Genomic DNA, 144,179 nt, shown 5'->3' with positions numbered 1-144,179 from the left:
CTGAAAAGCTAAAACTAAATGATTGTTCATACATCAAAACCACATCGTTGGCTTTTTACAGATAAGCAGCTATATGAACAGGGTTAAAAGCAGAAGTATATATATTAATTGAAATGTTTCTCAAAACACTTAATATTGCTTACCACCACAGCAGGAGGCACAGGGGGTTGAAACTTCTTACAAAAGTCTCGAAGAAGAAACTCATACGATTCACAAAGTGTCCTCTCCTCTCCTTCACTCAAGAAGAAAGTGGTTGGATCTTTACCCTGCAAAGAGTGTGTAAAGGTAATTAAAACTGCTTATTTCTCCATCCATTTTTCAGGCACAGAATGGTCTGAAAATGTATAAATCTATATCATTGTTTCTTGAGTTTGTTTGTTAGCATCCAAAGGACCTGTTGATTAAGAAATATATTAAAATTTACAGAGGGAACTACACATTCTCAAATGTTAAATTCCAATTTTCACAAAGAAACATCCAATGGATAAAAATAATAATCGCTGCAGTTTTCTTAGATTAGAATGTTATATGATACAATTCGCAATATTCCCCAAAGGTTTACCCGAGCTTTGATGCAGTAAAAGAAAAAAACATCAAGGATTGTCATAAGGGGCAGATCCAGGATTTTCCAAAGGGGGGGGGCACATTTTTCCTTGGAAAATGTGACAAGCAGGCAAAATAAATGCCAGGCTTTCACAAAAATATAAAATCACTTTTCCCTCATAAAATTTGACACCCCCCCAAAAAAAAAGGTCCTCACTTTTGAATGAATGACATACATATTCCCATTAAAATATTTGCTGTGCCTCTTAAGGGGGGCACACTTGTGTATGAACATATTAAATAAAAAATATTGGCTATGACTCTCAAAAGGAGTCAAGGGCCGGATGTGCCCCCCCCCCCACCTGGATCCGCCGACTGTCATTAACGCCCAAGAAAACAATATTAAATAATGAACTACAGTCTGACCTCTCTTATCCAGCCTCCCCTTATCCGAATCTCAATATTATTCGGATGCACACTTGCTGAGATTTTTTTTTTTTTTTTCAATCTCGTACGAGGGGGAATGAGCTTTCAATCTAAACTCAAAATTCCTACGCAAACTCACTTTGATTACATACATTTTCCAATATAGTCTACCTACAACCACATTATTTTTTAATGAAAATATCTTACCCAAATCACCGAAAGAACTTAAACAGGATAAATTTCCAGTAAAACAGGGCACAGCGCAACCATTTTATCACATTCTCTTTTTTTCAGAAAAAACAACACTTCTCACTAGCTAGCGCTATAGGCCTCGATACAGACAGTGCCATCTATCATGTTTGAGCCTACAGTCATAACAATGGCTGGCTTTGCAAAGCTGTGATGCTCGCCACGATGATCCAGTTTTAAAACTTAGTTTCATCGAGTCATTCTCTTTCTTTCAAGGTATGCTCGATGTATACCTCAATAATTTCAGCAGGTAAATCATCCATGAGTTTTGGTGACCAATGAGTTTCATTTCCGTAAAAAACACCTATAATTTGCAATGACACTGCAGGGAATACTTGCCTGTGTACGCCCACTACAATAGATTATGTGTAGCTACCATAAGGAAGGCAGTTCAGTGTATTTAATATTAAGATTCCCAGATCCGGATAAATCCCTTATCTGGATTGGTGCTGGTCCCAAGTCCCAACGTGTCCGGATAAGAGAGGTTGGTCTGTACTATGTAATTCACCCCAACTCCATGTATGTTAAATTCATTTCACCTTGTGATGTATTTGTGACAAGTCTCACCTGAGATTTGGATTGATGTTCCTCCCTGTACCTTTGGTTGGAAGCCGACCGTTTCTCGTTCAGTTCTTCCTGGGATGAGAATGTCCATGCTCTCAGTTGAGTGCTGTTATGATACATCTTCTCCCTAACTTCAAATAAATCCTGATAAAAAAGACGACTTGCCTGGATAAGACTGATAGAGCGCAAAACATAAAGAAAGAGAGAGAGGGATGAAGAAAGAACTAGATAGCAACCAATGAAATTATTTTCCCCTCCCATTTCAATCGCACTCAGTGAGTGGAAAAACCAATTACCAAAATGATAAAATGATTTTCATTTGTGTCAAACTAGATTCAGCTAGACATTATGTACATGTATATAAATCCACAATTTAGGAGGGGAAAGTCTGGTGCAACAAGCTAATCCTACTTCCAACTTCAATAATTGTGTGATTTAGAATTCAATGTTTTTTTCATTTCTTGTGATACTTGTAGACATTTACCATACAGGTAAAAGAAAATAGTTGCAGGAAAAAATATTTCATGAAAATGTATTTAAAATCAAGTTTAATTGTCACCATATTATCATTTATCTACAGTAGATCTTGTACAATAAAGTAAACTTATCTTTATGATATCATGAAATCTTAGCTCAAAACCGACAATTCTGATGATCACTAACACAGACTAGAAATTTGACGTGTCCCAAGGACACAGATGCCCCCACTTAACGCGATCAGAAATTCATTCAATATGATTGAACTTAATATCGTGCAGAAACCAATATGCATATGAACAAATTTAGACCTTTGAAACCATCTCGCATATATAATGAGCTGTGACCTTTGACCTGCGGACTCCGAATTTGAACTTAGCCTGTATTTTGGTGTCATCTACCTACACACCAAAAATGTTTAAAATCCATCAAATATTTTTTCGAGTTTGTGCGCAGAAACCAATTTGCATATTTTATGAGCTGTGACCTTTGACCTGCAGACTCCAATTCAAACTTAGCCTGTATTTTGATGTCATCTACCTACACACCAAAATTTTTTTAAATCCATTTAATATTTTTAGAGTTATAGCGCGGAAACCAATTCCATATTTAATAAGCTGTGACCTTTGACCTGCGGACTCCAATTTCGAACTTAGCCTGTATTTTGGTGTCATCTACCTACACAACAAAAATTGTTAAATTCATTTGAATATTTTTTGAGTTATTGCACAGGAAAAATATTTTTCGATTTATTGCGTGGAAACCAAGTGGGGGGACGGACGGACGGACAGGGGCAACGCTTAATGCCCCCTCCAGACTTCGTCTGCGGGGGCATAAAAAGCATATTGGGACAGTGTAATATTGCTTGGAAAAATACTCACATTTGATCGAATTTTGTGCTTATTTTACCCATTTCTCATCAATTAGACATTTTTATCCAGAGCCATTTGCCACATGTTTTAGTTATACATACAAACACTTGGGTGGTAATACTTGATAAAGTTTGAGCTCATTTTTAGATCGTTACAACAACTGGTATATAAAGAGTTTAGTTCAATGATTTGTGTGGTTTATTCAAATTCCCAAAAGCTTTTGTTCCTTTTTTGTCATTGATGAATTCTTGAGAGACAATGCTTTGAAAATACCACATGTGGGAGATAAACTAGTAGTTCAGTTAGACATGATAATTCAATCTCATAAGAAATTGAAGGTTTAAATTTGCGACATAGATAGCAGAATTAACCGTATTTTGTCATTTAAGTGCTGCACATAAGAATTAAAAATATATTGAAGTGAATTTACATACATGAAATATAATGGTAGTGATAATTCTTTGACTTTAGTTAGGGAAGGAGAAGCAGATGAAACTGAAATTGGTGAGCTCAGAGTCAGGCTCCTCACGCACTTGATTACTATTATGTCCAAGTTTTATGAATCAGGGGCGGTATTCTGAAAACGTTCTTATCTTAATTTTGTTCTTATCTACGTCACGTTCTCAAATTGGTATTCTGAAAACGTTCTTATCTTTTGTTCTTATCTTTTTCTTATCTTGCTTTCCATCCTATGCTGAGCGCGTAAATTTGTTACACGCGCATAATACAAAAGCGCACTAAAAAGATAAGAACAAAATAAAGATAAGTGGTATTCTGAAAACGTTCTTATCTTTTACGATATTTATGATAATATTTAAGATAGCTAGAGGGTTATCACATCTCACGATGTTCGCGTTCTTTCTTGCTAAAAAAAGATGGCCACTGGTAATAACATGTATTCTTTCCATCCTTTCTTTTATCCACCCTTTATTTTGTTTTTCACCTTTTTTTTCTATCCTTTTGTCTTTCTTTATCTATTTTCACTTTTTCTTCCTTTCTATCTGTCTATCTTCCTTTCTTTTATTCTTCATTTATATCTTTTGCTTTATTCTTTTGAATTTTTTAATCTCTTCCTTATTCTTATGTTACTTTGTTTCATGTATTCTTCATCTTTCTTCCTTTTTTATTTTCCCTTTTCGTTCTTTTTCTTTCTTTCTTTGAATTAACCTTTCTTTCGATTTCTTTCTTTAGTCTTTATTTTTGCTTTAATTTCTCTTTCATTGTTTCATTTTCCTTTTTTCTCTCTTCCTTCACCTTTTACATGTTTTTATTCCTTCTTTTTCTCTTTCTTTTTTTTCTTTCACTCGTTTTTCCTGTTTTTTCAGTTCTTTATTCCTTCATTTTATCCTTTTAATCTTTTTTTGGTCCTTTTTCGTTTTTTCCTTTAAGTTTCTTTCTTTCCTTTTCTTCATTTAAGTTCTTTTTGCTTGCTTTCTTTCGTTTGTACTCTTTCATTATTTTCTGCTTTGTTCCTTTCATTTTTTTTATTTCTGCTTCATTCTGACCCTTTTCTGTCTCCTTTCTTACCTACTTACTTTCTTTCTTCCTGTTTTATTCTTTATTCGTACCTGCTTTATTTACTTTTTTTCTTTACTTACTTTCTTTCTTCCTTCCTTCCTTCCTTCCTTCCTTCCTTCCTTCCTTCCTTCCTTCCTTCCTTCCTTCCTTCCTTCCTTCCTTCCTTCCTTCCTTCCTTCCTCCCTCCCTCCCTCCCTCCCTCCCTCCCTTCCTTTCTTTCTTTCTTTCTTTCTTTCTTTCTTTCTTTCCTTATTGTGCACATGTCTCAAAATAATAATCAGTCATTGCGTATAAAATGCCTATTTCACGCAATGCGCCAGAAACAGTGTTCGCGCAGTGCCCATGATATTCTCTTGACATAAGGAACGCTTCTATTGGTTAAACTGACAATATAAAGCGCATTTTGATTGGTAATATCCTAAAAAATGGGCGTGTTGAAGATAAGAAGGAGGCAGTCCTTACAGAGATAAGAACGCGTTAAGAAGATTTTCAGAATACCGATTTGCAATGATTTTAGCGTCTTCTTATCTCAGATTTCAGATTCAGATTCATTTATTTCACACCTCTTTAAAATACAAAAATACATACATCTCAATGAGATAAGATAAAAGATAAGAACAAAGATAAGAACATTTTCAGAATACCACCCCAGATCCATAAACTTTCGAAGTTATGATGGTAATTCAATAAATACCCCAACTTGGTCCAAGTTCATTGACCCTAAATGACCTTTGACCTTGGTCATGTGACCTTAAACTCAGGCAGGATATTCAGTAATACTTGAATAACCTTATGTCCAAGTTTCATGAACTAGGTCCATAAACTTTTTAAGTTATGACATTTCAAAAACTTAACCTTGGTTAAGATTTCAATGTTGACGACACCGCCGCCGTCGGAAAAGCGGCGCCTATAGTCTTGCTCTGTTATGCAGGCGAGACAAAAATGAAAAATGGTGTAATGCAAAGTGTTATTTTTTTCATGTTGAATTGAAAATCTTCATTTTGTACATAATGCTCCATCATGTTACTGGATACATATACACGTACTATGTATTTATGTACAGTTTGATGAATATTCTATACCCTAGGCAATTTATAGAATGAAGAATAGTTTAAATACAAATGAAAAGTATAGTATTTGAGGATATCTATTTATAATTTTGTATTTAAATAAAAACAGAATTTATCACTTTTTGTGAAAAAATTAAAATTCCTGAAATTCCCGGCAGCTGAAAATTCCTGAAACTTTCCATGGAAATGTTCCAAATTTCCGGAAAGTTTCCATCCCTTTGCAACCCTATTCTAACCATTTCGAAAATATATTTTCAGAATATTTAATGGAGAACAAATATCAGTAGAATTTTAGACGATTGATTTTTGGGGGTCCCGGTGTTTGTTTCAAGTTTGAGCTTCCTCTCTTTCTTTTTTTTCCTTCTTTCTTCATCCTTTCTTCTATATTACTTCATGCCTTTTTTGTTCCATCTATCTTTTTTTCCATATATCCTAACTTTTTTTCCTTCCTTTCTCCCTCTGTTTCCATTTATTTTCTTTATTTCTATATGTCCTTTTTTCCCCATCTTTTTCTTGCTTTTCTTTTTTTCTATGCTTGCATTCAAGTTCATTCTCTCTTTCTCTCCTTTTGTTCTTTCTTTCATTCCTTTCTTCTTTCCTTCCTTCCTACATTTATTCTTGCCTCCTCTATTCTTTCCTTCCTTTATTTCCTTCTTTTCTTTCACTATTTCTGTCATCCTGCCTTCCTTTTTTTCATTCCTCTTTCTTTCCCTTCTTTTTTCTTTCATTCTTTCTTTCCCTTATTTTCTCTGCCTTTCCTTTGTTTTTATTGCATTCCTTTTTTTTTCCTTCCATCTTTCTTTTTCATTACTTTCATCCTTTCCTGACTTCTTTAATTTTCTTTCCTTCAAATAATGAAGGAAACATTTTTTCCTTCCTTCATCCCCCTTCCTATCCTTTTATTTTTTTTATTTACTTTATTTTTGTTTCTTTCCTTCTGTCTCCCTTTGTTTTTCTTTTTTTCCTTCATTCTTTCCTTCCTTTCTTTTATTCCTTCTTCCCTTCCTTCCTTCCTTCTTTCTTTCTTTCTTTCTTATCCATTACTCTCATCCCTTTCTGTCTTTTATTATTTATTTTCTTTCATTCCTTTTTCCCCCTTCATTCTTTCTTTCATTCCCTTTTTATTCTTTCTTTCATCCTCCCTTTCTTTTTCTAGTCTATCAAGTCTGGAGCCTATGGCAGTTCTGCATTCATCAAGAAATCCCAATTGCATGTTATAAGCAATGGTGCAAATAGCAATGATACACTATTAACAAAGTAAAACTGACATTAATGAATATCAGTATCAAACAAAATCAAACTAGATGTATCCCCCGAACCCGTCGCGTCATTTGTCACTGCGATATATAGAGCCCACACAGAAATTTGACAAATGCAATTGTCATGGCGACAATGACCCTGCCCACATTTTTTATGACAATAATATTTGACGTAGCAGCGTGACTTTGCAGAACCTAAAGTACTGTCCAGTATCACCTGTTGGGGAATACAATTATAGAGTAATCTCGATATATTTTGTCAACCTAACCCTAAGACCCCCCACCAAAAATGATAGGCATCTTCGCCTCACCTTCTAATATTGCTTCTGTGTGCCAACTGTTATGACAAACTGGAAAAAAAGCAGAAGTTACAGGTTTCACCAAATTTTCCACAAAAATATGGTTACCATGGCAACCATGTCTCCATCCACTCCAAAATCATTAGGCGGCTTTGCTTTACCATAATGGACCTTCATGCCACAATTGAAGATGATCGGAGAAGAAATGCAGCTGGTAGAACGCTCACAAAGACATCTCTGCCATTTCCAAAAAAAACTTGTTACCATGGCAACAATGTCTCCGCCCACACTAAAATCAATAGGTGGCTTAGCTTTACTATAATGGACCTTCATGCCACATTTGAAGATGATTGGAGAAGAAATGCAGCTGGTAGGGCGCTCTCACGGACATCTCTGCTATTTCCACAAAAACTCTTGTTACCATGGCAACGATGTCTCCACCCACTACAAAATCAATAGGTGGCTTTACTTAAAGGACAAGTCCACTCCAACAAAAAGTTGATTTGAATAAAAAGAGAAAAAAACTTACAAACATAACACTGAAAATTTCATCAAAATCGGGTGTAAAATATGAAAGTTATGACATTTTAAAGTTTCGCTTAATTTCACAAAACAGTTATATGCACATCCTGGTCTGTATGCAAATGAGGAGACTGATGACGTCATCCACTCACTATTTCTTTTGTATTTTATTATATGAAATATGAAATATTCTAATTTTCTCCTCATTGCCAAGTGAAACAACGATTAATTCCTCCCTGAACATGTGGAATTAGCATTGTTTAATACTATATGGTTCAGTCCTTATTGTAAAATTTGTAAAAAATGAAATATTGTATAATTCAAACAATAAAAAACAAAAGAAATAGTGAGTGAGGGACATCATCGACTATCTCATTTGCATGTCACTCAGTTGTGTATATCACTGTTTTGTGAAAAATAATCGGAACTCTAAAATGTCATAACTTTCTTATTTTACATCAAATTTTGATGAAATTTTCAATGTGCTAGTTTGATTTTTCTCTATTTGTTCAAATCAACATTTTTCTGGGGTGGACTTGACCTTTAACCATAATGGACCTTCATGCCACATTTGAAGATGATCGGAGAAGAAATGCAGCTAGTAGAGCGCTCAAAAGGACATCTCTGCTATTCCACAAAAACTCTTGTTACCATGGCAACGATGTCTGGGCCCACACCAAAATCAATAGGCAGCTTCGCTTTACCATATGGACCTTCATGCCACATTGAAGATGATCGGAGAAAAAATGCAGCTGGTAGAGCGCTCACAAGGACATCTCTGCTATTTTCACAAAAACTCATTACCATGGCAACGATGTCTCCGCCCACACCAAAATCGATAGGCGGCTTCGATTTACCATACTCAACCTTCATGCCAAATTTGAAGATGATCGGAGAAGAAATGCAGCTGATAGAGCGCTCACAAGGAAATCTCTGCTGCAGCGGCAGCAGACGCGGCGGCGCGATGAGGCCAAATCCATAGTATCCTCCAAACTCCGTTTCGGGGGATAGGGAAGACACTCATGAGAATTTGTATTTTTACCTCACACAAAGTGGGGGGGGGGGGTGACAAGCCAGGATTTAACAAAGAGACAGAAATATTAAGGTAAAAATCTACTGCCCCTTTGACATGTCCTTTACAAATGACAATTTGGAATTTGGACATCCATTTCTAAAATCCTGGCTCAGATCAGCCTCAGTCTCAGAGAACAAAAAACAGGAGGCTTATTCTGAAAATTGTCTTAAAAGAAATATTCTTGTATCTTTAGAGTTACAATAAAATCCGTATTCTGAAAATTCTTGTATCTTTTCTTGTAGATTTCGCTGAGCGCGTATGTCAGAGCTAGAATTATGCGTAAGTTAAAAACGGCGCATAAATATCTATGTGCGCAAGATAACATGTCGAGATAAAAGGTATTCTGAAAATTCTCTTATCTTTCTGTAAACTTCCTTGCAAATTACAAGAAAATTTACAAGTAGGGGGCTATTGTAACTTATTGTTGCATGCGATATTTGTCCGTCTGCAATAATTATTTCTTGCTGCATTCCGCAAGAACATCATGTTTTACAAAAGCAGACATTCCAAAGACATTATAACGACGGATTGGTAGACTTTTCAGCAATTAAAAATTGGTGTTCGAGACGATGACTCTTTTCAGAGAAAATATGTCTTTGAGAATAGCCATGTGTGTTTTTAGCACAGAAGCGCACAAGCATAAACGTCGGGGGCGCAAGGAAATTACGCCTCATATCAACAATGCGCTTCATTATTTTTCAGAAGAGACGCTTCTATTGGTTGACCTAAGCATATAACAAGCTTAATGATTGGTTGATGATGAAATATTGGGCGTGTCAGAGATAAAATAGGGGACTCCTTACAGAGATAAGACAATTTTCAGAATACCAATAATAATAATAATATAGCGCAAAAACTATTTCTATATATTCTATTGCGCTGGAAATTTGGAATAGATAGGTTTTTAATTTTAACTTGAAATTATGTAAATTTGTTGAATTCCTAATGTTGAGGGGAAGTTTATTCCATAGTCGTGGGGCTGACATCAGAAATGACCTATGTCCTAGTGTTGCTTTAGTCTCGTGTGGGGGTACTTGCAGTATGAGTGTATCTTGTGAGCTACGTAGGTGATGGTCATGAGATCGGGATTTCAATTTCAAGAGATCTGAGATATAACTTGGGGCCTGATCATTAAGACCTTTAAAGACTATCATTAGGATCTTAAATGAGATTCTTTGCCGGACAGGTAACCAGTGTAATTCTCTCAATAACGGGGTGACTGGAGAGAATTTGGGGAGACGACATATTAAACGTGCACATGTGTTTTGCACTCTCTGCAGTTTGCTTATTTGAGACTCGGGTAATCCATAGAGAACACTATTACAATAATCCAATTTACTTGTGATACAAGCATGAACAATAGTTTTCATGCTGTCTTGATCAAGAAATTTACGGATACGTCTCAAGTTATAGATCATAAAATAAGCGGATTTACAAACATTGTTGATTTGTGATTCCATGCTTAAGTGGGTATCAAAGACTACACCAAGGTTTCTGGCTTTATCTGATGGAGTTATAACCGAATCGCCAACAGTTAAGCTATAGCCCCCAAATTTTGAAACCTGACGTGGGGTACCAATGTCCAACAATTCAGTTTTTCTATCATTCAACATTAACTTATTTTGAAGCATCCAGGTTCTAATGTATGCCACACAATCTTCTAATGATTTATCATCTCGGGATGCATTTGGGGAGAAAGATAAGTATAGTTGTGTGTCGTCTGCATAGCAGTGGGAAGTGATACTGGGAAACTCTCTTTTTATACCGTAAAGAAGTCTACTTGTGTATAATCTTGTGTACATAGTAAACAATAAGGGACCGAGACGTGACCCCTGCGGTACACCGAAAGACACCTTGAATACATCTGACATAGTATTATCCATTTCGATTGACGGCCTTCTCTCTGAAAGATAGGATTTAATCCATTCGAGTGCATTGCAGTTGATTGCAAAATGATTTTGAAGTGTTTCAACTAAGCATGAGTGGTCTATCGTGTCAAAGGCACTGCTCATGTCAAGTAGAAGCAGCAATGAGATCTTTTGATTGTCCATGGACATTAAGAGATCATTTTCAATTCTAAGGAGGAATGTTTCAGTTCTATGGAATTTTCGATATGCAGACTGATTAACAGGCAGAAGTGACTGAGATTCAAGGTGCCCTAGAATTTGTTGGGTAGCAGCGCCTTCAGCTAGTTTAGAGATGTACTGAAGATTACTAACAGGTCTCAAATTAATAAATTCTGTTTCAAGACCAGGCTTCTTTAGCAGTGGTTTAACTAAGGCAAGCTTCCACTGAGCAGGAAACTGTCCTGTTGACAGAGACAGGTTAACCATAGATGTAATAACAGGTGTCAATACATCAAGACATTACAAACAACTTTGTAGGCAGTGGGTCAATTGGACAAGACTTCTTACTAAGCTTCAAAATCAGTTTTTCAATATCATGTTCTGTCAATGATTTGAAAGATAAACTTTCAATCTGTGATTCACTTGAAATTACATCAAGAACAAGCTTGTCATCATCTATTTCATTAAGTTTCAACTCTATATCAGCATGAATTTTCCTAACTTTGTCTACAAAGAATTCGCCTAATTGGTTGACAAATAATTTTCTATCAATATTACTTGGTATTGTCGGTTGTTTGACATATTCAACAAGCCCTTTACAATATCGATTAGCGTTTTAGTGGTCTTCGTGCTCAGCTGTCAAATCTTTCAGGTAAGCCTTCCGTGCTTCACTCAATAAAAATGAATAGGATTTACGGATTGACTTGAAATTTGTCCAATCTTGATCTGTTTTAGATTTAAGCCACAATTTCTCTGCTTTCCTTTTCTTTCTTTAAATATCGATTAGTGCATTTGTCAACCATGGTGCGTTAGGTCGCAAGACAACATTTTTTCGTCACAACAGGTGCATGCTTGTCTAATATTTTACTGAGAGTTGTATTGTACAATGCTTTCAGCTATATCCCTTTTCAATAACTCATTATCAATTGCAGACAATCTAAGAAACGACACCTTTCGAACAAAGAGTTGAGGTTTACTAACCTTGAGGTAACACATGACAGGAATGTGATTTGAGATTACAGAAGAATATGCCCAAGGTTCACAGATGATAATATCATCGTCAGATTGTCTTCTAATCAACAGATCAAGAGTATGGCCATGCACATATGCGTACAGAAATCAACTAACTGTGCACAGCACAGAGACTCAAGCAGGTTTATGAAGGATTGAGAGTCTCTATTATTGGTATCAACATGTATATTGAAATCTCTAACTATCATTACAGGAACATTGGAAAGTGACTCTGAATATAGTCACTGAATTCTGATAAAAAGCATGATACAGACACAGGGTGCAATTCTGATTATGGAGGCCTATATATTTATTAAAGGTCAAGTCCACCCCAGAAAATTGTTGATTTGAATCGATAGAGAAAAATCAAACAAACATAACGCTGCAAATTTCATCGAAATCGGATGTAAAATAAGAAAGTTATGACATTTCAAAGTTTTCGCTTATTTTTCACAAAACATTTAAATGCACAACTCAGCGATATGCAAATGAGAGAGTCGATGATGTCCATCACTCACTATTTCTTTCGTTTTTTATTGTTTGAATAACACAATATTTCAATTTTTACAGATTTGACAATAAGGACTTACTCAACTTAAGCATAAACTGTTATAATAATGGAAATTCCACATGTTCAGGGAGAAATAAAACTTTGTTTCACTTGACAAGGAGGAGAAAATTAGAATATTTCATATTTCATTTAATAAAATACAAAAGAAACAGTGAGTGGGTGACGTCATCAGTCTGCCAATTTGCAGACCGACCAGGATGTGCATATAACTGTTTTGTGAAATTAAGCGAAACTTTAAAATGTCGTAACTTTCTTATTTCACATCCGATTTTGATGAAATTTTCAATGTTTTGCTTGTTGGATTTTTCTCCTTTTTTTCAAATCAACTTTTTGTTGGGCTGGACTTGTCCTTTAAGTATAACTGATATGATTTGCATGAGATCTGGTACTCGGCAAATTCGAACGATGTTTTCTCACAAGCAGATGCTTGAAAGGCATTGATGGTTTCTCTAAAAACTAGTCCAGTTCCCCCACCACGGCAGTTGCATCGAGGGTGAAGAATGAACTTATATCCGGGAGGAACAAATTCACGCAGAATTGTAGAGTCACTGTCCGTTAGCCAGGTTTCTGTCATAGGGAGGTCTGCGTTGCTGTCACAGATCGCGATCGGTTTGACCTTACGACCGATCGCGATCGCATACTATGTTGTGAAATCAGCCGTGAATAATACGTGTGAGGAAAAAGATACTGGCCCAAAATCACAAATTTTGAGGATAACCGGAGGATGGACACGGATAGACAGGAATAACCGTCGTTTCTGGGGATTTATTCAACAATTTCTGACATTTTACTGTAATCCCCATTAGTGAGCCAACGCAGTTCAGCGGAACAACCAAAATACAGAGACTGAAGCTTTTGGTCTAGGACACGGAGTGAAATACGGGTGTAGAGTAAGATATTTATAAGTTATTCATCTTTCTCGTTATATTTTTTTTCTTTAATTTTTACGATAAACATGATTTCCATCCCACCTTTGTGACTCGGTATATCCGAACTGGTTCACCGTCTCGATGTTCGGGTAGGTTGAGCGTAGTGTATCGGTAGTGAAGTGGAGCCTGCATGAACATCGCTCGAGGTACTCCCAGTGTAGACCAATAACTTCGGTCTCTGTTTTGTTGGTTGTTCTGCTGAACTCTGTTGGCTCCACTCACCAAAATACAGAGACCGAAGTTCTTCTACTAGCTCGATCTGTACTTACACTTTTTACAGGGGACTCAATGGACATATGTTTATGTATTAAGTTCGGATAAAACAGGGAAGTGAAGTTGCGCGACAGCCGAAGTAAGTCACTGTTTTTTCCCCTTTTAAGTTTATTTTTTCCCCGTTTTGGTGCATTTCAGGCCAAAACGGAATAATAATCCTTATTTTGCCTTTTGGTACAGTTCTTTTTATATATTTTTATGAAATAAAGTCAACAAAAATCGATATGAGCCCCGTCGGGGGGATTTTGCATTGTTAATCCCCTAATGGTGGCTGCACGATAGCGAGCCGACTGTGTACGAGGAGAAATTTAAAAAAAATTAAAAACTCGAAACAGACGGCTGCAAGCTGTCTACTCCCAGTGTTGCTGCAACGCCAACGAGCGGTTGAAGCTTCGCTGCTTCAACCATATGACGGGGGAGCTTCCTGGGCCGGTCGGTCTTCAGGCTCGAACTCAGCTAACCCAGGGAGCTACAATTCATAACAAAAATGGCCGATCGATCATCGAGACGGGGGTAGAACTAAGTAAGGAGAGAACTTTTCGTTTTTTTGAAGTTCCAGTCTGTGCCTTGATGTCAGGAAACTGCCACTCGTTAGACCTTCATCCATATAATCGTGGTAAGTGCATAATTTCTGTTTTCACAATTCATTTGGAGAAATATTTAGACCATAAATCACGCTAGTCCCGTGAGTATGGTCAAATACACGGTAAGCCCCTGGGCTCCGGCCCGCGCAGCGCAGCGGGCGCGGGCCGGAGCTCCCTGGGTTAGAACTCAGCCTGACTCTGCTACGCCTACAGCCTACACGGTACCAAGTCAACGACCACTTAGCCTGACTCAGCCCCGACTCAGCGTCCTCTCTTTTCTAATTCTCGACGTAAGGGTATGTTGATATATCATATTGATGGACACATTTATTTCAGTGCTTTAAAAAGCTATTCCAAATATGAAAATTATGAATATGGCAAAATTCTTTGATATTTACCAGCCGATGACTTCGTATCGCCCTTGCCGCATTAGCCCCTAAATCATCATGATGCGCGCGCCCTCTATGGGATGCAACAATATATCAAACATGCTGACGAGATCGAGACGCGTCGGGTGCACTGAACAAGAAATTTCTAGTTCAGTGGTCGGGTGACGATCGGGTGACGATATTCTTATTAATAATAATTCAAAGGTCAAGTCCACCTCAGAAAAAATGTTGACTTGAATCAATATAGAAAAATAAGACGAGCATAATTCTCAAAATTTCATCAAAATCAGATGTATAATAAAAAAAGTTATGACATTTTAAAGTTTCGGTTATTTTTCACAAAATAGTTATATGCACAATGAGAGAATCGATAATGTCCCTCACTAACTATTTCTTTTGTTTTTATTGTTTCAATATTTCAATTTTTACAAATTTGACAAGAAAGACCATCTTGACTGAACCATAAAATGTTAAACAATGGTAATTCTACATGTTCAGGGCGAAATAAAACTCTGTTTCACAGGACAATGAGGAGAAAATTAGAATATTTCACATTTCATGTAATAAAATACAAAAGAAGTTAGTGAGTGATGTTATCAGTCCCTCATTTATTTTGTATACCGACCGGGATGTGCATAACTAGTTTGTGAAATTAAGCGAAACTTAAAAATGTCATAACTTTTTTATTATTTTACATCCGATTTTGATGAAAATTTCAGTGTTACATGTGCTTAATTTTTTTTTTTATTATTCAAATCCACTTTTTGTTGGAGTGGACTTGTCCTTTAACAAACTAATATTTCATGGGAAACACGCAGAATCTGCTATATTATACAACTTTTGTTTATTAAAAGAGCAGTCCAACCTAACGAAAAATGATTTGGGTGAGAGGAATAAAAATCTAACGAGCTGAAATTTCCTCAAAATCGGATGTAAAATATGAAAATTATCCAAACTTCAAAGTTTCGCGTAATTAAAAAAAAAATATGTATATTACTTTTTGTGTTCAAAATCTAATGCGTGGGTGCGCACGTTAATATGAAAAATAAGCCATTTTTTGTCTAGCAGAGCGAGACTATATGCGCCGCTTTTCCGACGGCGGCGGCGTCGTCAACATTGAAATCTTAACCAAGGTTAAGTTTGTAAAATGTCATCATAACTTAGAAAGTATATGGACCTAGTTCATGAAACTTGGACATAAGGGTAATCAAGTATTACTAAACATCCTGCCCGAGTTTCAGGTCACATGACTAAGGTCAAAGGTCATTTAGGGTCAATGAACTTAATTAGACCATGTTGGGGGAATCAATATCGAAATCTTAACCAAAGTTAAGTTTTTGAAATGTTGTCATAACATCGAAAGTATATGGACCTATATAGTTCATGAAGCGTAGACATAAGGGTAATAGTGTATCACTGAAGATCCTGCCTGAGTTTCAGGTCACATGATTAAAGTCGAAGGTCACTTACGGTCAACGAACTTTGGCCATGTTAGGGTTATTTGAGGAATTGTCATCATAGTTTATGGATCTAGTTCATGAAACCTGGACATAAGAGCAACCATGTATCCCTGAATATCACGTGCGAGTTTCAGGTCACATTACCAAGGTCAAAGGTCATTTAGGGTCAACAAACTTTGGTAATGTTGGGGGTATTTGTGAAATTGTCATCATAACTTTAAAAGTCTATGGATCTAGTTCATGAAACTTGGACATAAGAGCAGCAATATATCTCTGAATACCATGTGTGCATTTCAGGAACATGGCCAAGATCAACGGTCATCTAAAGGTCAATGAACTCTGGTCGTGTTGGGAGTATGTGTTGAATTGACATCATAACTAAGGAAGTTTATGGATCTAGCTCATGAAACATCGACATAAGGCATGTAAGGATAATCAAGTATGAATGATTGTTTTGCACATGTCTTAGGTCACATGATCATGGTCAAAGGTCATTTTGGGTCAATGGACATAATATTTTATTATCATATTAGTGTTTTCTTCTGTGAATAATATTCATTAGCTACATGTATTTTCAAAGGAAGCATTGCTGCTACATCGCATTGCGTAATGCAGGGGCGACTGCCGGAGGCGTTCCACTTGTTATTGTACTTTGCACCATTGTCTTTTTTCCCACCGTATCTTTATTGAATAAATTAGGTCTTAAGTGGATGCCATGGTAATGACCTAAGATGGAAATTATAGGCCTAGTATATACAATTAGCAACAAGCACCCCGAAATAAGGGGAAATGAAAGAAAATAAACGGGGGAAACATTGGCAACATTGATATTTATCACTATACATTCAAGCCATTACCAAGGCCACATCAACTTTTATCATTCTAATGAACTCATGCGAAACACTTACTGTAATTTTTGTTCAAAAGTAAATGAGTGGATCGACCTTATGTATATTAAAGGAGAATGAAACCCTTGAAACCAGCTGAATCCATATCGAAGAGAAAAATCAAAGAAACATATTGTTAAAAGTTTGAGGAAGATTGAATGAATAATAAGAAAGTTATGAGCATTTGAATGTCGAGATCACTAATGCCATGTAGATCCTCCCATTGGCAATGCGACCAAGATCTGTGATGTCACACACGTACAACTCCCTCATTACTTTAGTACTTATTTCACTTATATTCTCACTTTTATAGAGTCTATCACAAGGTGAGGTGTTCTCTTTATGAGAGGACAAGTACAGAGGTTTCACAACATTATATCATTGATGAATCATTTATCACATGATAAGAATGAGCAAAAAGAGATGTTTTGGGGTATATTTTCAGTGTCCAAAAGGGGAGAGTTGTTCATCTGTGACATCATAGATCTTGGTCGCATTGCCAATATGAGGATCTCCATAGCATTAGTGATCTCGACATTCAAATGCTCATAACTCTTCTATTGCTAGTCCTATTTTACTCAAACTTTTGTTGATCTTATTCTTTGATTTTTCTGCTTTCACAAAAGCTAACTTGCTCCAAGAGTTTCATTCTCCTTTAAGTTAAATGTTATTTCATTTTCCACCTGTCCATTTACTCTTGTCAACCATGCTACTTTTTTATAATTAGATGGTATTTTTGGTTACCAGGGCAATGGCTTAAGATGTTATAATGAGCCGTTGCTATGGCAACGGACCATTTGGAACATTGATTTTTATCATTAAATTCAAGCGTTACCAAGGCAACATTAATTTTTATCATCCAAAGGAACTCATGCAGAACAAGTAGTGGGCAGGTGGGTCAAAGATAGAATACGTGAATTTTTATTGTATTTTCCACCATTATTATGTCATCCATGGCGTGGTTTTTTTTTGTCAAGTTAGTTGTCATTTGGTTGCCATGGCAATGGCTTAAGATGTTATGTAGCACCGTAAAATTAGGGGAAATGAAATGTTGATCATATTACATTTTTATCAATATTTTTTACCTTTCTGGAGGGAAATAAGCAGTTGCCATGGCAACAGGCAATTTACAACATTGATGTTTTTCAAGGCAACATAAATTGTTATCTCTCTGAAGAACTCATGGAGAACACTTAATGTAATTTTTGTTCAAAAATTGAATTAGTGGGTCAAAATTTAAAGGGATGCTTCGGGCTGAAAGTATTATGATAATACAGATAAATAAAAATCAGAAAAACAAAACACTGAAAATTGATCAAAATCGGACAAGGAATGGCAAAGTTATATGGCATTTTAAAGATTTGCATTATTCCGGTGAAACAGTTCTAGGCATGTCTTAATATTCAATGAGGAAATTGATGATGTCATATCCTTACTTGTTCTTTTGTATTTTATTACATGAAATTAGGTTCATTCAAATTTCAAAACTGAAAAATTTGGACTGACAACTGATTAAGTGCATTAGATATTCATTTATGCAACTTATTTTATTATAAGGGAGACACAATTCATATTTGTATGAAAAAATGAAACAAACATGATTTCATATAATAACATAAGAAAAAGAAAAGTGGGGATGTGATGTCACCAGAACACTTAATGAATATTCATGATGACGTGCATATAAATATTTTCTCAAAATATTGCTAAACTCTAAAATTCAATAACTTTGTTAGTTATTATCCAATTATGGGATTTTAAGCATTTTGCTATGTGAATTTTACTCTTTTTATTTAGATATAAATATTTTCAGACCGTAATACGCCTTTAAGCATATAGATTGAATCATTTCTTATTGTATTTGCAACGTGTCCATTATCCTGTCAACCATGTCATTTTCGTATTAAATTAGATGTCACTTGGTTGCCATGGCAATGGCTTAAGATGTTATATAGCAAACATATCTATGCTTAGCACCCTTCAATCAGGGGAAATAAAAGAAAAATCAGATTCTACAATGTTTTTTTTTATCAAAGCTGGTACTTTTCCGGGGGAAATGAGCTGTTGCCATGACAACGGACCAATTAGAACTATCTTGGTGATCTTTAATATTTCTAAATTTCATATGTATTCAGTTGGATGCTTGAATCTTTTTGGTCATGTAAACCATGTTTATACCATAACACTGAGGGGAATGTGTTATTTTTCAGAAATTAATCCGTTAATTGTCATGGCCGAAAATGGGCTTTATAAATTTACCTCCCATCTTTAAAATAAGTCATATGGCACATATACTTTAGTCATATGCTAATATGCAGTATTTTGCACAGTTGTGATTTTTAGAGCTTATCCGCTGTACTATTGGTATTGGTATATCGCATGCATATATCGATCGCACAATAAAAAATTATTAAAGGGGGCTTTCACAATCATTGCTCGCGTGCAACCGTTTAATTGCGACCACTTGGTCACAATTGCAGTTGTAAGCAGTCGCACGCACCACCAGTTGTGAAAGGGGCTAAAAATGCACAGCTATACTAGCCCATGGACCTACACTGGTATAGGTCCATGCAAGGGTCCATGGCTAGCCGCCAAAGCGCGTGCTGTCCATGCACTACTGTAACAGTAAATGAGTACGTGAGACCCGGGAGAAAGATCTCGAAACTAAAAAATGTCTTTACTTTTCAAGTCGCTTTTATGAATGAACATCATGTGCGACATATTTATGATGTGATCAGTGGCGTAACTACGGGGGGCATGGGGGGCACGTGCCCCCCCCCCCCCCATCGGCTGACAAAAAACAAAAAAAACGGGGAAAAGGAGAAAAAGAGGGAGAAAGTAAGAGAAACGTAGCAAGAAAGAAGAAATCATTGTTCATTATAATTATAATAATAATTATGTTATATTGCATAAAACATTTTTCATATCTTTATGAAACATAATTTGCTCAGGGCCTATATGTCTTCATTGTAATTCCTGGTGCTAGCATTGTCTGTTTAACGAGATACATAATCCTGTTGTACTAAAACCTCCCGTTTTCATACACCAAATATAATTCCTCGCACTTCGAGTTATTATTGTTCTATGTAGTGACTATATGCTGATCTTTTTCATGACTTTAAACCCCATTTTAAGGTCTTAATATAAAACATTGTCCGTGCTTACGTTCGCATTAGTGGATTAGTGATATATGCCTGCTCTTCATGAATTCCTAAAATCAGTCCTTAAAATGTCCCTTTTTCTAAGTTAAATCTGAATATTAAAAAAAATTTAGCTCGCGCTTCGCGCTCGCAATATTTGATTAGTGAGATGCGTATGATAATCATGATTACGACTACAAAAGTGCTTCGTGTGTTTAGATGTATAATTTCAACAAAATCAGCAGGCGCTTGACACTCGCATTAGATGACTATGGTGAGATATGTATACTCTTAATGGATTCCTTTAAAAAAATAGTCTTTAAAATATTATCCCTGGTTGGGGTCAATATATACAAAAATTCCAGCTCGCGCTTCGCGCTAGCATTGTTTGTTTAGCGAGACAGGTACGTATCATGATCACAAAATATAATATTTGCTTATAATGTTCCTTTTTGGGTCTGAATATCACAAATGTTCAGCTCGCACTTCGCGCTCGCATTATTTGATCAGTGACATACATATCCGTTTAATGCACTGTACTTATTAGGTCAGTATACCTAGCAAGTGACTCAAAATTTTTGCTGGTGCCCCCCAATGCCGTGACCCACGGTACGTCACTGGATGTGATATTTAAATCTCAAACATGTAGATTTATCTTTAATCTCTTTTAGGGCCTTTCAGGACCCGGCCCGGTCAGGGCCCCTGCATGTTAGTCGAAAGGATTTATTTTGTGTGTTTTTTTTGTAGATTTTTTATTTCTAAGAGGATAACATGACCCGTATATTGCTTTGATACGTATTGTCTATAGGTAGAAATTAGTAACAGCCAATAAAAAGAGTATTGTATATGGGAACTAGCCGACACGTCGAGTACGGATTCCTGCATATACTTTGGGGTGTATTTGTTCTCCCCACCGGAAATAAACTTCATTTCCGTGATTCTCCCCCATCCCACACACTGCCATCAACAAAAACACAACAAAGAAACACACACACACAAATGCAAAGTGGGGAAGTATACATGTTACATTATTTTTTTTTAAGGAAAACAAAATTATTGCAGTTATTACAAGAAAACAACATGTTTTAAAGATGTTAATAATGATAAGAACAGAAAACATAATTGACAAAATAAAACTTACAATAGTGCGTGAAACGAGCGAAGTCAATAAGAAAAATGGAAAGTTGAAATCGGGGCAGGTTATAAAACGGTTCAGTGTAAAAATGGCAGAGGAAAAATCTCTTATTTTTAAGTTCTTTCTGCATAACATATTACAAGATACTGCAAATAGCAGGCTGTAAATAAATGTGTGTGTATGTATATATATATATATATATATATATATAAAGCAAAATACAAGGTGAATAAAACAACCGTAGATAGAAAAGTTGATCAGATTTTCGCCCATAGGGCTTCATCAGGAAATCATCAGGAAATTATATATATATAAATGTATATATATATATATATATATATGTGTGTATATATATATATATGTATATATATATATATATATATATATATATATATATATGAAGAGCTCACTTGCAAAAGGGGTTAGGTCCATTTTTCATCAAATTTCATTTGTGCATATAATTGTTTTGTGAAAAATAAGCGAAGCTTTAAAATGTCATAACTTTTTTATTTTACATCCGATTTTGATGAAATTTTCAGCGTTATCCTTGCTCTGTTGATTCAAATCAACATTTTTATAGGGTGGGTACGGATTTTTATGTTTCAATGTATAGATTTCTAGTAGCTCTATAAGATGATACCAAAGAAAAGTTGAAATTCCCATTTAAAAGTGAACTAAAATAGCAAAGAAAAATTTTTTTTTTTCAAAAGGGGTTAGGTCCATTTCAGTTTAGTTGCAAAAGGGATTAGGTCCACACAGATTTTTTTCGGAAAAGAATATCTTCAAAAATACGAAGACAGGTAGATTTCTTTTATACCCAATTTTATGTTCTCGTGGTAGGTATCATGAAAATTTAGTTTCGCATAAGAATATTGCAATATGGGAGAATTAAAAAAAGGATTTTCTTGGAGTGGTCCTAACCCCTTTTGCAACCAAACTCTTCTGAAGAACTCATTTGTCAAAAGGGGTTAAGTCAATTTTTCATAAATTTTATTGTTTTCTGTCTCTAAACCTCTAAATTTTTAGTCGCTCTGATGATACCAAGGAAAATTTGAAATTCAAATGAAAACATGAATGAAAAAGTATTATTATATATAATCTAAAGATAAGCCTCATTGGAAAACAAAGCTATTAATTTAAGGCATTTCAGAAAGGTAGAAATGCTATTTCCCCTTGAGATTGATACTCCCATTGTTGCTGCCTATTATATTATATATATATATTATTTTTGTTAATTTGTTTAGTTTTCCTCTCTCTAAATTTACTTGTATTTTGGCTACTGCATTTTGAAGTTCACCTTATTCTATGTACACAGGGGTCACCCATGTATGCCTCGATAGAATATTCCAGATAACCATAATATGTAAAACATAACATTGAATGATAAAATATGATATTAATTGCACCGTGCACAAGCCCAGAATGTCTGCATTTACTTTTTTTCTTTTATTTTGGTTATGGTCTATCATACAGTAACACGTATTTTATATTACACATTAATTATTTTCTTTTCAAAAATTTTTAACCACAAAATAAGACAAATTAATAATAGCGTAAATATTCATATCTGAATTAAATGGTACGTGCCACTGAGACACCATTGGGTATATGATATACCATCCCTGAAAGGACTGAGGGCATGATGGCCCCCTCCCTCGACGCTTCGCGCAATCAGTTTCCGAAACGCAAAAAGTTAGCGCCGCAAAATTCTCGCGCAACTTTTGATACCAAATTCGCGACATAAGAAAAAGCATCGCGACGTCACGTGACTTTTTACGAGACAATGTTGTGTACTAGTCTATAGGAGATTAAATTCATAAAAGAGTGATTATTTTTCAATCTAATCGGTCTGCTATTAATTTAGGGTTTTATTTTGTTGTTAAATGGTCTGTAATAATTTCTATCGAAAAAAAAAGAAAAACAAAAGATGAAAAAACAAGAAAATACAAGAAATTCTAAAAACAAAGAAATACACAAGGAAAAAAATTGGCTTTTGCAATTTTTCTTAGTGGAAACCTATAAATCAGATTAAAAAGATGAGATCTGCAAAAAAGAATAAAATTTGAAATGAAATTGCATGGGTGTTGATTATGCAAATAACGTTTTTTCATGAATAAATTTGCACATTTATTCATAATGAATAAAGAATGAATGTGAAGGAATGTGCGTGCCAAATTTCGGCGCGATCGCGCGAACGGCGGCGGCCGGTGTACCGGCGGATCCTGCGCCTGGCAGATACTGTTCTAGGCACCAAATCCGCCGGCGGATATGGTTCTCCTCCGGCGGATTCAGTACCAAAAAAGGCCACTCCCTTCGGAAGATTCGGAAGATATCGTTCTTGCGCTATCGCGATATCCTTCATTCATCACGTTCACACGTCATGCATGCACGCGCACCGCGCGTGAATAACGTTGCGAAATGAAGTTCGAAGAAGAGGTGGGTTAGCCTTAGTCTAATTGAGAGCCAGCTACCTTTCGGATTCTAGTTACATTAGGCCTTGAAGAGGAAAGCCTCAACATTTTGCCTTTATTCTGATGATTAGGGACAGAGTCAGACTCAGACTGACGTTAATCAGATATTAAGTTTGCACAAAGAAGAATCTAACTTTGAGCTATTTTTTGGCATTATATTCAGTAAATAAAATCATATTCTACACTTTTCCTTTGCTTTTCTTTCCTCCTTTCTTTTTGTTCTTGTTTGTAGAACTTTTTGGGACCATAGCCCAACCCTTCCATACGCAGTGCTGTGCGGTTGGGGTCCGGAATTTCTTGATATCAAAGCCATTTAAACCTCGCAGATTGCCGCTATTTTAATCAAATCGCGGGCATGTACAGGATATAGCTTTTACACAACACATTTATTCAACCCAGTTGCGTAATGAACCAAATATTTTGAGGGGCAAAACATAGTAATGTGGGAAAAATCTGTAAAAAGTCGCAAAGCGATCGAGCTGGAAAAAATGCCTTTTGAAATTAAATTCTAATTATGTAATTGATTTTTCCATTAGATTCAGCAACTAACAAATTTCATTGTTTCCATTCATTTCATTATACCTTGTCTCCTTTAATTTATTTTATTTCTCTTGGGTGTGGAACCAAGACCCCCCCCCCCCCCCCCCGGCGCATGTGCAGTAATTGAACGTGATTGTGAACGGAAAGCGTTATAGAGCAATTTGAGGTTCAGTATAAATGAAGAGCCCCTACTGTGTGGGGTCTGGGGCAAAGCCCCGGTAGCTTATTTACATAAAATTTGGCTAGCTTATAGCACAATGTTGTATGCAGTCCATCTTTCTTCCCGCTCTTTAATTTCAATCATCGGAAGCCCGGTCGTGTTATTTTTTTTTTCTTGTCCCTTTTCTTTGTTTTCCAAAAATTAGCTTTTGACTAATTGCATTTTACCTTCGTTTCGCGCTATTGTTTGCCATTTTGTCATCTTTTAATTTATTTCCCACCGTGCTATTGCATTACATATGCCTGTTTTGGAATGATTTGTTCTTTCTCAAATGTTCATTTTCCCGATTTCCCGTCCTTTTCCATTAAAAAGGGTTTTGTTCTTCGTTTTCTTTTCACTTTTTCCTTTCCTTTTCCCCTCATTCCCCTTTCCCTTTCTTTCTCCCTCCTTTTTTTTCCTTTCCCGTTTTTCTTTTATTCCTGGTTAAATCCGACAGGGGGCAACTCCCCCCCCCCCCCCCGCCTGTTACGTCATGAATATCCATTAGGTGGACTGATGATGTCACATCTCCACTTGTTCTTTTGTAATTTATTATATGAAATTAGGTTTATTCAAATTTTTTCCTCCAAGAACTAGAAAATTTGGATTGACAACTGATTTAGTGCATTAGATATTTATTGCTGCAACTTATTTCATTATAAGGGAGACATATTATTCACACAAGTATGAAATAAATGAAAAAAATATGGTTTTGTGTGATAACATAAGAAAACGGAAAATGGGGATGTGACATCATCAGCCCAACTAATGAATATTCATGATGACTGTTTTCACAAAATATTGCTTAACTTTAAACTTCAATAACTTTATTATTTGTTATCCGATTTTGATGAAATTTTCTGCATTTTGCTCAGTGAATTCTACTCTATGTATTTAGATATAAATATTTTCAGCCCGGACCATCCCTTTAATTCAGATTCCTTAACAAAAATATTGAAAAAAAAAGGAATAAAAAAAAAACAAATTAAAAATAGGCCTACAATAAACTACATAAGATATTAATCATGTTTTGAAATTCTTTTTTTAAATGTTTTCACAAAAAATTAGCACTCTACAAGCAATAATATGAGTTAACAGCAATATATATTCATAAACTAATTTGCCTCATTTATTTTGAAATTATGAAGTTTTAACTCGTTGAAAATCTGTAGTTTTATAAAAACTATAGGCCTATATGGGGGTACAAATTTTCGCCAGTCTGGCAAACTTACACTAATCATGGTGTGAAAAAGCACAGTTAAAGATTTCGATGCATACTGCGGACTTAAAGTAGTATAAATTTTCACGCGTAGGGCCTACAAAACAAAATGATGAAAATTTCATCAAAATCTGATAATAATAAATAGCAAAGTTTTGCATGGCGCATGTGCCAGGTCTATGTATACATGATATATCGAGTCATTGTTTCTCCTATTCCCTCACCCCCATCGAGCCCTTCGTCAAAAGCGGTATGGATCCGCCCCTGAATAAAAATTCACTAAAAGTCTAAAGGCGGACGAAAATCCCCTCCCCCCATTGGTAACGACATTGCCAGAGCCGCGCATGCGCGCGCTGCCGAGGTTGGACGTCTGTCCAAATAAATATTACACGTATCGTCAATAGAACCAAATCCGCCGAGGAACCAAATCTGCAAACATCAAGCCGCGTCAAACCCGGCGGATATGGTTCCGATTAAAAACGATATCGGCCATTCAGAACGATATCTGCCGGCGGATACGGTAGTATCCGCCGGTGGAACCGAATCCGCCGCTACACCGGCGTATTTTTTATTTACACCACTGCTCCGCCAAAATATTGAAAAACGCCATAGAAACGGCTCGCGCCAGAGTCTAACACGTTGGCCACACGTTCGTATCTCCTTGATTTAACCGTAGTCGGTCCATGATTTAACTTACTTATTCAAAACAAACCTTATTTCAATATATGAATAAGATATGCAGCTTTTAAAAAGCGTTGAGTTTGTTGGGACCTAATCCGCTTGCATTACATATTAATTCCTACATGTGTAGGAATCGTATGATCATTTTGTTCGCAGTTATGGCACCTCCAGATATTCATGCAGATGCATTGAACAATGAACTAGGGTTCTTATAGCTGCAGACTCGACTATCTATTCTCTTCGTTTAAAATTTTCCCCTCATCTCTTCAGCACTCATCCTCTCTCTCTCGCTCTCTCCAGCATTCTCCTTTACTTTATTTGGGCGACGAACTTGATTAGAGTTCTGAAAAAAAAATCATGTGATTGGTAAAATAAAGAATTTTGCAGTATAAATACATTTGTAAACAAAACAAATGGTTAGTGGTGCATCCATGACTTCATAAAATTGGCAATTTGTCTTGTGCAGGTTTTCATGATTAAAATTTCATAACTTTCTTTTAGTTGTCCAATTTTCCTCAAACGTTTTTATCATTCCTTCTCACTCCCAACCCCTTTCCCCTCTTTTTTCATCTTTCTCAGTCATTTATCACAGCTACTACTGAACTTTGTCCAACAAGTGCACTATACCAAGCTTAGTTGTGCATAACAAGGACCCTCACACATTCTTTCAGCACTTAATTGGCTCAACATCACTAGACAATATCTTGTACATATTCATTTTCAATACAAAATCACATATCAGCTCTGTTACAAACTCAAATGGTTTTTGGAACCCTTTTTCGTAATATCAACAATAACCTTTAGAAAATAATGTGGTAACAGGGTGATTGGTTTTGGATATAAATTCAACTTGCAAAGGAGAATTTAACCCAAATCTAACGCGAGAACGATCCGAGAGCTTTGCTTGAGCGCACAGATTAGACTTGCCCGCGAGCAGTTTCTTTCGAATTTCTAGGAATTTTGGCGGAGCAGTGGTGTAAATACAAATTACGCCGGCGGCCGAGATCAGAAGGGCTCCATTATGCCCCCCCCCCCCCCCAGTCCTCAATAGATAGGGCATCATAGCCTAGCCATAGGGCCGGTTATCCAAACAACGATTGGTAATTTACCGCGTGCGGCACCTTCCTTAGTCACGTGCTATGGTCACGTGATGGTCTCGGATCTTACATAATGGTCTTTCTAGATCTTTCTAAACTACCGGTACAATATGCCACGTCCGTAGACAGATTACAGTGCAGTGCAGCGAGCTAGGCGAGGTGACGTTGGTGACCGGTACGTGAGTGATACACGTGTGAATTCGCATTTTAAGCAAGCAACGGGAAGAAAAGAGCACGCGGGACCAACTGGGAGCAGAGAAGTCTTGAGTTTTTGTTTTTACAAGTCATTGAAGCGAAGGCAAGTGGAGTTTTAACTTTTATTATTAAATCTGTTGTAAGACGGAGAAACTTAACTAACTAAGTAACTTAGTTACAGTTATTTGAGTTAACTAAGTATTAATTTAAAGTAAGTCGAGTAAGTAATAGTCGATAGTATGGTAGTGGATCGTATTACCAAACACTTTTCATGAATTCAATGATCAATCTAGACAGGAATAACCGTCGTTTCTGGGGATTTATTCAACAATTTCTGACATTTTACTGTAATCCCCATTTACCGACGGTAGGGTGTAAGTGTGGGCTCGCATGTGTTCTCATTCCCTCCCTTTTTTTGTCAATTCACAGTCCAAAGTTTGATGTAATTTTACACATCGAATTTACAATCTAAGGATGTATAAACAACAAACTTTTAAAACTTTATATTTCACTGTTTAAATACTTTAAACGATATAGATGAAAAAGGCATGAAAAATATACTTTACCGATGTTTAATTGGGTTGAACACGATAAAAATGGTCAAAATGGCAGCCAAACTATAAAATATTTACAAACGAACGTCAACAATCACGAATGTGATATCGATATTGCTTTCGATATTATACGATCTGCTCCATATGCGAACGAAACCGAAGATAAACGATACTAGTTATACTAGTACTAGTACTAGTTATAATCGCGATATATCGATTCGAGACATTAAGTTAATAACGATAATGACGTCATTCAAGATGGCAACTTGCAAGAAAAACCGTCAGGTCAGGTGAAAATGTCTTAGATGACAGATTTCTCAATCATCCAGAGGATTTTTTTCAATAACTCCGGCCCAAGGTATGCAATTACTTAATTTATTTATATTTCCCTGATAATGGAAACCATGAAACTTTCAATTTTGCTTAAAAAACAGTTTTAAATCGCGATCTATAAAACGCTAGTTCACTATACGTTGGCTGTAGGTACGGGGCCCCATCCCCTTCAGTCTATGTATGGTGAGTGGAGCCAACGTAGTTCAGCGGAACAACCAAAATACAGAGACTGAAGCTTTTGGTCTATGATCAATCATATCAAGCACATTATTCTCATAGTCATAAGTCACCAAACTTTCACCATAAATACACAATTACGTACAAAATATAAATACCCGGTATGTAAAATTTTTGCCGAAATCGTTTTTCCTTTTTACGATTTTTGCTTCCAATCGGACCCCTCTTCCCGGCATGTGAAATATTTTGGTCACTTGAAAAAGGTATCGTATTACCGAACGTGTGTTTTCTATGGGAAAAGTTGAGAAAACAACAAAATCACTGATGAGCTATTTTGACCATATTTTATTGTTTTTAGAATATTAAGACTTTGAAAATGTGTTTTTGACCATTTTCATCACTTTTCTATTCAAGATCTCTTTGGAAGGATGTTGCGAAATTTTGAATGTATGAATTTTTTTCTGATGCGTATGATGCGCGCGTTCGGTAATACAAGGCCGGTCGGTAATACAATCACTCACTATACTCATTAATAGTACTGTAAGTAGTAACGTTAAGTTAACTGTAGACAAGTGTAGTGTAACTAAGTGTAAGTTTTAATTTATTTTCTTTATGACATGAGGACTCCGACTGTCTGTCACGAAAAAGAGAAGGAATTCGGAACTGAATACAGAACAGAGTCATGACATGACTTCGTTCAGTAGGACTAGTAGGAGTACTACCGTACCGAGTAGGATGGGGGGTCGGGTGTCCGGACACTCTATATTTTTTAAGCCTTCTTTTTTGTCTTTGACTTTGGATTAGGCTACACTAAAAATATGAATTCAATAGTTGTAATCATCTTTCTATTTTGTTCTCTATAATAATTCCTAACATTTTGTACTAAAATTGATGAAACTTCGCTTCCAAATTTTTCCAAATTGGGGCTCTGTTGGCGGAGCACAAAAAAAAAGGGGGAAAGGAAAAGAGAGGAGAAAAAAAGAAAGGTAGGCCTAGACTAAACATAAAACATGTAAAAGGAGAAAAATGAGTGAATAAAATAAGATGAGGGGAAGACCGTGGGGGGGGGGGGACTTGAATTAACATGATTGTAACGTTAGATCTAGCCAACTCGAAAATAGGGGGCTCTGGAACTTAATCTTGGCCTTAAAATGAGGGTTTTCGGAGTGGCTCTTGGATCAACGATTAAAAGTGCAATGCTCTGGAATGGACCACAACAGAAACAGGGGTCTCCTGAACTCATTAGATCGTAGGGGTAATCGGTAGCGGCATTGTAAAAAACATGCGCGACTTGCTAGATTCATATTGGGCCAGCGCAAGCTAGCTGCGGGTGTGGGGAGCTTCAGCGGGCCGACATTAGGGCTCCTCGCTGATCGAGCTCGCTGCTCTGACCGGTTGAGTAGATCATGATGGGCGCTCTCTGGAGCGAGAAATTACGCCCCGCGGGGGGGGGTAATAAAAAAAATTTGATGTCACTAACGTTAGACAGACCCTAAATGTAATTTTTTTTAATTTGCTCGTGCTCGCATTGCCTTTTAAGGTGATTTAAATATCCTGCCCAATATAGAGCTTGAATTATTGAAAATAAAAAAATATGATAAATATCAAATTTTGAAGTCAATATACAAAATATTTCAGCTTGGAAATCGAACTTTCATTATGTTTGATTTACAAATTGATTTTTAAAAAGTGCTCTAAAAATTTATGTTTTATGGTCTGAATATTAAAATTTTCTGCTTGCGCTGCACTCTCGCAAAATTTGATTTGTCAGGTATATTTCCATGTATTCCATAAAGTTCTCAAAATATCCCTAATCAGGTCAGTTTGTGATGGATCTAGTCCATGAACCTTAGACATAAGAGAAATCAAGTATCTCTGAACATCTTATGTGAGCTTCAGGTCACATGACCAAGGTCAAAGGTCATTTAGGGTCAACAAACTTTGGCCATGTAGGGGGTAGGGGTATTTGTTGAATTGCCATCATAACTAAAGTTTATGGATCTTGTTCATGAAACATAGACATGAAGAGTAATCAAATATCACCGATTGTTTTGCACAAGTCTGAGATCACATGATCAAGGTCAAAGGTCATTTTGGGTCAATGAACATATTTCATTATATAAATGTTTTCTTTGTGAATAATATTCTGATAGTTATCAAAGTGAGCACCTTTGCTATATTGAATCACATAATTCAGTCAAGACTGCCGAGGCAATCCACTGTTTCTCAGTTTAATTATCATTTATACCTATATGTTAATTGTTTGTGTCATTACAGATAACTAAAACCAAACATGTCTAAGGGACCAGCAGTTGGTATTGATCTTGGAACAACATACTCATGTGTTGGAGTATTCCAGCATGGGAAAGTTGAAATCATTGCCAATGACCAAGGAAACAGAACAACTCCAAGCTATGTAGCCTTCACAGATACTGAGCGTCTGATTGGAGATGCAGCAAAGAACCAGACAGCCATGAATCCAACCAACACAATCTTTGGTATGTACATTCATATTGAAAATAGCATTAAAATAGCATTTCGGGAGAGTGTGTGTATGAGGCTGCGGACGGGGCTGGTGTGTGCGAGTCTGGACTGCAAATGCTAGTTGACCGAAAATCATTCGGATCGACTCTGCGTGATTCATGCCTTTAACATTGTTTCATTTTAAACTTATATGTTATCATCTGCAAATATCATTGTTGAAAATATTTTAGGAAGAATTCTGCATTGGTCCCCGGCCTTTTTTGTGTTTTTGTGATCATGGAAAATACAAACGAACTTTGCTCTGTCATCTGCTTGTGCAACGCTCACCCGGCCAGCGCATACCGTCAGTGCATGCATGCAGTGCGTGCATAGCGCATCGGACTCGACGGCCGGAGAAAAAAAATTGACTCAATTTTTCCCGCCTTCAAAATTCGATGCATCGATGTTCGATCGAATTAAAGCTGTCGAACACCGGTTTTCAAAATAATCGATATGATTCAGGCTTATTTATAATGTGACAAAATTAAAATGACAAATCATATCTTTGCTAAAATAGATTTTTCATCATACCTTCATTCAATTTTGAATTCACAAGACATGTTCGAATAACATGAATTGAAAATGAATTTTCTTAAGACTCGGTGTAAAATTGTAATGTCCAAATTGACTTCTGGGCACCATTGCATAAAAGTTACTATTATGATAACTACGATTGGTAATGCTGATCAACAGCCTATCAAAATCAAGGATTACATGCAACCATTGCATGGCAAAGTAACCATAATATTCAACAGGGCCCTAATCATGAAAACTGTTGGAGGGTCTGATAGAAAACACATAAGTCTAAATGTTGGTGTACATGTAAATGAATGATTTTTTTTCCCTGCATACCTCAACAGATGCAAAGCGTCTCATTGGTCGGGACTTCACAGATACCAACGTCCAACTAGATATGCAACATTGGCCTTTCACAGTTGTTAAGGATGGCAAAAGACCGAAGATTCAAGTGGAGTTTAAAGCAGAGACCAAGACCTTCAATGCTGAGGAGATCAGTTCCATGGTCCTCGTAAAGATGAAAGAGACTGCAGAAGCATACCTAGGAAAGGTATACATGGTCAATATTAGAGCATTCAAAAGAAAGAATCAAAACCTGAGCAATGCTTGATCTGTAGATCGTTTTCTTGAAAATTAGCGATTGAAAAATTATAATTCCTTGAAACTACCACATTGATTTAAGTTACTTCTCCATGCATTTGTTAAGTTCTTGAAAAACGGAATAATTTTGCCCACCAAATTTAAAAGATTTTTGGTCATAAGAGAAAAGCTCTCAAGTATTAAAGTTCTGTACGGTCCTATGTAAATATCTGTTTGTGTAACAGTCTTCAAAAAGTGGAGCAAATTGCAGGAAAATAACTCCCTGATTTGCATGCTTCATAATTTATTTTCATTATTGTAAATCTGATCAAATTCCAAAATATTTTTTCTTTTTTCTCTATAGAAAGTAACAGATGCTGTTGTCACAGTACCAGCGTACTTCAATGATTCTCAGAGACACGCAACCAAGGATGCTGGTGTCATTGCTGGCCTGAACGTCTTACGTATCATCAATGAACCTACTGCAGCTGCTATCGCTTATGGACTGGACAAGAAGGTAATCACCAGACTTGGATTAACCTATTTTTGTGTCTTCTGCATGGCAAAATCTAATCCTTTTCTGATTGCAGTAACATCAAAATACCAAATTGTAACCTTTTTTTGGGGGGGGGGGATTAGAGACCCATTTTCTATGAAGGGGGGGGGGGTTGATGCAACCCCCCCCCCCACACATTTTCCACTACCACCTTTGAAAGTGTGTGTATAAATTCATAAAGATATTGTTATATTCATACTTATGCTTTAACCCTAAATAGACTGGGCTATTTCAACGCCTAAGAAGACTGGGGGGGACTGATTCAGCCCCCCCTTATGATCTCAGCCGTCTATCGCGATGAAAATTGGCATGCGCGTTACCCATGGCATTACCTACAAAACTATAATGTCATATTCTGCGAAAAATCTTAAGTTTGCTCTTATTAATAAAATGCTAATTTTTGTTTCACATACTCTAGATAGGCATCTGATCAAATTTATTTTTCAAAAATTTCAAAAAAAACATTTATTGTCTTATGTATTCTATTGTTTTCTAAATTTCTTATGTATTTTTTTGTTTTTCGACTTTTTGTTTTTATTGTTTTTTCAATGGAAATTGTCGGGGACTTTATTTTGACCATAAACAAGATAAAATTGATTGATTTTAACCCTAAACTGACCGGGGGGGGGGGGTTGAATCGACCCCCCCCCCCTCAACATTTTATGCGATCATTTCGCCGAGCGAAATTTTTTTACCGCGCCACTCTCAGAGTTTGTACTTTCAAGTCTCGTGCATCTTTTGAGACCAAATTTGCGACACCCGGGTACGCGGTTCCGAAATTACGCAACACTTCGTAAGTGCATGTCAGACCAAAAGTTGTTCCAAAACGTGTTTTTGTGTACAAAGTCAATGCAAATTGAGTTTTCTCATCTTCTTCATAAAGATATGATTATTTTTGCTTTAAACAGCTGAAATCAATTGATTTTAGCATAATTATGCTTCAAAAAGGTTGTGCAATAAATCTGGTGAAAAAAACAAAGAAAAACAAAAGGTTGAAAAACAAAGAAATACATAAGAAATTCATAAAACAATAAAAATACATAAGAAATTGATTTCCAAACCGAAGTTTTTTTCAATTGTGATTGTTAAGAATGCTACAAAGAATATTTTTATCAAAAATTAGCATTCTAGGAGCTTTATTTAGTGAATTAGAGCAAAAAGTATGATTTATGCATAAATTAGCATAATTAAGTCATATGAAATAAAATCTCATTATTTTGGAAAATTTTACCATACAGCCTTGTAGATTACATCGCACACTACCAGCGTGCAAATTTTTGCGGCGCTCGCGCGATTGGCGGCCGAGATCTCGGGGGGGGGGGGGGGTTGAATCAAACCCCCCCCCCCCCCCCCCCCCCCCGGCCACAGAACAGCCAAAAAAGCCCAGCCTAGTTACGGTTAAGCAGTAAAAGGAAAAATAATGATACATTTATGAATTTTGGCTAAAAATACTATTTGCATTGGATTTGTTCACAAATTCACGTTTATGAGTAATTTTGGGTCTGCATGCACTTACGAAATGTTGCGTAATTTTGGAAATGCGTACCCGGGCGTTGCAAATTTGGTCTCGAAAGATGCGCAAGACTTGAAAGTAAAAAGTCAGTGAGCGGCGCAGTCAAAAAAATTTGTGCGATGGCGTAGTGACAAAATTTGTTGAGGGGGGGTCAAATTGACCCCCCCCCCCCCCAGTTTAATAAGGGTTAAAGAGACTGTAATTACTGGATAAAACTAAGGAAAACAAATGTTTTTTGTTTTTGCATTTAACTCTATATAGCTAGTAGAGTGCTAAATTTTGAAAATATAGATTTTACATTTCCAACAAAAATCTACAATACCATTGTGCAAATTTATGCGATGCCCGGTTACCACACGAAAAAAAACGTATCATTAAAAAAAAGGCTGTCCTGGTTAGGGTTTAGGACAAGCGGGTAGCAACTTTAAACGTGATGTTTCCAGATCTTCTTGTGGTAACTTGAATATTAAAATTCATACAATGCATTCTCATGTTTGTGGATGTTATAGCTATATCCAGTTAGAATAAGTACCGTTAACATCTGAAGCAGGTCATTTCATGTCCATTTGTTTTGTTTTATTTCTAGAGAGCTGAAGAGCCGGAGCGTAATGTCTTGATTTTTGACCTGGGAGGTGGCACCTTTGACGTCTCCGTGCTGTCGATAGATGAGGGCATCTTCGAAGTCAAGTCAACATCTGGAGACACTCACTTAGGAGGAGAGGACTTTGATAACCGCATGGTCAAGTTTTTCATTGATGAGTTCAAGAGGAAGCAGAAGAAGGATATCAGTTCAAACAAGAGGGCTGTTAGGAGACTGAGAACGGCTTGTGAAAGGGCCAAAAGGACACTCTCATCTACTACACAGGCTAAGTAGGTGCTTCGTCCTATAAATAATGATTACTTGAACCCATCTCATGTCACATGATGATGATAATGATGCTTTCTCATATGTCTTTTCTCACGATTTCCATTTTTCCCAGAAAATTGTACATTACTTTCACCTGTGCCTAAATGTGTAAAATGTATCAAAACATAAAATCTATTAAAATGCCAGCAACCATTTGAACAATGGTAATTTATGGATTTATTTTTCAATTGAATGTGGGAGAGCAACTTGCATTTTACATCACATAAGTGTCTGCATACATAATCTTGATGGATTTTCAATCATCATCATAGTGTTGCGGTTAATTTCCAATTGATAAATGGAGTTGGGGCATCACCTTTGCTACTGTTACTATGAGATTGCTGATAGTAATTTAATGGTATGTTTGTTTCCTTTTCCCTGAAGCATCGAGATCGACTCGCTTTTTGAAGGCATAGACTACTATACCTCCATCACACGTGCAAGATTTGAGGAGATGAATGGTGACCTCTTCCGCGGAACACTCGAACCTGTCGAGAAAGCTCTCCGTGACTCAAAATTTGACAAAACTCAAATCCATGATATTGTTCTTGTTGGTGGCTCAACCAGGATCCCCAAAATCCAGAAGCTCTTACAAGATTTCTTCAAGGGAAAGGAACTCAACAAGAGCATCAACCCAGACGAGGCTGTAGCCTATGGTGCAGGTGTGTTTCTGTACATAGTGATGTAGCAAATACCGTCTTCATGCTGGCCTCGAACACCGCTACAGTCTAGGGACTGTCCCAAGACAGTAGCAGTGTTGGCATCATGTGAATTTCTGAACCTTTGATAAACCATCCCGGTATAACCTTGTAACAAACTTTCCTCTCAAACCATAGTAAGAGCAACGGGGCAATCCTGGAACTATCGTGGTGTACCTTTAGTGTGAGCGCACACCACTACAACACCGGGATAAACCACTTCTGATTTCTTTACCTACCAGTTTTCTCTCCAAAGGAGTATATGAACTGAAAAAATAAATAAAGCTACCAATGAATTTAAATCAATTGAATTATTATCAGAATATTAGCCTAAATTTCATTGAAATAAAATATTTTGCACTTCATATAATAATGTGATTCTGACTAGAAACAAAAAATAATGAGGAGTTTTGATCAAGGATCTAGCAAGCAGACATCAGGCACTGATCTGTATATCAAGATCAGTCCATGGTTTCCAGTTATATCGGGGTCACTCGTGGGGCCACGTGCCTGCATGTGTTACAGAGGTCATAAAAATCACCTACTGTAATATGAATGAGTACGTGAAATATATCCCGAGACTGTGTCGGATAACTGTTCTAATGTGAAGGAATTATAGCGGTGTTGCCATCCCGCGACAGCACTGGGATAAAATTGAAAACCACTGTGAAGACTGTCTAAGTGGGCTTGTTCATATACACGACATGAAATTCCTGCCACACGTCCGCTTTGGTTTCTTTTTGTGTACTCATGTGGATTAACGGGCACTAATTCATCAAGTTGCAAACAAATTCAAAACGTTTAAACCCTAATAGTCCTTGGGTATTTTTAAGCATATTCTATGCCATGGCATAGTCAAATTGCACCAAATTTGATATGGATTAATTGTGCTAATTTATTCATGAAATAATACTTATTGCTCTAATTCCCTAACGAACCTAGAATGCTCTTTGGGGGTTTAAAAATTCTTTATGTTAAATATAGAATTCCTCAATTGTAAATGGAAAAAAAATCCAGAATCAGTTTCTTATGTATATTTGAAGTTCTTTGTTCTTATTAACTTTTTAATTGTTTTTTCAACAAAACTCATTGGCGATATTATTTCAGCAACGAATAGCAATTACTTAGATGACTTTTGTCAGTAGTTGTAAAAATGATCGCTCATTTATAAATTTTAGCTGAAAATAGTTTTTTATTGACTCTGTATAAGAAGTCGCATTTTTTAGCAATTTTTTATCTGACATGCATTTTCATAATGCATTTCTTTGTAACTGCATACTCTAGTGTCACAAATTTAGTCTAAAAAATTGAGCTAGACTTGAAACTAAAAAGTTGGCTATGTTCGGTCCTAAATCTCCATTGTGAAACGTTCAAGAGAATTAACGGTTACTTAAAGCAAATTGTTTTTTTTTTATGTATAAATTTGAATAATTCATTTAATGAAATCTTATTTCTGAAAAAAAATTAACCATACACCCTTGAAGGCAGGAATTTTGATTGTGAATAGTGATAATTCATCTAGTTTCATTATTCAAATCTTATTTCACATTGATCACAGCTGTCCAAGCTGCTATCCTCTCTGGCGACAAGTCTGAAGAAGTTTCAGGTCTTCTACTACTCGATGTTGCCCCACTATCCATGGGTATTGAGACAGCTGGTGGGGTCATGACCTCTCTGATCAAGAGGAATTCAACCATCCCAACAAAGCAGACACAAACATTCACAACCTATTCTGACAACCAGCCAGGTGTGCTCATCCAAGTCTTTGAAGGCGAGCGTGTAATGACCAAAGACAATGTAAGTTTATCCTACTTGAATTAAAATTTTTATACACTTGCAAATTGAGTACATTTAATGGCTTGGCCAACCAAACAAAGATTCTTGTTGCACTTGTCTGGTCATTTCTCTGTCCTCTAAGCCTCTTGATTTCCAGTATGTCTGTGCCAAGGTTTCCTTGCTAATTTTGGGGTTGGCACCAGTGTTTCAGAAGTTATCAAAGTAACAAATTTTGCATTGGTCCAGTGAGACTCGCCACAAGCGAGAATAAGTCAGAAGTATGGCAATCAACTTCTGGTGATATCAGTTATCGGGCTGTTGACTGGAACATGATTGGGTACAAGGCTCTTTTGAGACCTCAATGTTATTATGGGGGCCAGAGGTCTCCCATGATTACACAAGAATTAATGCATTATGCCTTGACTTTTTCTCCTGTCAGAATATACTTGGGAAGTTTGAGCTGGCTGGAATCCCACCAGCACCTAGGGGAGTCCCCCAGATCGATGTATCCTTTGACATTGACGCCAACGGTATCCTGAATGTATCTGCAGTGGATAAGAGTACTGGCAAAGAGAACAAAATCACCATCACCAATGATAGAGGTAAGTACATTATTACGATTTTCTGACATGCCATCACAAGGATTAAGAAGCTCACAGAAGTTGTCATTTGAAAATACTGAGAAAAATCCTTTGTCATATTGTGATACTGGTTGTCTGTTAGGCAATTACATTCAGAGAAAGGGTTGAATTACCCCCCCCCCCCCCTCTTGAGTTGGTATTGGGTCAATCTAACAACACTTTTGTTTGCCCTCAATAAAGAATGTCACATGTTTGGATGAAAAGAGAGTGCCCCCTGATAAACCCCCCTGGAGATGAATACCTGTAATTTTGATAATGACACTTTCATCCAAAATCTTTCTATTCTAATGCATTAATTTTATGAAAGAAAAAAAATGAATATATTTTCATGTCAATCCCTGTGATTAAAACCAGTAAAAAATAAATTATACTGTATTTGTCTATTTGACGCTTTGCGAATTCATATTGAGTAATTGGACTAAGAGACCCAAATGTGCAGATGGTATTTCAACCCTTTTCCCTTTCACCACATAAAAAGGATTGAATGTAATAGTATGTTTTGGTTCTGTTTCATACAAGTCTAAGCAATTGTTGTACTTTTCATGTCATTACAAAGTGGTTGTTATGCTAATATTTGGGGGGGGGGGGTTGGATTGAAATCAAATTGTCTCCGTTGATTGACATTTCAAGCTTTTTGGAATGTTTTTAAGAATTAAGTTAAGCAGCAATCTTTTTATGAGTTTTATTTACAGCCAATCCCAGAGGCTTAAATATATAAATATTCTAAGTGAATCGGCTTCATGTTGGCAGAGATGCAGACCATAATCTGTTTCTGAGAAATTGGGCATGCAGATGTGACAGGTGTGAACAGACACCACGTATTATTAAATATACAATTAAAACTTTTGAATGTCATGCAGAAGGATTTTTAAGTATAATCTGATTTTTTAAAAGTCTTGATTTCTTTCCACTGCCCATGATCTAAGAATTACTATGTTCGTTTGGTCAATATCTAGATTAGTTAAGGTATGGCAAAGATGAGAATAAAGGCATGTTGCCAGGTTGACATCAGTTCTAATTTTGAACCATCTTGCACTATTGTGCTCGACACTTTTGAGTTGGACTCTTGTTATACTATGGGAGGTAGACCCTGCAAGGGTCTGTTATGTGCATACCAAAACATTTCATCTGGTTACTCCTGATAGTGCAGCGGACCAAAACCTGAAAAGAAAAAAAAAGTGCCTAACCTTGAAATGGCCCCAAAAAGCAATTCTGTCACGTCTCAGGTATCTTATTATACATCTCTTCCTACTCATTCTTTAGATCGTCTTTCTAAAGAAGAGGTTGAGAGGATGGTTGCAGAGGCTGAAAAGTACAAGGAAGATGACGAGAAGGTGAAAGAAAAGATTGCAGCAAAGAATGCCCTTGAGAGCTATGCTTACAACATGAAGAGCACCATGGAAGATGATAAGATCAAGGACAAGGTTCCAGAAGAAGACAAGACTAAGATCGTTGACAAGTGCAAGGAAGTATTGGATTGGCTGGACTCCAACCAGGTCAGTGTCTTATTGTATTCCTACACCCTTTATGTATTTGGGTAATCCATTTGTTTTTGTTTTCACAATATTCCAAGAGAATCGACTTCATACTTGGCTCATTTATGCAAGTGGGAGGAATGATGATCTGAGTATTTTTAAGGGTATCCAGAACAAAGATGAAAGAAGTTCTCGTAATAATTCAAAGACTGTTTGAGGGATCAACTTCACATTTGGTCCATGTATGCATAGGGAAGCAATGATGAGCTGAGTAGATGCATGCGTGACAAGGTCATGTAAGAACTCTTAGTGACAGATCAACCTGAAATATGGTTCATACATGCGTAGATCGAGATCAAGTAGATTTGGGGAGGTATAGAAGTTATATACAAATACATGAAATGACTCTTTCGTGTGTCAAAAAAAAAATTGACGGATCAACTTCAAACTTGGTTCTTGTATACTTAGTGACCGTTCTCATTACGCTTTCTAAAACTAGTTAACTGGAAACCGGTTCAGGAAACCAGTTTGGAAGATTGCTTTGCTAGAGTTCCCACTTGATCACACGAAAGTGGTTTTCGAAATCACTTCATGTAAAGCGATCTTGTTGCTATGGGAATGCTCTCAGCGGGGTGACATGTTTCGCATGAAATTTGAAACCGCAGCGGAGGCATTCTACACAGTGTGTAGGATAGCGTGCTCAAAATATGCGAAGATCGCTTTCCAAAGAACAGTTGTGTCCTCACGCTAAAACCAGTTTAATGAGGCAAAGCGATCTTGAAAACTACATCGCAAGGTGGATCGCTTTGACAGTTCTCATTACACTTTAAATTAGTTTCCAGTAAACTAGTTTTAGGAAGGTATTGAGAACGGTTTTTAACCCTTATTAAACTGGGGGGGGGGGGTCAATTTGACCCCCCCCCCCCTCGACAAATTTCATCACTACGCCGTCTTTTGATCGCGCTGCTCACTGACTTTTTACTTTCAAGTCTTGCGCATCTTTTGAGACCAAAATTGCGGCGCCCGGGGACGCGGTTCTGAAATTACGCAACATTTGTAAGTGCATGTCAGACCAGAAATTGCTCAAAAACGTGATTCCGTGTACAAAGTCGATGCAAATTGTGTTTTTCAACCATAACTCATAGATGTATGATTATTTTTACTTTTGTTGGTTTAAATGGATTTATTTATGCTATTTATGATCGCAGAAGGGACCCGACAAAGTGCATTGAAAAAAAAAAAATACATAAGAAATTAATTATATTTTTGTAATTTTTTTGTAGATATTTGTTAGAAATGTAATAATTGATACTCCAACCAAAAATGAGCATTCTACTAGCTATATAAATTGAGTTAAAGGCAAAAACATACACAAAAAACAAAATTATTTGCATAATTAATTAAAAATATAAAGAATTAATTTTTTGAAAATATTACCATACAGTCTTGTAGTTTACATCCGGCTCTACGCGCATGTGCAAATTTTCGCGGCGATCGCGCGATCAGCGGCCGAGATGAAAAGCCCAGTTAAGATAGGGTTAAGTTGTGGAAGTCATTCTAGAAGTAGTGGTCCTAGAATAACAAAAGTTATGCAGTCATCCTAGAAAAAATGGTCTTAAAATAAAAAAGCAGTGCACCAACCATCCCTTTTTATTTTACTTTATAATCACAGACTGCCGAGAAGGATGAGTTTGAGTACCAACAAAAGGAACTAGAAGGTATCTGTACACCAATCATCACCAAGATGTACCAAGCTGCTGGCGGTGCTCCTGGTGGTATGCCAGGTGGCATGCCTGGTGGTATGCCTGGTGGTATGCCTGGCGGTATGCCCGGCGGTATGCCCGGTGGAGACAGTGGAACCGGTGGTGGCCCCACCATCGAGGAAGTTGATTAAATACATGGCCAGAAAAACAGAACAGGCATGCGACTTTGCCATCATAAAATGGCAAAATATATTCACATATGTATTGTGCTTAATGTTCGTCCGTTCAATGAGTATATCTAATCACCTGATAGACACTAGTTCAATTACTAATATATGAAATCAAAGACAAATTATTTTAAGGCTTTTGGTATTAGTGAACAGTGGAAGCACTATCCAGATTTCATTCCCTAGTTCTATCACCTTGTGAGTTTTCAAAAATGATCCAAATCCATCAAAGTTAGCTCAACAATCAAACAGTGGGATTCATTACAGGAGAAGTTTCATTGTGTGTACTGTCTTTCATTGCTTTTATCAATTGATTATCAATATCAAAATACTCCAAGTTCTTTACATTAAAATAAAATTGGGGGGTGAAAGATTTTAAGAATCACACAAAATCTTTCCTATTTCGAAGCAGCACCATGATCCATTAAAACTTCTCAGATATTGTATTGTATGACAGCTGAATACCTCATGTTTATACGTGACTCTTTCATTTAAAAAAAAGTATTGGAGATGGTTGTGCTTTTTTTCTCAGGGTATGTTTATTTCCTTTTGTCTACCGTGATTATTAACAGGAGCAAAAAGTGAGGTCAAATGTTTGTATGCATTAAGATATTCATGCAAATGACTGCCTGTGCATGTATGTTCAAAAGATTTTGGAGAAATGCCCCTAATGGAAGTCTTTAGATTCGCCTCATTCCAATATTAGAATGTGTGATTTATTTTTGTGTACATTGATATACAATATGACTTTCTATCTAGGAAACATTGAATGGTATTACTGCTTATTTATGAGGGTTTTTTGCCCATTCCTATCAAAGTGTGTGATGTAATATGGTTCTTTGGCATACAATACCTTGTCTACACAAATCATGTTGCCTATTTCAAAAGCTGTAAGTTACATGTATGTATCAATTTCCTGTCGGTATTTATTTTGTTTTAAATATATGTATCAAGTAGGCGTATCAAGTATGTTCTACTAGACAATCATCAATGTAAGAGAATTTTGACTTCATTATTTTTCCTTGTTTCAAGGCATTACCTGCCCTTTTCTGAATATTTATGTCGTACTAATTCTGTCATTCCTTACTGTTTCTCGTGAATAAATAAAGTTATCAAAATGGAATACATCCATGTATCTGTTTCAAAAATAAGATCTACATAAATATGTACCTATGTTACCGAAATACCAGCAGAATCTACACTTGATATCATACTTAGCTGAATTAAATGTCTGTTATGATCCATGTCTGTAACCAAACAGGACTTCATTTTATTTTGTTTGAATCATATGTGTATACAGGCCCCCCCCCCCCCCCCACCAAAAAAAATGAGAATCCTTTTCAAGTTTAGTCCAATTCATTTGATAAACTTGTATGACAAGCTCAAGCGAGTGAAACTGAAAAAAAAAACAGGATACCTAAAAGTTACTTGGCAGTCAATATCTTAATTTCAAAAAGGAAATTGTCTCGAAAAAAATTCCATATTAGATAAATGCTTGAAATTTCTTTGCACAAATGGCATCCTTCGAACTTTTACCCATTCGTGCATGAAGTAGTATTGAAATTTTTATAGCAGAATAAAGGAACTTTATTCTAAGCTCCCTTTTCTATCATATTTGTGATGATATGACAGAGCATCAGAAATTTTCATTTTTTTCCAGAGATGCTCTTTGTATACATATATTTTGTGACATCACTGCTCAGTATTTCAGTATTTTCATATACCCCTTTTGAAAGTAACCTGCAACCATATGCTTTCTTCCAAAAGCGAACCATTGGCAATATTAGAAAAAAGAATGACTAAGCTACTGAAGATGGTGTTGATGGTGGTGTTGATGAAGAGGTTGACTTTGGCAACGAATACGATTATAAAGACGATAAATGAAGGGGATTAAAGGAAATGATTGAGAGATAAAGCTGATGAAGAAGACGATGATGAAGGAGAAAGCGAAGGAACAGAATGATGAAAGAATAGTCCGGGTATAGTATTGAGTCCAGGGGTGAGCAAAGGGGAAAGAAATCCCAATTGTAAAATAGTGTTGGGGGCAATTACATAATACAAGGGGTATTTCCAGAGGTGGAAGCCTTGCTTTCTATCCATTTATCTGTCATCTTGTTGCTTCTTTAAAGGGAAATCCAGCCTTGGTCATAAAATGTTGTTTGAAAGGAGAAAAATAAGTAAAACAATTGTAAAAGTTTGAAACAATCGGACAAGCAATAAGAAAGTTATGGCCGTTTTAAAATTGAGATCCCTAAGACTATGTAGATTTCAAATTGGCAACTGGGTAAGTAAATTACCGGTATGACAAGGGGCAAGGACAACTTTCCCATAGGCCATGTACTTTATTATCGGTGATCTGTTGTTTTCTTCTAAGTACACATTCCCCTGGGGCAGTAATCTAAATATATCACAGGTAGTATTATTTATGTCCTCATGAAAGAAAAATATAATTTGAAGTACAACTTTCGAAAAAAATGTCATTTTAGCCATTTTATGTATTGGAGTACATGGAAGAGTAGTCCTTGCCTTGCATCACTATGACATCACATATGCGGCCAATTTGAAGTCTCCATGGTTATTAGTGATTAACAATAGTCACCGCTTATGAAAATTCATAACTTTCTTATGGTTTGTTTGGTGAAGTTCAAACTTTCACCAATCAACTTGTCTGATTTTCCTTTTCCTCTAAAAACAAGTTTGTTTGGGTTTGATTCCCCTTTAAAGGGAGAGTTCACCAGAAAAAAAAATAGTGAAGATTTGATAAAAATCCAAATAAAATGTGATGTAATTTGCAAGCAGTGCCCATTATGCTATGAAGTATATTCCATTATTCCCAGTTTGTAATGGTTCATAACTGAAAAAAAACCAACTTTCTTACCAAAGTGGGTATAATATATAATGAATATAATATGAATTAGTTTTGATTTTTCGAGAAAATTTTCATATTAGGAAATCTTTATCACAGGACCGATGGGGTAGCTGTTAGCATGTGACAATTCAAACTGTTAATCTTCACAAACATGTTTCTGTTTTTATTAAAACCAAACTTCAAGCTAGGGTGAACTTTCCCTTTCATCCATACTGCAACCATATAATAATAGAATATCGAGAAAATTTTGAAATACTGTCAGCACCAGAATCAACATAACTGGCACTTTCATCAACAACCTGTCTACCTTAAGTTTAGACAGAAGAGTCTTAGAGACATTAGAATGTACAACAAAGGGATATATTCTAAACAGCCATATAATTTTCTGTAAAATAGAGAAATCAGACAAAGAAAAGATATTCAAATAGCAAAACCTTTGTTTTAATAATTTTAATTTACATACACACTTGTTTACAAAATTCACTGTAATTCAATAGAAAATTATGATATTACAGGTATAAACATGACTGTTTGTTACAATTTTCAGCAGGTTTCTAGGGTGAAAAAACAAAAATAAAATTTCTACTATGAACATATTCTATTGAAAGTATTCTCTTATATGCAGGAATGAATAAAATAGTACAATTAATACATATACATATTTCTCCAGCATAAGGAAATTAGAATTACGTGAGTGGAACAAAATTGGCAAATAAAAATACCAGGTTGTGTATGATTCTATTCATAATTATGAGGAAAAAATTTCAAAACATGATACAGTGTAAATCAAATAAGCACTGAATGGATACAGCAGCTTCATTTGCACATCAAGATTTGATTGCTTAGCGAAAGACTCAATTAATGCACTTGATGCTAAGGCTAAATCTTCTATAAATTGGATGGATTAACCATGATCTCAGTATACAAAAACAATTCCTTTTTAATAAAATTCAATCTGAAAATCAAACCATGATTGTACTGATTTAAGGTATTTACATTTTCTTATGCACTTTGTCAATCCATAGGGGTTTGCTTCTGAAAGACTTTCCATAAAGGAATTGATAATACCACACACTAAAAAAAAACTAATGTTTACTAATATCTCTATAACATTGATAAGTATAAATTGTACATGTACAATATATATTAAAAAAATACCTTATCTCATCTTTACTAATTTCTATTATTAATTGCTTACAATATAAAAATGTATAATGTCTCTTTTTGTCTATAACAAGAAACAAATATTCTACATCATTTCCCTTCACTTGTAGGTCCATTGAGTACTGTAAATATAGGATACTCTTGTAATATCTGTATCTGCATGGTTTTCTACTGAGGAAGAATAAATTAAACCCTAAATCGGATGCTATTTCACAGGAGCAGATATCGGTTAAACATGGAAAGTTAGAAATACATGGACAAGAAATTATCTTTTAAAAATGTCACGATGTCAAAAACAAAAATCATGTCTGTAAAATATTTTTCTTTGGGAAAATATAACACATGGACACATTTGATTTTCACACATCTTGGAAGATCCCCATCCTGCTTGTAATATAATATGTGTAATAAATTCAGCAAAATTAGTTGACTTGCAATACAGATGTCATATTTTCCCAAGAGACATAAAGACGCTCAACATCAGGCAACGACTGCATTATAGCATCTTGATCATAGCAAGATTCTTGAGAATATCGCATTTTCATAAATGATTCATATCAATTTGGAGGTTTGAATTTCTATTTTTTTTCAATTCACTGACATATTTTTGTTTTCTGCTTTTGTTAACAACACACTGTTTTTCAAAAGGGATTATTTTCATTCAAATTCTATTTCAATCTTACACGCTATTCTTCTATGATAATATCATGATTCTAATTGGTAAAACTTCATCACACAACAAATTTCTTTTCAGAATAATCATGATTACAAAGATACTGTAATATTCTTTTGATGCATCATTGGTAATCAGAAAAGAAAAATATCTAATTTTCTCTCATTTCCCTGTATGACCAACAACATGGTCATCAAAGTAACTTCACATTATCAACTGATTAACAGTAGTATCAATCATAGCAGGTAAAAATGTGTACCAGCCTTATGATGACATAAACACAAATATTTTTTGATATTCATAATAGTTCAACTAATCTTCTGTTTTATAAATTCTTCTTTAAATGAAACATATTTTATTTAAACTTGCATGATTAATGATAGTCACACATTAGTAGTAAAATACAGAATCTACATTTATCAGTCTCGTAAGTTATAAAGATTCATATTCATCAGATTTGTCATTGTAAGAAATAAGAGGGATCATAAACTCATAACTCTTTCTGAAATCTTTGAAAAATTACTGAGTAGCACTATCATCAGTTTTTCAATATCTCTTGCAGTATTCTTTCATACAGTATATTGACATGAACATTTAAATTCTACTATTTCTTATATGAAATCCAAAAAAACACGACCAAACAAACTTACACCATATTTGTATTTACATAAACCTGTGTTAAAATAAATATAATATGATATCTGCAAGTTATATCACATATTTCAGAACAATAGACAAAAAAAAGAATCAATCTGGTAAAACATTAATATTTGCATAAAATTAAATTGGAGTTGAAGAATCTCATCTAATAAATGATTTTAAGGGAAATGTTTAAAGCTACTTAATAAAATTGCAGGGTTGATCTGAGGAAATGATGCCATAGCTAAGGCAGACCGTGATCTATACAGTCATTTTACTATCCAAACATAGTAATGCATAGACGTACAATAAAGATAAATATTAACATACATGTACATCTATAAAGCACACTATAGCTAACATAACTTTATTTTATAACTAATGATAGTGAAAAGGCAAAGATATTGATGTAGAATAAAATCTGCTTAAAGGCTAATTTTCACAATTCAAGCATATATGATATCACTTGTATAGTACAAGATAGACCTGGGCCCGTTTCATAAAAAAATTTACAACTGTTGTAACTTTGCCATTATGGCAACTACCACGGTATCCTTGATTCTGATTGGCTGCTGAGCCCTGTTACCCTGGTAGTTGCATTTATGGCAAAGTTACAACAGTTGCAAGTCCTTTATGAAACAGGCTCCTGGAAACTTGACTGCAGAAACAACTCAGTGTATTTTCCAGTATATGCGGTACAAAGGTACCACTTAAATTCAAAGCCACAATTGGTCCATTCTATCCTTTAAAAGAAATGCTAATTTATGCAAAAATTCATCAAGCAAATCCTCAGAAACTTCATTTATTGTGTATATATTCTGTTCCAGATTCTCATATACATTCAAAATTAGTATAAATGTGTTTCTTTAGGTGTCAATTTAATCTCAAACAATAGGTGTGAACACAATAATAATATGTATTTCAGCCTCTACATACAGTCAATGGAAGATATCTACATGATCGATATTTAATGACATAATAATTCATGATAAATTTGAAGAAAAAAATATTATGCAGCTCACCACCTGTTGGCTCTATATACATATTACAATTACAATTTTGTATAAATATTTTATTGTAAAGCTCACTGAGATCGATGTGATGAACATGTTTGTGATTGATTTTGATATGTCTTGTCAAATAGTAATGTGTCACATTTACCCACTGAGTGCATCCATTAAACTAGTGCATTATTACTGAATGGAGAGAAAACATAAAAATACAGGTAAATTTTCTTACAAAAGAAAGGAGTATATTGGCAATATATACATGTAAAAACAAATTTAAGATGAGGTATGTGAGGATTAAGTAAAATGTAACACAAATTGCATATCTTTTGTTATATATGTCAATTTTGATTGTGAATATATCTAAAGAATGAATAAATAGTATCTCCCTGTCTGGTCTGGTTGAATCTTCATTAATCCTGTCTTACTAGTGATTTTGTCTGTCTAATTAATGAAATAAATACTAGTGTTTATAATCAAATAATGTGCTGTTAATCTGCACCTTCATACTGTGCAAAACAAATGTGAACATATCATTTTTACTTTCCCCATTTGTAAAATATTTGTGTGAAGTATTTTTGTTGTTCAGTGTTGAGGATGGGGGATAATAGATACATCCCTAGGTGACAAGTACAATGGTACCAGGAAAAACTGACTGCACTGATCAGGTATCAGCTACCCATACAATACTCATTATTGGCTGTTCCTGTTTCCTGCCTAGGACAATACAATCAAAGCAATAATCTATGAGTCATAATCCTCTTAAAAAGTCTGCAAAAAAAAACACACAAAATAAATGCTTATTATAAGCATGCAGTGTATGGCACACTTGGGCACTGCTGTGATATTTCAAAGGCCCTAAAAGGTATTTAAAAATAAATCTACATGTTAGATTTAAATATTATTATTCAAATCAACATATAGTATAATGAATATCAATATAGTATAATGAACATCACACCATATTCACACAGATATTAATTTATTTAAAAAATAAAACACAAAAAGTGAATATTCTTCTATATGTCAAAGCATTAGTGTATGATAAATATCCAGTCATATAATTTTGTTTAAAGAATAAGTCCACCCTTAAATTGGTTCGATAAAATCAGAAAAATTACAAAAAGATATTAATGATTTAGCGAATATCTATCAAAGAACCTGAACATTTTGGTTATCTATTGTGAACTGATGAAGAGTCCATTTATTGTCAAACTTGCAAACACTGAAATATTGTATAATTCATATAATAAAAATACAAAAGATATAGTGAGTGCCTCATTTGAATATCTCTGTAATGTACTAATAACTGTTTTATGAAAAATAAGCAAAAATTTGAATTTTCCTTTAATACTTTCTCATTTTAAATCAAATTTGAAAGAAATTTTCAGCAATATGCTTGTTTATCATTATTATTTTTTTATTCATTGAAAACAACTTTGAGTTAGGATGGATTTGCCCTTTAATATATTTCTCTCATTTTTCCTGCTTAAAAAAGCCAACATGGTGACACATGCACTTTCTCTTTTAAATAACATTTGATTATCAAAGCAAATCAGTTTAAAACACATTATAGATCTATACACAACATCAAACAATCTTGATTTGGTACTAGCTAAGGCAAGTACTATGATTTAGTCAGTCTATGAAAGAAATTGCACATCTCTCCCAACTTATTATTTCTACTTAGAATATACTGAGCAATCATGTCCTACAAAAATATATTTAAGTATTTCTACAATTGGTATTTCATATTCTACACTTCATAACCTGTAACATGTTGAAAAGTCATTCAAACCAGACTGTACCAATGGGCATCAGGAGCTGGCAAGGTCTTAATAGACCACTTATCTACGTAGATCACCCATCTATAAATGTCACATATCATTTCCCTTGAATGTTTTCTCATTATGTAAATCATTTGATGTTTTTCCATCAACTTTTTCATTCAAATTGGCTACGTAATCAATTTGATTCACTGCTGCATTTTGTACTTTGTATTTGTATTATGTCTTTATTGTCTCTATGTCACGGTGCACTAATCACAAGCTCTGCTTACCGAGTTGCAACCTCCATTTTATTGTAACTTTTAGAAATGTATTAATGTGTTTACCTTGGAAGTTAATGTTAAATTGAAAGTTAGGTATCAGGAACATAAGGAGGTCAATGAAAATGTGTCTAGAAATAAGAAATTTGCCAATTGGTATGAAAAACACCCTGGTGATTTTGAACTGATTGTGAGATCAATAGGAAGTGTAAAAAAAAGACCGCTTGCCTATGAAGTCATATAATTCTCCCTCAAGTAGTCATAATTCATAGGTTTCATTCTAAAATCCAGTCGATCAAAATTCAAAGTTTATTCAGACAAAAAGATTGGATCAGGAACAAACTTAAAGGCACCTTGCTGAAAGATATTACCCGATATTATCGTTTAGAATGCAGCATTATGTAATTCCGCGACCTTCCTTAACATGGCTGTGTGACTGGCGAAGAGAGGGATCTTAGAGCTAACTCGTTGCCACCTTACACTCTGAGCATCATCACTGGCCTGTCAATCAAAACAAGTCAACAAATTAGACATTACTTAAAGGAGGGACCTCTGGGAGAAGTATCAGAGAAGAAACTTTCCTTACTTTAAATCTTATGGCAATCCAATAAAATAAACATATATTTTTAAAGCCTGATCATTTATTTTATCAAATTTTACTTCACATGATGAACTTCTAGAGCCATAACATGAGAGCATTCTCACTATTCATAAGAATTAACAAAAACAAAAACAAACCAAAAAGAAAATGAATGAATTGTTTTAGGAAGGTCCCATATATAGGGGTCATACTACATGGAATTGCTATATAATCTTGTTTGGTTAAAAAGAAATTAGTGACAACTGCTCTCATTAAATATCTACACACTTAACGTGACTGCCTAATAAACCAGGAGCATTGATACAGAACACGTTGGGTCATCCTTGATGAGTGCCATTGATGACAGCCAAAAACTCATGGATTTGCCAAATATTGGAAACCAGTGTAATAAGAAGTATTGGTGAATCATTAAATTGAACCATAAGATTATAATCTCTGTCAGTACAATGAAATGATTTTGTTGCGCAAGTCTGCAGCTTCCTAAAACCATCCAAATTATGAACAGATTCCGCTTAGTTTAAATTGGCACCTAACAGCATCAAACAATAACTACTGCATGATATAGTACTCTGTATAAAGACATCTTTGATTTTATACATAATGGTATCTCACCTCAAGATTGAAAGACCCGAAGGCAGAGCCGTCTTCATCATGGAAGTTCATAGCAACCGTTTCCATCCAAGCATTATCTGTGTTCCTTGGATCATCCACATAACCCTTGTATACCTATATAATAAACAAATAAATTTTTTTAAATAGTGAAATTAGAGTTTCGAATCTTAATATTCACCTTTGAAGGAGAATTAAGTATGCAATATGGGAAATCTTTCTTAATTACACATATTCCAATCAAGATTGACGTACATGTAGGGTTTGCTGAAGACCAGTATTTTTTCATGTTGATATATAACTCCCTTTTCAGGAAGTCCCCTTGATAATTAGAGACAACAGATTGGCAGAATATATATATATTTTTGGTTGCTTTCTTTATTTCGCTTGATAAGTAACTAAATACAATCTGAATGTAAATCAGTCACTTCTACTGGAAGGTTTGTCTTGTAATTTCTTACCTCAACCCCGTTTGAGAAGAGTTTCTCAACATGTTCTCTGATGACAGCAGCCTCTTCTTCTGTCTTGTTGAGAGCACCTAAAGCCTCTTCTCCAAATTCTCTCTTCAGCGTCTCACTGACCAGATGACCAGGCTCTACCATACCCTGCATTATTATAAAGTGGGCAAATCCACATAGGCAATTACATTTAAAGACTTTTGCTCGCTTTACAACTTACCTTCATTTGTATCATTCAGTGCTAACAGAAATATGTGCATTTTGTAAACCAAAACTTGTTTGAGCCCTCAAAATCCTTCATACATAAATGTTATATCACTATCTGACATGCTCAATAAAATTACCAGAAAACTGAAACCATTTTCAGGAAATAAAATTAGATCAAACATGCTTACACCCATAATATCAACCATGGCACAATTCCTGTTTGTATGAAAGCAATGTGCAATCAACAAAATTGAGTGTTCAGGACAACAAATTAGATTATTTTGGCTGAAAATATGAAGAGAATCAATTTTGTTTAGTAACTATATAAATGACTTGTGGCCTACGGCCCATTATTGTTGAAATGAGGCAGAGAATTCATACACAATACACAAGGCTAATATAAGATTTGTAGATTTCAGAGATTAATTTTTCATAGAGGCATAGATAGCTATGCACATGATTTCACAAATGCCTGATGAACTTACAAATGCATAAAATATTCCCAACCACATGTGCATTGTTTCTCTCATTTGTATATCCCATATACATAAGATTAACTGTATGCATAAGATTCTCCATATACATATTATTTCCCACTTGAATATCATTTCTTATACACAAATGCAATTAACTATGCTCACATGATTTCCTATGAGCAAATTGTTTTCCCTATTTCTAATATGAACATATCTGCACATCTTTTTCAGTCTCCTCATACCAAATTATATACTAACATTTTTTTTCACTGTTTTTTTTTAAATGAAAGAACACAGTAAAGAGGGATTTTGAATATTTTTGAAGGTAACTCCAAGATCAAATCAGGTTATTTTTCAATTTGTTTTCCTGTATTTGTATTTCTGACTGTTAATCACTAGCGAGCATTGAATTTCTACTTATTGGACAGTAAATCTGGGGGTGTTTCTCAAAGACTTAAGTATGACATATTGTCGCACTTAAATGCCGACGCGTACATGATATGCAACGCGAAATATTATCAATGATAATAATAACAATAATACATAACATTTATAAGGTGCTTACTACGGGTGTTTCTAAGCGCACTGTGTTCTGTTTATGGTTTATACTTGGGATTAAAAGAAGAAAAAAAAGGGGAAAAAATGTGGAAGGTGAAATGACACAGCTAATGCAACTAATACTAATAATCAAAACTGGTGTGAACCTCCAACTGACCGACCCACAACTGTCAATCATCTATTAAACAAGTAGGTTTTGAACTGATTCACAGACTCGGCATTATGAATGTAAGATGGTAGCCTGATCAAAATGCAGTAGTGCGCGTCCACTTGGCATGATCTGACCAATGCAGTCATGCCTTTTATACGGCACGCAACTAGACATTTAAGTACAACTTTAAGTAATACTACTGAAACACCCCCCAGATATTGATGAAATATTTGTGAATCAATAAATATGTCTCCTTACCCCTGGTATAGCCCACTGCTGGTTATCTACTCTCTGTATTGCAATAAATTCTAAGACTGGTTTCTCTTCATCCATCAAGATGGTTCCATCTGGCTTCCTCTTCCATCTACAAACAAAGATAAATAGATGATATTCATCTCAATCAGTAAAGATTGCAATATCATATCATTCTATGATATCAAAGTGAAAAAAAATCCCTCATTCTTGAACATATGAATATACACAAGTATGGATCACTTTGTTTACATTTACATGAAACAAATGGATTCATTTAAAAGACCAAGACGAATATGTTGACATAGGTAAAGATGGGAAATAATTAAACAGTGGTGATTCTCAAAGGTCACTGTCATACATGTCCAAAATAGGAGAACCTACCATTAAAGCGATATTTACAAGAATGATTTCACTCAAAAGTGTTAACAAGACATAAAACTGAGATATTAGGAGCCTTTCAAACATAATAGAAATGAGCAAGTACAAATTATGATATTGGAACTTAGATTTGAAAAGAAATATCTGGAAGGTTGTTTAATAAAACCTTAACAATAGTCCAATCAATTGAGGGTAATTCGTACAGGTATACATTCCTAATTTTAGCAGGGGGAAACCCTGCAATGTCTGAAAAAAAATCTGTTCATAAGTTGTACATGACTTTGCAAATGATTAGAACATGTCATTCGGTGCTAAATTATTATTATTATTTGTTTGGCGTCACCTGTGCCTGGGAGGTGAAAAGCGAACTGAATCACTATGACCCGCAGGTCTCTCCTCCCGATATAACCGATTGGGGGGAGTGCTGGTGGACCACTACACCGGGGTTTCCCCCTACTCTTATTCGAATAGTGCAGTGGGTTCTTAACGTGCAAAGGTGGTGACTCTCCTCTACACGGGGCCTCCATTTAACGTCCTATTCGAGGGATGGAGTGTTTTCCATTGTAACATAGCCTGCATCTATGAAACATGGGAGAGACGTTTACACACAACGCACTGGCTTCAGTCATCCGCCCGGGGTGGACTCGAACCCACAATCTTTGTTCGACGGGCAGACGCGTTACCGACTGAGCCAACAACGCTCTCTTAAAATCAGGCAAAGTTGTAATGTTGATAGAAATTCTTCTTGTTACCAAGCTTTTCAATAGAAAGTTCATTATTTGTAATTTGTTAATATATCTATTTATTTACCTTGTTGCTATTGGGTCAGCTGCATGGTTAGGACCCCATCTTCCCAGGAGACCCCTACCAGAGAGTCCTGTACGTCCTTTGGGATTTCTGCATCATGAAAATAATCAATACAACATAATTCAGCAATATATTGGATTAAATGATACAAAATGTTTGTTTGTTCTTTTTTTCAAAGAATGATGAATCAGACAGGTGACTATTCATGGTAATATCCTACAAGCCAATCAGTACTTGACACTTTTTCCCCACCCAATGTACTTCCCATTTGTTACATTGTTCATATATACATCATACTCCATCAAATGAACATCAAAAGCATAAGTTTGCACTGTTTTCAATGACAGATTACTCCAGCTTTATTCAAAAGACATCCAACTTACAGTGGAAGCCCATCTTTGATTTGGTAAGCTTTCATGTGACTCCTTCGGTTGTATTTACATTTCTCATCCATCTGATTGTATAGAAGTGGTGGACGTGCATTCTTGACCATACTCATCAGGTCAATGTCTGCCCAATGTGGTCCTTCCTTCACACTCTTATGAGTGTATATTACAGGTGTGTAGAGTGGAAAATCCGTCTGGTGTGTGGAGGAAAACAAAGTAGAAGCATCTTATTTAAATTATGAACATGGATGTCAACCATTTTCACAATTCTTGGGGGCTTTGATCATTTGACTGACCAAGATATTGCTGACATTGATTGGATATTGATTTTGAGTTTCTTGTAACACTGTTGTTAATCAATGTAATCAATCGCAATGTAAACAGCAAATTAGCAATTAATAAACTATAACAACAGCAAATTAACTAAGACTTTCTGATGCAAGAAACACACCAGTGACCAATTTCAAATTTGTAATTGATTGCAAGGATTTCGGTGACCTAAGTTTACATGCAAATTGATACCACTAAAAGACTTACTTCCCAAGGTACTTTGTTATCTGGGACAGGAAATCTTCTAAGAGCGGTCCCAGGGTATGGACTGGCTCGAGACTTTTTATGGATCATGATTCCTAGAGCTTCGATGGAGACGGGCACTTCAAATCTACGTTCTTCCTCAGCAATGTCTAGGGATTCTGCAAACAAGAAAAGAGAGGATGAACTAAGCGGCTGGAGTGGAATGGATTTGAACACTCGGGTGAATTTCACCTAGAAAAGTCCTATTAGGATTTTTTTTTTTAAAGAGTCAATATTACAAAAATATCTCAACATGAAGTGCTCTCACAAAAGCAATGTCCTTAGAACGTGACAAATTGTTCAGGACTTCCTTTGATATGCATGCCTTAGATAAGGATATGTCTTTAATATCTTTGTGTTTACCTTCTCTGCTTTTAATCTCTTTGAGTTTTGGTGGTGCCAATTTGCCCTCCACGTTACCACCACGTGAAAGGGCACCGATGATCCAATCAAGGGCATCATTGGTACGTTCCATCTAAAATGGAAGAAAAGGAAAGAACAGTAGTAGTTACTGGGAAAACCACAAAAATAAACACATAGCTGATGATGCAGAAATACTTCTATGAAACCTGCTTCAATGACCACATTTAGATGACAACATGTAGACAACATGGTCATAAAGACCACTTGTCACACTGAGTGGTTTTTATATAAAAGGTTACAGTGTTAATGTAAATGATCCTATGCCACAAGGCATCATTCTTGAAAGAGAATTAGAAAAAAAAAGTTTATTATTTCAGTAGCTTTTAACAGCTGACGTAAAAATCATTGGACTACAGAGCTCGGCACGGTATTGTTCATTTCAGGTTTTTTTTTAATCATTAGCTGTAATATGACATGGCAATCGATAGTAACTCAAATGTTTTGTTGGAATGTCATGATGTTCGGTATTTCATCTGAAGCTAAGGCTAACATACAAGACAGGCATAATTTTTATGACATTTTCCACATGAGCCTGGAATATTGGATTTATAAGTAATGGGGAAAATATCTGGGTTTTTATTTATATGACCCGACCTGAAAGATTCATTGAATTTCAAGACAGAATTTTCCCCAAAACATTAACCATCATATTTTTTTTCAATTATCCTGTGAATTGATTATCTAATGACACCAATATCATGTCGTCGGAGATATTTCAATGTCAGAATACTTTGACAATAATCTTGTATCATGCAGCCCTGCATTGGATAACTGGCGAATCATTTCAGGAAATTCTCCAATGGGTGGACTGAATATCCTTTTTCAAAGGGGAATCCAACCCAAATAAAAACTTGTTTTTAGAGGAAAAAGAAAAATCAGACAAGTTAATAGGTGAAAGTTTGAACAATATCTGACAAACAATATTTAATTCTTAAAAGTTGTAAATATTGTTTATCAGTATACCCATGGAGACTCCAAATAGGTTTCATATGTAATGTCATAGTGATATAAGGCAAGGACTTCTGTTCCACATACTCCAATACATGAAATGGCTAAAATTTCATTTTTTCAAAACTTATACTTCAAATTTTATTTTTTGTTCATGAAAACATAAAAAAAACATACTACCAGGGTTATATTTAGTTTACTGCCCAAGGGGAATGGGAGAAAACCACAAATCCCAGATAATTAAGTACATGGCCTCTGGGAAAGTTGTCCTTGCCCTTTATCATAATTTACTTACCGAGTTGCCAATTTTAAATCTACATAGTCTTCGGGATCTCAATTTTAAAGCAGCTATAACTTTCTTATTGCTTGTCCAATTTCTTTCAAACTTTCACCATTCTATTTCATTTATTTTTCTCCTTTCCAACACAACATTTTATGACAAAGGCTGGATTTCCCTTTAATAAATGACAAAACTTTTAAAATAAAGGTATATGAATTATTTACTCTGTCTTCAAGTCTGGTTAGTCTATCTTCAAAGGCTTTTCCTCCAAGATGTCCTGATTTACCCTTTTGAGTCTCAGCATCAAAGACCTGGTCTAGTTTCATTGTCATGTCTTCAACTCTGTGAAAAACAAAAACATCTAAAACTTGACACCAGAAAAATTAGAAACAGAACACACTGCAAATATCCAACACTGAACAGAAATGCCATTGCATTATTATAAATATATTCATCAAAAGCTCATAATTGCTATTTCATGTCTCTTTAGGACAGATAGAGACTATATCATTATTGCTATAGCCCAACAATTTTTAATCCAGAGATTTAGCAATCCTACCACATGCAGGTATGTAAGCATTATAGCAGAAATAGCATAAAACTCCTACATATATTTGTCTCATTTTAATCGCATCATTATCCTTTGTTTGAAGATGTGGCCTTTTTTTCATGGAAATTATCACTAAATTCCTCAAATTGCCAATGCAATGGACAGTTTAAAATATCTTGTTTTTCAGTCATATTGGCAAATTTTATCTTCTAAACAATTTAATAGCCCTTTTTCATATTTCCTTCACATACATCTCCTTTAATATGATGTACCACTGTAAAGCCCCAAAAAAAGTATGTAAAAAGGGCGAGGGAAAACAGAGACAGTGTATATAGTTGGGACTAACAAAATGATAAATGCGGTAATGACATAATAACGAGGCTGATCTAAAAAGCTATATATAATTCGTTGTCATAAAAGGGCATGTATAAGGTAGTGTATAACTAACCTATCACCAGCTACTTTGACCCTTTCATTGAGATCCTGTTGAACCAATACTCTTTGCTTAGCTGTGTAGTTATCTGAATTGATGCCTTCCCACAGAACAAGAGTCTTCTTTTCTTGATCCGTCAATGATTGCTCTACAAAGAGAGGATAATAAGGGAAAATTAAATGTGAAACGAGGTATATTGATGGTCTCACTCTATTACTTGTGAAAAGATCCAGTAAAACAATTATTTGTTGTAAGAATTAGTGATGATGATGGTGATGACTATGATGGAAATGATGATGACGATGATGATGATGGAGATGATACTGATGGCAGGGAAGCAATTCTTTTGAAAAATTGCTATATTTTGAGGGGTAAAAATCCACTTTGGTGAAAATGCAAATTTCAAACATTTATGCAATACCATGTGTATTACATTTTTTTTTTTGAAAAAAGTTTTGTCATCAACTCTTAGTATTTCCATAATAAAACAGAATAAAATACTGCAAAAATGAATAGTGGACATCTCAGTGATGATGACAAAGATGTTATGTTGATACTTATTTTGTTGATTATAATCATTACAAACTCAAAAGCTTAAAATTCAACAGATAAGTGATTTCTAATTCATTTTCTTACTGAAAATAGTCTCCTTTAATTCCAATAATTCCTAATTTTATTAGATTCAGTGATAGATTGTTTGTAGTACCTTTAAAACGGCAAAGATTGTCTTACCCTTTACTACGCTTCTTAGCAATTTGTTCAGTTATTTGGGTAAAGAACCACATTCCTTTCCATATTTGTACAGGCATTTTGTAAGAATATAGATGAAAGGTGCATTTTCTCATGGGTGCCGCCAAAACTGCAAAGTACATTTTGTTCAAAGAAAGCTCCAACCTTAAATGACAGTCCAATATCAATAACTCAATTCTCATAAAAATTTGGAGGTATTGCAACTGAACTTTTCATATGACTATACTACAATCAATCTCAAGTAAAGTTCAATAAACTTGCTTACTGAGCTCGGGTATCTGCCAACTGGTGCATGTATGGCAGCAGCATCGAAGGATAAAGCGTATCGTATAGAATAAATGAGAGATGATGATGAAGGGCGGTATGAGAGGGGGACGGTTGAAGTATTCCTTGATTAGGTCGTAGCGCTGAAACTTCCAGAAGGTGTCGGTGTTGTCTTGGATGGCCGAGAAAGTATAACTGCACAAGAAAAGGAGAGAATAATGATTTTGTTGATATTAGAAATGGTGAAAATAAAATGGAAAAGAGATGAAGGTAACATGCATATTGAAGAGGTGTGTAATTGCCAGAATGGTCAAGTCACACATATTAAGTGTGAGACTCCCACGGTAGGGTATCGTGCTCATCCACACAAAAGCTCTTTCTCATCCTTACATCACAACCTCATCACGTATCATTGCTGAGCTGTCAAAATCTTGTATCTCAAAATAAATAAAAAACTGTTTACTTTCTAGACGATACTGACCTGAACATGGCAATGAGTAGATTAAGGAGTAGGACATTACTGATCATCATATAACCAGCTAACAGAATGATACCAATCCAAGAATGTTGAGGACATGGATTGAAGTCCACACCATCAACCAAGGTTGCATTGTCTGTGCAGTCAGATCCTATAGAGAGAAACAGAGCAACAACAGGTCATTATACATTTATTCTACCGGACTGAAATGTCGAAATGACAGTGTAATTCAAATGCTTTATTTTTCATCATTAACTCGGTGCCTTCTTACTAGGCGAAATTATATTTCTTAGGAAACAATCAATAATAAAAATACCTGTATAAAACAAAATAATCTAGAGTTCCACTGTATTCATTAACTGAGTTCAGTTCCTTTCTAAAGACACTAAACTTTTAACAGATAATCAGTCTTTATACTCCACCCCTTCCTTCTTTTCACTGCATTAAGAAAGCAAATAATCACATCAAAACAACTGTAAGAAAAGAGAGCAGTATAATAATTCACTGAAAATTCAAGAGAACACAATATATCAGCATATCAAAGTTATCAAACCTCAAAAAGATAACAAATGTGATTTGTCAAAAATTATCTATTTTCAATTGTATACTATTCCCAACGTAGATGTGCAATATGTATCTTCATACATACATTTGACCAAAACCTATTTGAATTGAATTGAATATTGGTATGATCTTACCTTCAATGACCTCCAGGAAGAGTTCTCCAAAGATCTGAAAGTATGACCTCATGAGTATTCCTCTCATGATAACACTGACATTGGTCTCATCAGGGAAGAGAATAGCCTGGGATGCGATCCCGTAACCGATGAGAAACACAGCTAAGATGGCGATGAAGAACATCAAATCAACCATCTAACAGGGCGAGTAAAATCAGATATAGATATTAGAGCGGGAGACTATAAAAACGAAATACAACTGTCATCAAATAGTACTGAAACGCTAAATAATTTATGTAAGCCACTCTAAGAAATTTGTATAAGGCAACGGATTCAGCGAGTTTAATTGAAGATTCCCCTGATGTTTTCATAACTGTAGGTATACAAACAAAAACTTTTTATTTGCTGTATCTTGTTTCTCTATTACATTGAGAGAACAGACCTTGACAAGCCAATGGCCTCCTGTGTATCCCACACATCAACCACAAGACAGCCACTAGCTATATTTTTCATATTGGTTTTATTTACATTTCTAAAGAGATGTGGAATGAAATAAACTGAATGAAAATGACATGAATTTTAGCAATGACTCCATTCTCAATTCAGAAAAAATTGAATTATGAAACAACAATCCCTGTAGTAACATGTTTCCTAAAAGTCTTTGACTAATAAATTCTCTAATTTTTACAAGGTTTTAAAACACACAGATCAAAACATTCCTGTATTCAATAAATGAGTGTGGTACAACCTTGTTCAAACTTGATGTGACAAAGTTGAGCAACATTTACATTGTTAATCGAAAAGCTCTGCATTGCATAGTAAACACAGCATGTCAAAAGTTTTACAAACTCATGACATCATAATTGAATTGAGGTTCTAACAAGATGGCAATTCACAGCCAAATGAAATAAGGATGATGCCATATTTTTTTCATATGATGTTCTGACTTTTTCTACACAGTTTGGGGTGTGTGTTATACTGAAATATAATCACTTTAAACATATTTGACTTCATTGGAAAAACAGCTATTTGTAGCCAGGCTACATAGCATATTTCTTGCGTCTCTTACAACATATTTTTTCAAACCCCATATCCCATTATCTTTGTCCACAAAATGTCGCCACAAATGTCGCCACGCTTTGTTGTTAGATTTGTTGCAAAGTTTTGTTGGCGGGCTTTGTCACAGCATGTCTGAAGAGCGCCCTCAATGTTTGACTAACCATCCTTTGGATCATGATAAGTTTTGGTCCCAGTTGCTTGCTGATGGAAAAGATATGAAGCAGTCGAATACAGAAGAGGATGAGGTTCAACGAAAGAACAACATGACCTGCTTCAGAGAAGCCACTAAACCGTAAAATCTCCCCAACTGCAAAGGATGTCAAGGTCGCAAGGTCAAGTAAGTTCCAGTAGTCAGTGATCCATGCAATGAGACGGCTCTTCCAAGTGCTGCTTTCACCTTGAGCAATCTGTGTGAAAGAAAAAAAGCATTTGCTGTCAGATGAATGTCACCATTGCTACTTTGACCTGCAGTCAAGTGTACCAATAGCAAAATAAAATAGAAACATTAAATATTCTTTTTGAAGTTCATTTTCTTTCCTGTTAGTTTTTCTGTTTTTTCTTTGATGGAATGATGAAAACCTTTAGAAATCTGTCAGATCTTAATGATTTGATAATGCATCTCATTTATTATATCCACTTAAATATGATATCAGTATGATGTCATTAATACCAAAGGAACAATTTGTATTCACAAAATAAGACAAAGGCATGTTATTAATCAAAAGAGCAAGAAGCTACAAGCAAACAGATTAAGACATTGCGAATAAGAAATGTTGGCAGACTTAAATGCATCAGAATTACAGATATATAGTTCAATTTATTTCTTTTTTGATACTTTCAAGTTGCCATTACCTGTCTAAACTCCTCAGTGAATAAAGAAATAACCCAGACGATGAGGACATACTCAAAGACTTCCTTCTCAAATTTGCCAAGGATGACATAGCTGTACAGCACCAAGAAGACAATGTAGGACAACTGTAATGGCAAAATTATTGGAGGAAGATTTGAGTTGAAAGAGAGGGAGAAATGAGTCATAAAGAAAGGGGAAAGAGAAAATAAATTACATTTTAAGTTAGTCACCTTAACTTACAAGAGACTTTTGCAATGAATACTTTCATTAGAATACACATTTAAACACTGGAAAACCAGAAATAGAATACTGAGAAATAAAGAGTAACATTTATCTTTTCTATAATAGATATCAGTCAGATTTTGCAGTTGTTTCATATTGGGTACACAAAAAATGACCTCCCACATACTTGCTATGTCACAGATTACAGTACAACCAATGCCTGGATACATACTACATTATGTCTGAAAGTGATCATGGGTGCATCGTAGAAGAACTTGAATCTTTGCCACCATGATAGTTCTTTGCCACTGTCTCTGATGTCAAGACGAGCATTCATAAGGCTGAATGTATCTTCATCTTTTTCCTCCTCTGATTTAGGCTTGGCAGCATGGCCGTTCTTGTTCTCAAGTAACCTGAAATAAAAAGAGATTATTAAAGATTTACAATCACAACGATGACAATGGTAACGAAAATGATAATAATGAATGTGATGGTGAATATGAATATGATGATAATGATGGTAATAGTGCAGGGGGATAATGAAGACGATGATGAGTTTAATGATGATAATGACGACGACAACGACGATGACTATGATGATGAGGGCGATGATGATGATGATGATGGAGAGGAGGAGTTTGATGATGGTATTGGATTAGGCAATGATGATGAGGAGGAGGAGGAGGAAGACAAGTTTGATGCTGCTGTTGGCCATGGTAATAGTAATAATGAAGTGTTTATTCATGATTGACATAAAGATGCTGTTATAATGACGATGGTGATAGTGACTTTTTTTTTTACAAACATTACAAAAATACAATTAGGGAGCAGAAGAAAGGAAATTTACTTTGACAAAATCAGATACACTTTGAATCAGTTTCCAAAATATTCCACCACTGATCTAGTAATATGTTGTAATACTGACCTGGTCTGGCTTGCCATTCCACTGTCACCGCTCTCAGAAGGAGGTTGGACAACAACTCCCATCTCCATACTCTTATTCCTTGGATCACCTTCAGGTACAAATACATCATCCTGAACAAGGCAAACAAATTAATGAGAAGAGCGAACTGACATAGACATAACCCTCAGAAAATGAAATGTCGGGTTATCTGATTGGATGTTGATGGCTTTGTAAACAAATATGATGTCTTTGTAAAAATATATCCATGGGTTATACTTAAAGGGGAATTATTTTTGTATTTGGTTGTAAGGTATGGTGTGTGTTTACAACAAGACAGTACTATGTAACATCTCACAACTAAAAAAAAGAAAAATATCTCTTAGTGTTAAAGTATCAACATTTTCTCTTTTGCAAAACAATTAATTTTGTCTTAGGCCCTCAAAACAGTTCTCCCTAAATTGTAAAACATGCATGATATTTCAACCAAACACTTCTTTGGCAAAAAATGGAAATGCAGCTCTCTATATTAACACTAACTTTTATACACAAACATTAACAATGCAATAAATGTGGAGCTAAAAACTTTTACAATATAAAAAAAAATAAATCCACAATTTAGCTTTTGAAGTAAATATTAATCTAGAAATAAAAAATGATTAACAAAAATGATAATCAAAATATGTGCTACATAGTGAATTGAAGCAATTACTCTAAGAATAGTACAAGAGGTTTATACATCTGTAAAGTAAACAGAGAAATAGGGCTTATTCTAGTAAAAACACAAAGAGCTTCATATATCTATATATTACACAACAGGACAGATCTTATTCTAATGAATTTTGAAAAAAGGACAATGCTTAGTCTACTTACAACTGATTTAACAGCCAGCTTCTCCTTCTTCTTGCTTAGTATCTTCTCAAGCTCTGCTTGTTCTTCATCACCCTCATCTTCACGGAACTTCACCAAAAAATATATCAATGGCGGGAACAAGGTACACATCCATAGCTACACCAAAGAAATAGAAACAAATCAGTTGAGTGCATATAAATATGATTCTCTAAAACAGTGAAAACACTGAGTGTATTACCAAAGCTCAACCAACAATATTTATCATACATTTTGACAAAATAGCTCAAATAAGAGTCCAACAATTTGACACCATAACTAAAATGAGAAACATGATTATATAGTAAATTCAGCTGATTTTCTGCAAAATATATATCAGCGGTTCATTTGTACAAGTCAACCTTCCATATTAAAGTTGGGTATTAACTTAAGTCAAAGCACTTTGATAGACCAGATTATGCAAAACAAATGTGTTATATACTATAGATACACTGTATAAAATGTTAAATTTGTCTTCAGTCAAACAGATTTATGTGGTCTAAATAGTTTTGACATTTGTAAAACAAAATTCAATCTCAAATCTGAGACACGAATGTGCGACTGAATCTGCATCAGTCAAATCTGTTATACAAGACCACAAATCTATTTGTTTTAGGTGAAAATTTTACTTAGATATATGATACATATTTTATGTGCTCCGGTTTGCACAAAGTTGCTCAAATCTGATTAAACTGCATATATTCAATTATGGGATAACAAATCATATAAATTACCTGAAATGGACGTGTTTCATCTGAGATTTTACCCATCCAGATTTGAGTGAGAAGATTCTGTACTCCCGAGTGTGCAATGAAGTTCTTGTCCAATGCCTCCACAGCCAAATTAAGGCAGGTAGAATTACCCCAGAATGGAAGCTCACAGACGAGAAGCAAGGCTGAACGTTCTTCATCCTCCACATAGCACTCATTCAGAACACCTATGGCTAACTCTTCATAGGTTCTAAGAGGAATACAAGATGAATACACGTTGATATCAGAATGGCAACGAAGAATTTTTAGACTTACTATATAAAATTCAAATAACAGTGAATATTTTTTTTCATAAGATTCATCAGCAGCAAATCTGTTTAATTCAGCATAACAGCAATTTTTCATTGCTTCGTATCACTTTTAATATGATATTGTTACTCACCTCCATACTGCTCCTTGAGCATTTGTATTCAAATGGATCTACTTGAATTTATTCCTATAATCTTAAGGATTATCATTATCATTCTTTACATTTTTCATCACTATCATGCATAAACATCATCAAACCACCACCATCACAACCACTACCATCACCATCACAACCACAACCACCACCATACCACCACAACCATCATCATTATTATCATCATCATCATCACCAACATTATCATCATCATCATTACTATCACTAAATTACAAGTCACTGCAACTCCACTTACTCTGCGTGTGCTACCATGTTATCAATCTGGTCCGAGTCGTCTTCCTTGTCGGCCATTCCCTTCAGCATCTTGCTTGCTGCTAGTGCGGAAGCTATGGATTCCCTGCCTTCCTCCCAGAACAGCTTGGCCATATCATGCCAATTCTGCAGGATGGCATAGATGAAAAGTTCGCGGAGAGGATACTCAAACTGGTTGGTTTGCATATTCTTATTCATGTCTGAAAGCAAAACGGATATAGCTTAGATTAATATAGTGATTGATGACATTAATCCCATTACAAATGATTATTATAACACACTGAATCCTATGCACATGGTTTGCATTCTTTGTTTCCTTGATTATAAAGCAGTTATTCTATTTCATTTTATTTCCATACAAATAGAATAAGAAACAGCTCAAAGCAGATAATATAAATGAAGAAAAAAATAATTTGGAGTAGCATGTCTTTATACTGCTTGAGATTTTCATAATATAAGAAAAATAAAATATTTTGTATCTTTACATATTGGTAAATATTTGTAAATTCAAAAGCATAAAGAAACACTTATTCTGATATACATCTAGAATGAGAAAACAAAGACAGAAAGTTGCTACGATCGAAGTGCTAATAAAAAAAAATGTTTCAAAATATAATTCATATATATTGTATACAAATTTGTATTCAATTGCTTATCATCACATTAACTATTGTTGTTGGTTTCAATGTGAACATAAAAGTCATAATGAATCTGGTACAGACTATTAAATATGTTGGAAAACAATGAAAATGGCATACAGTACATGCAGTGTGGAAATATTCATAATGATGATGCAACAAGTTTAATGTAATTGAATTATGTTTCTATGGTCCTAACAATATAGACAATGTCTGTGTAGGTGCACCTGATTCAAGTATTTTTCCCTATTAATAATCATGACTTACTTCTTTTCAATGTTTCTAAACTACAGCTAAACTTCATTGAAACAAATTATCTAAATATTAAAAATGCATTTTTTGGACCATCAAAAAATGATATATCTGACTGGATTTGAATGTATATATTACTCTCAAAGAAAATTAAAGCATGCAGGATAACTAATATGTAACACAATCAAATTTTGATGACTTCACGTGTAAAAGTATTAGTGATCGTAGCATGCAAATATGAACAAATTCATCCAATGTGACAAAAGTGCTTTTACGATTATCAATTAGCAATATAAATTTGTTAGTACATATAAACAATAATGATGACAACAGAAAAAAAAAATAAAGCATATTCTTATATCAATTTTCTTTTCCTCAAAGGTGGCATCTATTTACAAATGCTTTTATTACAATGCATAAAATAAAAGCTCGTTGTAAACTAAAATAAGAGAAAAGAATAAGTTTTTCGAATGAAAACAATAAAATCATAATTGGTACTGTCCTGAGCATGTGATATTTTTTGCAGTTCAAGTTTATATAACATGAGAAAAGCCAACATTAGAATTATAATGATGTGTTATTAAGATTTCAAAATGTAAACTAAAACAAAAGATGCTTAAAAACATGATGCAGTTGCAGTAGCATTCCTTTCATTGATACTGAAAAAAAAATACTCATGCCAATCATTCCACCTTTTAAAGGGTTTGTCACATTTCCAACACGCGCAAGGACTGAGCGTCGACACCCGGCTAAACCTTGAGAAAATATGACACAAGTAATAATTTCTAATGAAAATATTTGATTATGTCTTAAGAAATAAGCCAATGTTTCATCTAAAAGACACAAGCTATTGAGGAAAAAAAAAGGAAAGTGAACTTTTGGATAACCAAACATAAATTATACTCTCATCAGATCTGGCATTCAGCTCTAACAGGCTGGGAATCATGAATAAGGCCTTTACAAAGACAATTAAACATCAGAAAAATATCAGCAAAATAAAGTTTTAGCACATTAGGCTACCCACACTTAACCACCAGATTTAAAGGTAAACCATGGCTTATAAAGTGAAACCTACAGTGTAAGTTCAGAAATGGGACTAATGTCATAAACTGTTATTCTGGACTTTTCACATTTCCTAGGAGGAAACTCTACAACACACCAGTTCCTTTGATAATGCAAGTCAAATCACAATGGAGAGCCGAGAGGCTTTTGTCAAAAGTTGATGGACTGGGCAGCATCAGAATCTCTCGACTCTGGACAACGACATATTTGCAATTGTTCTTCCGTGGGAAATCTTCAGATGATCTGCTGTCCCAGTCAACCAACTTCTGACAAAAGCCTCTCAGCTCTCCATCTTGATTTTAGTTGCATTTTCAAAGGAATCAATGCGTTGTAGAGAGTTTCCCCGTAGTAAAAGCGAAAACTCCCTATTGGTGAAAACCAGACTTGTTTTATCCTGTTAGAGAAATAATTTATCCTTGCTTTGTGGCCTGCTAATCATCCCAACTAAGTGTATGCAGTATTACATTTTCGAAAATTCAAGTGCATTATGAACATGTATACCCCATTACTATTTTATGCAAAGATATAAACAAACTTATCAATATTTCATAGTCACCACTTTTGAGCCTGTGAACTATTATGCTTTAGCCAAATTTACATTTCGTAAATGTGTTTTGATGGATTACATACACCCCTGATGAACTAACTATACATGTGAGTTATATTAATTATGGATGACAACATTACCTCTGGATTTACCTCTAATAATACATGGTACTGAAAAAATATATATATATTCCAGGAACTTGGTGGTCATCATGAGCAAATTTCAATATACATTTATAACCATGAATCTCAAGTAAAAACAATTCATGGTCCCTGCCTCCCAATTTATACATAGTACATGCATGTCCCACACAAAAATAGTACTTTGGGCTTAAGTCAACCCCCAAATTCAGAAATGTAGCTTATAAGCTGTAGAGTTAAACATATACAAGATTCAAGATTTTATTTCTGGACTGCTGGAAACGTCTCCAACCTTGTACAGTTTGGTACATGTCATGCTTGAGTGAACCTAACATTTCACCTACATGTAGCTCTCCCTTAGATTCTTCATTGAATCAAGCATTGTTCCTTATTATGACATCACCTTAAAGCTGATCTGCTTTTTCAAAGTTAATACAAAATCCTAAAATTCATTTTGGATGACTTATTGTGGGTTGTGAGGTGGATGGTCACTTATGCACCAAACCATGAAATGGCCAAACATAATGTACACAACAGGAATGTAAATCCACATACTAAAAACAAGATCAACCATGATCTTTTTTTTTCTTTTAACATCCCAAAATAGTTATTTTATAACCAAAAGATAAACCTAAATATAAAATTATGTATCAATATCATATCCAGACTTGTAACTTGGGGTGCTTTTATTTGCTCCTTTTTCAAAAACAAATTGCAACCTTGGCCACTAAAACAGTAGGGGAAGGCGGGTTAAGTAGTGACACTTTTTGCATTTTGCATGTTAGAATTGATGTGATTAATAATATTGTAGAAATAAGTACCTTGCCTTTTAATTAGATTCTTGGGAAATATTTTTCACCTATATATAACTTTTTATCCCCACACTGAAAGTCACTGTGACCTTTGAAAAAAACAATGTCAAATGGCTCAACTTGCCCCATCTGTGGGGTAAGTTGTGCCACATTCTGGGGTAAGTTGAGCCACAAAAACTATGTACAAAATGTATGCGGGAAGAACCCGCATGTTAAATTTTCATTTAAAGTCTTTTCACTTGCTAATTCTCTGTAAATAATAACATCCTCTATAAAAAGTAAAAGAACTGTCATATGAATTTGCTCCTTTCTGGCTGCATATCAATGGCTTTTAAAGTTTTTTTTAAATATTATACATTACCATAAGGATTACCATGGCTCAACTTGCCCCATGTTGGCTGGCTCAAAACACCCCAGTCAGAACTTAATGCGATATTTTCACATCCACACATTTCTTATGCATCCATCATGTAAAAGACTATGACAAGAATGAGAATCCATACCTGGACTAACAATAATGTTCTTATTTCTTTATTATATTTATAGACGTGTGTGTGTGTAAAGAGCACTGATCTATTTCACACCCTTTTTTGCTTTTTTGGCTGAAATTTGTATTTTTCCCTCTAAAAAAGTACTTTTTGTTTCGAAGTTGAAAACAATATGGTGGGGTTAAGGGTTATGTAATGGGTTATCAATACATGACACCACCACAATGTCTGACTCATTCATTATTGGCCTGGGGGTGGTGGCTCAACTTGCCCCTATGCTCAACTTACCCCGCCTTCCCCTACCCAGTATCATCTCTGCTGTAGATAACACTGCCTTTGATACAAACCAAATAAACCAATATCCAAACAATAAAAAAAACTGTATCATCCACCCGAATGAATGACTCAAACCTTGATAACCACAGGGAAGCTAGAATGAGTGTATGAACCCCAAGATATCAGTGATATATTACCATCTACACGGAAACCTGTATCAATATCTATAGGTTCATCTTCGGGAAGGAATTTCATCTCTATGTGTTCTTGGATTGTGGCCAAAGGCACTTGCGGGTAGAATGAAGCAGGATCAAGAACAGCGAACACGTAAAAACAGTTTTAGACACAAATGGTTTCACACTTCATGCACAAAAGAATCTCTATAAAACTGCCATCTAAATACAAACAAGCATAAAGGTGTCATAAAAAGAATACTGATTTGTTTAAGATTACGAACCACATAGGCATACCATCCCTGGGGTACCAGACCTTGCATTTCCAATCAGAGGCAAATAGATGTATTTTTCTCTTTTAATGACTATATATATAGTATATGAACTCGGTCAAATGATGTCCTATCTGTACACCTTCTTTTCATTTAAACGATGAAGCCATTAGATGCTACAGAAATCCCATTGGATACAGTGTTATGGAACAATGTTTTCTTTCCCCCTTCCAATCATTCAACTCTTTTGTGCTACAAGGTCTGTCACCCCAGAAGCGATACATTGGGGATTTTCACCAAATACTAACAACAAAAGCTGGATTAAAAAGGATACATTGATATAGATGTAAAAAGACTTAATAACATGTAATTGACACAAAAGGTACTATCTATTTACAATTTCATTCACTGCAATGGTGCTGTTAGCATGATAAGGAGTATCAAACAGAATAGGAACTGAACTCACTTGCTGGCATCATGGCATTTCCAAAACTGGCTAGCCCTTCTTCCACAGAGAATGGATCGACCCTGGGAGTGGCACCGGTGTCGTTCTCGTCATCTTCTTCATCGGTTGACGAACCGTCATCACTGGTGTCTTCAAATGCTTCATTTCGTTTGGACTTGTCCTGCCTGATGTCATCTTCCGATAGGACGTATACCCCTGGATCTCGCAGGTAGAGCGGCTGGTAAGTGTCGAACATCAGATCTCTGATAACCTTGCCAACGTGCTCAAGATTAAACTTGATATTGGAGTACTAAATGTAAAAAGACAGGTACCAAAGAGAATAAACTTTTGAATACATGGATTCTCGCCTAAATGCAATTGACAGTCATACCTCCACCATTACTAGATTATTATACACCTAACTTCTTCAATTTTCACATAATGACCCATGTGACATTTGAAATTTGACTTTGTGTCCCCCAAATCAAATTATAATCGTCACTACAACATGCAATAGGAATACTGTACTTCATGAAAACAGTGATGATATATATACATGTATGTCATATATAAGTCTGTTCAATATTTACAAGCTCAAAAATATATGAGCATGAATGGGTTTTATAAAAGATGTTTTTTATGAAATATGAATTTTCATCACTTTATTGACCTTGACCCAGTGACCTAAAATACTACCCACGATTAATGATACTTATAAATTGGGTCAATACACTTTCAAACCTATTTTAAAATCTGTTTTTTTATTCAAGATGAAAATTTTAAAATGTCACATTAAGAAAAGTACATATATGTACAGTATGTCTCGGTTATGCTTTCAAGGCAAGACAAAATTGAGATCATGCATGACCTAGTCAATTTGCTAAACTTGTTATCTGATATTATATTGCTGCATATAAGCAATAACGAGATACCAGGAAAATATAATTATTACTTTGAGAAGCTACCTTTTCAACCTCATAACCCAATTTGCTACAAACATATGTACTTCACAGGACACTATCATCACAATAACATATGCTTCTGTTTTCATTTGTAGGGTCCGTTGAGCCTTTTAGATGGCAGAAGGAAATTGCACTATATCCGTTTTTCAAGGTAAAAACCCATGTCAATACCAATTATTACCATTTGTCAGATGTGTAAAAACCTAAATTGAGAAATCTAAAACCAAGTGGTGAGATTTTAAACAAAGAGAAAAGCAATAACTCCATACCTTTCCTCTGTATTTCTCCAACTGTTCGTAAAGAAGTGAATTTGACCGAATCTGTAAAACACAAGATAGAGAATTAAATGAATTGATGTATACTTCAGATTCAGCTTCAGTATTCCTCATATAGAAACATCATTAAAAATTGATTATCAAATCCAAATTCTTAGGCTATTAATGTATCAAATTTGCAAGAAAACTAACATACAAATTCTTCTAGATATTTCATATACCATTCAAGTGCACAGTATGTTTTTAGTTTTCACATGATTCATAACTGTGATCATTTTGTTAGGCCTTTCTTTCTTGAAGCTTCCAACACTTAATCAATTTCAAGTGAAAAATTGTCAAAACCACTAAGCTGTTTCATTTCATTATTTGAACCAGGATTGCATTGTCTAATTCTTAATCTATAATAAACAAAGAACTCTTAATTTTTTCAATAGCTTAAAAAAAGATAGATCAAATACAACTGTTGCAAAAAGTAGAACAGATCATTTGCAAAATTTAAATGAAAAGGATTGATTTAAAGATCTAAAATTGACGTGCAAATTGATCCTATGTTTCATCCAAATGCCCACTTTACACAAGTCAACTGCAACAAAGGTACTTTACACACAAATTTTACAATATCTTATCATAGAAAATAATTATTATCTACAGAATACTTATATTTATAATTAGAATATGTATATTTTTGTTTATATATCTTATGAATAGTATATTTTAGAAAATTGAACCTGATTTCTTTTGTTAATTTCATGATCCAATATAATTATTTAGACCTAGGATTACAATTTAAAGTTTCATAGCCAGACTACAAACTATGGAAGAAATCATACTGTACAAATTCAAATTCATCAGTGATTTGAGTTACCTCATTGTAAAGAATGGTCATTTCCTTGATGGTCAAGTATTCCTTCAGATTGACCCCTTGCTCTAAGAAGAGTTCAATGAAATTAACCTGATTATTCACCAAGGCATAGTGCAAGGATTCATTCAGTTGTCCTTTCTGTAGGCAAAATAAAAGATAGCAAGTGATACCAGTGCCATTCCATAAAATAACTGAGAGAACCTTTCTGTATGTCTGTCTCTCATTCCATCCTTTCTCATTTCCCTTTGTAGAACTGCTAAAGCAATGATAATTTCTAAACATTGCAAATTTTCATATGAAGAAGAAAACACAAACAAATAATTTCATGAAGTTTTGTATACTGTGGTTGGACTTCGTATTTCGTGGAATTGTCCACAAGTTCTATAAAATGGAATTACCAATAAAATCAGTAAGAATAAAGTCTGTCTTGCAATACTTGTCAAATCAAAATCAGACTATGAGAAGTGTATTTTTCCACTAAGCATTAGATTATTATATGGTATGCAAGATTCAATGAGATTTCTCTAAATAATGAAATCTCAATATTCATGACTGAGAAAATGCAGATTGTCTGTCATGAATTTCAGGGCACTATTTTATTAATTTTTGTAAATGGCAAATTTCATGTTGACTGGTTTTTTGTTGTTGACAAGAGCATTTGTTTCTGATGAAAAGTCTGGCTAAAAAGGACCAAGACCAGTACATAGATCCAGGAATTGGTCTTACCCCCCACTCCCTATCATCAGTGAAGATCTCTCGTTTGGCAACGTCCACACGGTTCCAGATCAGAGCTAGCCTCAGCTGGTCTTGGATCCTTCCCTTGTTAGCTGTGAAAAATAAGGTCAAAAGATATTTAACAAAATATCCTGCACCATTAAATGATTAGACGTCAATCACAATAATCTTATGGTCTATATTTTAATGACATTGTACCTCTACACAGAGCTGGCCGGATAAGGGCCGATGACAACGATCGCATGTGTGACATAAACAACTCTGCCCGACAGAGGGCAGCAATCCACAATGGCGTGACCACTTTTTCTTTCCCTCTACTAACTTCTTTAACTCTCCCTTCTATTAACTTTCTAAATTACTGCAATTACTCATCTGACATCCGAATAGCTTGTTAACTATAAAATCACGTTTAAACCATATGATCACTTTTAAGCCATGAAAACACAACTCAGCTATTGAAATATAAAGTTTAATGCTCAACAGTAAAATGTTTAACTCTGCTAATAATCATTCTCATCTATCATTCAAAAAGCCTGTATCGCTATTACCAACTATAGTGTAGGCCTACATACCAGTTCACTTAATACGTAAATAATGATTGTCTTATTAATAATTCAAAGTATCAATATCACTTTGAATAATCATTGTCTTCTCACTAATTCAAATTACCTGTATCACTATGAGTAATTATTGTCTTATCACTAATTCAAATTACCTGTATCAATATCATCAACTACAGTGTACCTACCATGCAGTTCACCAACATAAAATACATACAACTCAATTGGAATAATACCACAATAACTTTCTCCACCTATTATCCCATCAAAATACACAACATGTTATAAACAAATAACAGCTTACCATGGCAACCTTTTTTCTTCCTTTTTTGCATAATAGGGAACTGAATAAAAGCCAACTTTTTTAACAATGAATCAGCTATGTAAATACAGCAACTATAAAAAATCAATTTCCACCTATGCAAAACATGAACCATATAAATCAGCCTAAGTTGTTTGTAAGAAGCGAAAGATAAAATATAAGTGTCTTAATCACCATAAACTAAAATGAAATGAATAACCCTTTCCTTCATACAAATCCTTGGAATAAAAACTGTGCAAGGGGCATGTAAACTGATACCCCTCAATCTCCAAATATGATTACAGTAATGAGTCCAAGACTCACCAAATGCTATAACATATATACAAGGAAAATAAAATCATCCATAAATCATACATAAACTGCCACTTTTGACATATAAAAATGATGAACGAGTACAAATCACCAAAACATACACATATTTGTACATAACTCCCTATCTGTAACATGAAAGAAAATACACATAAATAATAAAACAACTGTCCACCCAAACTTGTACAGCCGATAAATGACAAAGATAAAGGTATTAACTGATAAAGTAATATACAAAATGACCACTCTCAATAAAACCATCAGTCGAAAGGGAGATATGCAAGCAATTCACAATAAACAATACTGAAATAGCTAGCTTCATATAGCTGTGAAAGATAGCAATCCTGACCATACCAAAAATAGTCACAAACAATTAAGGGCAATAAACTGGGGGGGGGGGGTACACCAATCAAAGCTTATCAATGCAAAATACATGTATCATACAACAATGCCATTGTCATGATATATAAAGTTCAAATGAATGAAACAATTTCACACACCCAAAATAATTTCAGCAAAAACAAAGGAAAAACAGGCATGCATTGAAACAAACTCATACCCATGCATGGTAAGCATCTGTTAAAAATCTCACTACATTAATACAACAAATTAAAACGAGATCATACACATGTCACATAATTACAAGCAGCCATCAAATCAGTTTCTGTAATAAATCACACCACTAAATACTAAATATATATGCATATGAAAACCATATTCATATAGCGACTTTTAATTACCAGGGTTATTCTAAACCCAAAACGAAAAGTCCATACAAACATAAAAAATACATAAGGCCATCAATTATACACTAATATCAATAAAATCAAATTACAACCAAGAACAAAAATATCCATAATGACATCAAAATTAATGGAAACCAATTAAGCAGTCCATTAGTTGGAAAAACAAAAGCAACCAAATCCTGGGTAAAGGCTAAGGGTCCATAGTTCATCCATTATGGTACATGGGAATAGCATGGTCCAAATGTCCAGAGAATCAATCATGGGTAGCGATTATAGATGTAGTCCGGGGGGCGTCCATGGGGGGGTCCCAATCTCAAGCTGAAAGGTAGACCTGGCCGATTACGAGCGATCAATGGAAGGGGCAGGGCAAACCTTCTTACGTCAGACATCATGGGCGTAATAGAGACCATCCTGGAGTGCACATGGGCAGGGATTGAGGCCAACAGTCCAAGGGTAGTAGTAGGAGTCCTATCAGGGGGGCGTCCTGGAGGGTACTCAACCTTCAAGGCACAGCGAAGGTTTGGTTCGCCATTGAAGTTGGTGACTAAGGAGCAATCCCCGGGCTTGTGAGTAGGGGACGCATCTGCCAGAGAATCACCAAGGCGGCACTGGTCAGTATCTGATGGTACTTGGGAGGACAGACCACCGGATTGAGGTTCCGGTTGGACTTTGGTGATTTCGCTATCAGGATGGACTTCAAGAGCAGTGGAGGTACCACCAAGGTTGTACGATCGGGGTATCTTAGGACAAACTGCATCCTGACGGGCATCCACAGCGACTTGGTTTCTGGTAATTATTGGCTTGACGTGAACGTGAGCCTCTTCATTGACGTTGCAGCTGGAGGAATTTGTCTCCACATTGGCCAGAAGATCAGTGTGAGGTACCTGAGATGTAATGCTATGTTCGCCAATGGGAGGAACGACTGACGAGACGACAACCGAATGCGCTCTATCGAGACGCGCAGGGGCCGGCGCTGGGCCATAGGTGTAAGAGGACCCATTAGCAATCGTGACCGAACGCCGAGAAGGACGGACAGAGACATCATTCACTTCTAAGAAAGGGATACCAGCTCGGGCTAACTCAGTATCAGTCTCGACGACTAGGCCTTCAAAGACGAATTTATTATCATCCCTTGTAAGTACGAGCTGCGTCTCTCCAACAATTACATAAGGCAGGCTTGAACTATCGACATAACACGTACCTGAGGACGTGTCAAAGATATCAGCACCAAGACTCAAAGCAGTTGAGTAACCTATGAAATTCTGTGATGACCCACTGACTAAGGTGACCCGGACACACTGCTGACCATGATACAGGTCAATAAATGGAAGTATCTTGACCTGCCTAGGCACCACAGATGAGTCAGCCACTGGACAATGTGGCAGAGAATGGTATCCTTGATGTAATCTATCGAACTTCGATGAATCGTCATTGTCATTAGTGCTGCTGAGAGCAACTTCAAGAACTAGAGGCGACTCGTCTGACTTCGACGAGTCAACAAGGCAACCAAGAGGACTGTCCCAACGAACATGTGACTGACGACTGATTCCAGAAATATCTGGATCTGCGGTTAGAGCACTACCAGGAACTTTGTCACAATTAGGGACAGTGATTTTCCGCGATCGCGGAAAACGGACGGAATTCACGGAAAGGGCCTTTTGAAACGGAAAGTGGCATTTCAAACGGAAAATCACGGAAAACGTATTTTCCCTCAAAATACACAGAATAGCAACAGAAATTACTCCAAAATCACAACAAAATGAGAATATTAAATGGCCACAAAACCCCATAAAACACGATCTCACTTCGCTACTATCATGACAATTCACACATCGTGACTGCACTCGACATCACCTCACTCGATTGTACCCCGCACCCGTCCCGTACCCGGCGCGGCCGGCCGGGTTGGGCTTCACATGCACACATATCGTTCAACTACACGGTCGTGTGTTGCTGCCCTCTACGTTTGAAGATGTAACAGCACGATATCGTGGTCTTAAAATCCAAGATGGCGGATTGGCAAAAGCCGTTGACTGATGATAACGATGTCCAAAAAACCCCAAAATTATCGATGAAATATCATTTCACCGTGAAATAATGCTAATAATGTGAAAGGTGAGGATGTATGCATGCTAAATGGGTTTGTAAAAATATTTTATGCACCCGCATAGATCCGATTAGGACGGATTCTCTTGTGTTGCTGGTACAGTAGCAGATACAAATTTTGACCAGTGCGATTCAATGTGTAAACGGAATTGTCACTTTTCCGTGTGTACAAAGTCTATGGGGAAACGGAATTTCCGTTTTCTGACATGCTGAAACGGAAAAGGCAATTTTTTGAAACGGAAAATCACTGTCCCTACACAATCAATACTTGACAAATTGTCAAAATCACTATCATAATCTAAATCACTGTCACAATCTGACAAATTCTTGTCAGACTCACGATTATACTTTTCGTAACAATCATTCACTGTGAGTTTTCTAGTGTATCCTAGTGTACTTGCTGCTTGGCGAGCTTGCGCAATATTATTCTCATGTTGAGGGAGGTATTCACAGTCACTGATGTGGTGGTGACTTGGGCGCTTAGCTGCTAAACATAAAGGGCAACTATCTAGATCAATAGGACCTAGACTAACATTTGGCCTACTGTAATTGATACTAGTATGTAAAACCTTAACTGAGGGAGGATGATTGTTAGGAATAGGATTGTCCCATATGGGCTCATCATCAAACTCAGACTCATTGTGATTGTAATCAAACTCACACTCATTGTGATTGTCAAACTCAACTAACTCAAACTCTGACTCTGAGATCTTTTCTCTACAATCACCATCATTTAACTTCTCAGCATAATCATCAAAATCATCATAATCATAATCAAGACTGTTACATTCATTCGCATTCTCAGTCACTCTTTCATTCTTTTGATTTGTATTAATGTGTAAGTTATAGTGATTAAAGAAATCTACGTGAGGGCGGCCGCGGGTTGGGGCCTGGCACTGGGGGCGAGGTTGAGGGTGCGACCTCTGTGGGGGTAAAGCCATAGCTTAGGCTATACATGGGACTACAGCTACTGCGAGAGGTACGAGCCAAGACCGACAAATTAGGAAAGATTACCGATCACGACTAGTTTTGGCCGACCGACTGACTGCTAGTTTGAGCAAATGCCATCATAAACAGGCAATGACAGGGTAGATCCCAGCTGTCACCACACCATTAAATGATTAGACGTCAATCACAATAATCTTATGGTCTATATTTTAATGACATTGTACCTCTACACAGAGCTGGCCGGATAAGGGCCGATGACAACGATCGCATGTGTGACATAAACAACTCTGCCCGACAGAGGGCAGCAATCCACAATGGCGCTGTATACAATATGCCAGTTCAAATTGATAAATTTCAAAGTCTAATTCTGACAATGAATTTTGGTGTATGGTTAAGTCCAAGGTCAGTAGGATGTTAAGCAAACATTTAGAAAATATTAGCGAAAGACTAATTTATGTACCAAGCCTTATGAGCATTTGGCAGAAAGTGAAGGAATAGTTTGATGTGCAAGGTTTGTAACGGACCGATCAAATGCCCAACTGTACATTAAATCCTATAAAACTACTGCAAACTTGTTTGGCGGGGATTGGTAGCAGAAGCAGCATCAAGTTAATAATACTTTTTATGATAACAAATTGGCAACTGAGGGAAAACTTTCAAACATAAAGAATAAACATACCTTTAAGAAGAGCATGAAGAATAGCACCGTCAATATCCATGGTGGCACTAGCCCCTAGCTCATAGACAGTGATCAGATGCTTATGCTGGATGCAGGCCTCAATACGAGTGAGGTGAAGGTCCAATTGCTTCTCACCAAACTCTTTCTGGATCATATTGGCAACTTCAACTTTGACTGTCTCTGACATTACATTCCTCACTCTGAAGATAAAAAAAAACAGTGTTAATGTAACTTCACTTCTAGATATCAAATTAAATCAATTATTCCTTTTCTTTAAAAAAAAATAATAACAAGGTCTATGGAGGGTAGACAAATTTCAAACATCTTGGAAAGCTCATTGATTGGTATAAGAATCAATAATTCCTGAAGAAAACCAACTTGTTAAATGCACCATTGCAAATCAGAATAAACATCCTCTAAACTTTGGGGAGGGGGTATCCTCCTTCATAAGGAAAAACATTAATGTACATAAGAACAGAAGGTAGTTCAGATAAAGCTTGGGTTTCTTTTCCTTTTTTCTATTCAATCACAAGATATTTTTTAGTTAAAACACAATGAAAAGCATTAAATACTTTAAATATATTTTCCCCTACTGTAATTTTTTTTCTCCTATTCTACCCCCTCATATCCGGTTCGTTTTTCTCTATTGACATTTTTTAAATTCTCATTTACAATCTTTCATCTCCCTCTCTGGCCGTCTCCTCATCATGCATATCTCTGTCTCACATTCCTTCTCCATTTAACGATAAACAAACAGATCCCGGATTTATATGGCTTCCTAAGCGAGGAAAAAACATTGATATAAAGTAATTTCACATGATATGCAGCAGGAAATACTATATATAAAATTTTTGTTTGAAGCCTCAGCATATTATTTACGGTTTAAGAAAAGAAAAAGAAATGAACTTAATATTGAATTATGCATTATATTCTATTTTCAAATGTCACAAGATAACATTATTTACAATGAAAAAAGATGAAGTTTTATGATTTAAAAATTATGTTCATATATGTTCTGGAAAATAGATATGATGAGAGAGGTAAACGAAAGCAAAATGTGTATATGAATATTAGCAAATGGAATTTAATACTGAATAACTTGTAAAACTTTTGTTTGTGTACATATATATGTGTGTATATTTTTATTTAAATAAAGAAGACCTGTACTTGTTTAAAAGAAGAACAAGTGGAATGCCTCTGGCCGTCTCACCTGCATCACGCGATTCAATATAGCAGCAGTGCTGATTTTGAAAACTTGGTTACTCTTATTTCCACGTTTTATGAACTAGACCAATACACTTATAGAGATATGATGGCAATTCAACAAATACCCCCAACGTGGCCAAAGTTCTTTGACCTTACATGACCTTTGACCTTGATCATGTGACCTGAAACTCGCACAGGATGTTCAGTGATACTTGATTACTATTATGTCCAAGTTTTATGAACTAGACCAACACACTTTCAAATTTATGGCTGTAATTCAACAAATACCCCAATTTGGCCAAAGTTCATTGACCCTAAATGACCTTTGACCTTGATCATGTGACCTGAAACTTGCACAGGATGTTCAGTAATACTTGATTACTATTATGTCCAAGTTTCATGAATCAGATCCATAAACTTTCAAAGTTATGATGGTAATTCAACAGATACCCCCAATTCGGCCAAAGTTCATTGACCCTAAATGACCTTTGACCTTGGTCATGTGACGTGAAACTCATGCAGGATGTTCAGTGATACTTGATTAACCTTATGTATAAGTTTCATGAACTAGGTCCATATATTTTCTAAGTTATGATGACATTTCAAAAACTTAACCTTAGGTTAAGATTTTGATGTTGATTCCCCCAACATGGTCTAAGTTCATTGACCCTAAATGACCTTTGACCTTGGTCATGTGACATGAAACTCAGGCAGGATGTTCAGTAATACTTGATTAACCTTATGGCCAAGTTTCATGAACTAGGTCCATATACTTTCTAAGTTATGCTGTCATTTCAAAAACTTAACCTCAGGTTAAGATTTGGTGTTGACGCCGCCGCCGCCGCCGCCGCCGCCGCCGCCGCCGCCGCTGCCGCCGTCAGAAAAGCGGCGCCTATAGTCTCACTCTGCTATGCAGGTGAGACAAAAACTATATATAAAAGAAACTAAAAAATATTAACCAAGAGAAAATTAATGGAATAGATATAACTGATTTTCAGTCAAGTTCATGGAACTTCATGGCCACTAGCTGTTACCCCCCTCTCTTTCTCCCAGTCCTTCTCCATATCCTTGTACTTTCTCTTCCTCTCTCTCTCCCCTTTTTGCTCTCTATATGCACTGTACAAATCTTTCTTCTTCCAGCTCCTCTCAATCTCATCCACCAAGCCCCATCCCCCCCCCCCCCATTCTTTCTCTGTCACTCTCTATCCCATCTTCCTGTCTTTGCTTCAATCATAGCATTGCTACCAAATCACTTGATCTACCTCTCTATCTACATTACTCTTTCAACCGGAATTATCCATGACAAATTGGACTCCAAACAGGATATCCTTTTGCTTTACCAACGAGCTACCAACAAACAGTAAGGTGCGGTATATGGCCCTGATGATAAAGCATACATACATATTCAGTGGCAAAGTCTGAACTTAATGGGGAAACCCGATACTGGAAAAACTTTCCTTCACTTCACTTATAGTGACTGTTAATTACATTAATGATTTTAAGTACCTAAAATAAATTATTTTCCAGGACTTATCTGGAATTTTCCAGATTACCCTGACCCGTATAAATAATCAGTAATACCCATTTGTCATTAAAAAAAAAAAATACTTCAGTTGGAAATGCAGAAACAAACATGAGTTGATGTGAAAAGTGGGTGTACATCAGCAATATCTGATCTGGAAGTGACTAATGATGGAAATGCCATGTCATGTTGAAGGCAGAGCCAAAAAAATCAAAGTAACACATCACCACATGCACAAATGTAACACATTAGCACATGCACAAATGTACAAGCAAAACATTGTAAAGACATAGTGTATTAAATGTATTTCCATGTAAATAAATATCAAATAAATTACCCCCCCCCCCACCCCTCCAATAACTTACATTTCTTTCTTTCCTTCTGTAGTTTTGTATTCTTTGGTATGTTGGAATGCATAGGACATGATATCTGCAGCCCTCCCTGATCCTGCAACGATGACAACAGGAGTTCCATTCCTGATGGCTTCATAAGCTGTCTGGATTGTGTTAGGTCCGCCTTGCACGACCACACATACGATCGGGATAGACACGGCTGAAAATAACAAAGTTGGCGAAACTTTCATGTAATAGCCAGGGATTCTTCTTTGCATTCTGTAATTTTTTCTCTTTCCACAATTTGCTCCCATTCTTTTTTATCTTTACATGTTTATAATACAGGTATTGAAAACAAATTATTAAAACACTGAAATATATTTTGATACTCATGACTGAAGCCCTGTATAATGTATATGTAGTTTCCATTAAACCCCCAATGGAGGATAAACACTTCCTGGGAGTGGAACTGAACCAAGATCAAAGAAATTGTATATTAACAGTTCTTTAAAGTACATTATTTTGTATCATTCTCCTTACATTCTTTACATTCTAGCATTCGAATGAATCCAATAATATGGAAGTGTCATGGAGTGGTGGTTCTGACTTTTTCATTTTAATATGATGGTCACACGTTTGAATCATACTCCAAGCATTTATTTCATTCAACAAGGAATGTATCTACATTGTGCTGCACTTGACCCAGGTGAGGTGAATGGGTATCTACTACCTAGCAGAATTTATTACTTGAAGTCTAGTAGGACCCAATACAGCACAGATACAGCCCTGGTAATATCACCATACCAAGTATTATGTGCCGTAGAATAATACGCATACTGTAACAGTAATATATTGACCCATTATTGATAAATATGACTCTTTCTTCACCTCCTTTTCATCATTTGTGACAATCTATGAATACTATACAATTGTACCTGCAGCATATCAAACCACCTGACAATAAACTCCACATTGATGAATTGTGCTTCGTAATAGAAAGATACATCAAAACTTTGAAATACAAGCTCTCCTTGAACACATCCTGGTATCAGAGTACAGTAATAAATTGATAGCAATAGAGCACCAGCCTTGAAATGGTACTAAGCATTTCTTTCAAAGGTGTCAAGTTTCAGCAAGTAGACACGCAAGTTTACTGGTAGTCTGACCAAAACATGAAGTGTATCCAGTTCGCAGGTTGGCCATTAACATGGCTTTCAGAATGAAACAACTTCAAGAGAATAAGTCATGAATATAAATGATAAAATGTATTAGTCAACAGCCGAGGGTACAGGCACAAGTTCATTTATGCAACAGGATGAGACCTGCAACATGAAATGGTTCAAATCAGAAATGACCAAGCCAGCATCAACACACAGGGGGGAGGGTGACAACCTGAATATTAAACTCATATTCATATGTTTATGATCATTTTCAAATTAATATAATGAAATGTCAGAGAATGTTATAAAAGGTAGAGCCTATTAGGATTAGGATCAGTGTGAATGGAGAAGAAAATTTTAAAAAAATAGCGATCATATTTTGGCACTTCGTATGTCAATCATACATATCATCATGCATAAATTTATGGATGGCTTTCTGAGCATTTTCAAATTAATATAATGAAATGGTAAAATAGTAAAGCATATTAGGATTAGGATCAGTGTGAATGGTGGTGGAAATTAAAAAAAAAATTGCACTCATATTTTGGCACTTCATATGTCAATCATACATATCATCGTGCATAAATTTATGGATGGCTTTCTGAGCAGCCCCCACGAATGAGAGATCATGCAGTTAAAAAAATGAGCATTTACTGTAATTAGAATGATATCCTTCATGAAATATGCCAAAGTATCTTCTCTGACACCAGTAAAAAAAAAACAATTCAACTATTCACCTGTACTATCATTCCCCGAAGATTTTTGTATTTGTTCCTCTGAGATTGCCTTCTCTAACTTGCCCCTGAGCGTGATTTCCACTCCAAACGAGTCTATTGTCCCATTGTCTACGAGAATGAAGTGGGTGTGGTTCGGATCTATAGGAACATTCATTGTATTACCCTTCTTGGCATCCATGTTGTAGGAAGCTGGAAACTTGCCCTGTTCATAAAAAAGAGAAGGAAAGATATCAATAAATATCAAGAGGGAAATACCCATACACTGGACAATGCACTGCCAAACAGTAAAACACTTCAAGAGACCCCACCCCCAAGAAAAGAAACCAAGAACTTGGAATAAAATACCGTACTAAAGGTTTTTTTTTAAACCACCACAGGTATTAGATAGCGCAAGAACAGATAATATACTTTTGTTCTCTGCAAATGATATGCGGGAAAGCTTGAAAACATCTTTGAGAGCAAAAAAATAATCAATTGAACAAAGTTTTAAACTAAAGAGAAGCTGGAATTTTAAGTTGTTATCTCTATTATTGAATAAAATGTAGACCCATGTTTCCATATTCAGCATTATATCTTGACAGAAATGCCAAGTTCAAAGACCAGCCATGCATGAGATTTTAGGCAAGGAAACTTGACTCAGCATGATATCACCAGACATTGTATGGGGATAGGCTGTGATGAGAGAGAGAGAGAGATTTGAGGGGATGATCTAGAGGGCAACAGTCTCAAGCCTTATGCATGAGACTTGGCATGTCTGTCATGAGAGAACATTGCAGGGCCTCAGAATTTATTTGTCAAATCTTTGTCTAAAAAAACTAATTCTACATTTTCAAGAATATCATTGAATGGTTCTTTAAGGGCATGAAGGTGTGGCATGCAGACACTGAATGAGCTTTATCCATTCCACATAAAAGATGTGATCTAAATGAAATCATATCCTCACACTTTAGCTCAAAAATTTGCTGCATCATTGTGAACCTGAATGAGTTATGTGTTTTTAACATAAACTCGTTGAATTGTGTGAGCATTAAAATATGGTAATATGAAGGTCTCGTCCAAGTATTACTCATAGCTACATACTAATGACTCTTCAAATACAGCTTAATATATTCTTTGACTACATACAAACACAATAATGTAAGTCAGACAATTTTTTGTTAAAAGACAAGTCAACCCCTATAAAATGTTGGTTTAAATAAAAAGAGAACAATCAAACAAGCATAACACTGAAAATTTTATCAAAATCAGATGTAAAATAAAATATTCATGACATTTTCAATTTCACTTTATTAATTTCACAAAACATTTATATCCACATCCTGATTGGTATGCAAATGAGGTGACCGATGACATCATTCTCATTTTCTCCTCATTGTCATGTAATTTTTTTCCCCCCTCCCTGAACCTGTGTAATTACCATTGTTTTCACATTTTGTGGTTCAAACAAGAGGGCCCTTATTGCCAAATCTGTAAAAATTGAAATATTCTATAATTTTAACAATAAAAAAACAAAAGAAATAGTGAGTGACATCATCGACTCTCTTATTTGCAATACTGAGTTGTGCACCAGCACTAACAAGGCTTGCACATAAAGTCATGAAACATTACTTGCAGATCTTACAAGCTAAAAGTTTTTTTTTATAAAAAAGCTCATGGTTATTAACAGATCAATTATATCTAGTTTAGACTAGAGCTACATGTAAGCCCCAGTAAACACAGAGAATTGATGAAACTTGGGTTTCCCACGCAGGAAGGGAAAAGTAAAGAACAATTATAATTTTGGTATGGGTGGCTGAGCTTGTTAAATCGTGCATTGAATAGGAATATAAACAAACAAGTTTGGTCTATTTTGAACTAAAAATGTTATTGTCTTGTCAAAAATTGAAACTATTTCTGCATGGAACAATTTTGGAAGACTGGTGTCAAATGAATTTTCATTAAAAAAATGGCAAGAAGTTAAATGTAGATAAATATCCAATTTTACTGATTGCACTATACATAATTTCAAGTGGGTTAAATACACATGCACTCACACTGGATATTTCAATTTGATGCATCCAGTCTAGTCTTTTTTAACAATGTTTGTAACACTATTATCAGTTTAAATAATAATAATAATAATAGTTATCCAGAAAACTGAGCAAAAGTTATCAGAACTAGAAGTTAGAATAAAATGATATTGTTTTTAAATCTTGGTTCAGATTTTTCAAGGTACAAAATAGTTGTTTGGTATTACCACATGAGATGTTGGAGGATTATTATTTTCAACTAAAACAAATGTACCTTTACCAATTTACTGCTTAACCCGGTGGCGTACACAGGGGGGGTTACAGGGATTCAAACTCCCCCCTTAAATTTGTTGATACCCCCAAACCTAACTTAGAATTCTTCCCCCCCCCCCTAAATTTTTTTGAAGATTTTTTTTTGCTTGTCAATCTTTTTTGACGTATGAAACGACATAAAATTTGTGGTGAAAACCTTTTTTTTGGGGGGGGGGTTGTCAACATTTTAGTCAGAATGAAACCCCCCTTCTTTAAAAATTCCTGCGTACGATACTGTCTTAACCTATAAATGGCAACCAATCAATTTAAGAGTTCAACTTATACAAAAGTAAAAGACTAATCTTCTTTCAGTCTAACACTTAATTTTACTTCCTTATTCATGAATTGTTCAACATTGATAAACATTTTCCCCACAAAGCAATATCATGATTACAATTATGAGGATTAATTTCATATGAGGAGAAACTGTACAGAGGTGTAAATTTATTAATAAAAATATTTCAAAGTAAAAAACTCTTGATCAAGTATTTCCTGTTGGTAATATATATTTATTGATGGACCTTGTTTCAATATATGTACTTAAAGGAGAATGAAACTCTTGGAGCAAGTTAGCTTTTGTAAAAGCAGAAAAATCAAAGAATAAGATCAACAAAAGTTTGAGTAAAATAGGACTAGCAATAAAAGAGTTATGAGCATTTGAATGTCAAGATCACTAATGCTATGGAGATCCTCCCATTGGCAATGCGACCAAGATCTATGATGTCACAGATGAACAACTCTCCCCTTTTGGACACTGAAAATATACCCCAAAACATCTCTTTTTGCTCATTCTAATCATAAGACAAACGATTCATCAATGATATAAATGTTGTGAAACCTCTGTACTTGTCCTCTCATAAAGAGAACACCTCACCTTGTGATAGACTCTATAAAAGTGAGAATATTTAAGTGAAATAAGTACTAAAGTAATGAGGGAGTTGTACGTGTGTGACATCACAGATCTTGGTCGCATTGCCAATGGGAGGATCTACATGGCATTAGTGATCACAATATTCAAATGCTCATAACTTTCTTATTATTCATTCAATCTTCCTCAATTTCAACAATATGTTTCTTTGATTTTTCTCTTTGATATGGATTCAGCTGGTTTCAAGGGTTTCATTCTCCTTTAATGCATGACTACATGTATAGGGATAGTGTGATCCAATATTATGGACCCTACTTTCATTGTACTTTAATACTGCTCATCAGAGATTGTACATTGGTATCATTCTAATTTCCTTCATTTGTGGATTTATCAATGATGAAAAAAAAATCCAACCATGCATGAACTGCGAGCTATAGAGCAGCATTTCATGAACATTTTCGTTCACTGCTCCTAAAAGTCTCTATTGTGTAAATAAATCGCTCGATCAAGTATTTCCTGTTGCTATAATCATTTAATGGCTTTTAAGTAGGTATGAGGAAGTATCTTGGACCAGTGTTGGACCTTGTTTCAATACGTATACTGTACTTGTCAAGTGTGTTGAAAATGATATGCTCTTTCATTGCACAAGTATACATGAGACTGCACTTCATAACAGTATTGTGCAAAACATGAATACTGTCTATTAAAGGTCAAGTCCACCCCAGGAAAATGCTGACTTGAATAAATAGAGAAAAATCAAACTAGCATAGTGCTGAAAATTTCATCAAAATCGGACGTAAAATAAGAAAGTTATGACATTTTAAAATTTTGCTTATTTTTCACAAAACAGTGATATGCACAACTAGGTGAGTCAGTCGATGATGTCCATCACTCAATATTTCTTTTGTTTTTTATTGTTTGAATAATACAATATTTCATTTTTTATAGATTTTACATTAAGGGCCAACTTGACTGAACCATATAGTATTAAACAATGCTAATTCCACATGTTCAGCGAGGAATTAATTGTTGTATCACTTGACAATGAGGAGAAAATTAGAATATTTCATATTTTTCTCTTTTTATTCAAATCAACTTTTTGTTGGGGTGGACTTGTCCTTTAATGTTCAAAACTACCCATATTTGACAGAAGGAAGTAAGTGAAAAAGGTGACAATTCTTGTCCAAAAGTGCATCTGTTTTAATTGATAATATAGTGTCAAAACAATGATATGATCTCTTGCCTATGGGTATTTTCACGGTAACTGACATTACACGGCACAATTTTACACACCTTTCATTGTGTGTATCTCTAAAACAAATGATGGGAGTTTGCTTTTGATAGAGTTGATAAAGTGAGCCTTGCTGTATACTGTGATACTAAGTTTTTCAATGTAACCACATTTGTTACGCTTCAGCAAGCAAAAATGTGTCGGTAACTGACGTTACGCAAAAAGGACATGCAATTTCAGGGTATTCAGTAAAATTGAAATATCTCATGTCCCTGAGTAGATAGAGTAATAATTTGAATATGTAAATATCCCTTCATTACTAGGTTAAGATGTGTCAAAATATTAAATAATTTGTTTTTGTCTTTTGGGGGGCTATGATAATTTTTCCACGACAATGCTGGTATAAACTGACGTTACACTTAATTTGCCATAGAGATAACACATGGAAGTCAAATGTGTGGAATCATTGCATTTTATCTTCTGTGCAGGGCTTCACATAGAAGTGAGCTTAATGTGGAAGTATACCTTTGTTCTGGGAACATTTCAATGAAAAAATTTTTTCTTTTTCTGAATTCCTTTTCTTTGATTTGAACATTTTATTATTACTTGTCAGTAACTGACATTACACATTAATATTTACCAGTGCAATATGATTTCCAAAGGCATAATTTTCTTGGTACTTATATGTAAGGCTTTTTAAAATCATAAAAGTTTCATAATATTTCACATTTTAAATAATCAAAAGATAAGAAATGTATGTTTGACAAACTCGGGTAAGGGGGGGGGGGTCCAAGCAGTTACATGTATTCATATAGTAATTTAACATTGCATTGAATGTACACATGGATTTTTCTGACTATACACCCATTTACATATTAGTTTTATATTGACAACCTCCCCCTCCCCTCAAAAAAAGGCAAAATGAATAAGGGTCTCCTCCCCTAGGCTACCCCTTCCCCGAATCTCATGCAGCCATGCAGTTTTATTGATTTATATTCTGGTCAGTGCAAGTAATGCTTGAATCTGTCGGATTCAAATTTTCTTCATAAATTGTTTAATCTCTCTCTTTGCTAATTTCTTTATTAAAGATAAATTCCAGTTGTGGGGACGATCTCAAAATTACTTTTTACAGAATTTAATATAATGATCACCAAAGTGTCTGTTTGTATGAATAAAAAATATGTGCCAAAAGATTCTGGAAGAAATTGTGTAATTGCTGAGAAATAAGCAAAATAAGCGCGGATTCTGTCACTTCCGTCGGGTCTTTATTCCAGCAATAATAATCTATCTGTGTTGGCGATCTTCAGTGTGATCATTTTTTAGCTTAGATATTATGATTTCACAAAGTTCAGTTTATGTAACTGTACCAGATCTAGATCCACGATGATATAGTAATACTTAACCTTGGTTTTACAGACTTTCTCACGAAATCAGTACTTTACTGCAACTACTGTCATTTAGCTTTAAGCTGTCAACAAAAAATAAACACCAGCTTCTAAACTGAAACTGAACTATTTGTAAATTAGAAAAAAAAAGACACAGTTTTAGTAGATCCATGCAACATTGATCAGAACCAGTTGTCAAATTTCACCCATTATCAATACATGTAAACCAAAAACAAAAATTGTATCACATATCAACACTACTAACAGATATAAAAACCAGGAATTTACTTTTAGCCCGGCAATGCTCAAAAGAATCCTATAAACTAAAAAAGGGGCACTGGAAACCCCCATTCATCAGTGTTAAGCTTATCAAATGTTGCAGATTTAAAAAATAGGTTGGAAAAAGAACCCCCTCCCCCGAAAAAAAAAATATATATTTGTCTGATACAAACAATTAGGTACTTGGTAAGTACATGTACATATGCAATTTCACAGTAATTTTTTTGCACGATGGAAATGCAACTTCCTTCATAAATTTATATAGTATTCCTTGTGAACTATACCTTTTAAAAATCAATAGCAAGCTCCTTCTGGTGTGATTTAACTAAGTGAAAAACTTAAATAACAAGTATAGGCCTACAATATTTTTTCACCATAAAATTGACTACATTTGCATTTCACTATTGATAACCAACGTTTTATCATGGTAACTGACATTACATCTCGGTAACTGACATTACATTTTCCACTTGGTAATTGACATTAAACATATTCAATGGTACCCTATGGCTTGATTGTTCATTGATTATTTTTAATTTTGGTGTAGAAGGGAGGGGTGTTACCTAAGGAGGAAATCTACCAAGTTTCATATAATATATCCTCTTTTCTGGAAAATGAGAAATAAAATTTCATGTTTTAGGTAACTGACGTTACATACCATATTACATACTTCATCAATATTTTTTTATCAGATAAATGAATTACTGGCATTTCTTTCTATGGAATTTTATAAAGTGTTATTGTAGCAAGCTAAATCACAGGGGAAATAATCAGTTGCATGATCTACAGATTCTGAAAGCCATGAAGCATTTACTAAAAGTTGAAATAAATATTGCCTGTTAACAATCCACATTACTGCCTCTAATAGCTTTGCTTTGTAGAAATCACTTTAAAAAACGATGATGATGATCCACAGCATTTATATCTCTGTTAAAAATATTCATAGGTGCAGGCTCATCTAACTATAAAGCTAATTATTACACATCTGCTGAAATAAGTGAGTTTTGAGAGATGATTTGAAGAGTTCAATGTTGTCAATTTGATGGAGTGAATATTTACTATTGATCTTAAAGGAGAATGAAACCTTTGGAACAAGATAGCTTGTGTGAAAACAGAAGAAGAAACAGATCAACGAAAGTTTGAGAAAAATCGGACAAATAATGAGAAAGTTATGAGCATTTGAATATTGCGATCACTAATGCTATGGATATCCTCACATTGGCAATGCGACAAAGATGTGTGATGTCACTTGTGAACAACTCTCCCCATTACTTTAGTATATATTTCACTTAAACTTCCTCTTTTATCACATCTATCAGTAGATCATGTGTTCTTTCTATAGGAGGGCATGTAATACAGATTTTTAAAGAATACATCATGGATAAAGAGTTTGTATCACCATAAGAAAAAGCAAAAAGAGATATTTAAATTTGGGTGTATTTTATAGTCCATCAAAGGGAAAGTTGTTCACATGTGACATCACACATCCTTGTCACATTGCCAATGGGAGGATCTCCATGGCATTAGTGATTGCAATATTCAAATGCTCATAACTTTCTCATTATTTGTCTGATTTTTCTCAAACTTTCTTTGTTATTATTCTTTGATTTTTCTGTTTTTACACAGGCCTACTTGTTCCAAAGGTTTCATTCCCCTTTAAGTTCTCCATACTTTAATATTAGCTATGGGTGATTTATCTTGCTATGGTCCATTTGTTAACAGACATGTGTGTAACCTGACCAACAGCTTTAGGAAACCACCCCAATATTTGATTGGAATGTGGAATACATGTATTGAATGACGGGTACTTACGTTATCATCTATGAGTTTTTCTCTGTTTCTTATCACCCCCCATGATGCTATCCCGATAGCAACTACGTTGCTCCGCCCATTAGCAAGGGTGTGGTCCCTGACAGCATCCCCTACATACTTCATCACACCAGCATGGGTTCCTCCAGTAATGATCCAGGCACCTGAATGATGATTAAAAAAACTGATTTAATTTCATATTCCTTCCTAAAAACTAATGTCATTCATTTAAAAATACAATATAGGCCTACATTACAACACTGGAAACATAATTGGGACATGATAAGGAAGATGGTTGCCCGTAGTTGATATAGAATATATATTTTAAGGACGTTCCACAGTTAAAGTGAAATCCATGTCATTTTCACCAAACTTTGCGCATAGATACTTTAGAACCTTAATATTCGAAATATTCAAAAATTAACATAGGTCCATGTGCTTGATTTTTTGCTATAGAGCTTCAAAATTCACCCAAATTGATGTTCTTAAGAATTGCGCATTCAAAAGAATTTGGCATTTTTAGACCGCCCAAGATTACTACAATGAGTTTTAAACCTCTATTACTCAGTCAAAATACATGAAAAAGTCATCAAATTTCGCAAGAGAGTTAATAATTGTATCGTTAGAGTGTAGAATCTACTTATAGTGCTATTTGTTTGCAATTTTAAGTTTAACAGCACTGTCAGTTCTTAAATATGGGGTAAAAGATTAAAAAATCCCAATCTAAAAAATGTAAGATTTCAGTAACAAACTACAAACGTACAATAAATGCTGCACTTTATTTAAAATCCATGTCATTTTCACCAAAATTTGCAGAGTTGTAGAGGAAGGTATACATAAGAGGTACAAACATTGAAAAATAGGGGTTCATGTGCTTGTTTTTAAACTATCAGCATTTTTATTATAGCAAATGTGCTTTTTAAAACACAAAAAATGCGCCGAATGCTTTGTATCTATGTGAAGAAAAAATCAAAACCACTCTACCATTTATTCAAACTCGTGGTTATATTCGTGATTCTTGGCAGCACTGCAGAGTAAAGTATTTTGAAATTGTAGAGATTTTTTTTTTAATGTTCCATGGAATAATTAAATTTTTTAGCTTCATGAAATAAGTGCAGAAGATGAGAAAAATCAGCTCATACCCGCAGCTAATTAATCACCTGTTCATCCATTGTGACGTCAGCGCGTAGAGTGTAAACTATGCGCAGATCATAATGCGCACAAACATAACTGTGGAACGTCCTTAAGCAAATTGTAATACTATTTAGTTTTCAGAAATTCATGAATGCCTCTTGCACCCCATCTGTCACCCTTCACGAATTCACCCTTCATCATCTTCACCATTCATCATCTTCCTTTTTTTTCTCTCTCTCTTTTTTCTTCAACTGTCCTATCAGCTTTGAGCTTAAGTGTATCTAAGTCCTTCACAAACTAATTGAAAACAGTTTATATGTCAAACTTGATTAACCCATAACATGACATTTTTGACCCTCAATCTGACAGTGTTAACCTCACTAATTTGTACAGCTATGGGCAGCTGAAACGGCCATGGCAAATATGACACCTTTAGCAAGCCTATGGGTTTCACTGGTTCCAGACAGCTTTCATCCTTCTTTTTTTTTTTAACTGGTACGTCAAAATATCAAACACATTTCTCCAATTCTACAAAAGTTACATTGGTTGCCAATTTAAAATACTTCCTCTCACTTACGTTTTAAAATGGTATGCCACCAAAATATTTACAGGACCTTGTCATGCCTTATACACCATCTCGTGGCCTGAGATCATCACACCAGCATCTTCTTAAGACTCTCAAAACATGTATAGCCTATAATGGTGCACGAACTTCTTGGCTACAGCCCCTTCTCTTTGGAATAATTTGCCATTGAATTAAAGAATTATATCATCACCGGAGACTTTCAAATCTAAACTGAAGTCTTATCTTTTCTAACAGTATTAGTTATTGACACTCATCCAAACTCTCTCATTCTTTCTTTTTCTTGTGCGCCTTGGAATAGATTATTTCTAGATAGATGGCACCATATAAATGCCTATTATTGTTATTATCATCCTATAGATCCCAACAATTCCTTAATAAAAGGTAGCATGAATCAACAATAAATTTTATTATTGCATATGAGAAATAAACAAAGTAAAAATAAACAAACAGTAAATTAATATACAAATGAATAAATTCAATCATAGGGATATAACAAATTGAAATGAATAAATCTATCACAGAATAAAAAAAGTAACAAAGAAACAGAGAATAAGAAAGTGAATGGATGAACGAATGATGAAAGAAAGAAAGAAAGAAAAAATGAAAGAATAGCATAATTGCACTTTTAAATTATATCACTTACAGAATAAATGACATCATATATTTTCTTCTTTTTTTTCTCTCTGAAAAATAGTCATTTACAGCAACGAGAGAGAAACAAAAACAGTGAAATGCAATTGGAAACTTACTTGTGCTGGTAGCAGCTTTGATGAGGCCTTTACGGAAGACATCTTTGAGTCTGTGATTGAGGGGAAAGTTCTGTGCTCCTCCAGTAACTGAGATGAGAAGTTTAGGTTTGGGAAGCTTCCAAACGTCTTGAAAGAGGGAGAGAAGCTTAGAAGGAGCAGTATCATAATCCACTCTTATGAACTGTCAAGTAAAAGATATTATACATTGATCAATATTTTTATCAAATGGGGGAGGTAATGGGTAGGATCATAAAGGGGCCGGCCCCCTGGAAGTTTCAATTTAACTACAAATGGGGAAAAGGGAAAGGAAAGAGAAAATAAAAAATATAAGTATAAAGAGGAAGAAATATTAAGAAAAGAAGAGCATGAAAAAATACAAAATACAAGGCAAAAGCGATTTTGTGTATCGCCCACTTATGAAAATAACCAGAAATATCGTGATTTGCGAGGGCACGCAACAGAATTGTATCGAAACTTCATTGTGAAATAACTGGGATGGAATAACACTTGTCATAAGAGCCTTGCACGTAAACTTTTATGTTGAACTGAAAATGACCTTTGACCTTGCCATGTGACCTCCCACTGCAGCAAAACATGCAGGTCGCCTAAGTACATCTACCATCCAAGTTTTGTTGGAAAGTGACTTACGGTTGCGGAGTTAGGTGTCATAAGGGAGTCTTGAATGTAAACTTTAACATTGACCTGAAAATGACCTTTGACCTAACCATGTGACCTCTGACTGAAGCATCACATGCAGGTCCCCCAAGTCCATCTACCATCCAAGTTTGGTTGAAAAGTGACTTATGGTTGCGGAGTTAGGTGTCATAAGAGAGTCTTGCATGTAAACTTTAACGTTGACCTGAAAATTACCTTTGACTTACCATGTGACCTCCGACTGCAGCATAACATGCAGGTCCCCCAAGTCCATCTACCATCCAAGTTTGGTTGAAAAGTGATTTACGGTTGCGGAGTTAGGTGTCATAAGAGAGTCTTGCATGTAAACTTTAACATTGACCTGAAAATGACCTTTGACCTTACCATGTGACCTCCGACTGCAGCATAACATGCAGGTCCCCCAAGTCCATCTACCATCCAAGTTTGGTTGAAAAGTGATTTACGGTTGCGGAGTTAGGTGTCATAAGAGAGTCTTGCATGTAAACTTTAACATTGACCTGAAAATGACCTTTGACCTTACCATGTGACCTCCGACTGCAGCATAACATGCAGGTCCCTCAAGTCCATCTACCATCCAAGTTTGGTTGAAAAGTGACTTACGGTTGCGGAGTTAGGTGTCATAAGAGAGTCTTGCATGTAAACTTTAACGTTGACCTGCATGTAAACTTTAACGTTGACCTGAAAATGACCTTTGACTTTACCATGTGACCTCTGACTGCAGCATAACATGCAGGTCCCCCAAGTCCATCTACCATCCAAGTTTGATTGAAAAGCGACTTACGGTTGTGGAGTTATGTGTCATTAGATTTGTGACGGACGGACGACATTTGGATCCCTAAGTCTCGCCTTCACCTCTGGTGGGCGAGACAAAAATGATATTGTCCTGTATTAGAAATATTAAGGATGGTAAATAAATAAAACCTATCATTTTGATACATTGCCAATTTCATAATAGCCTCAGAAGTCAATAATAGATTTTTATATTAAACTTAGATCTTTTAATGATAACTCTTTTGAACTGTTTCTCTTTACCCTCTCTTTCCTTCATTTCTCCCGAGTTTTTGTTCCGTCAACTCGTCATAATAAAAGAACAAGGTTTATCATCTTTGCATACATTATCTGGTTGCAACGTTGGGGTTATCATTTTTGCAAATAATATTAAAAACAGCATCATAAAATAAAAACAAAAGAGGGCCTACCTTCCTTGCTTTCTGGCCAACAACCCCTCCAACAGCCCCAATGAACTCTATCTCCCCGTAGGCATTTGTGGCAAGAGTATGGGTATGGGTTTCTACTTTCCATTTGGCTTTTGGGTCTGGGTTCTGTAAAAATCTATCTTCATGTTTCTTCCTCCTCTTTTTACACTGACACTTGGGATCTTCATGTCTCCTAAAAAAAATAATTTTAATCAGTCACATTTATTTGCTTGAATTCACTGGAATGTAATATGAAATTGTTATCATACTACTAAAATCATTTTTTTTTGGGGAGGAGGTCTTCTGTTATTTTTTACCTGAATTGTGTTTTCCAATTATCCTATTTGTTTTAACCTCTCTCCACCCAATCACACCAGCACTTCACATTTGCCCCCTTCTTACTCTCCTTTTTTTAAACATTCACTACCACTGCATCACACACTTCTTCCTCTCTGAACCACAAACTCTTAGGGTAATTTCATTCTTACCCCCATTTCATCCTCCTGCGTAGTTTTCTCCTGAATTCTTTATCAAATGTCATATCCTTTACATACTCACACTGTCAATGCTATTCTACCACTTTCCTTATCCCCTTATTTACAAATTGAGTTCTCTATTCCAACTCCTTCATTTTTTTATTCAGCTCATACTCTCTGTGCCTCCCTACTTGAATTTATAAGCTCACCCTCCACCCCCCTTCTCCTGTAATTTCTTCCCTCACTGTTTCTCCTCTGACCATTCATGGCTGAATAACTACTGTCAGTTGCCAATCAAATCAATGTTGCCATACATAAGTTAGTTTCCGTATTTTCTGAAAAAAGAAAAAAAAAAAAATATGTGAAACTTTACTTACTTTTTGTCTTTATCATCAGGAGGAGCCGGTGTGAAGCGGGTACACTCTCTCATCAGAATATTCTCTCGAATCCATGGTTGATCAGTCTATCAATATAAGCATGTATAAATTGGTTCATTTGAACAAAAATCAATCACAGCTAAAAAGATAAAAAAGCACACATCAATATCACATGAAAAAAAAACCACAAAATAACAATCATTCAGTATTAAAGGTGATCAAATCATATCATAAAAATGTACAGAACTTAGTTTCTAATATCTAAGGTGATATTGTATACAACAAGTACAGTACATGTACATATGTTTTGATAATTTCCTATTCGGATAATTGGAAATTTGAAAAAATAGAATAATTATTCTTCTTTTTTTCTTTTTAATAGTATGAATGAAGAAGCTTGTACAGATATATAGAAAAGGCGCCATAACAAGAAACAGATAAAAGATACTTAGAGGGGAAGTTCTCCCTGACAAAAAGTTTATTGTAAAAATAGCAGACAAAATAATAAAAAATATTGGTGAAGGTTTAGGAAAATCGATCAAAGATTTAAAAAGTTATTAGAAATTTAATTTTTAGATTTGTGACATCACATGCGAGCAGCTTCATATGTATCGTGAATTTTTAAAATCAATAAAATTTCATTTTCTATTTCTAAAAATTGAAAATTAATTTATGCATTTTATATTACATAACATATGGTCAGCTGCTTATCTATGACGTCACAAATCACAAACTTAAAATTATAATAACTTTCTTTAATAATCTTTAATGGATTTTCCTCAAACCTTCACCAATATTTGTTATTATTTTTTCTGCTATTTTTACAATAAACTTTTTGTTGGGGTGAACTTCCCCTTTAACAAGATCGAGTTGAAATGGCATCATTGATTGGAATGGTATTTGTAATGATGAATCCAACATTCATTTGAGAATAAAGCATTATCGTTCGATGCCAAAATAGTAGATTACTTTAGCCTACAAAACTGTAAACATACTTATGTATTTATACAGAAACAGGTTTATAATAGTGTCCTGCAATAAAGTTCAATTTCATGCTAACACACTGAAGGGATGACATTACATTGCCATTATAAAAGAACAAGTATTTCAAACAAATCATATATGATGGGGTGCTAATAGCTATAGACCTGGTACACAGATGCAATCAGCACACCCAGTCTGATGTAAATACCATAATTATATCCCCCCCCCCTGCCTATCTCTCTCTCTCACTCTCTTTCCTCACTCTCTCCATCTTCCTATAACCCACAGGAGTTATTATACCAGGGCTCTGTTATAAAGAGACACAATCAGTTACAATCAATTGTAATTTCTTATACAGTACACGGTTTTCCATAGACTGGCAGATACAAGCAATTTATAGAAATTGATTGCATCTTTTGTGTTACAGGTCCTAGATGCATGGTTATCATGAGCCTGGCTGTGTTTGTATCTATAGTGACACATCTCATTGCTGAAATTATTTAAGCTATGCAAGACCCATCGCTTGTCTGTATTATCAAGACTGACAAGAACAGGGAACTACAACAGTCCAGGGGCTTGGACATACAGACGAACACAGAACTAAAGGCCTGCTCATTAAAGTGACAGTATGAGCTCACCATGCGCTTAGAAAATAACAGCATGAATATAGGCCCATCTCCAGCAGCCTTAATTTTCAAACCACATGTATGCTGCAATTTCTGATAAGGCAAACTATCCCAATAAGAATAATCTTTGAAATAATTTGTAGTTCAGACATAATTAGTACGCTATTACATACAGGAATCGTCTAAAAGTTAATCTAATCCTAAAAGCCAGCTCAGCTAGGATTTTTGACAAAAAGCACACATTTTTTGGCAAATTATCCAGCTACATGTAGCTCAGGTAGGGGCACTGGACTATCCCCCCCCCCCCCCCCACATAACCCTTCACCATGTTCTTGGCCTGTCAGTGAATGATGAGCAATAATCACACGACAAGACTTTGTGGAATGAGCAATTGTTATGACTAGGATTTTTCTGAGGCTAAAAAAAGGCATCAGACAACGATCCTTATGCACTGCAAGCAGACAACATGCAAATAACCCATGGAAAACGCTGTAATGTGCAGATTTAACAGCAAAATATTTTCTTGCCCACTCGTATGAGTACAAGCATATTCAAGCTTTTTCTGAAATGTCAAATAAACATATACATGTATGATGGTCCTTCATTATTAAACCCATCCTTAAGACACCCCCTCCACAAAAAGCAATGAAGAAAAATGAATTGTAAAACAATGCATTAAAAATTAATAAATGTATTTAAAATAAATAAACTTATTATTTTATTAATGAATTAATCAACAGATTTATTACTTAATATCAATTTATCAATTGATTAGTTGATCAATTACAAATAATCATACTCAAACACAGATTAGGCTTTTTAAAGTTTAAAAACTTCCATAAAACATCTGTTCACCCCTTGCCTTCCAATTTTAACTTTGTTTCAAATTAAAGGTCAAGTCCATCACAGAAAAATTTTGATTTGAATCAATAGAGAAAAATCAGGAAACATTATGCTGAAAATTTCATCAAAATCAGATGTAAAATGAAAAAGTTATGACACTTTAATATTTCGCTTATTTTTCACAAAATAGTTATATGCACAATTTAGTCACATCCAAATGAGAAAATCAATGATGTCTCTCACTCACTATTTCTTTTGTGTTTTATTGTTTACAGATCTGACAATAAGGATCAACTTGACTGAACCATAAAATGTTAAACAGTGGTAATTCCACGTGTTCAGGGAGAAATTAAACTTTATTTCACAGGACAATGAGAAAATTAGATTATTTCATATGTCATATAATAAAATGCAAAAGAAATAGTGAGTGAGTGATGTCATCAGTTGTCTAATTTGCATACCGACCAGGATGTGCATTTAACTATTTTGTGAAATTAAGCGTAACCTAAAAATTCATAACTCTCTTTTTTTACATCCGATTTTGATGAAATTTTCAGTATTATGCTTGTTGGATTTTTCTCTATTTATTCATATCCATTACATGTATTTGTTGTGGTGGACTTGTCCTTTAACAATTATAAATTATCCATTCATACTAGTATTGTACATCTCCACGTCTATGCATACTAAATTGCATTTAAAATAGAAAATTGTGTACGAGTATATTGATCTGAGATCCAAGTTTCACACTTTTCAAATTTTAGTGACGAATGGAAAGGAACCACCTTCCAAGGTCTTTAACCATCCTGCACCTCTCTGTTTATTTTGAACAAATTATACTTCTCTTTTGCACAACAGAAACTTCTCACCGAGATATTCATGCACTATACCTCGAAAAGAATACACTTTGCATGGTTCATACTTTAGCAGCAGAATTCATTTTAGTTGGGTTTGAAAGAATACAAATGGAACACAAGGAGTGTCTAGCAAGGCCCAAATGGAAGTTTTGTATCTACACTCAACTATGCCTTCTAAATAATGAAATAATTTAGATTTTATATGCCATGTATTACTATTAAATGACAAAGATACTTTTTTGTAGCAATGGAATGATCAGATTTAAGTGTTAACATAGGGGCTTATAATTATCAGAGAATTTTCAGTATTAAAGTGCTATAGATTTTACTGAAATTACCTTCTCTTTTTACTATATTTTTGCTGAATAGCATGAACTTTAAATGAAATTTGTTTAAATGTATCTCCTTTTCTATATCAGGATTATGATAAAAGCAAATGATTTTTTTCATACGTACAACCTGATTCTCTTCTTCCTCTAAAAGACCATAAAGTGTGTTTTCCACATTGAACATATCTTCACTTCGATCACTTAGCTTGCGTTCGATGACGCTACTTGCTCTCAAAAGAGTTCCACTGCGACTTCCATTTAATGTTGCCTGCCTCGTCAAGGAGTGTCTTTTCCGGTCGCTCATTTTGAACTAATAAAATGATTCACTAACATGCAACAAGTCAAAAAGAACTTTCTTCAGCACATTTTGATGGAGGTTTAGCGTTGCCCACCGTTGCTTCCGTTATAGAAGGAAATATGGGGTAGAGAAAGAGCAAGTCACCGCAAAATGCTCCAGTCAATGTCAACGTCAGTGATTCAACTTTAAGTGACTGATTGATTAGGGTTTCTTCACGGCAAAGTTAATTCAAGGGAAATTACAAAGACAAAAAGTCATGCACAAGTCAGACGATATGACAATAGGATACATGCAATGAATCACATATAGTAGGGGGTCAACACGCTATGCTATAAACATACGCCCTCCTGAATTCCACAAGTTTCCTTCCAAACTTGAGATAGATTCCGTAACTGATTGATTTCTACTCCAAAGAACATCTCGAGAGCAATTCAATATTCTTAATTAATGATAAACTAGATGGATATCATTCTTATCCAGTCGAAAACTGAGCCGTGTCCTGTTTGAGGAGAAGTGCCACTCCACAAACTTATTGAACAGCAGACTAGCCCGATATGGTCTGGCAGAATGAGAGTATAAAGCAAGATCAACATAGCTCTACATATAGCCCCCCCCCCCCCCTCTCTCTCTTTCTCTTCTACCTTCCACCTAATTTCCTTTGGTTGATTTCCATTCAACCCCTCAACTGCATTATGGAACAGCCCAAAACGATATCCTGGTACTGATGGGAACTACGTGTATGGACCTTCATGAACTTGTTAGCAAGTTTGGTCAAGTCTATTGATTACGATGGGTAAAGCCAGACTAATGATGCATTGAAGCAATTGAGGGACAATGAAGGTAAAAAATTACTATGGATTATCCATTTCAAAATAGCAAAAAGAAAATAAAATGTTTAGATCAGCATCATAATTAGTAAAATTCTATTAATAAAGATAGCATTCAACTTATGCAATTCTATATTTAGATAAAAACAATTAATAAAATTACATCTAAAGTACATATACATATCTGACCTGTATCAGAAAATAATATAGTCATATCTGCTGCACTAAAACAATCCAAAAATAGCAATAAGTCTTATATGAATCTTACAATCAAAGCAAGTTTGTGATATGTCAAATTTACCTTTTCTCTAAGGAGTTAGACAAACTTCAAGAAGAAGTGACATTTTCAGTATGGGGCTTACCCTGACAGACTACAGTTGTGAACAGAAATCAGCCAGTTTGTCAGTTGTGTGTACATGCTTTAGGTAATTTTTGTCAACTATACTTCAGAATACCAAAGCCCACACTGAGTCTCTCAAAATGAAAAATTAAATCTAATAACTTAGTTTAAAACAGCATATCCTAAGTTTCATATGTATCTATATATTATGTATTAAGTTATCATTTCATAACTAAAATTTTAAGTACAGTATTAGGCTTTTGACATTTAATAGTTGGATTGATCTTTTCACATTAATGATCTCATATAAGTCATTCAATTCTAATTCCAGCAACAAAGTAATACATGTAGTACATGAAACCTCACATTTTCAGTGTTTTTATGAGTGCACGACTGCACAATGACCAACCAACCATGACTCAAATCACCGTTTGCTAATAATGCAGTGTAAATATTGTAAATTCATATTCAAAGGGAAAATCAAGCTTGTTCTTAATATGATTACAGTACTACATGTACGTAAAAACAGAAAACTGAGAGCAATTTTATATAAATGGTTTAAATTCATTTAAAAACATGCAGTCTTTCAAGCTCTCTCTTACATAAGGACCCACAAAATTGTCATTTTGAATTAGTCTGTGATGATGTGTCTAAACAAAGTATTTTGAATATTTTCAAAGCACATTTCAAATAACTTAGATGATTATTTTTTCTGGGAGAGCATAAGAATTCATAAGGGTGTGAAATGCTTCCACTTTTCAGGCCAGAGTCAGCGTTTTCATTCGTGGTGAGTTTGAAACATGGTTGTGTCCATGCTTATTTTCATTCTAACATTTCACATCGCCAATCGTAAATTTAAGGTGCGTTTCACAACCTTCATTTCTCCAGAATCAGGGTTTCTGGAGAAGTATAAACAAGACCTTACAGTGCCCGTACAAGTAAAACAGTTGCCATACACATGCTTGACCACTAATTTTTAACACATCATTTTGTTAAATTGTCAAATGATAACGTATCCACATATTTCTAAGCGCTTTCTGCATGCAACTGAATACTTCTTGTGTAAACATGATAAATCATGTCCATTATAAATGAGAGCTTAACAGTCTACATGTATGTATGTCAATGAAAGAGCATATTGAAAGCAAAATTCTACCAATATTACCAGCCAGGATATGAGATAAGATGCAATGACAATACATGTAGCAGGACATCCTGTGATTTAAAGAGCTAAAGTGGTTCTATAAGGACCTACTTCCATTTTTGCTAAAATTGAGTTACGTGTATTAATACAAAGGGGAAGTAAGTTGATTTTTATAAATACAAAAATCCATCAATAAACAAGAGTTATGGCTTTTGAAAGTTTTTATTTCATAAGGTCATATATATGCAAGCAAATCGTTCATAAAATTCTTTAAAATGCCTTTTTTTTCGAAGAAAAATCAACAATTATTTCACCTGTGCATGGACTTCATCAAAACATATCCTTTCTTACATTATGCTTCTATGAGAAAAGTGTTTTCAATTATGAAGCAATGAAAGGGAAATTTATGGATTTTATTGGGCAAAGTTTTTCAATTGATTTTCTTAAAACCTTCATTAATTCAAAGTAGGCCTATGTTTTCCATATACATGTATTTTGCTGCTACATGTAAAACCACATTAATGATATCAGGGTGGTAACCATGGTATACTCCTTTAAACTTAACTTTTATCAGGTTGGTACAAGAATGTAAAAATACTGTACAAAAAAAGGTTAACATTTTCCATTTTGGGAGCAACCATAAAAATATTGCTTGCAAATACCTGTATGATGAATATGGTTAACAAATATTTATTTACTTGAATGGACAAGTACCTTTTTAGTACACACATGGAATATATATTCATGGCACCCGAAAAGAATTGATATATCTACTTTGTCAACAGAGGGCAATGTTCTGTTTTCAATTCCATATGACATATGATATTCATCAAATATGTTGGCCTACAATGTACATCTTACAAGTTACACTGATCTTTCACAATTTTCTCAAAATTTTGTAAAACCTGTATGACGAACAATATGATGATTAAGCATGTTTTAATGAATGGACAAAAACATGTACTTGTTTCGACAGAAGGCATTGACATTCATGGCATCTCAGAAGAGCTTGTCAACTAGGCCAATAGAGGGCGACATTTTGCTTTCAATGCCAAGCAAACAAATATTGCTTCTTCTTCTCATGAAGTACTATAGCATACATCTTTATTCAATTAAACTCTACTCTTTCATAACTTTCTCCCTTTCTATCTTTATCTCTTTTCATCTCCTTCTCTTAATAACATTTAAACAATCTTCTTTCTTTGTCCCTCTTCTTCACTATCATTCTTTATTCCAACGTGTTTCCCCTTTACTCTCTCTCTCTATCTCTCCCTCTTGCTCCCCTCTCACTCTCTTATACAAATCACAATGGAGAATGCAAGAAAGCCACTGTGAAAGATCCCTCATGGGGTTCCTGTTGAAAGATGCCTCAATGAATCTTAGTGAGTGAGGGTACACATCAAGAGACTAAACATGCCCTTGATATCAATTAAATCTTTACTTACATCTCCTCCTTGTAACATGTTGAGAGAACTTGCATTAGACCCTCTTCTTTTCTTGTACTTCCGTAGGACGATTGCATGTTCTTTCTTCACCACCACCTGCGTACCGGCCGCACCGACCCTGTTTGGCTGGATCATCGTCAACGTGCTCACGGCACGAGACGGAGGATATTGTGATCCCATCTTCATATCACTTTGGTTGATTCCTTTGGCATGGAAGGAAGACATTTTATGATGGTTAGCCCCTAAAGAGGGCATTTCATCTTCAGATTCCATATTGTCTTCTTTGTGCAGATCATCTGTTGATGGACACAGAATGTAATTTATAAAGCTTTAAAAATCAGAAGAAAAAAACTTCATCCAGAGCACTAATTCAAAATTCAATTGAAACTCTGAGTGGAAAATCTGAGTTTCAAATTATATGCGACAAATTCTGCAAGAACATTTTATAAGTTTGTTGCTAGATTCAAAAGAGCATGTTTTCTTGATTTCATGATGTTGTCATTCACTTTGTTAAAGAATGTCACAAAATGAGATCTCTCACTCTTGGTACATGTAAGTAGTAAAATTTGCAATTTATGTAATACCAGTGCAAAATATTATGCTAAGATACAGTTCATTGTACTGTAGATTTAAAAAAAATCACAAGTTATATTAAAGGTCAAGTTATAAATACGTTGTCAAAGATTTTATATATTTCAATTTTTAAATCAGCAAAAATCAAACATATCAGAAAAATAACATGATTTGAATATTTATGAAATGTACAAATATTATTTTCCATTTGTATTTCAGTTTACGCCCTAAATTCAATGCTGCTTACAATTTAAATAAAATCTAAACATAAACATTGTTTACAAATATTCTTTAATGAATTAATCAGTATACAAAATACATAATAATTCCTCAAATAAAGCACTGTCATCTATGTCAGTTTTGATTATACTTACCTTATCAACAAAACATCATGCAAAAAACAAAAAACAAATTAGCAGGTGACAAGGGACCACAGCAGCACATAACTATGTCAAATATATGTAAAACAACACACACAATGTACTGGTGCAGCATGCAATGATATAAGTATGTAATATTGTACAGAAAGCAATACTCCACAGAATGTGCTTTAAAGATCAAGTCCACATCAGCAAAAAGTTTATTTCATAAATAGAGAAAAATAAAAACAAGCAACAAACAGTGCTGAAATAATCAAAATCAGAGGTAATATAAATATAAGAGTTATACAAGTTTTGCTTCTTTTCACAAAACAGTTTAAATGCACAACACAGTTGATATGATACAAACTAGAGAGCCAATGATGAAACACACTTTTTCTTCTTTTTTCCAACTTTTGCGAAAAAATTAAGCTCTTCATTAATTGGTTGCGCTATAAATAGCAATTCAAATCTTGTATTACATGATATAGTCAGAAAAGGTTTATGTCAAAGTTTTTCTCCTTTGCATACAGACCAGAATAATAACTGTTTAGTAAAATTAAGCACAAATTTAAAATGTTATACCTTTCTTATTCTGCATCTGACTTTGATTAAATTTTAGCATTATGATGGTTTTATTTTCTCCCAATAATTCAAAGAAACCTTTTTGTTAGTGTAGACTTGACTTTTAAAAAAGTGAGGTGCCCAAAATGAAATATAGGGTAATTATTTCCAATAAATTGATACCAAAGGCGGATTTAGGTATTTTACCCGAGTAGAATTTTCAGTTCATTTTGCTGACTGAACTGAATCCTGGCCCTGTTACCTTGAGTATTCCCAGTTATTCATGAATGTGTATGCACACATTTCAGCTATGAACATAAATCGATTTTAAAGATATATATCCCATTCACCTGTTTTCACGTAAATAAAACTTGATGTTCGGAATCCAGTTGACATAAATCATAATAATGATAATAATATGTCAATTTATATAGCGCAGTTACTATGTGCATATACTCAACTGCGCTTTGATACTTGCTATCATATTATTACTGTAATTGAGCTGCCATATTAATAGGCGCTAAAGCGTTCAAGGAATAAATCCTTCCGGTACCCATTCACCTCACCTGGGTCGAGTACAGCACAATGGGGATAAATTTCTTGCCAAAGGAATTTACGCCATGGCTGGGATTTGAACCCACGACCCTCTGTTTCAAAGTCCAGAGACTAATCCACTGGGCCACAACGCTCCACATAAACTGAGAATGCTACGTCAGGCAATGTCAGTTTTAGATTAGTAGATCAATTACCTTCACCTGTACATATCCTGATTCTACATTTACAAACTGGCTTATTCTCAATAGTCATTTTCAGATTTTTCAATAAAGATGGAACTTATGTTTCTAGGAATTTGGAATGAGAAAACAAATGAAAATGAAAGTCATTAATTAGTAAGTCTTAAGATTTGTTAGTTTTTACCAACTACTTGTATAATTCATCAGGCCACTTTATCACATTTATAGAGAAACATAATATAGACTAATTTAGGTTCTACCCATGCAAACTTGTTGATACTCAAGCCATGCACTTCTACAAATTTCTACTTCATGTACAAACATAACAGTACCCAGTAATCCCTAGGGGGTTACCACCTTCTACATGTGCATTGGTTTATTTTTTTTTAATGATTTGGATCAGATTCAGTGAACAGGCATGCATAAAACATTAAGGAGAGTGTTGAATTTAAACCTGCCTTCTTAATGAATGTATGCGTAATGCTATCTTTTTTTAATATGATCTAAACAAGAAAGCACAAAAATTGTTTTGATCAACAAACAGTAACATTTTGAATTGCATGCATTGGATAGAGCATGGAATGAAAAAAAAAACAGGTGTAAAATTATCAAAAATGCTAAAGAAAAAAAAAGGAAATGTGACTCAAACAAGGAAAGAAACTAGCAACTATTATGGAAAACAAAATTCAGAAGTAAATTTACATGAGACTTGGTTGAGCAACAAAGAAGTGCTTACCATATTTATTGTGAATACATATTCATAAATTTATAAAATTAAGTACATATTCTAACCTAGATTTACAGATGGTGCTAGTATTGGGTCCTGATGGTGGTTGTGGTGGTGCTGTTTAAGAGGTGGTAATCTTCCAGGATGCATGGTGGCAAAGGACAGCTAATCTGTGACCGCAAATCTAGTCTAAATCATGATCAATCTGCAAGAGTATTAAAATGATCTCATCATTCTGGTCGCATATTCCATCTTTTGACTCATTCAGGACAAGGCGACCTCAGAGTGGGGAAATAACTTTTGATGCAGGGTTCTACGAATCACTTACTAGTACATGTAATGTATGTTATGGGGTGGCTGCACAGGAGGGCAGGGAACAAAAGGAGAAGTCTGGGCCATTACCCTCTACTTCAATTTAAAAAAAAATCACATCACATTTAGGCCCCCCCCCCCATCTCGAAATATTGTGCCACCCCGTCTTACAATTCTAGGCCAGTCAGCTGCTTGAAGTTATTTTTCTCTCTCTGTTTTCTTTCAACTTGTTTTTTTTTCTGTGTTGAGCTATAGCCATAGGGTGGGGTTATCAAACGAGTTACAATCATTAATTATTACGATGTGGGTGTATACATTTTTTTTAAAAGGTTGATATCAAAATATTTATCTATCTAGAAAAATATAAAACAAAAAAATAATAAGGAAAAGTTCTTCATAACATACACTGAACTTACACTTTATTTCACTGATGTGATTTCACCGACAATTATCAACTTAGTTCAATATCCTCTTGGTCTCTTGGATTTCATGACGGCTGGCCAAACTTACGAGTTTGGCCCTTTTTATTATGATTTATCATTCTTTTTTCTTTTTTTTTTACAATATGGTAAGCTTTACTTAAGATATTGTTTGGTATACTAGTCTAGGGTCATAGACATAGTATAAATGTCAAACAGTGTGATAATTAATGATGAATAGTGAATAGACTGTGACAAATTTGGAACTCTCGTGAAATTAAATCAAGATTTGTCATTGTTCACACCACACCAGTTGAGCCAGACTCACAAAAAACATATTGGCCCAAGTTACATAGTCATAGATCTACAAACGTTACTTTAGTTGTACTAGTGTAAGTTAGGCCTACCATTTTTCTACCACTAACTTTTTTTGATCCAATTCAATCACCTTGAAATTCAGAATATGAAGATCTAACGGGATCCGAACTGCCCCAACTCTGTGCTCCCCTACAACTGTTTATCATGAAGAACTATAGACATCCAACTCCAAATGAGACGTGTCTTGCGTCTTGGGATAGAATGGAATTCCACTGCACTGCACAGCTCAGCACCACCGTGGACCCCCGACGTAACGTACCCCTCGGCGGATCGGCTCGGTTCCCCACCCAGGCTCACACAGGCTCAGCAGTGCAGAGCCAGAGCCAGAGCCAGAGGGAAAAGCCACGAAAATGAGATATCGAGTGGTCAGATCAAGATCAAGCCATCAAACAACCTAGTGGTACTTCATTCTTGATCTTCATCTCAGCCATTCACTGATAGATGATTATGCAGTAACCACAATCACATAAAATCGATAATTAACATTTCTGATCGTGTTATGAATGAAGCTAATCCTGATCCTTGGCCATGCATGTAGAATTCGATCCGACCATGGAGAACAACCTGTTCGTTTTTACTACGCGAGAAGTAAGTTACCTTAATCGTATACCAAGAATTTTACATGCCAACACAAGGACAATGCAGTACGGAGCATGATGGGTAATATAACTCAAATAGTGGTAAGAAGCCGTCTTTCGTTGCCATGACGAAACCAATCAATTAGACTCGTTCATTATCCGACGAGGGGTAATAAAAGTGCAAAATATGATATGCGACGTAAATACAGACCCAATGGAAACGGACATTTTATGTATCATTTTAGGCAGGGGCCGCGGAAGCGTGTACATAAACGTAAAAATTACCATATGATTGTGATTTATGCATGGTCAGCCCCCCACTTTTGCGTTTCGCGGCCCCTGCTAGGCATGTTCCGTCCACCACTTAGTAGCCTCTGCCACTTTCAAAACCGTCGATCTATGGCCTCTGTACGGGCCTTTGGGGCCTTTGTACCAGATCATTTGGGGGATCGGAGGGAGATGGAGATGGCCATGCTTTAAAGAGTTGTTGATATTTTTCAGAAAATCAACGTCATTATCCATAACCCGCATCTAGCATAAAGATCTAATAAATTAGTATTTGAAATATTAATCCAACCTATATAGAAAACTATGATTTTAATCAAAATCGAATGAAAAAAGTTATGACAGTTTGATTTCTCGCTTATCTTTTTACATATGCACAACTCGGTGATATGCAAATGAGAAAGTCGATGAGGACACTCACTCAGGCTGTTGGTATTGTCTGAATTATTCAATATTTCAGTTTTTACATTGATATAATCAAGACACTCAAAAAAATGATAAATGATGTATATTAAAAAACTTTGTTTCACATGACAATGAGAGGAAATTCCAATATTTCATAGTCTTATAATAAGATAACCGACATAATGAGTGTGTGCATGTCATCGATCTTTCATACCGATTCTGTTTTGTGAAAGTAAGCAAAATAACTTTCTTACTTTACATCCGGTTTTGATGAAAATTTAAGTGTTATACTTGTTTCAAACTTTTGTTTTGGTGGACCCTTTAAATGTGAATAATTTGTTTTCAGAATTTTCAATTTTGCATATAAGCTCTAAATATATAAATAAAAAGGTCTTTCAAAATATACCCCTCCTCAATCTTTTCGTGTAAAAGTTTTCGTTCATAGAAGCAAACACTTTCTATACCACCAATTTACATAATATACATCCTGTCAGTGGCACTCACCCGAACAGTCATTTTAATGTGCTTTTGCAATTTTGGGGAAGTTTGAATCGTGAAGCCCGGCCTAACTTCATTTTCAAATGGAACCTTTTTTTTCTTGATGACCCCTTTCTTTCATTATTATCCAACAATGTTGATCGAATACTACATCGACAATATCCACCATTTACATGTTTTAGTACATCATCCCTTTTTTCGTTAATGAGCTATATACACTCTAAAAAATATTGGGTAAAAATGCTCCATGAGGGTAATTATGTGTCCAACCAACATTGGGCATTTTTATTTATCCATGCAGTGTGATGAAAATTTCACCCATTCTGAAGGAATTGCTGCTAATTTTTTAACCTTCCTGCTTAAGGGCAATATGCTTCCCGAATTGGGTAAAATACTGCCCGAAATTGGTTGGACACATAATAACCCTCGTGCTGGTTAAAATTTTACCTAATATTTTTACAGTACCTCAGTCACATTTACTCTGCGGCGTCCGTACGGCCAGTCGAAAACAGCCGTTTTACTCATTTTTATTCAAACCACCTATATGTAGCTATCACCAAAAAAAATGTTAAAACGGCTGTTCTCGACTTCCGTATGCATATGGCCGCCGTAGAGCAAATGTGACAGAAGTATTACCCCTTTTTCCTTTTACATTATGCGCATTATTTTAAATGACTGCAAGCAACTTTTTAAAGGCTCACTCACTGCCCTCGCTAACTTGCATTATTACAGTGAGTTTAATTTGAAGGCATTCAGTCTTTCGTATAATTTCACCAATTAATCTTATCAGTCTTTAAACTACTGAAGATATCCTTCCCTAAATAGAATAAGTATAGGGCCTACGCCATTGAATCACAAACTGTAAAAACGATTGAGAACAAAACTACAACCTTTCTAACAATATACTTGCATATAATTTCATGATACTTTTAAAATATATCGGCTCAGTACAAAATCATAAAGCATATACTTTTCCCCGTTTGTTAAGTTATAAGCTATAAGCTGATAAGTGCAATATAATAATTACAATGTGTTTTGCAGTTACAATATATGATTAAGCTTCACGTACAACATCCAGCTTTGTACGTATATATTTCCCTGACTGTATAATCAACTTAAACGTTCAATAAGAAAAGAGGAAAGGAGTATATAAACAATGTTCCTATACACTGTTAGAAAATTTATCCTTAAAATAAAAGAAGTTCATGCAGCAGAGACTCGAGAACAGCTGTTATCTTACCAGATTGCGTAATCTTACATTATATCATGTGAAATTACAGGAAATTGGTATTTGGTGTATGGAACCTTACAAATTTCCTTAAATAAAACACCCTTTTCCCCTTTTTAAAAGTACAGATCTGTTCTGTTAAATTGTAGAAAAATTCCTGTTTTATGAATTTACAGAATGATTATGTTATTGCTTTCTGCAAAATCTTGGGTTTTTTTCTGAAAAATCAGGGTTTTTTTACAGTGTAAGGTGTCAAATTACAACATTAATTAAGATATGACATCAATCCCTCTATATACTTCTCGCTTGTTGTGTTCCCAAAGAGGGTGTTCCCCAAACACAGGACCCTTCCCCTCTCCTTCCTTCGACAACAAAAAACTGTGCTCTTCCAGCCAGAGTAGACATTATGTCATTATACGCCCTTAAAAAACAATAATAATTAAGTAATAATATAATAATACATGTAATTCCATTATACCTGTTTTGCAGTATTAAACGAGTTCATATAAATCTAAAATGCAGTAAAAGTCAGCATCGTGACAGCTAAAATGCAGTAAAAAAAATGGGGAATTTCTCCTTGTTCCAACAATACCCCTCTCTGCAGTTCTCTGTTCCTCCCTCACTTCAATCGCTCGCATTTTTTTTTCATGATTGACCTGATATGAAGTCCTACACTAAAATGGCTTACAATGTCAAAACAGCCGCTAACCCCGTCATCAGAATCGAAAATGTTGAATAAGAACTTTGTACATTTTAAAGTATTGCAGGTTCAAAACAGCATCGATGATAAGAATTCGAGCCAATTCACTCACTCTTTAATGGAGGTGACCCCGAGGGGCGGGGAATGTGTACCGACCCCTCGATTTTCGGAATTCTAGATATGAGAGTCGTATCAACCCCCCCCCCCCCCCCCCCCCTCAGTCTGCAGGCACAGTCTACCCTGCAAACTTTGATCAAGGGTCTCCACGCAAAGACTAACACATGCAAAACTTGCTGTTCACCGTCCTGAGCGAGAGTGCCGGTGCCTTCAGTACGCAAAGCATTAGTAGGCTGCACATTCAGACCCTTTTTTTCAATTCAATTCAATTTCAATTTATTTACCATCTTTAAAAATAAGTGTACAGCATAAAAATCTGACATGAAATACAAATACATATTGTTTAAAAATGGAGGGATACCCTTAATTAGCACAGTGCTTGTAAGCAGGGTCCCAACATGCACTAAACATTTTAGATTAACATTTTAATACAAATTATACATTATAACATTATAATACAAATTATACATTAAAAATACATATGTAACAATAAACACACACATGTATACACAGAAATTAGAGAGAGAGAAACAGAAAGAGAGGGGAGACAGTAAAGATGGAATAGGTAGAAAGGAAAGAGTCATGATAAATAAAAGAAAAGAGAATGAGAATTTAACATCGTATAGATAATACATTGTAACTCAGCATGAATTCATTTTAGAAAAGTACAGTCTTTTTAAAGAGAGTTTGAATTTGGAAAGTGTTGAACTTTGTTGAGTATTGTGGTTAAGGCTATTCCACAATTTGATATATTGCACACGGAATGAATTTAAAACCATGGAAGAGGAAACCTTGGGTTGATAAAATAATTTACATTCATATTATCAAATATCTTTGGCAAAATTCCAGATTTGTATTTATACATGAAAATAAGGGAATCCATAGAAATGAGATCAGATAAAGGTAAAATATTCATTTTAATGAACAATGGAATACTTGAACAGTTATATGGAGATGATGAAATAAGTCTTATTGATTTTTTCTGGAGTATTGATAATTTAGATAGATGACTTTTGAAAGTATGACCCCCAAACTGAGTTGCAGTATGTTAGGTGAGGCAAGATTAGGCTATAATACAAAGAAATATAAGTATGTCTTTAGGCAATATTTAAGTTTTGAAATGATTCCTATAGACCTCGAAACTTTATTACACATAATAACTGTGGTTTCCAAGAGAGATATTCATTAACTGTAATACCTAAAAATTGATTAGTTTCCACGCGTGATATTCACTCGGGTGAAGCGTTTGCACAGCAGACTACCCCCCCCCCCCCTCCCCCGGCCCAAAATCCATCGAAATCCCCACACATTCCTTCTTGCATGTGGAATTAAGATATGGAATTTTATATTAGGCCCTAACCATAATTACATTTCAAGGAAGGATTTGAAATAATTATGAGAACAAGTTGACCATGTTGACAGACGGGTTCAAAGCTATACCAACCGGCAACTGCGTACCAATCATACAACACAAAACAATTAATAACACTGAGGTTTAACAAAAAAAATCAGAAAGGGCGGTATAATAATTAACAAATTCACATTTGGGGGGAAGCGAAGGGGGCATATGCAGTTAACTTACCCATCAACATTGATATATCCATGATGTCACACAAGCCAAACAAATTGAAAACAAAATATACTGATCCAAACGGATATTTAATCATAGTTCTGCAAAAAAAAATGCTAAGAAATTTCGGTAGGCCTGGGATACTGAGTAGCCGATTAAAACATGCACGCATGCCATGGTTTACAGTGTTATAAATACCCCCATTGTTTGCTAACTACTGTTCACCGCGGTGTGTTTTGTGATACAAAGATCCACTGATTGTCCGTTACCAAGCCTGGAGAGGGGAGAGAGTCAATTAATAGACAGAATGAACGAAAATCAATATCAGAATAGCAGTGATTGTGCAAATATAAAAAAATAATGGGACGGATAGAGGGGGTGTGAAAGAGAGAGCTGACAATAAGGGGTACCAAACCCGGGTACCAAACACCTTTTAAAGCCCCGTTTAAAGTGCGCTTATAAAGTGTCCCTTTTCAGGTCAGAATTTTCCCTTCAGCTCGTTCAGCTCTATTAACATGATTAATGTCTTTCGATTTCAGATCTACATGTATACTATACCCGCGGGCGTACTGCAGGAGGAATGGGGGCTGGGATGGAGGCAGTGGCGTAAACGGAGAAAAAGGAGAAAAGAGGGAGAAAGGAAGAGAAACGTAGTTGGAAAGAAGAAATTATTGTACATTATAAAAGTATAATTACATACATTATGTTAAATTACACAAGAAATATTTTTTTCATAACTTCATGAAAAATAATTTGCTCAGGGCCTATATGTCTTCATCATTCCTGGTGCTCGCATCATTGTCTGTTTAACGAGATATATAATCATGTTGTACTAAAACATCATTTTTCACTGAAGTAAATATACACCAAATATATTTCCTCGCACTTCGAGTTATTATTGTTTTATGCCTAGTGACATAATTATGCTTCTTTTTCATGACTACTTAACGTGATTGCCCCATTTTAAGGTCTTCATATAGAACATTTCCTTTCCGTGCTTACGTCCTCATTAGTGGATTTGTGAAATATGTCTGCTCTTCGTGAATTCCTAAAATGAGTCCTTAAAATGTCTCTTTTTCTGATTTAGATATAAAAAATTTTCAGCTCGCGCTTCGCGCTCGCATCATTTGGTTAGTGAAATACGTATGGTCTTAGAGAATTCCTACACAAGCCTTAGAATGGCCCTCCTCAGGTCTGAATTTCCTAAATTTTCAGCTCGCGCTTCGCGCTTGCAATATTTGATTAGTGAGATGCGTATGATAATCATGAATACAATGACTACAAAAAGTGCTTCGTCATGTGTTAAGATGTAATTCTAACAAAATCAGCAAGCGCTTGGCACTCGCACTAGAATGACGATGGTGAGATATGTATACTCTTAATGGATTCCTAAAATATATTCCTTAAAATGTCCCTGATAGTGGAGTCAATATACCCAAAATTTTCAGTTCGCGCTCGTACATTTGGTTAGTGAAATACGTATGGTCTTAGTGAATTCCTACAAACAAGCCTTAGAATGCCCCTCTTCAGGTTTAGATTTTCAGCTCGTGCTTCGCGCTCGCAATATTTGATTAATGAGATGCATATGTTAATCATGATTACAATTACTACAAAATGTGTTTCATGTGTTAAGATGTAATTCTAACATAATCAGCAAGCGCTTGGAACTCAAATTAGACGACTATGGTGAGATATGTATACTCGTTTCCTAAAATTAGTCCTTAAACTGTCCCTGTTTGGGGTCAATAAATACAACAATTTTCGCTCGCGCTCGCGCTTCGCACTCGCATTGTTTGTTTAGCAAGACAGGTATGTATCATGATTACAAAAAAAATCTTATAAACGTTCCTTTTTAGGTGTGAATGTCAAAAAATTCAGCTCGCGTTTCGCGCTCGCATTATTTGATCATTGAGATATAATATCCGTTTAATAGCACAGTCTCTATTTAAGGTCAGTATACCTGGCAATTTAGCGCGCTTCACTAAGTGACTCAAAAATTTTGCTGGTGCCCCCAATTAATGTCATGACCCACGGTAAGCCACTGGATATGGAAGGGAGGGGAGGGGGCTCTGCCGAAGCTGCCGCCTCGCAGTGCAATCAAGGCAAAGCGAACAGTTAGAAAAATGAGCTTGAAAAGGAGAAGGGGATTAGGAAAGGAGGGTGAAAGGGCCGCGGGGTTTGGAAAAGAAAAAAAAAATTGTCGACATATTAGATGGTGATTCGCTTTCGCTTTGCACTAGACACATGCAGACTTTTCAAAAGCATAAATAGCCCTAAAAAAAGAAGTTCACCTAAAAGAAAAGTTTGTTGTAAAAATAGTTAAAAAACAATAAAAAATATTGTTGAAGGTTTGAAGAAAATCCATTAAAGATTCAAAAAGTTATTAGAATTTCAAGTTTGGGATTTGTGACGTCATAAACGAGCAGCTGTCCCATATGTTCTGTAATATAAAATGCACAAATTTCAAATTTTTAGTGGTTCGTGATGACTTACTTTTGTTTTCTTTTTACGAATGGATGTGAAATTATTTGTCTATCGATATACTGAAGGTACAGTAAAAACCATTTTCAATTTTCTGAGAAAATGATATTCCATTGATTTATTTGCATACGATATGCAGGAAAGCTGCTCGCATATGACGTCACAAATAAAATGATTAAAATTATAATAACTGTTTTTATTCTTTGATGAATTTTCTCAAACCTTCGGCAATATTCTTTATTATTTTCCGCTATTTTTGCAATGAACTTTCCCTTAGTAGCACGAGATACCTTTCCTGATCGTACAGTAGCATGAGCAGATATTGGTGGAATTTCCTCATTTCCTATAAATGAGATAATATTGTTCTACTAATTTTACTTGTGCCAATAAGTTCCCATTGCTTTCCCAATTGGTCCTCACCTTGGACACCATGGGCGGAAATCCCAGGGGGACAGGGGGGACGTGTCCCCCCTACCAAAAATAGTAGGGGGGGACACAATATCAAATGTCCCCCCTAATATTTTTGGTCTTTTATGATGGAGAAAAATGCATCATTCACATTCGAAATAATACATGTATTTTGGACTAAATGACCTTACATTTTGGGTGAAAACCTTCTTTTTTTTTTGGGGGGGGGGGGGCTTGTCAAATTTTCGGGAGTGACTAAAATAAGATGAGGGGAAGACTTGGAAAATAAAAAGAATCTTTCATGTCACTATATGAAATTTTCGCTCTCGCTTCGCGCTCGGATTGCCTGTCAGGTGATTTTTCAATATGGAGCTTAAATATCAAGTTTGGAAGTCATTTTACATTTCACCTCGGAAATCGAACTTTCATTATTTTGTGTGATTTACAAACTGATTTTTAAAAGGTGCTCTGTAAAAGTGACAGCTTCATGGTCTGAATATTGACATTTTCTGCTCGCACTGAGCGCTCGCAAATTTCGATTTATTAAGTACCTATTATTTTTGTGTATTCCATTTAGTTTGAAAAAAATCAAGTCTGATTGTCAAAACATAACAGATAGCGCTGGCTACTCGCTCGCATTTTAATTGGCGATTTATGTATGTCTCAATATTGCTTTTCATGACAGTTTATCAAAGATTTTGGCTCGCGATTTGCGCTCGCATTAATGGTAAAATAATATTTTGACTGATGCATTCTATTCATAATTAAAAAATTGCTTGAAATGTCCAGTTTTCAGGCCATAATATCATCAGATTTCTCGCCCTCATTAGGCATTAATAAATAAGATATTAATAATTTAACGATTAAATTGTCCCTTTTGTTTCATCTCGCGCTTAGCAAGAGGAATAGGAAGATAGTCATCATTTTCATATGACATGTCCCAAGGATGTCCCGGTCCTATGTCAAAACTCAAATAACAATTAAAATATCAGCTCTTTATTGAGTGCGATCCATATCCACCTCACAATTTTCCTACAAAGTGCTTGAAATATAGAGCTGAAATTGACTCTTTTTCAGATTTTTGGCATAATAAAAGAGGTGTACAATGCCTAGACTCTAGGTCTAAATCTGAAACACGCGCATGTTTATTCAGATATTCAACTTGTTCTCTATTTAAATCATTATCCAGTTTCAGATCACAATATCAAAAATTTTCTGCTCGCGCTTTGTGCTCGCATTATTAATGTAGAAAGATCCCCCCCTATTACTCATCCTTTTCATGATTTACAAAACATGAATAGAGTGTCCCGTTTTTTAGGTCTAAATCTCGAATTTTTCTGCTCGCGCTTCGCTAGCATCAATTGGTTAGTTATATAGCTACCCTGTTCACGATTACGAAAATTGATTAAAATTTTCGATTCTTTTTGTAGAAATGTCAACAATTTTCAGCTCGCGATTCGCGCTAGCATTATTTGATTGTTGAAATATGTAACGTCTTCATGGCTAAGTGCAAGCAGTCCTTAACAAGTACCTTTTCGATCAGTTCAACAAAAAAAGACATTTTATAGCTGCACTTTGCACTCGCATTATTAATGTAAGGACCGGGTGTAAGAAAGGCCCCCAAAATTTTCCCCTCGCGCTTCGCGTTCGCATCAATTGTTTAGTTATATACCTATTATATGTTTCAGTTACAAAAAGTGCTTAGAATTTCCATTCTTTAGGCAAAAATTTAAGCTCGCGCTTCGCGCTCGCATTATTTGATTGTTGAAATATGTAACGTATTCATGGCTAACCATTTCCATCAGTATGCTCGCACTTCGCGTTCGAAGTAATTATTTAGTTGCATAACATCTTTTTTAGGATAACAATCATTGCCCAGAATGTTCAAATTTTAGGAAAAATACATAAAATTTCCCCCCCAAAAAAAAATTTGCTCGCGCTTCGCGCTCGCATTATATAGATAAGGATTATGATATTATATATTTATGTTGAATTATAAGAATAAAGCTAAAAAGTGGCCATGAGGACTACTCCTTCAATGAAACAAACAAAAATCATCTTCGAGCGGCCGATCGGGGATTAACATATGGCTGAAGAAAAAAATTCGCCCCCCCCCCATTGGCGAAGGCTGGATCCGCCCCTGTTGTCCCCCCTACCTTTCGGGACAGATTTCCGCCCATGACACCAAGTAAAACCAGTTGAAGTCAATTGGTTTCAATTAGTGTCCAAATTGGGGACCAATTGGGCTATTTCCAGTTGAAACCATTGGTTCCAATAATTGGGACCAATAGTTTTTGGTTTCAATGGGGATCAATTGGTTTCAATGGGTACCCATTGTTTCACTTTCCAATTACTCCAAATTGAAACCAATTGCCAATTGTCATATTTCAATTTGGATATTCAATGGGTATTCAATTGGAAATTTGTCCTGGGTAGTCAATTGGTATTCAATTTGGATATTCAATGCATAGGCGAATCCAGGGGGGCCCAAGGGGCCAGGCCCCCCCCCCCCCTATTGGCGGAGAAAAAAAAGGAACGAAAGAAAAAAGGAAAAGAGAGGAGAAAAATAAGAGGAAGACGATTGAATTAAAAAATATATCAAAATGAGGGGAAGACTTTGAAAATAAAAAGAATCTTTCATATCACGATAAAAAATTTGCTCGCGCATCGCGCTCGCATTGCCTGTTAGGCGATTTTCACAACTAGTTCAATATGGAGCTTAAATATCAAGTTTGGAAGTTATACAAAACATATTTCACCTCGGAAATCGAACTTTCATTATTTTGTGTGATTTAAAAATTGATTTTTTTTTATAAAGTGCTCTGTAAAATGTAAGTTTTATGGTGAGAATTTTAACATCAAAAATTAAAGTAATAATAATAAAAATATCAGCTCTTCATTAAGTGCGATCCATATCCACCTCACAATTTTCCTACAAAGTGCTTGAAATATAGAGCTGAAATTGACCCTTTTTAGATCGAAATATCACTGAATATTTTAAGCTCGCGCTTCGCGATCGCCAAATTTCATGATAAAAGATTATTTAGAATGCCTAGATTCTATAGGATTAAATCTCAAACACGCGCGCGCACCTGCTCGCTTTTTGTGCTCGCATTATTATATGTAGGAAGATCCCCTATTACTCATCCTTTTCATGATTTACAAAACATGAATAGAGTGTCCCGTTTTTAGGTCTAGATCTCGAATTTTCCGCATCAATTGTCTAGTTATATAGCTATCCTGTTCACGATTGAAAATATTGATTAAAATGTTCCATTCTAAATGTCAAAAAAACATTATATTGTTTAAATATTTACGTCTCCATGGCTAAGTGCAAGCAGTCCTTAACAGGTAGCAGGCGCGGATCCAGGAGGGGGCCGAGCCGCCCCCCCCCCCTATTTTTTGACAACCTGCCGAAAAAGTGTACTCTGTAACTAAATAGAAACTACAAAAAATAGAAAGAAAAGTAGGAAAGAAGTATTATACCCATGAAGTGTAATTTACAGCCTCGTAACGGCCGGCCCGACCCCGAAAGAAAACAAGAAAAAGGTGAGGGGAAGAATTGGAAAATAGACTTTATATAAAAAATTTCGCTCGCGCTTCGCGCTCGCATTGCCTGTGTTATGAATCCCATTCAAGAGGATTAAATGACACTTAATATTTGCAGCTCTGAAATCAATTTGCACACAATATTTTAGCTCACACATCAAGCTTTCATTATTTTGTTTGATTTACACAAATTGTTATATCAAAATGTTCAGCTAGCGCTGCGCGCTTGCATTGTTTGATTTGTGAGATACCTATCCTCTTTGGAAATTCTTTCCAAAATTTGTCAAAATGCTCCTTTATCATGCATGTGAGTATATCAAAAAATTAAGCTCGTGCTTCGCGCTCGTATTTAATTGTTTGAGACACACAGCTTATTCTTTATTCAAATAAAAACGCGCTTAGACTGTCAAGTTTTCAGGTCGGAATATCCAAAATTTTGAGCTCGCGCTTCGCACTCTCATTATTTAATTGGTGATACTTGTATCCTCTTCATTAATCGCTAAAAACAGTCCTAATTGAGTCCCTTTTCACGTTACTATAATAAAATTTCGACTCGCGCTTCGCGCTCGCATTGTTTATTTGCATACTTATCTTTGTTCATGATGATAAAAAATGCTCAGAATCTTCAGTTCCAAGGACATAAAATATCAAAGAATTTTAGCTCGCATGCACATCGCGCTCGCATTATATAAAGACCACATGAGATACCTTATCTTGTTTATAACAATAAAAACTAACATATACTTAAGACTTTAGTCTATTGTTAGGACTACCCCCTGAAAAACCAACAAAAAAATCAGATTATAGCGGCCAATCGGGACAAATGTTGATGAAAATATTTCGGCCCCCCCCCCTATTGGCGAAAGCTGGATCCGCCCCTGGGTAGGGCCTACCTTTTAGATCAGTTCAAAAATTTTCTGCTCGTGCTTTACGCTCGCATTATTAATGTAAGGAAGATCCCCATTACTCATCCTTTTTATGATTTACAAAACATGAATAGAGTGTCTCGTTTTTTAGGTCTAAATCTCGAAATTTCCGCTCGCGCGAATTGTTAAGTTATATACCTATTCTGTTTCAGTTACAAAAAGTGCTTAGAATTTCCATTCTTTAGGTAAAACGGTCAAAAATTTCAGCTCGCGCCTGGCGCTAGCATTATTTGATTGTTGAAATATGTAACGTCTTCATGGCTAACTGTAAGCATTAGGTAGGCCTACATTTTCGATCAGTTTAAAACGTGGATCAAAAATTTCTGCTCGCGCTTCGCGTTTGTAGTAATTATTTAGTTGCATACACATCTTTTTCAATATATCAAGCATTGACTAGAATGTTCAAATTTTAGGAAAAAATACATACAATTTATAAAAAAAATTGCTCGCGCTTCGCGCTCGCATTATATGAATATAAAGGATGATGTCACAGTGGCGTAACTACGGGGGGGGCATGGGGGGGCACGTGCCCCCCCAATCGGCTGACCCAAAAAAAAAAAAAAAAAAAAAAACGGGGAAAAGGAGAAAAAGAGGGAGAAAGGAAGAGAAACGAAGTGGGAAAGAAGACATTATTGTTCATTATAATGTTATATTATAATTATGTTATGTTATATTACATAAGAAACATTTTTTTTTCATAACTTTATGAAACATAATTTGCTCAGGGCCTATGTCCTCATTGTTCCTGGTGCTCGCATCGTCTGTTTACCGAGATATATAATCCTGTTATACTAAAACCTCCCGTTTTCAAGTCAATATACACCAAACTGCCAAATATATTTCCTCGCACTTCGAGTTATTGTTTTATGTACAATAGTATGCTTCTTTTTCATGACTACTTAAAGTGATTGCCCCATTTTAAGGTCTTGATATAAAACATTTCCTGTCCGTGCTTACGTTCGCAGTAGTGGATTGGTGAAATATGTCTGCTTTCCATGGATTCCTAGAATCAGTCCTTAAATGTCCCTCTTTCTAATCTGAATATCAAAAATTTTCAGCTCGCGCTTCGCGCTCGCGTCATTTGGTTAGTGAACTACGTATGGTCTTCGTGAATTTCTACAAACAAGCCTTAAAATGCCCCTCTTCAGGTCTGAATTTCCTAAATTTTCAGCTCGCGCTTCGCGCTCGCAAGATTTGATTAGTGAAATGGGTATGTTAATCATGATTACAAGTGCTTTATGTGCATGTTTAGATGTAATTCTAACAAAATCAGCAAGCGCTTATTGGCACTCGCATTAGATGACTATGGTGAGATGTGTATACTCTTAATGCATTCCTAAAATATAGTCCTTAAAATCTTCCTGTTTTGGGGTCAATATTTACAAAAATTTCAGCTCGCGCTTCGCGCTCGCATTATTTAGCGAGACAGGTACATATCATGATTACAAAAGATTTATTATAATGTCCCCTTTTAGGTCTAAATATCAAAAATTTTAAGCTCGCGCTTCGCGCTCGCATTATTTGACCAGTGAGAAACATATCCGTTTAATGGCACTGTCCTTAAAATGTCTCTGTTAGGTATACCTGGCAGCTGGGCGCGCTTCGCGCGCTCACTTAGTGACTCAAAACTTTTGCTGGTGCCCCCCCAATGCCGTGACCCACGGTACGCCACTGGATGATGATATTATATATTCATGTTGATTTATATGAATAAAGCTAAGAAGTAACTATTAGGACTACCCCTTCAAAGAAACAAACAAAAATCATGTTCGAGCGGCCGATCGGGGAAAATTTGGCTGAAAAAAATTCCGCCCCCCCCCCCTATTGGCGAAGGCTGGATCCGCCCCTGCAATTTGTCCTTAGCTCTTAGCTTGAATTGTCCCGCCAAAACAGTCCTTAAAATGTCTCTTTTTCCGGTCAGCAGGCCTATATCAAATTTATACTTTCATTAGTATTTGCGCTTCTTGTTCGCATCATCTATTTAGGAATATACCCAATTCTTTTTCATGAATACAACAAGTGAAAAAGAGTGTTTTTTATTTATTTTTTTCTTTTAGTGGATGAGTGGTTCCTCTCGATATCCCCTTCTCGATTTTATCTTATAAAGCCCTCTATTGGCGACTTTATGCTAATTAACAATCTCTTTCCTTCCAAAATGTCGAAGCGAGGTATGCGATAATAAAATTATTAACGCACAAATCTGTCTAAATCCATGCAATCATGAAAGAATGTATTAAAAATGATATCATATGAGAATAAGCGATGTATTTTTTTACTCTGTAGTGAAGGCATTTCAAATATATTTGGTGTAATATTGAGTTCCTGCATGAAAAAATACGACTATTGATGTATCTCGGCCCGAGCACTTCGTCCGTGTGAAACGGACATGATTGATATATATGCGAGTCGGTGGTGACTAGTCGATAGAATGTCTAAAAATTAAAAACCATCCATTTGTTTGGGTCACAGTAGTAATATCCGCCTTAAGATGAAGATCTAACTTGTTGGTTTTTTATGTTTTGTATTGTAGACAGGAGTCTAGTGAAAAAAAGTTTAAATTTTCATTCGTGCTAGGCTTACTTACACTACACAGTTACACTACAGTCTTAGGACAGTGGCTGCGGGGGCTTTTCCCCGCTAGCTGGCTGTGTATGTCTGCTGGAGAGCGGCGGCATGCGCATGCCACTCATTCAATGAACAAGGACTAACCTTGTTCTCAGTTACATCTCCATTTGTTGCAAAATAAGGGTAGCAATGTTTGGCTTATTTTCTCTTTTACTTTGGGACAAATGCTTGATTTTTTTACACTGTCTGTTACTCTGTTTCCATTACAGCTATAGGGTCTACATCATATTATAACTTGACTCTTAAGTAAATTTGATTCTTTATTTTTAAATTTTTTTTTTAAAATTAAAAATAGAGATTGAAAAATGAAAATTTTCTTACCATATTACTTTCCACCAATAGAGGGCGTACACAAAAATATGCAAAAAATTTAAGTTTTTGAGCGCTCTGGTGAATAGAAAAATTATTCCCTGGTTACTAATGAAAAATAAATTGCAAATGTATGGAAATTAGTAATTTTGGTCACAAAAGTGACATTTTAATGATTTTTTAAAGTGTGTGCTGTATACAGCATTGGCATACCGTCCATAGTCCCTACCTGTAGATTCCCCACAGGCGGGATGGTTGCAGTGAACAAGTGCGGCATGCCATGGTCTTGGTTCAGGAGACTCTGCTCAGTGCTCAGCTGCCAGGCACAGAGAAAGAAGAGACTCCCTTCATATAAGAAATCCCTCTTTGTTCAAGAGGGATTTCTTATGAAGGGAGTTGCGTCCCCATGTCTGCGCACCTGGATAAAAATAACTTATATATATGATTCAAGTTTTCAACCAGTTGAGGCGCATGGCCAATATGGGAGACAATCTCCAATATTGGAGACTTGCTTTGCAAACAAACAAAAGAAATATAAACACCAACAAAAGTGGAATTTTGTCCACCCAAAATTTTGTCTCACTGAGGTCAGAAGCCCATTTGTTTTGTGTGTGGATGACAACAAAAATCCTTATCAAAACAAAAGTAGACAGTGAATTTTCAGAGTAGATTTTTATTTGCCGCCAAGCTAATCCTTTTACAGCAAATGTAAACAAAGGAAATTAGTCTCCCAAACTGGAGACTCTGAAATTGGATACCCTAATTCTTTACGAAAGTCTCTGATATTGGAGATAATCTCTCTCATGGGAGACAGTCTCCCATATTGGCCGTGCGCCTCTACTGTCAACATGAATTTCTGGTGCTAATAATGCAGTTTCACTCGGCTCCGGCCTAGCCCTACCTACAGTACAGTAGGCTCGAGGCGCTGGTCAGAAAATTCGGATTGTCCCAGTTTACAGGGACTGTCTCAGTTTTTAAAGATTTCTCTACACAAGAAATCTAGGAAAGTTCATTCACCTGTCAAGTGCCAACACCAATCAAGTGTGCTAGTCAATGTAAACATATCAGGTTTCATATCAAGATTATTGGAAGACGGTAATTCATGAAAATAGACGGTGAACTGGGGGGAATTAAAGGAGAATGAAACTCTTGGAGCAAGTCAGCTTTTGTGAAAGCAGAAAAATCAAAGAATAAGATCAACAAAAGTTTGAGTAAAATAGGACTAGCAATAGAAGAGTTATGAGCATTTGAATGTCGAGATCACTAATGCTATGGGGATCCTCCCATTGGCAATGCGACCAAGATCGATGATGTCACAGATGAACAACTCTCCCCTTTTGGACACTGAAAATATACCCCAAAACATATCTTTTTGCTCATTCTAATCATATGACGAACGATTTATCAATGATATAATGTTGTGAAACCTCTGTACTTGTGAAACCTCTGTACTCTCTCATAAAGAGAACACCTCACCTTGTGATAGACTGTAAAAGTGAGAATATAAGTGAAATAAGTACTAAAGTAATGAGGGAGTTGTACGTGTGTGACATCACAGATCTTGGTCGCATTGCCAATAGGAGGATCTACATGGCATTAGTGATCTCAATATTCAAATGCTCATAACTTTCTTATTGTTCATTCAATCTTCCTCAAACTTTCAACAATATGTTTCTTTGATTTTTCTCTTTGATATGGATTCAGCTGGTTTCAAGGGTTTCATTCTCCTTTAAGGTCTTTGAATCAATTTTTACTTTTAGCACTCTCAAATCCCGTAATTGATGTCTTTGTCCCGTAGGGAGAAGTGAAAAAAAAAGTCCCCATAAACAAGGACAGTCTCGATTTATCAAGACATGATTTGTCTTGGTTTAGGAATATGAGGATATTCTTGTTTTCTGGGACAATCCCAATTTTTGGACCAGCGCCTCTACTGACCTAGGCTAGCTTCAACAAGCAAATTTCCCCACCTAACGGTAGACTCTATTTTTATTGTGTTTGCTTACTTCAGTCCATATGTTAATCTCAAAATTATGGCAAAGCGAAGCGCATTGTCTGACTGAGAATTCAAACGACGTCAAGTTCAAAAAGCCGCAAATCAAAATACAGCCGATCGCGATATTTGGAAAAGCAGTTGGCACATTGACCTTGTTGATGAAATGTGACTGAGAAGTGAGAAACTTGCCATGACATTTGCGAACAATTTTTGGTGGGGAAATTTGCTCGAAGTCGGCTGGTGTGAAACTGCATTCGCGCCGAATTTCTTTCTATTCCACAAATATTTTCAATCCAAATGTGTCCCAATTTTCTAAAATAAATTTGAGAGAAATAGGTCTACCAACATGACCAAGTCTTGTTTCATGGAAAAACCTTGACCAGTCATTTTCAGATTTAAACTAAATGGTGACCCTGCCATGTCTGTGCACCCATGATTCACTATTCTAATTCACATGGCAGAAAGTATTGTGGGGATTTTGATTAGAAACTTAGAAGGGCTGCTCAAGTCATGGGGAAGGGCGCCCAACAGCGCTGTGTGAGTAAACCTTCACACATCGCCATGGAGCTGTGTATAGATCTACAGTGCGTCCCAAAAAAAACTATACACTTTTGAAATGGCTGCCAAATAAAAAATGTAGCACTTTGGGGGAAAAGACTTATAGATATGGAAAGCCAATAAAGTCAACTTTCAAATGACACCAAAAAGTTGGAAAACTATTCATGCTTGAGCGAGCACTGCCCACTGAAACAAAGGGTATGAAAATTAGGGTGGGCCGGAATTAGCCTTCCAATTTCTTTCAGGTTTTTTTGTTTGGTACTTAAAAGTTGAGGGTTATTTGGTGAATTAAAGATCATTTGTGATCAGTTTGTTGTTTGTGAAAATTTAATGCGTTATTAAATTGAAATTTAATGCATGAGTGATCATGAATTGCAATTTTTAGTGCAGCATTTTGTCTTTATCATGTGGATCTCAACAATGTGTTCATGAGAGTCAGGAGAAGAGGGGGTAATATGACTTAGGTAGGTGAAGTACGTTGATGGGATAAAGGTCAACAGAACATTTAAGCAACCCCTCTCTCCATCTCAACCCCCACCCCCCCCCCCCCCCACTTCTCTCCTGAGAGATTAAGCTCGGCTAGACTGGGCAGGAATTAGCCTTACAGTTTTTTGGAGTGGTTAGTCCTTTGGAACTTGCTAAGCTAAGGGTGTTAAGCTAAATTGATGAGTAAGATAAGTTTTGGTTTCTTGGGCAAATTTCACGAGTTACTAAATTGAAATTTAATGCATGAGTGAGCCGGAGTTGTAATTTTAGTGTAGCATATTCATCTTTTGGACCTCAGAAGTGTGTTCGTGAGAGGCAGAGTAATATGATGGTACCTGTTACAAGCAAGAGGGCGAGATATGCTAAGACTTGGTTAAAAGGGCATTCCTCTTCTTTTTGTCCTTTTTACATATTAATAGTCATATGTACCATCCCTTCTCCACCTCCATTTCCCAGCCCCCCCCCCCCCTCTCTCTCTCTGTGTCTCTTTTCCTGGATTGTAGCCTATTCAAAACTTAACTGCCAAGTGACCGGTGGCTGATGGTCAATTTTTTTTGTTGAATCATTACCAAGAAATTTAATGATTATGATGATTAATGAAATAATTTATTGAAAAAAAATGAATGTTTGATTGATCACATTGCACATTGAATGAGTTGATTTACTAATAAATTGTTGATTCAATGATTGATAGGAAAAAGTTGATGCCCCAATTCAGAATTTATCCTTAAATCGACATTCTGCTCTGGACTTCACGCATACATGACAATAGCCATTAGTCTCACAACAGGAGGGGAAGATGGGAAAGAGGGAGGGGGAGGGTGGGAAAGAGGGAGGGGGCGGGGACTCAATGTTCTGTTGACCCTTATTCCATCAACCTGCTTCTCCCACTTAAATCCTATCTCACCCCCTATCCTCCAGACTCCCATGAACACATTGCTGAGATCCACATGACAAAGTTGAAATGCTGCCCAAAAAAGAGATCCAAATGATAAAGTTGAAATGCTGCCCCAAAAGTATAATTTATGCTCACTAATGCATTAAAGTTCAATTTAATAATTTATGAAATTTGCTTATGCAACCAAAACTGGTCATGGTTGATCATTAATTTATCACAACGCCCTTAACTTTGCAAGTTTAAAAGGATTTGCCTCTTAAAAACTGACACAAATTGGAAGGCTAATTCCAGCCCACCCTAATTTTCATACCCTTTGTTTCAGTGGGCAGTGCTCGCTCAAGCATGAATAGTTTTCCAACTTTTTGGTGTCATTTGAAAGTTGACTTTATTGGCTTTCCATATATGTAAGTCTTTTTCAGCAAAGTGCTCCATTTTTTATTTGGCAGCCATTTCAAAAGTGTATAGTTTTTTTTGGGACGCACTGTATAGGGAATTCAGAAAGGGCACAAGGGCAGCGCATGTGGATGATTCCACCTTTTCTTTCCCAGAAACCTCTAAGATATATTTATCTCTAATTTAAGGGGGGAATGAAATTTTTTTTAATGTAAAAATTATCTATTCCTTCACCCCTCCACCATTTCTCCTGTTTTGTACACAACCCAAAATGGCGATACGTGACTGTCTACTTACTCAACGCTGTAGGGCTCTCTTCCCGAGCATTTAATTATGCAACTGTCCAGTCTTCCCCTTTGATATCTGTCTAAAAGTAAAGTTTGTGGTCGTCTACTTTTATTAGAATTGCACAGATTTGCATATATATACACACAGACATTGGCTTGGGGCACCTTGCCATACTGTTTGCCCATACATTAAATCTGGAATTGGAAAATCATTTTTCTGCTGGTTGATGTTGATGATAAGACCATGATGACCATTGCATATTTTTTAGACAAAATTTTTTGATGAGCTTTCAGCATATTTTGAGTTATATTAAAACCCTCCCAAAAAACAGAGTCAAAATTGGATACAAGTCACAGAATCTAACTTTGAAATTCTACCCTAAATTCTGGGCCTAAACTTGAAGTCATTATTGAGTGTCAGATCATACATGTATGTATTTCATATTTGGAAAGCTGTGTTGTGTGATGACACCTGAGGTCTGTTGATCGTGATGGTTGATGCCAGACAATCCTTGAAGTTTTAAAAATTGGGTGCCAGCTAACTCGGCACTTGTAAAAATTTGCCCCCCTTGAAAATTAGGTGCCGAGTTATCCAATATCGGATTGCTATTTTGTTTCACATGTCTGTATTCAAGTTAATTGCAATGTTTTCTCTAAGATTTCAACTGATTTGTGTATTCAGTATTAATCTTTACCAACTAAGTGACAAACTTCATAATTTTGTTTTTTTTAAATGTTTTGGATGGTGCTCGAATAAGATTTTCTAATAATTTTTTTATTTCTTTTTCAACCTTTTAAGGACGTGGAGGTTCGTCTGGATCCAAATTCCGTATCTCACTGGGTTTGCCAGTGGGAGCGGTTATCAACTGCGCAGACAATACAGGTATATTACATTTGCTTTTTTTTTTCAAGTATGGTAGCTCTTTTTCCTCCTTGGAAAGAAGGTTCTAGCAGATTAAAGGGATAAACTCTGTATCTATGTCCGTATCCAAGCACCTTGCAATTGGATTCTGAAATGCGTAATAGAGTACAGAAGTGTGAGGCCAGTTGCTATGGTGTCATGGCAGGTTGGTTTTAAACAGAGTCGCAGCTGACGGTTGTCGGCACACTTTGGCTCGTCTGAAAAATAGGTTGCAAGCGATCAAATTCCAATAGCAGCCATTTTCTCCTATGAGGAATACACGCTTTCATTTGGCGGGTACATTTGTTTAGAACCAGGCCGTCATGACACCGTGGCAACTGACGTCATTGCTATGGTACTTCATACTGGGAGCTGAATTTCCCCCCTGAATAATGCAACTTCATGTACCGCCTCCCCTATCTTATTATTCAAGCAAGAAGTATTCAATTTTTTACTATAAACAAGGAAGAAAAATGGTTTTTTGACTTGCATAAAAAATTAATTTCTTATAGCATCTCAGACTGTTTTCTCTTATTCATCATGTTTACAATTTTTGTATTTGATAAAAGGTGGTAAGAACCTGTACATCATTGCTGTGAGTGGAATCAAGGGTAGGCTGAACAGACTGCCTACTGCTGGTCTTGGTGACATGATCGTTGCTACTGTCAAGAAGGGCAAGCCAGAACTCAGGAAAAAGGGTAAGTCATCTTTATGAAAAAGAAATCGGTACAAGTATGTAGATCCGTTAGTCTGAACAGAAGCAGTGTTCTTGATTTGGAATTCACTTTGCAGTAGGGCTGTTATCGATAACGTCTTTATCGATAGTCTTGTCGATAATCGCTTGTTTTTGCCACTTAACGTTTCTCTTGTTGTCGAAAATACCCGCTATTATGTTGGGACACAGTGATTTTCCATGATTTTACAGAATTCACGGAAACAGCCTTTTGAAAGTGGCTTTTCCTCAAACAGAACAGCAACAGAAATTACTCCAAAATCTTAACAAATACAAATACTTACTAGCCACAAAACACAATCTCAACCCCACTTCGCTATAATCATGACAATCCAAACATTGTGTCTGCACTCCACTCCATTTCGATCAAATCGAAAACATCACAAGCAAGCGCAAGCTCAATTTTAGCAAAGTACCATCTAACGTAAGCGTAGAAGGAAGGCAGCACACGGTCATGTGTTGCTGCCCTCTACATTCAAAGATGTACAGCACGATATCGAAATGGCGGATTGGCGAAAGACGTTGACTGCTCAGAACGAAGCCAAAAAGCCTCAAAATTATCTATAAAGCTTCATCCAACCCTAATTAATATAATGCTAATAACGTGAAAGGTGAGGATATATTTATGCTAAAAATGTTTGTTAAAAGATGTTATGTAATCATTTACATCCGATGAACGCAAATTTTAAAGCTTTCTTGGTACAGTGGCAGATACAAATTTTGACCAACGCGAGTATGTGACATCGCTATAATGCATAAAAAATGCGTATTGATTATGTTCTTTTGTCAATAGTTATCGATATTGATAAGATATTTTAGCACGATATCGACAGAATTTTCTCAACGATAACAGCCCTACTTTGCAGTTCTTTGAATTATTTTAATATTCATAAAATTGATATGCTCTGTTAATGCCATTCACTGTCTTGGTCCATTTCATTAAAGATCCTGGGTTTTGATTGTCTAATCAACATAGTTGTCATGGATGATACTTGGTAGTTTTGTTCTTGGGAAAGTGACCATAATTGCATTTTCATGCAACAGGACTCTCTGCAATTTCATATAGGCCTAGGTTATCTTATTGTTTTTTATGAGAAATACTTGCCTATTCTTAACCCTAAATAGACTGGGCTATTTTGATGCCTAAGAAGACTGGGGGGGGGGGGGGAGGGCTGATTCAGCCCCCCCCCCCTATGATCTCGGCCATTGACCGAGCGATCGTGACGAAAATTGGCACGTGCATTACCCATGGCATAATCTCCAAGACTGTAGGATGAAATTTTCCGAAAAATCTCATAATTCATTAATTATGCTAATTTATGCGTAAAATCAAAGATTTGCTCTAATTAAGTAAATAAGGCCTCTAAACTGCTAATTTTTTATTCACAGACTCTTTCAAGGATTCTGATCAAATGTACTTTAAAAAAATTAAATATCACAATTCTTTTCTTACGTATTTTATTGTTTCTTATGTATTTCTTTGTTTTTCAACTTTTTATTTTTAATTGTTTTTTCAATGGAAATCGTCCGCTACTTTATTCTGACCATAAACAAGATGAAATTGATTGAATTGATTAGTAAAATTGAAAATAATGATACATTTATGAATTTTGGCTAAAAACACAATTTGCATTGGATTTGTACACAAATTCACGTTTTTGAGCAATTTCGGGTCGACATGCACTTACAAAATGTTGTGTAATTTTGGAACCACGTACCCGGACATCGCAAATTTGGTATGAAAAGTTGCGCAAGACTTAAAAGAAAAAAGTCATGGAACGGCGCGGCGCCAGCTTTTCACGTTACAGATTTATCGCGAAAAATGTCGAGGGGGGGGGCTGAATCAGCCCCCCCCCCCCAGTCTTTTTAGGGTTAAACCAATGAAATGATACCATTCAATAACTGGTAAGTTGCTTATAATCTATTTGAATTGGTCTCAGTTTTAATAGTCGGGAGCCTTGTATTCAAACCATTTTCTTTCCTCCAGTCATGCCTGCTGTAGTAATTCGACAACGGAAGTCCATCAGAAGAAGAGATGGCACAGTACTGTACTTTGAAGACAATGCAGGAGTCATAGTGAACAACAAAGGAGAAATGAAAGGTAGGGACATATTTGATATTACACATATTTGATTTGCCTGCAATTAAAAATGACCTTGTGTGTGGCAAGTTTTTATATCAAAAGTACATGATACCTCATGACCCCCATACCCCGAGACAGAGTGGAAATTTGAGAAATACAGTTATTCTATGGGCATTCAAAGAAAACTTCAATCATTTGCAAGTTTGCTTTAGGTCACATAATCATGTGTCTTGTGATTGATCTCTGATAGATTTTTCCAAGGAAAGTAGTTGAAAATTGATTTCTTACAATTTTTGTCTCGCCTGCATAGCAGAATGAGACTACAGGGGCCGCTTTTCCGACGGCTGCGTCGGCGTCATCAACATTGAAGTCTTAACCAAGGTTAAGTTTTTGAAATGTCATCATAACTTAAAAAGTATATAGAACTAGATCATGAAACTTAAACGTAAGAGCAATCAAGTATCCCTGAAAATCCTTTGCAAGTTTGAGGTCTCAAGAACAAGGTCAAAGGTCATTTAGGGTCAACGAACTTTGATAATGTTGGGGGTATTTGTGGAATTGTCACAACTTTAAAAGTTGATGGATCTAGTTCACGAAACTTGGATGTAAGAGCAAATATGTATCCCTGAATATCCTGTGTGCGTTTCAGGTCACATGACCAAGGTCAAAGGTCATTTAACCATAAAAGGCCCGGGGGGTGTAGATTTCGCCCTCTACATTTTTCGCGATAAATCCGCCAAGCAAAATTTTTTAACCACATCCCTCGCTGACTTTTTACTTTCAAATCTTGTGCAACTTTTTAGACCAAATTGTGATGCCCGGGTATGCAGTTACGAAATTACGCAACATGTAAGTGCATGTCGGACCCAAAACTGCTCAAAAACGTGAATTCATGTACAAATCCAATGCAAATTGTGTATTAGCAAAAATTCATAAATGTATCATTTTTTCTACTTTTACTGATTAAACTTGATTGATTTGTCTTGTTTATGCTCAGAATTAAGTCTGCAACAATTTCCATCGAAAAACCAATTAAAAACAAAAAGTAGAAAAACAAAGAAATACATGAATAAAAAACAATTAAATACATGTAAGAAAAAATTGCGATACCAAATAAATAAAAAAAACATTTGATCGGGAACCTACAAAGAGTCTTTGAATAAAAAATTAGCAGTTTTGAGGCAGTATATAGTTGATGAGAGCAAATGTTTTATTTCATGAATAAATTAGCATAGTTCATCAAATGAAAAATCTTATTATTTAGAAAAAAAATTAACCATACAGCCTTGTAGATTATATCGCGCACTACCATTGTGCAAATTTTTGCGGCGCTCACGCAATCAAAGGCCGAGATTCATGTCGCAAAAGAGATATGAGTATGACTTGTGCAGACTACTCTGTAATTTTATGCAAACCATAGTAGAGCTTTGGAAGCACCGAGTATCTTTGGATACTTTTCTTTGAAAATTTGAAGACCACCTCAAAAATACTTTATTCTCTCTCTCTCTCTCTCTTTCTGTTTTTCACCTGCTCTTGCTCCTGACAGGTTCAGCCATCACCGGTCCCGTTGCCAAAGAATGTGCAGACTTATGGCCCCGTATTGCCAGCAATGCCAGTACCATTGCATGAGGAGCACACACCATCATCCACTTAACCAACCATCAGCCTCATCAAAGAGTCCACATAACTGCAATGAAAAACTCATCCCATGTGATAGTCCTCTCTTCTGACTGAACTAATGACTTGTACAAAGTAATAAATGACAACCTCACAACAAACTTCTTGCTGCTTTCAATTCTGTTCTTTGTGAGTTTCATATTGTAATTTTCACTACATCAATACATTGGAACCTTTTTAGTGTTGAAGTGCCACATTTTAGTTGAGAGCTTGCATTCAGGATTGTTGAAAACCATCTTTGCCATTCAGATCTACAAACAATGAGAAAAAATATAATTTGCACAGTGTTCAATTTTCCTGCTTTGTGGTGATATACAAAAAAAAGATTGTATATAGTACCTGGAAAATTAAGGGCATTATTTGTAAGGGTGATTTCCTCGTAAACAAGAAATCAACTCATTTTAAAACAAAGGTTCCTCTGCATCTTTTGATTGTGTTATGTTATGAGAAAGAGAGTATCTGTGTTTGGTGTGGATAAGAATCATGGCATAGAAAATGGGTACAGGTTGAAGATTGAGATTTGATGTTGAGATTGCCAAGTGTAGATATGCCACTTTTTCCCTAAAGTCATGAAAGTAATTATAGTTCCGAATAGAACACCAATGAAGAAAATTCCTCCTGATAATCTAAACAAAATAGTTTTTCATGCTTTGAAACTTTAATTTGTGAGTACAGAAAGGGATTATTGCGTTTGGCTTCTTTTTAAGACCTCTAGGCCAAGTCTCTCACAATCTTCATCATTTCAAACTTCCAGAAATTTATGTGGTATGTCTGCTGGTGTTGAATGAAGGCGTTTTCAGACATGTGTTACAGCTCAGCAACATGATTAAAAATATTGCCACTCTCAAGTCAACAAACATGCATGACTTGTGCAACTCAAAAGAAATCTGTCTTAGTTTCAAAGACAAACTCTATACATATATTTACTCGTTTAAATACAGCTAATTTGAACACTTGTTAACTTTTGCGGCCGAACAGCAGAAATATCTTCTCTATGAATTGTTTTTTTTTTTTGTGTGTGTTTTTGTTGCCATATAACCATTTGACTTGAGAAACAAACATGCTAAACTTTGTCTCAGCATGTCAAAAAATAAATATTTATTTATTTTCCTTCGGAGAGGACCTTAAGCCGTCGGTCCTCTGGTTGCTTGCTTACAAGCATTCATGCTTTCTTGGCAATCAGGTAAAAAATAACCACCAATACCAATTTCAATGAATTTTTAGTTTTGATCGGCTGGGAAGCATTTGATTATGACTGTTGCTCTTGTGACTGTTGGGCTTAAAAACTTCATGAAAATGGCACTTTGAAAATAGCCACCCCTTGTATTTTTACATGGAGTGTGGTATGGATGTGTGTGTGTGAGAGAGAAAGAGAGTGAATCACAAACTGGCCCATACTTTGTGGCTTCAAAACCCGTCTTTAGCCTTAGTAAATAATGCATATACAAATTACCATTCCCATTCAATTTTATGATATATGAATGTGTACAACCTCAAGCAGTTCAGAAGTAGAGGATATGAGATGAAAATGTGTTTTACAGGATAAAGTGATAACTCAATGAATTTACATGATACTCAATTACAATAGACATTATCGACCTTATACCGAACCTTTAAAGCCTGTCTAAAACGTTGGGAAAGGGTTAGTAATGTAAAAGCAACTTCTTACATTCCAATATTAAAGTTCATTATGGTAGCCATTGAATGTGTTTTCAGCCGTTGGAATTTAAATTTGGCACCTAGCACCCTCTCATTGATTTGAGTTAAAATGGCCAGTATCTGTATGAGCCTTACACATTTACTTATTGGATATTGAAAAACTTCTGACACATGTCCTGAAATTTTCAGCCAAATCCATGCTTGAGAAGAAGTTAGAGAGACCATAAATTAATTGGGCACCTGATCGAAATAAATTTTGATATAAAGTTGGTAAATTTTATCAAAATAAAACATTTAGTCAATATCCTTCACATTGAAACTGTTATAGGGCACAGGCATTCATATATTCTAGCAATGAATTGAAATAGTGACATGCACTTTGGGGTTTTTACCAAAACTTAAGATAGGCTTTATGGCAAGTCCATCCCAACAACTTGATTTTAACAAGTTTGTCGTGAATAGAAAAAATTCAAACAAGCAGCAGTGAAATAAAAAAAAGAATGTTCTGACATTTTAAAGTTTTGCTTATATTCACAAAACGGTTTTTTCATTTATGTAAATGAGGGTGCTAATTATGACACACTTTCTATTTGTATGATTTGTCATAATTGATGATACAGAGGATCTTCATCAAATGCTGATAAATCTTAGCAATGATCTTAGATTTCCATGAATCAAACCAAAATCTACATTACATCATCAGCTCTCATTTGCATATATGCCTTGTGATGGTTTTGAGCTATATTATTTATCATTATTAATATTTTTGGGGGGTGGAAGGTATTCGTCAACTCTGGGGGCGGAATTACATGTATTTGAAAACTCAAATAGTAGAATTACCAGCATTTTTTTTTTTCATGTCCTGAAATAGTGAAGAGAAGATGAGAAAGTTTTTTTAACCATAAGAGCATCAGAACAGTAATGGTAGTCATGAAGTGTGCTAGAATAATGTCAGAAAAGGTTGCCAAATTCAATGTAAACTTGACAAGTTAGAAATTGGATGCAAACTTTGTGACATACTGATATTAGAGGTGATGACCAAGGTTCAATTGGTCTAATGCCAATTAGTCCAATTACTAACTCGTCTACTATTATTTGGTCTACCATCAGTTCGTCCACTATCCACATGGTCTAAATGACATTTCTTCCATACATCATGTCGTCTGATAACCAGTTGGTCCAATAGCCATTTGGACCATATCCCATTTGGACTAAAGTGTTGATTGGGTGAAATGGATGAAAATAAAATGGATATTAGACCAACTGGTTATAAGACTAAATGGTCATAGATGAACTGGTGATTAGACAAAGTGATCATTGATGATTGGAACAAATGGTTATTGGACCAAGTTGCTGCTAGACGAAATGTTGATGGACGGAATGGCATTAGATTAAATGAAGGTAGACCATGTTATGAGTGGACAAGTTGGCAATTTACCATAACCAAAGGTGAAAAAGACTTGAAGAAATTTTCGACCAAAGGTCAATCAAATTGTTCCGAAATACACAGGAAACTGAAGAAAGAGAACGTAGTATACTATATATTATAGTCATAAGTTTAAAAACAAAGTGATGTCACTATTCCTCTATTTTGCATATCTTATTTTAATAGTTTGGAGATACCATTTACTCCCAAATTTGGATGCAGTTTTATTGTGTTTAATGGGCTTACATAATGTATACTAGTATGTGAAGAAAGCAAGATCCAATTCAAATTGAATACAGTTAGAAACAATTTTTCACACCCCTTGGAAAATTGCATTTAAAAAAAATTACATGGAGTTGAATTGGAGTTAGGTGTACATTTATTGAACGCATTTTAATAGTTATAATGCTGTTTCTGGTTTCAATTCATTTGCATAACAATAAATGTGCAAGTAATTTAATACATTCACAATGTACAATCAATGAAAACCCTTGCAACTAGTTTCTTTGATAAAATAACATATTTTTGTTTTATTAAATACTTGCATAATATAACAGTAATGTACACATTATTGCAATTGAATAGCGTCCTTGGTCAATGAAATTCATGCGGATGATCCTTCATCTATACATTTCCCAACTAGGAAGCAAAGTGCCAAGGGGAAAAAAAACTGTCATTGAGAAACAGACTACAGAGTGGTAAACGAAAACCTGCACAAGCTTACATTGAAGTTCAGTATTCTTACAGTTGCAATAAAATCATGATAATGATTAAAAGCTCCTGAAACCTTGGCATTTCATTGGCTGATAAAAAAATTATCACAAATCCATTACAAAATTTATGGAAAAACCCTGGAAGAATTCAGGCAAACTTTCTCAGGATAGCAATGCACTTGGATAATATCTCAATGTTTGTTGACTTTCATGATCTAGACCCATATTCAGAAATCTTACAAAGTTTATAATTTAACAAATTATTTTGATCACAATGATAAAATGGGTTATATTATGGGCCAGTATGAATGGCATTTGTATTATTGAGCTTCCACCGTACAATAGAAATCACTAGGGGATTGTTTCATTCATAAAGCTCTTTGTATATAAATAAAGTTATGAACAAATGGAAAATGCTTACACTAAATCAAGAGCTCACCTTTCAACCTTATAACACACACATACATTGTACGTGTAGCAGGCAAAAAAAAATGATTTTCAGGGGCTACTTTTCACCTCTTTCTACCTGAATCTGGAACATTGGATAAGCTTTAGCATTGCAACAAATGGGCATTTTTCAGGATTCCTTTTTTAAGTTTCAAGGGCTCTTTTGATTATCTCATGGGCAAACTCGCCCCAATCCCCGGTGTAATTTTTTCGCTGTCAGGAATTATATCTACAAAAATCATATTTGAACTCTCGCTGAAGGTTGAGCTGATGGGAATGTTACTTTGATTTTGAACCCAAAACATTTTCCAGTCCTACAGACATGTGGATTTTAACAGCTTAATGAATCAGTGCCCTAGAAATATTACTGAGATTATGATCCAAAACACTTTACTTATCAAGATCTTGTCTTCTGAAGAGTTGCCACTGAATAAATTGATAGTCAACTTGAGATTATTCTCAACAGTGCATATGATTAATAGGGCCTCTGACAAATTTAAATGACCACCTTGGAACAAGTTAGCTTCTGTGAAAACAGACAAATCAAAGAAACGATGTGCAAGTTAAGAAAAATTTGGGTAATGATAAGTTATGAGCATTTGAATGTAGAGATAACTATAAATGATGAGGACATCCTCCCCTTGGCAATGTGATCAACATGTGGTATGTCAGACTTGTAACCCCCCCCCCCCCCCCCCATCACTCTTCTGCATATTCAACTTAATTTTTTTTTTTAATTATATCTGTAGATCAATTTTTTTCACTTTGTACTATCCTTAGAATATAAGCAAAAGTTTGGAGATATATTTTCAGTGTACAAAGGGTAGAGTTGTACTTGTTTGACATCAAAAATTTTGGTCGCATTTCCAATAGGAGGATCTCCATGACATAAGTGATTTCAACATTCAAATGCCATTAACATTATTATTGTTTTCAAATTTCATTTATCTTGTTCTTTTATTTTTTCTATTTTCATACAAGCTACTAGTAACTTATTCTATGGGTTTCATTCTCATTTCAGACATAAATTCCAGCTTTGGTGATCATCTCAAAATGAGTTCGAACAGAATCCAATAAGATGACCACCCAAGTATCAATACAAAATATATCCAAAGAAACTTTAAAGTTTTCAATTACAAAAAAAAAGAAGAATCAACATTTTCTATATGTCCAGATCTAGGGGGGGGGGGGTTCCTCGCAGCTGTTTATTTCAAATAGCCGACTGAATTGGGTAACTCACACAGACCATCTTGCAACTTTAAATATTTAACTATTTAGAACATTTCTAAGGCTAAATCACACTCAGCCCCCATAATGTCTTTTTACAGCAAGAAAACTATTCATCCAGAGCCCCCACCCCCTCCCCTTCAATCTGGAGTTATACTTCTACATCTAAAAATCAATTTGGCAAAAGTATTCCATTTTAATAATAGAAGTCGGGTTCTAATAGCATGATTCATTTCGTCAGAGGTGAATAAAAACCATTCTGCTTCCTTCACTCATGGGGCATTTTTTTTTACTTTGTTATAAGCACAAGTGTTTGGTCAACCTCCTGTGTGGGAACTCTGATGAACAAAATGTTACTTCTGAAATTTCTGTCACCACATATGACACCTTACAGTTCTCTCTAATCTTAATGATCAATAATGATCACAATTTCAAGCTTCTTCTCTGGTCCTTTCTTAAACCTCTAGCTGTCCACCAACCACCATGGTCATTTAATCTTTTTAGCATCTTCCCTCGCCTTGTCCATTTCTTGCTTCAGCTCCTTAGCAAAGGTTTTCCCAAATGATGACAGGTCACCTTGAGGCTCATGGGTCTCGTCTGCCATCTTCTTCAGCGTTTCAGACTCGGCAGCTTTGTCTAATGCTTCATGACCTACAAGTAAAAAAAATAATGATTAGATTTTAAATCTCATGAAGTGTCCAAACTGGGGAAAGGCATTTCTATTGCTGTTATCAGGAAATATAAAAATCACATCCCAGGACCATACCATCAAATTGTCAGCTTTTTTCATCAGGCTTCCCTGTCATCCCAAAATGAACTTTGTAAACCTTCAAACTCCAGGATTAGATACTGCTGCCACTTACTCTACATTTACTTAATTTTTTTGGTAGCAAACCAATCTAGCCTGTATTGGTGGCAAATAATTCAGTTCCATTCATTTTAACTGTACATTTCTCAGTGTCCGGGGGGGGGGGGGGGGGGAGGGTATTATCATCCCCCAGAATTTTGCACAATAAATTGGAAACGTCATAAAGGACTTAACATTGCTTTTTTATCAAACATATTGCACAATAACTTGAAACCAAAATTGCAATTTCATATACAAATCTAAAACTCTGTAACTTTCACTTTTCCAAATGATATAAGATAATTATAATTTATGATGGGAATAGTATCGCTGCTGACATTTTCCATTTAAAAAAAATCAAATTACAAAATTACACAAGAAAACATTTTGACACCTGCCGCTATAATAATAAATAAACAAATAAAAATAAGCAATTGAGGGACTTTATTTACAGATTTAATTCCATGCATAAATTATAATTTAACCAAGGTGCAGAATTACTCAAATCTACAACCTTCATATTGACCAATCATAAAGACATGTACTTTTCCCTAACATGCTATTTGAGATTTAGGCAACCGTAAAGCTTGAGCTTTTAGCTGGAATTCTCTGCAGTGTTTTTTCTCTTTCAATCTTCCACTATCTGAATAGATAAAACAACGGAGGTTCAAGAAAGTCAGGTGCAGTGACAACATCCTGGTGTCAAAACTGTTGATTATGGTACCTGATTCAAATGAACAGCTACTGTACATCAACCATGAGAAAACTATTTCATAATAGATTTCCAAGTCACTTCTACTTACCAATTTCATTAGCTTTATTAATTCCATATGCTGTCATCTGTGCCAGTCTTCTCATAAATCTAGATTCTGCAAGCTTTGTATAATGGAAATAAATAAAATTGGGGAATGTTAGAATGCTCTTACATAGCAACTTATAATTTGATATATTTCATAATTCATTGGTGTTTACTACCAAGTACAAAACTTACTACCATCATGCTAGCTGAACGTCATTTGAATATACTTGTTTATTTGAATTTTAATTTAAAAAGTTTAGTTTAATATAATTTGATAAAAAGAAATTTACAAGTATATGAAAGTGCATAGAAGATGAAATTATGTTTTACTTACTGAATCTACTAATTGAGGGTGATTGGCCAAGTACCTACAAATCAAATTAAAAGAAAGGGCAATGAATGAGACAGTTTATACTTATAATTACTGACTTACAAATATGTACAATTTCAGACTTAACTACTAGCAGTAGCAGGGCTCTCGCTAATACAAAAAGAAAAGGGCAATTCCATGGAAAATGTTCACTTTCGAGAAAAAATGAAGTTTCAGATTCCACTTAAGCAGTCAAATTTTCTTAAAAAGTAATCTATAAAGTTTCAATTTCCAATAGAAAAATCACAATATTGATAAAATTTTGTGTTTTTTTCCATCATCAAAAAAATAAAATAATAAATTGCAAAATCTAAAAAATGTGGCTATTTTTAAACAATTCATCTTTCCTGTCTCTACTAAAAGCAAATAAGGTCCCACAGGTCTATTTTAACTTTTGTATAGATGATTAATGTTTAAATCAACAGAAAATCATTGTTATATTTCATGCCATTCATCAATTTTAGAGAAATCGATCTTCAGATTAATGTGATTTCTTTACCATTATCAGTGTCATGTCCGTTACGTTTTTCACTTTAAGTTTTCACAGCTTACAGGAAATTTGTCTGAAGGTACTGCAGATTCAGATTCTATGTTAGAATTAAACCCCCTACCATGTGTAGCAATCATTTTCCCTGACCACTTCTCATTTTCATAAAAATGGCATAACGGACATGACAATTCGCGTAACGGACATGACACCTAATATATGACAAAAGGCAGCATTCACAAAAACAAAATATTAGGCTCAGTGTCACAGACTGTGGTCAGTCTCAATTGCTTGAGGATAGCTGGATGTAATAACTCCTAGAATCTGCATGTCATTCAAGCTATTTTTAGAAGTTGGTAAATGATGAAAGTTCAGCTCTTGTTCTGGTATATTTTTCTGAGAATTAACAGTATGCCACATAATATTAGGATAAGATGCAGCTAAATCTGGCAACATACTCAGATCACAATCTGCATCATTTGTGTTTGAACAATAATTGATTATCTTAGGTGTTTGCACTGACAGTTTGGAGCATGATAAAACTCCAACTTGTGAATTCATGAGATCTTTGATGACATTGCTTCAAAGTATCTGACTTTCACCAACCCTCAACTTCTTCAGTGATGGCACTGGCTCACATTTAAAACAAGTTTGTAAATATTCAGATATCTGTGTTACATGATGTAGCTCTATGAATCCATGAATCTACAGAGGCACTTCTTAATATCACAAAGCAAAGAGGCTGTGGAAGGAATGTGGCGCGATCAATAAATTATGTCATCATAGTATTTTGGTCAGCCATAATCATGATTTGAATGATGTATCTTCGTTTGTACACAAGCAGCGCAGACAATACAATGAAATTAGATACAGCCACATTTGTCAGCAAGCAAGATCGTAAGATTTTGTACATCCAAGATTTGATGAAAGGATGATTATACCAAGGATCTTTATTTTGAATGAAAAAAATCTCAGTTCTAAGCGATTTACAAACATTCCGATTACCTTATAACTCGTACATAATCGATAATGAAAGACTGGTTTCCAGGTACTGCTATTAAAATTTAAAATACTTTTTAATATCATTTTTTAAATCTTAAAATTGACATTAATACTAGTACATATTCTTTATCATAAAATACATTTTATAATACAGGTGTATGTTCATCTTGGATTTAA

At 35.4% G+C, this 144,179-nt stretch overlaps 5 protein-coding genes across 15 annotated transcripts in view; 2 read left to right on the top strand and 3 right to left on the bottom strand.

Annotated features, from left to right (window-relative positions):
* The window catches only part of LOC129255833 (cyclin-H-like), a 17,845-nt gene extending 15,857 nt beyond the window's left edge, over positions 1 to 1,988 (bottom strand). The window contains exons 1-2 of the mRNA XM_054894162.2: positions 1,786 to 1,988; positions 144 to 266 (exon numbers count right to left, since the gene is read on the bottom strand). Coding sequence (XP_054750137.2) covers positions 144 to 266; positions 1,786 to 1,902 — 240 coding nt within the window. The 5' untranslated portion in view covers positions 1,903 to 1,988. The remainder of the gene's footprint in view (positions 1 to 143; positions 267 to 1,785) is intronic.
* A 25,406-nt stretch (positions 1,989 to 27,394) lies between these two features.
* LOC129257709 (heat shock cognate 71 kDa protein-like) lies at positions 27,395 to 43,157 on the top strand. The gene is made up of 10 exons (XM_054896100.2): positions 27,395 to 27,824; positions 31,063 to 31,283; positions 32,169 to 32,374; positions 32,768 to 32,920; positions 35,059 to 35,342; positions 35,764 to 36,041; positions 37,636 to 37,874; positions 38,293 to 38,455; positions 39,758 to 39,990; positions 41,642 to 43,157. Exons 2-10 carry the CDS (start codon positions 31,079 to 31,081, stop codon positions 41,861 to 41,863), a joined length of 1,983 nt encoding a protein of 660 aa, XP_054752075.1. The 5' UTR covers positions 27,395 to 27,824; positions 31,063 to 31,078; the 3' UTR covers positions 41,864 to 43,157.
* Positions 43,158 to 45,187: 2,030 nt separating this feature from the next.
* On the bottom strand, positions 45,188 to 109,969 carry LOC129257707 (transient receptor potential cation channel subfamily M member-like 2). 11 transcript variants are annotated; one of them, XM_054896098.2, is made up of 35 exons: positions 109,408 to 109,969; positions 108,294 to 108,433; positions 105,272 to 105,567; positions 97,579 to 97,664; positions 96,729 to 96,918; positions 94,855 to 95,035; positions 92,389 to 92,549; positions 84,493 to 84,694; positions 82,629 to 82,815; positions 79,536 to 79,735; positions 73,857 to 73,957; positions 73,134 to 73,268; positions 72,263 to 72,313; positions 71,053 to 71,341; positions 67,509 to 67,571; positions 65,910 to 66,126; positions 65,215 to 65,440; positions 64,466 to 64,600; positions 63,617 to 63,726; positions 62,924 to 63,104; positions 62,472 to 62,594; positions 61,781 to 62,026; positions 60,582 to 60,756; positions 59,887 to 60,034; positions 59,407 to 59,600; positions 58,407 to 58,539; positions 57,633 to 57,750; positions 56,121 to 56,232; positions 55,722 to 55,876; positions 55,182 to 55,378; positions 54,802 to 54,888; positions 53,617 to 53,722; positions 51,970 to 52,113; positions 51,512 to 51,625; positions 45,188 to 50,799 (listed from the first exon to the last, which is right to left on the bottom strand). In XM_054896098.2, exons 2-35 carry the CDS (start codon positions 108,376 to 108,378, stop codon positions 50,683 to 50,685), a joined length of 5,265 nt encoding a protein of 1,754 aa, XP_054752073.2. In that variant the 5' UTR covers positions 108,379 to 108,433; positions 109,408 to 109,969; the 3' UTR covers positions 45,188 to 50,682. The 11 variants fall into 11 exon arrangements, with proteins under 11 accessions (XP_054752073.2, XP_063952600.1, XP_063952599.1 ...); XM_064096530.1 differs by having other exon boundaries at positions 109,367 to 109,913; XM_064096529.1 differs by having other exon boundaries at positions 109,385 to 109,913.
* Positions 109,970 to 124,209: 14,240 nt separating this feature from the next.
* On the top strand, positions 124,210 to 135,126 carry LOC129257710 (large ribosomal subunit protein uL14). Its single transcript, XM_054896101.2, has 5 exons — positions 124,210 to 124,250; positions 130,431 to 130,514; positions 131,102 to 131,230; positions 133,253 to 133,366; positions 134,895 to 135,126. The coding sequence occupies exons 1-5, from the start codon at positions 124,238 to 124,240 to the stop codon at positions 134,975 to 134,977; spliced, it is 423 nt and encodes a 140-aa protein (XP_054752076.2). The 5' UTR covers positions 124,210 to 124,237; the 3' UTR covers positions 134,978 to 135,126.
* Positions 135,127 to 138,611: 3,485 nt separating this feature from the next.
* Positions 138,612 to 144,179, bottom strand: part of LOC129257711 (uncharacterized) — a 12,211-nt gene continuing 6,643 nt past the window's right edge. The window contains exons 2-4 of the mRNA XM_054896103.2: positions 142,478 to 142,511; positions 142,148 to 142,220; positions 138,612 to 141,148 (exon numbers count right to left, since the gene is read on the bottom strand). Coding sequence (XP_054752078.1) covers positions 140,985 to 141,148; positions 142,148 to 142,220; positions 142,478 to 142,511 — 271 coding nt within the window. The 3' untranslated portion in view covers positions 138,612 to 140,984. The remainder of the gene's footprint in view (positions 141,149 to 142,147; positions 142,221 to 142,477; positions 142,512 to 144,179) is intronic.

Source organism: Lytechinus pictus, chromosome 3 (assembly GCF_037042905.1).
Source record: "Lytechinus pictus isolate F3 Inbred chromosome 3, Lp3.0, whole genome shotgun sequence".
NCBI lineage: Eukaryota > Metazoa > Echinodermata > Echinoidea > Temnopleuroida > Toxopneustidae > Lytechinus > Lytechinus pictus.
This window is presented reverse-complemented; position numbering and strand designations above follow the sequence as displayed.

What these genes read in the sequence shown, in the direction of transcription:
- LOC129257707 (XM_054896098.2), bottom strand. Translation starts at nt 108,378, where the DNA reads ATGCATCCTGGAAGATTACCACCTCTTAAACAGCACCACCACAACCAC. An exon ending in AGCACCATCTGTAAATCTAG is followed by an intron (nt 105,568 to 108,293) that starts GTTAGAATATGT and finishes GTCCATCAACAG; the next exon opens with ATGATCTGCACAAAGAAGAC. An exon ending in TGGAGAAATACAGAGGAAAG is followed by an intron (nt 71,342 to 72,262) that starts GTATGGAGTTAT and finishes TTTTACATTTAG; the next exon opens with TACTCCAATATCAAGTTTAA.
- LOC129257710 (XM_054896101.2), top strand. An exon ending in GCCAGAACTCAGGAAAAAGG is followed by an intron (nt 131,231 to 133,252) that starts GTAAGTCATCTT and finishes TCTTTCCTCCAG; the next exon opens with TCATGCCTGCTGTAGTAATT. An exon ending in CAACAAAGGAGAAATGAAAG is followed by an intron (nt 133,367 to 134,894) that starts GTAGGGACATAT and finishes TGCTCCTGACAG; the next exon opens with GTTCAGCCATCACCGGTCCC.
- LOC129257709 (XM_054896100.2), top strand. Translation starts at nt 31,079, where the DNA reads ATGTCTAAGGGACCAGCAGTTGGTATTGATCTTGGAACAACATACTCA. An exon ending in GTGTAATGACCAAAGACAAT is followed by an intron (nt 37,875 to 38,292) that starts GTAAGTTTATCC and finishes TTCTCCTGTCAG; the next exon opens with AATATACTTGGGAAGTTTGA. An exon ending in CACCATCACCAATGATAGAG is followed by an intron (nt 38,456 to 39,757) that starts GTAAGTACATTA and finishes CTCATTCTTTAG; the next exon opens with ATCGTCTTTCTAAAGAAGAG.